The sequence below is a fragment of the Dipodomys spectabilis genome, unplaced genomic scaffold, assembly GCF_019054845.1.
Source record: "Dipodomys spectabilis isolate Male_0828 unplaced genomic scaffold, ASM1905484v1 ptg000184l, whole genome shotgun sequence".
NCBI lineage: Eukaryota > Metazoa > Chordata > Mammalia > Rodentia > Heteromyidae > Dipodomys > Dipodomys spectabilis.
Genome location: NW_024870861.1, coordinates 896,937 through 1,033,821, shown reverse-complemented (window position 1 = coordinate 1,033,821; position 136,885 = coordinate 896,937). Strand labels below are relative to the sequence as shown.

Here is a 136,885-nt window from a genome sequence, read left to right as displayed (position 1 = left end):
TGGCTGCCCCTCCTCTACCCCCCCACCCTCCTCACCCCTGCTCTGCCCATCCCTCCCCCCTGCAGGCCCTCCTCACCCCTCCTCTGCCCATCCCTCCCCCCACAGGCCCTCCTCACCCCTCCTCTGCCCATCCCCTCCCCACAGGCCCTCCTCACCCCTCCTCTGCCCATCCCTCCCCCCTGCAGGCCCTCCTCACCCCTGCTCTGTCCCCCCCGCCCTCTCCCTGCAGGCCCTCCTCACCCCTCCTCTGCCCATCCCTCCCCCTGCAGGCCCTCCTCACCCCTCCTCTGTCCCCCCCGCCCACCCCCTGCAGGCCCTCCTCACCCTTCCTCTGTCCCCCCCCCGCCATCCCCCCTGCAGGCCCTCCTCACCCCTCCTCTATCCCCCCTGCCCTCCCCACAGGCCCTCCTCATCCCTCCTCTGTCCCCCCCGCCCTCCCCCTGCAGGCCCTCCTCACCCCTCCTCTATCCCCCCTGCCCTCCCCCTGCAGGCCCTCCTCACCCCTCCTCTGTCCCCCCCCGCCCTTCCCATGCAGGCCCTCCTCACCCCTGCTCTGCCCATCCCCTCCCCACAGGCCCTCCTCACCCCTCCTCTGTCCCCCCCGCCCTCCCCCTGCAGGCCCTCCTCACCCCTCCTCTGTCCCCCCCCGCCCTCCCCCTGCAGGCCCTCCTCACCCCTCCTCTGTCCCCCCCTCCCCCTGCAGGCCCTCCTCACCCCTCCTCTGTCCCCCCCCCCCGCCCACCCCCTGCAGGCCCTCCTCACCCCTCCTCTGTCCCCCCCCCGCCCTCCCCCTGCAGGCCCTCCTCACCCCTCCTCTGTCCCCCCCCCGCCCTCCCCACAGGCCCTCCTCACCCCTCCTCTGTCCCCCCCTCCCCCTGCAGGCCCTCCTCACCCCTCCTCTGTCCCCCCCCGCCCTCCCCCTGCAGGCCCTCCTCACCCCTCCTCTGTCCCCCCTCGCCCTTCCCATGCAGGCCCTCCTGACCTCTCCTCTGTCCCCCCCGCCCTCCCCCTGCAGGCCCTCCTCACCCCTCCTCTGTCCCCCCCCTCCCCCTGCAGGCCCTCCTCACCCCTCCTCTGTCCCCCCCGCCCTCCCCACAGGCCCTCCTCACCCCTCCTCTGTCCCCCCCCCGCCCTCTCCCCTGCAGGCCCTCCTCACCCCTCCTCTGCCCATCCCCTCCCCACAGGCCCTCCTCACCCCTCCTCTGTCCCCCCCCCGCCCTCCCCACAGGCCCTCCTCACCCCTCCTCTGTCCCCCCCCGCCCTCCCCCCTGCAAGCCCTCCTCACCCCTCCTCTGTCCCCCCCTCCCCCTGCAGGCCCTCCTCACCCCTCCTCTGTCCCCCCCTCCCCCTGCAGGCCCTCCTCACCCCTCCTCTGTCCCCCCCCTCCCCCTGCAGGCCCTCCTCACCCCTCCTCTGTCCCCCCCCGCCCTCCCCCTGCAGGCCCTCCTCACCCCTCCTCTGTCCCCCCCCCGCCCTCCCCCCTGCAAGCCCTCCTCACCCCTCCTCTGTCCCCCCCCTCCCCCTGCAGGCCCTCCTCACCCCTCCTCTGTCCCCCCGCCCTCCCCACAGGCCCTCCTCACCCCTCCTCTGTCCCTGCCGCCCTCCCCACAGGCCCTCCTCACCCCTCCTCTGTCCCCCCCCTCCCCCTGCAGGCCCTCCTCACCCCTCCTCTGTCCCCCCCCCTGCAGGCCCTCCTCACCCCTCCTCTGTCCCCCCCGCCCTCCCCACAGGCCCTCCTCACCCCTCCTCTGTCCCCCCCCTCCCCCTGCAGGCCCTCCTCACCCCTCCTGCCCATCCCCTCCCCACAGGCCCTCCTCACCCCTCCTCTGTCCCCCCCGCCCTCCCCCTGCAGGCCCTCCTCACCCCTCCTCTGTCCCCCCCGCCCTCCCCCTGCAGGCCCTCCTCACCCCTCCTCTGTCCCCCCCCCGCCCCGCCATCCCCCCTTCAGGCCCTCTCTTGCTCCCAGCTGTTCTGGTCCCTGAGCTCAGCCTCAGCCGGCATGTTGGGGCAGCACAGGCAGGCTCCTTCCCGATGGTGGGGCCGGCGTGCTGGTGTTGGTCATGGAGCTTGCCGTCTACACCAGCCCCCTCCCTGGACGGTAGAGCAGGGGCACCGAGTGCCCAGTGCCCACGCCGTCCTGACCCTCGCGCCACCATGCTCCCATTCCCGCTGCCCCCCTCCCCCCGTCAGCAAGGATGGCAGGAGGAGGCCGGAATGTGCTGGCGCCCGGCCCCTCCTGGGCACTGAGCAGGGCTGACTAATGAGATGACTCACCTCCGAGTCTGGGAGGGAGGCCGGCCCTCGCTCATCCCCGGGCAGGGGTGGGGGGGCGCCCAGGTTCTGCAGAGTGGGAGCCGGGAGCCTGCTCAGATCCGCGGGACATCCCTGCCATCCTTCTCCCTGCCCCAACCTCCACCTGCGGTCCCAGTGCCCAGCGTCATGGCTGTCAGTGCATCCACACGCCCGGTGTCACGGCTGTGTCAGTGCATCCACACGCCCGGTGTCACGGCTGTGTCAGTGCATCCACACGCCCGGTGTCACGGCTGTGTCAGTGCATCCACACGCCCGGTGTCACGGCTGTGTCAGTGCATCCACACGCCCGGTGTCACGGCTGTGTCAGTGCATCCACACGCCCGGTGTCACGGCTGTGTCAGTGCATCCACACGCCCGGTGTCACGGCTGTGTCAGTGCATCCACACGCCCGGTGTCACGGCTGTGTCAGTGCATCCACACGCCCGGTGTCACGGCTGTCAGTGCATCCACACGCCCGGTGTCACGGCTGTGTCAGTGCATCCACACGCCCGGTGTCACGGCTGTGTTGTCAGTGCATCCACACGCCCGGTGTCACGGCTGTGTCAGTGCATCCACACGCACAGTGTCACGGCTGTGTCAGTGCATCCTGGCGGTGTCCTCAGGCTCTGCCTCCGTGGTGCTGGTTGGTGATTCCCGGGAGCTCCCTGTGAAACGCCTCTGGCTGGATGGAAGCCTCACACCCCACTCGGGTTGGGCCTGGCACACAGCCGCGTCCTTACCCAGCTGTTCTTTCCAGCTGCTCCAGAGCTGCAGCGTCCGAGACCAGCAAGGCCTGGGCACTGCGCCACTTGGGCTGCAGGTGGAAGGGGCTCGGGAGGAGGGGGAGGTCTCTGGCCCTGGGTTGGAGCCTGGGGGGACTGTGGGAGCCCGTGCCTTGTGCTGGGTCTCTGGAGGGGGCACAGCTCAGGAAAGGTCTGGGTCCGGGAAGATGCCCAGCACTGGCCTGCTCCTTCGTCCACTCATGTGTCTACCGCCAGTGAGCTGAGTCCTGGCAGCTCTGTCTCCGGTCTCCCCCCGTACCTGCCCCTCGCCACGGGCCCACGGGGTGTGGTGGAGACAGCCCTCCCCACGCCTAAGCCCCACTTCCCACCCTGACAGGACTCAGGCCGTGGGGTGTGGTGGAGAAAGCCCTCCCCACGCCTAAGCCCCACTTCCTACCCCGACAGGACTCAGGCGGACGGTCGCAGAGCGGGATGGCAGTGGTCTCCCCTTGGTGGAATTGGTAGGTTTGCATTTTGGGTCCTTATACCCATTGCCTGTGTCCCTCAGAGCCAGGCCTCGGCTCCCTGGGGAGGCGTGTGACAGCGTCCATGGCCCTGGCTCCCTGGGGAGGCGTGTGACAGTGTCCACAGCCCTGGCTCCCTGGGGAGGTGTGTGACAGTGTCCACGGCCCTGGCTCCCTGGGGAGGCGTGTGACAGTGTCCATGGCCATGGCCCTGGCTCCCTGGGGAGGTGTGTGACAGCGTCCACGGCCCTGGCTCCCTGGGGAGGCGTGTGACAGTGTCCACAGCCATGGCCCCGGCTCCCTGGGGAGGTGTGTGACAGTGTCCACGGCCATGGCCCTGGCTCCCTGGGGAGGCGTGTGACAGTGTCCACAGCCCTGGCTCCCTGGGGAGGTGTGTGACAGTGTCCACGGCCCTGGCTCCCTGGGGAGGCGTGTGACAGTGTCCATGGCCATGGCCCTGGCTCCCTGGGGAGGTGTGTGACAGCGTCCACGGCCCTGGCTCCCTGGGGAGGCGTGTGACAGTGTCCACAGCCATGGCCCCGGCTCCCTGGGGAGGTGTGTGACAGTGTCCATGGCCCTGGCTCCCTGGGGAGGTGTGTGACAGTGTCCATGGCCACAGCCCTGGCTCCCTGGGGAGGTGTGTGACAGCGTCCACGGCCCTGGCTCCCTGGGGAGGTGTGTGACAGTGTCCATGGCCACAGCCCTGGCTCCCTGGGGAGGTGTGTGACAGCGTCCACGGCCACAGCCCCGGCTCCCTGGGGAGGTGTGTGACAGCGTCCACGGCCCTGGCTCCCTGGGGAGGCGTGTAACAGTGTCCACAGCCATGGCCCTGGCTCCCTGGGGAGGTGTGTGACAGCGTCCACGGCCCTGGCTCCCTGGGGAGGTGTGTGACAGTGTCCATGGCCCTGGCTCCCTGGGGAGGCGTGTGACAGTGTCCATGGCCCCGGCTCCCTGGGGAGGTGTGTGACAGTGTCCATGGCCCTGGCTCCCTGGGGAGGTGTGTGACAGTGTCCATGGCCCTGGCTCCCTGGGGAGGTGTGTGACAGCGTCCATGGCCCTGGCTCCCTGGGGAGGCGTGTGACAGCGTCCATGGCCATGGCCCCGGCTCCCTGGGGAGGTGTGTGACAGCGTCCATGGCCCTGGCTCCCTGGGGAGGCGTGTGACAGCGTCCATGGCCCTGGCTCCCTGGGGAGGCGTGTGACAGTGTCCATGGCCCTGGCTCCCTGGGGAGGCGTGTGACAGTGTCCATGGCCCTGGCTCCCTGGGGAGGCGTGTGACAGCGTCCATGGCCCTGGCTCCCTGGGGAGGCGTGTGACAGCATCCATGGCCCTGGCTCCCTGGGGAGGCGTGTGACAGTGTCCATGGCCCTGGCTCCCTGGGGAGGCGTGTGACAGTGTCCATGGCCCTGGCTCCCTGGGGAGGCGTGTGACAGTGTCCACGGCCACGGCCCTGGCTCCCTGGGGAGGTGTGTGACAGCGTCCATGGCCATGGCCCTGGCTCCCTGGGGAGGTGTGTGACAGTGTCCATGGCCCTGGCTCCCTGGGGAGGCGTGTGACAGTGTCCACGGCCACGGCCCTGGCTCCCTGGGGAGGTGTGTGACAGCGTCCATGGCCATGGCCCTGGCTCCCTGGGGAGGTGTGTGACAGTGTCCACGGCCACGGCCCTGGCTCCCTGGGGAGGTGTGTGACAGCGTCCATGGCCATGGCCCTGGCTCCCTGGGGAGGTGTGTGACAGCGTCCACGGCCCTGGCTCCCTGGGGAGGTGTGTGACAGTGTCCATGGCCACAGCCCTGGCTCCCTGGGGAGGTGTGTGACAGCGTCCACAGCCCTGGCTCCCTGGGGAGGTGTGTGACAGTGTCCATGGCCCTGGCTCCCTGGGGAGGCGTGTGACAGTGTCCATGGCCCTGGCTCCCTGGGGAGGTGTGTGACAGTGTCCATGGCCCTGGCTCCCTGGGGAGGTGTGTGACAGCGTCCATGGCCCTGGCTCCCTGGGGAGGTGTGTGACAGTGTCTACGGCCACGGCCCCGGCTCCCTGGGGAGGTGTGTGACAGCATCCATGGCCCTGGCTCCCTGGGGAGGTGTGTGACAGTGTCCATGTCCACGGCCCTGGCTCCCTGGGGAGGTGTGTGACAGCGTCCACGGCCCTGGCTCCCTGGGGAGGTGTGTGACAGCGTCCACGGCCCTGGCTCCCTGGGGAGGTGTGTGACAGTGTCCATGTCCACGGCCCTGGCTCCCTGGGGAGGTGTGTGACAGCATCCATGGCCACAGCCCTGGCTCCCTGGGGAGGTGTGTGACAGTGTCCATGGCCCTGGCTCCCTGGGGAGGTGTGTGACAGTGTCCATGGCCACAGCCCTGGCTCCCTGGGGAGGCGTGTGACAGCATCCACGGCCCTGGCTCCCTGGGGAGGTGTGTGACAGTGTCCACGGCCACGGCCCTGGCTCCCTGGGGAGGTGTGTGACAGCGTCCACGGCCCTGGCTCCCTGGGGAGGCGTGTGACAGTGTCCATGGCCCTGGCTCCCTGGGGAGGTGTTTGACAGCGTCCATGGCCCCGGCTCCCTGGGGAGGTGTGTGACAGTGTCCATGGGCCTGGCTCCCTGGGGAGGTGTGTGACAGCGTCCATGGCCACGGCCCTGGCTCCCTGGGGAGGCGTGTGACAGTGTCCACGGCCATGGCCCTGGCTCCCTGGGGAGGTGTGTGACAGCGTCCACGGCCCTGGCTCCCTGGGGAGGTGTGTGACAGCGTCCACGGCCATGGCCCTGGCTCCCTGGGGAGGTGTGTGACAGCGTCCACGGCCATGGCCCTGGCTCCCTGGGGAGGTGTGTGACAGCGTCCACGGCCATGGCCCTGGCTCCCTGGGGAGGCGTGTGACAGTGTCCATGGCCACGGCCCTGGCTCCCTGGGGAGGTGTGTGACAGTGTCCATGGCCCTGGCTCCCTGGGGAGGCGTGTGACAGCGTCCACGGCCCTGGCTCCCTGGGGAGGTGTGTGACAGCGTCCACGGCCCTGGCTCCCTGGGGAGGTGTGTGACAGCGTCCATGGCCCTGGCTCCCTGGGGAGGTGTGTGACAGCGTCCATGGCCCTGGCTCCCTGGGGAGGCGTGTGACAGCGTCCATGGCCACGGCCCTGGCTCCCTGGGGAGGTGTGTGACAGTGTCCACGGCCACGGCCCTGGCTCCCTGGGGAGGTGTGTGACAGTGTCCACAGCCCTGGCTCCCTGGGGAGGTGTGTGACAGCGTCCATGGCCATGGCCCTGGCTCCCTGGGGAGGTGTGTGACAGCGTCCACGGCCATGGCTCCCTGGGGAGGTGTGTGACAGCGTCCACGGCCCTGGCTCCCTGGGGAGGTGTGTGACAGCGTCCACGGCCCTGGCTCCCTGGGGAGGTGTGTGACAGCGTCCACGGCCCTGGCTCCCTGGGGAGGTGTGTGACAGCGTCCACGGCCATGGCCCTGGCTCCCTGGGGAGGTGTGTGACAGCGTCCATGGCCACGGCTGCGGCGCCCTCAGCCTCCCCGGCCACCCGCATAAGTGTCTGGGCTCCGTCTCACCACTGGGACGCCCTGCCTGGCCCCCGCAGGAGAGTGCCCGCTCTCCCCTTGCTGTGTGGGTCCAGGGCCTTGGGCTTGTGTCCACGGCTCAGGTGTGGATGTAGGGTCAGTGCACACTCCTGTGTGCTCTGTGTGCCAGACTGTCCATGCGGGTGGAGGCCCGGTGACCCTGGGGATGCCTCTGGGCCTCATGCGGGAAGAGGCTCCTCCCGCCCCGGGGGCCTCAAGCCAGCGGCTTGTTTGCTGAGGGGTGGGGGTCTGAGACATTTGTCCTGGGCTTCATTCCTCCTGGGCCTGGACAAGCCGCGGAGGAGGGGGCTGGGCACAGGGCCCACCCAGGACAGGCTGGGGGTCACCCTCGCTGACCCTGGGTCTCGTTACAAAGGCAGATGGAGAATGTGGGTGGCTGTTTAAGACTCTGGAAGCCCAGGAATGTGGAGAGGGCTCATCCTGGCCTGGTCGCTGGGCGGGCGGACCGTGCTTGCTTTTATTTCTAGGCAAAGACCACACGGAGAGAGCTTTAGAGCCGCGTGGAAGGCTGGGCAGAGCCTGCCCTGCCCCCAGGCCTTGCACTGAATGACTCTGTCCAGGGCAGGCAGGTCGCTGGGCGGCATGATGGGCCAGAGGCTCAGAGACACAGCTCATGTAGTAAATGGGCGGCCCTCCATCCCCCCCCCCCCCCCCCCACTGCACTGTAAGCAGGCTGTCCTGCTGGAAGGCTAAGGAAAGGGAAGCTCAGGCCTCTTCCCAGCCCTGGAGATAAGGAAGGTTCCAGCACAGAGCTCAGGAACAAAGCCCTGGCCGCCTCTGTGCCAGGCCAGGGCCCCCTAGGATAGGGTGAGGGAGGGCCTTGGGAAATGGAGCCACAGAGGGCCAGGGCAGCATGGGGTCCCCGGAGGCTGGCACCGGCGAGACCTAGGAGGAAGGTGGGTTCGAGGTGCTCATAACACTTTGCGGGGCCACCCTCCATGCCTTGTGGCCCTTGGTCCAGTCAAATCACGGTGAGGTTGAAACGGAGCAAATGCTTTTCAGTGGCTAAGTGGGCGGTGGCTCGGTGTGGCCAGAGCTGGCACTCCTTCTGAAGCCACTCGCCCTGCCCAGGGTCTGTGAACACTGCCTGTGGCTGTGAACCCCCGCCGCGCTGGGCCTCCGCGAGCCCTGTGCACCTCGACCCCGCTGCCCGTGGGCCTCCGTGAGCCCTGGGGAGAGGGGTCCAGAGCCCCCTGCTGCACAGCTGTCAGGCCTGCTGCCCAGACCTGGGACAGTGCCCCCCAGATGCCCATACTCTGTGAAACATGACTTAGTAGCTTAGCCAGGAAAATAGCAGCAATGCTTTCATTTAGAAAAACATCCCTCTCGTGTTGGATTTCGTTGGACTTGCCGCACTGGGTGAGCTCGTGGTCTGTGCCGAGGAGATAGGAGGTGTGGGTGAGGGCGATGTCTACTTCCAAGTAGGAAATACAAAACCCTTTGTGTTTATAGACCCTAAAATACCAGGTCAGCTGACCTCATCCCAGGGGCTGTCCTGGGCAGAGAGTGTGGCGCTCGTGGGTGACATGCCGTGTCCTCAGAGCGTGGCCCTGGCAGGTGACGCGGCGTGCCGTGTCCTCAGAGCGTGGCCCTAGCAGGTGACATGCCGTGTCCTCAGAGCGTGGCCCTGGCAGGTGACGCGGCGTGCCGTGTCCTCAGGGAGCGTGGCCCTGGCAGGTGACATGCCGTGTCCTCAGAGCGTGGCCCTGGCAGGTGACGCGGCGTGCCGTGTCCTCAGGGAGCGTGGCCCTGGCAGGTGACGCGGCGTGCCATGTCCTCAGAGCGTGGCCCTGGCGGGTGACGCGGCGTGCCGTGTCCTCAGGGAGCGTGGCCCTGGCGGGTGACGCGGCGTGTCCTCAGAGCGTGGCCCTGGCGGGTGACGCGGCGTGTCCTCAGGGAGCGTGGCCCTGGCGGGTGACGCGGCGTGCCATGTCCTCAGAGCGTGGCCCTGGTGGGTGACGTGGCGTGTCCTCAGAGCGTGGCCCTGGCGGGTGACGCGGCGTGTCCTCAGAGCGTGGCCCTGGCGGGTGACCTTGTGTCTGGGGATCTTCCTGGGTGTGACCCCGGGGCCGGGAGCGGAGGCCCCCTGGCCCCTTCGCGCTCTGCAGGCTGCTGCCATGCCTCCCTGGCCCCTTCGCGCTCTGCAGGCTGCTGCCGTGCCCCCCTGGCCCCTTCGCGCTCTGCAGGCTGCTGCCGTGCCTCCCTGGCCCGCGTGTCTTCTCTGGCTCAGATTTCCTGTCCTGCACATGGACCCTGGGAGCAGTGAGTAGGGACAGGGCCAGTCATGGTGTTCACAGGGTCGGCCGTGGAGCAGGTCTGCTGGACAGCGGGGAGCGGCCATCGGCAACTGTGCAGAGTGAGCGCCGCCTGGGGGTCAGGGCTGCGGATGAGGGAGCTGAGGGAGCAGGACTGCGGCCATCCCAGCACCTCCGCCCCCCAGCACCTCCGCCTCAGCCGGGGTCGCCCACGCTCTGCCTCCTGGGACCCCACAGCCCCTCCCTCTCCCCCTGTAAGAAGCGAGGGTGGCTACCCCTCCCCCCTCCACTCCCCCCCCAGCCCGGGCAGCCAGCCACGCCCAGCCGTCCTGCCCTGCTGAGCTGCGCCCAGCCTCCGGCTCTTCCACCAGGCGGCCAGTGTGCCCTGGGCCTTGACACGATGTCCTTGCGGAGGACACTGTCGCCCGAAACCCTGCCAGCACAGCCCTCCGGCTCCTCCCACCCGCCCCGTGGGGCCTGAGCTCTGGGGCTGGTGATGCGGGGGGGCTGGGGGGAGAGGTGCTTGGGAAGTGGGGATGGGGGCGGAAGGACACAGCCGGCACTGTCTCGCCTTTAACCTGCCCAGGGCATGCGGCATCAGCGGCCAGGCCTGCCCTGGCCCCGGCTGGCCGCACAGAGGGGAGCGCATCCCCCGCGGGCTGCCTGTGGTGAGGGACCCATCTGCAGATGGATCCTGACCCCCTCTGACTTTTGAGCCACATTCCTTGTGACGTTGAAGGTCAGCCATTTCCATTTCTACATCGAGCAAGAGTGCGTGTAAATCAGCAGAAAGGTCACCTTTGTTGGGCTGGGCGGTCAGCTCCGAGGGGGCTGCACACAGGAAGGGGCTGTGTGGCCGGGTCACCGTGTCCAGCAAGGGGCTGTGTGGCTGGGTCACTGTGTCCAGCACCGGACCCCGGGGGGAGTGTGGAATCCGCTGTGCACAGCCTCCCCGTGGTCTGCACTGCACGGAGCAGGCCTGCGGCAAGGCTCTGGGGGAGGACCTATCCTACAGTGCACACTGGCCCCCACACGTGCACGCTGGCCCTCACGTGTGCACGCTGGCCCTCACATGTGCATGGCCATGGTGTCTGTGGAGCCTGGTGTGCACTGGTGCCTCCACCGTCTTCCCTGGCTCTTGTTTCTGTCTTCACTTTGTTCGGAACCGCCCTGGTCCCTCCAGCTGCACCGCTCAGGCCCAGGCTTGGAGCTGTGTGCGCAACGGACGTGGCCATGGTGGGATTTTCCCCCATGCTGGGCGCTGGTCACTGTGGGTGTTGGCGGTCTGTTCTGGTGGTCTCTGAGCAGGGCCAGGCCTGCTCCCTGCACGCTGTGTGAGAGGAAGCAGCCTTTAGTTTCTGCAGTGGGAACAGCTTGTTTATACAATGGCATTAGCAGATTTCCCTGTGGGTCTGTGAGAGTTGGCGGCCGCATGTGACACAACCTGCAAAGATGAATCCCAGACGGGCCCAGGGCCTGTGGGTGAGGCCTGAGGCCTGGGGGAGGGGAGTGTCTGCTCTGTGCTCAGGACAGAGTGACGCACTTCTGAACTCCCTTGGCCACGTGCTAGGACCCGTAGGTTTTTATTGTGTTTTATGAAAGTATTTGTCAACAGCAGATTAGGGGCAGGATGGGTCCTTCCCACAGTTGGAGGAGCCCCGGCCAGGCGTCCAGATAGGAACAAGGACACTCTTGGCTCTTGCTCAGGAGGATGTTTGAGGGCTGGGTGGGGGGAGGGCCTCACAGACAGCATCTAGAGTGGAGGGATCATGGCATGTGTTTGTCTGTCTGTGTATTTGGTATGTCTGTGTTGGCGTGTGTGTTGTTTATGTATTATACCCGTGTGTTGGCATGTGTGTGTGTGTGTGCAGTGTGCATGTTAGGTATGTGTTATCATTCTGTGTTGGCTGGTGTGTGTCCCTGCAATGGTGTGTGTGTGCGCGTGCGTGCGTGCGTGCGTGAGCTCAGCGGAGGTGAGGACAGAAGAGCCCCTGCTAGTGTGGACCGTGGTGCTCGCTCCCCCGCCATTCTGTATTATCTACTTGCCTCCCACAGAGAGGGCAGTAAAAACAAACTTCTCCTTGAATTCTTGCCCCTGCACGTGGACGCCTGGTCACAAGGGTTAGGTCTGGGGCCCCCTGGTGGCCGGCGCAGGTCAAGGCAGCCGGGTCAGCTTGTGCCGAGGCCACTGCCACCTGACCCCCATGGCCACACAGCCTGCTGAGCTCAGGATGCCAGGGCACTTTGTCCTTGCTCAAGTTACGATCACAGTTGTGCTTCAGCAAGACGTGGGGATCAGGGCAGAGCAGCTCAAAGTGCCGGCAAAATGACTTCCCAGAAGTTGGAGTCTGCAGGTCCTGGGCAGGGGCAGGGGGGTTGCCCGGCAAAATGACTTCCCAGAAGTTGGAGTCTGCAGGTCCTGGGCAGGGGCAGGGGGGTTGCCCGGCAAAATGACTTCCCAGAAGTTGGAGTCTGCAGTCCTGGGCAGGGGCAGGGGGGTTGCCAGTCAGAGGCCAGCCTGGCCTTCTCAGTGATCCCCTGTGTCAAGCAACTGCGACTCAGTAGTAGAGCATTCGCCCAATGTTGGGGGCTTTGACTTCAATCCCTAGCATGGGGTGGGGTAGGGGGTGGGGAATGACTTCCCGCAGAGACGCTGGGTGGGACATGCTGGACTGAGAGCAATGGCCAGCCTGCCCTGTGCTGTCCCCTCTCCTGTTGCCAGCAGCTGAGGGAGACACGAAGCCTTTGGAGCTGGAGAGGGAGAGGGAGATGGAAAGGGAGAGGGGAGATGGAGAGGGAGAGAGGAGATGGAGAGGGAGAGGGAGAGGGGAGATGGAGAGGGAGAGGGGAGATGGAGAGGGAGAGGGAGAGAGGAGATGGAGAGAGAGAGGGAGAGGGAGAGGGAGAGGGGAGATGGAGAGGGAGATGGAGAGGGAGAGAGGGGAGATGGAGAGGGAGAGGGGAGATGGAGAGGGAGATGGAGAGGGAGAGGGAGATGGAGAGGGAGATGGAGAGGGAGAGGGAGATGGAGAGGGAGAGGGAGAGGGAGATGGAGAGGGAGAGGGAGAGGGGAGATGGAGAGGGAGATGGAGAGGGAGATGGAGAGGGAGAGGGAGAGGGGAGATGGAGAGGGAGATGGAGAGGGAGATGGAGATGGAGAGGGAGATGGAGAGGGAGAGGGAGAGGGAGAGGGGAGATGGAGATGGAGAGGGAGAGGGAGAGGGAGAGGGGAGATGGAGAGGGAGAGGGAGATGGAGAGGGAGATGGAGAGGGAGAGGGAGAGGGGAGATGGAGAGGGAGAGGGGGAGATGGAGAGGGAGAGGGAGAGGGAGAGGGAGAGGGGAGATGGAGAGGGAGATGGAGATGGAGAAGGAGAGGGAGAGGGAGAGGGAGAGGGGAGATGCAGAGGGAGATGGAGAGGGAGAGGGGAGATGGAGAGGGAGAGGGAGAGGGGAGATGGAGAGGGAGAGGGGAGATGAAGAGGGAGATGGAGAGGGAGAGGGAGATGAAGAGGGAGAGGGAGATGGAGATGGAGAGGGAGAGGGGAGATGAAGAGGAAGAGGGGAGATGGAGATGGAAAGGGAGAGGGAGAGGGAGAGGGAGATGGAGAGGAAGAGGGAGAGGGAGATAGAGAAGGAGAGGGAGATGGAGAGGGGAGATGGAGAGGGAGATGGAGAGGGGGATGGAGAGGGAGAGGGAGATGGAGAGGGAGAGGGAGATGGAGAAGGAGAGGGAGATGGAGAGGGAGATGGAGAGGGAGATGGAGAGGGAGAGGGAGATGGAGAGGGAGAGGGAGATGGAGAAGGAGAGGGAGATGGAGAGGGAGATGGAGAGGGAGAGAGAGGGGAGATGGAGAGGGAGAGGGAGATGGAGAGGGAGAGGGAGATGGAGAGGAAGAGGGAGATGGAGAGGGAGAGGGAGATGGAGAGGGAGAGGGAGATGGAGAAGGAGAGGGAGATGGAGAGGGGAGAGGGAGATGGAGAGGGAGACGGAGATGGAGAAGGAGAGGGAGATGGAGAGAGAGAGGGAGATGGAGAGGGGAGATGGAGAGGGAGAGGGAGATGGAGAGGGAGAGGGAGATGGAGAAGGAGAGGGAGATGGAGAGGGGAGAGGGAGATGGAGAGGGAGAGGGAGATGGAGAAGGAGAGGGAGATGGAGAGGGAGAGGGAGATGGAGAGGGGAGATGGAGAGGGAAAGGGAGATGGAGAGGGAGAGGGAGATGGAGAGGGAGAGGGAGATGGAGAGGGAGAGGGGAGATGGAGAGGGAGATGGAGAGGGAGAGGGAGATGGAGAGGGAGAGGGAGATGGAGAGGGAGAGGGTGGGAGATGGAGAGGGTGAGGGGAGATGGAGAGGGGAGATGGGAGATGGAGAGGGGAGATGGAAGGGAGAGGGAGATGAGAGGGGATGGAGAGGGAGTGGGAGAGGGGTGATGGTGAGGGAGAGGGGAGGAGGGTGTGGGAGATGGAGAGGGAGAGGGAGATGGGGAGAGGGAGAGGGAGTGGAGTGGGAGTGGGGAGTGGGAGAGGGGAGTGGGGAGAGGGTGTGGGGAGAGGGAGAGGGAGTGGAGAGGGAGGAGGGGAGTGGGAGAGGGGTGAGGGGTGAGGGGAGATGGGAGAGGGAGTGGAGAGGGAGATGGGAGGAGTGGAGTGGGAGTGGAGATGGTGATGGAGTGGAGTGGAGTGGGATGGTGGGAGTGGGTGTGGGTGAGGTGGTGAGGGTGGAGTGGGTGTGGAGGGGTGGGGATGGAGGGGAGAGGGAGATGGTGAGGGTGAGGTGATGGAGTGGGAGTGGGGTGGAGGGGTGTGGAGTGGAGTGGGAGGGTGATGGAGAGGGAGGGGATGGAGAGGGGAGAGGGAGATGGAGAGGGAGACGGAGATGGAGAGGAGAGGGAGATGGAGAGAGAGAGGGTGATGGAGAGGGGAGATGGTGAGGGAGAGGGTGTGGAGAGGGAGTGGGAGATGGAGAAGGAGAGGGAGATGGAGAGGGGAGAGGGAGATGGTGTGGGTGAGGGAGATGGAGAGGAGAGGGAGATGGAGAGGGAGAGGGAGTTGGAGAGGGGGTTGGAGTGGGAAGGGAGATGGGAGGGAGTGGGAGATGGAGAGGGTGTGGGGTGTGGAGGAGGGAGTGGAGTGGGAGTGGGAGTGGGAGGGAGGGTGATGGAGAGGGTGAGGGAGTGGAGATGGAGGGGGAGATGGAGATGGAGAGGGGAGATGGAAAGGGAGAGGGAGTAGAGAGGGAGATGGAAGGGAGTGGGAGTGGGAGAGGGGTGATGGAGAGGGAGAGGGGAGATGGAGAGGGAGAGGGAGATAGGGAGATGGAGAGGGAGAGGGAGAGGGGAGATGGAGAGGGAGAGGGGAGATGTAGAGGGAGAGGGGAGAGGGAGAGGGAGATGGAGAGGGAGAGGGAGATGGAGAGGGAGAGGGAGAGGGAGAGGGAGATGGAGAGGAAAAGGGGAGATGGAGAGGAAGAGGGAGAGGGAGAGGGAGATGGAGAGGGGAGATGGAGATGGAGATGGAGAGGAAGAGGGAGAGGGAGAGGGAGAGGGAGAGGGAGATGGAGAATGCAGGTGGAGAGGGGAGATGGAGATAGAGTAGAGATGGAGCCAGAGAGAGGAGAGATGCCATAGAGGGACAGTGCCGATGGAGGTGGAGAGATGGCGATAGAGAGTGGAGATGGAACTGGAGATGGAGGTGGAGAGCTGGAGATGGAGCTGGTGAGATGAGCGGGAGAAGGGGAAATGGAGCTGGAGATAGGAAAGATGGAGAGGGGAGAGAGAGATTGAAAGGGAGACAAGAAGGGGGAAGGAGAGGGGAATAGGGAGGATGAGAGGTGGCGAGAGAGGGAGGCATAGGCTCCAGCAAGGTTGTTGGTTGCATAACTGTGATGGTGCAGTGCTCTGCATTCTGTGGGCCCTGGCCGGAAGTCGTTGCATTTTCTGGGCATGCGCTACTCGACAGCCAGGTGGTTAGTGGGGGGGGGACCGGAAGTCAGCCCCCAGTGGCACGGCCTGGCCTTAGCCTGGCGGGCCCGGAGCCATACCTTGTTGGCAATGCCTCTGGTCACCACCGGGGGGCAGTGAGGCTCTCTGGCTCAGGCCTCCTCCTAGGCGGGAGCCCGAGGTTCCGGGAAGCGGAGGCCCTGCCTAGTGCTTTTCAGAACATCTGCCTCAGTGCTGGGAGAACAGAGGTGCTGGGGTCTGGCGTGGGCGTGGACACTCCTGGAGTGGGCGCCATCGATGCCCCCCTCCTCCTCCTGTCCTGCTGCTGCTCTGTCCTGAGGGCCCCGGGTGCGAGAAGTTGGCACCGGTGCAGGCCTTCTTCCTGAGGAGGGGAGACCGGGGGTCTTGGGTTTAGCTGGGATGGCCCACCCACGCCCTCGCTCCTGGCAGCACAGGGATCCCCAGCTGCTCAGCCTCCCCAGCCGCCTCCCTGAGCCTCAGGTCTGTGGAGAGTGGCAGCTTTGTCCTGCCCTGCATGCCACGCCCTGCACTGGAGCTGATGGATCCCAAGAGCAGGTTGGCCTGCACGTGCCTGCCCCAGGATGGCCTGGGGTGTGTGTGTGTGTGTGTGTGTGTGTGTGTGTGCGCACGCGTGCGTGTGCACATGTGTGTGTGTGCGTGCGTGCGCGTGTGTGTGCACATATGTGTGTGTGTGTGTGGTACGTGTGCATGCACACGTGCATGAGGAGGCGGCTCACTGGCATAAGAGCTCTAAGGATACCCTTCCAGGAAAGCAGACGGGGTGGGGAGGGGAAGATTGGGAGCAGGGGCTCTCCACAGTGCCTGTCTGGCCTCCCCTGCCCTGCCCGCTTCCAACCTCTCCCACAGAGCCCAGGAGGGAGGGAGTGGATGCAGAGGCCCAGGCAGGGCCCGAGGAGCTTCTAGGCCACAGGGGGCTCTGTCTGAAGCTACTTCTGGGCCTGCCTGAGCCGCTCCGGCCTTTGTGCCATATCCCGTGGGTACAGTAGCACAGAGGCAGTGCCTGGCTACGCTACCATCCCGGCACCCTCACCAGGCGGCTCCTTCCAGCTGCCCACCTGACCACTGTGGGATGGAGCCCGGGCTGAACCCGTCCACCTGTGAGAACTTAGTGTCGCTAGCCAGCCCTCTGGCCCTCCATGAAGGGACCCGGTTAATGAACAAGCCTGAGCAGGCCTCCTCCTGCTGGAAAGGCTGCCGGCCCTGCAGTGCGGTGTGGTAGGTGAACGTGCCTCCGCCACCCGGGGCCTGCACCACGCTGCCCCTCACCCCACGGAGTAGCTCAGGCTTGCCTCCCCTCCACACCCTGAGTTTTCCCAGGTCCGGAAGGCCAAGCAAACACTGGCGGGTGTGTGATTGTGCCCAGGACATGAGCAGAGATGTGGAGTGTGTCCAGGATGTGGCAGGTGTGGAGTGTGCCCAGGACGTGGCAGGTGTGCGATTGTGCCCAGGACATGGCAGGTGTGGAGTGTGGCAGGACGTGGCAGGTGTGGAGTGTGCCAGGACGTGGCGGGTGTGTGGAGTATGTCCAGGACGTGGCGGGTGTGGAGTGTGCCAGGACGTGGCGGGTGTGTGGAGTATGTCCAGGACGTGGCGGGTGTGTGGAGTATGTCCAGGACGTGGCGGGTGTGGAGTATGTCCAGGACGTGGCGGGTGTGGAGTATGTCCAGGACGTGGCAGGTGTGAGTGTGCCAGGACGTGGTGGGTGTGTGGAGTATGTCCAGGACGTGGTGGGTGTGGAGTATGTCCAGGACGTGGCGGGTGAGGAGTATGCCAGGACGTGGCGGGTGTGTGGAGTATGTCCAGGACATGGCGGGTGTGGAGTGTGGCAGGACGTGGCGGGTGTGTGGAGTATGTCCAGGACGTGGCAGGTGTGTGGAGTATGTCCAGGACGTGGCGGGTGTGTGGAGTATGTCCAGGACGTGGCGGGTGTGTGGAGTATGTCCAGGACGTGGCGGGTGTGGAGTGTGGCAGGACGTGGCGGGTGTGTGGAGTATGTCCAGGACGTGGCGGGTGTGGAGTATGTCCAGGACATGGCGGGTGTGGAGTGTGGCAGGACGTGGCGGGTGTGTGGAGTATGTCCAGGACGTGGCAGGTGTGGAGTGTGGCAGGACGTGGCGGGTGTGTGGAGTATGTCCAGGACGTGGCAGGTGTGTGGAGTATGTCCAGGACGTGGCGGGTGTGTGGAGTATGTCCAGGACGTGGCGGGTGTGTGGAGTATGTCCAGGACGTGGCGGGTGTGGAGTATGTCCAGGACGTGGCGGGTGTGGAGTATGTCCAGGACGGGGCGGGTGTGGAGTATGTCCAGGACGTGGCGGGTGTGGAGTGTGCCAGGATGTGGTGGGTGTGGAGTGTGGCAGGACGTGGTGGGTGTGGAATGTGGCAGCACGTGGCGGGTGTGGAGTGTGCCAGGACGTGGCGGGTTTGTGGAGTATGTCCAGGACGTGGCGGGTGTGGAGTGTGCCAGGACGTGGTGGGTGTGGAGTATGTCCAGGACGTGGCGGGTGTGGAGTGTGGCAGGACGTGGCGGGTGTGGAGTATGTCCAGGACGTGGCGGGTGTGGAGTATGTCCAGGACGTGGCGGGTGTGTGGAGTTTGTCCAGGACGTGGCGGGTGTGTGGAGTATGTCCAGGACGTGGCGGGTGTGTGTGTGCCCAGGACGTGGCGGGTGTGTGGAGTATGTCCAGGACGTGGCAGGTATGGAGTGTGGCAGGACGTGGCGGGTGTGTAGAGTATGTCCAGGACGTGGCGGGTGTGTGGAGTATGTCCAGGACGTGGCGGGTGTGTGTGTGCCCAGGACGTGGCGGGTGTATGGAGTATGTTCAGGACGTGGCGGGTGTGGAGTGTGCCAGGACGTGGCGGGTGTGTGGAGTATGTCCAGGACGTGGCGGGTGTGGAGTATGTCCAGGACGTGGCGGGTGTGGAGTATGTCCAGGACGTGGCGGGTGTGTGGAGTATGTCCAGGACGTGGCAGGTATGGAGTGTGGCAGGACGTGGCGGGTGTGTGGAGTATGTCCAAGACGTGGCAGGTGTGGAGTGTGCCAGGACATGGCGGGTGTGTGGAGTATGTCCAGGACGTGGCAGGTATGGAGTGTGGCAGGACGTGGCGGGTGTGTGGAGTATGTTCAGGACGTGGCGGGTGTGGAGTGTGGCAGGATGTGGTGGGTGTGGAGTGTGGCAGCACGTGGCGGGTGTGGAGTGTGCCAGGACGTGGCGGGTGTGTGGAGTATGTCCAGGACGTGGCGGGTGTGGAGTATGTCCAGGACGTGGTGGGTGTGGAGTATGTCCAGGACGTGGCGGGTGTGGAGTATGCCAGGACGTGGCGGGTGTGGAGTATGTCCAGGACGTGGCGGGTGTGGAGTATGTCCAGGACGTGGCGGGTGTGGAATGTGGCAGGACGTGGCGGGTGTGGAGTATGTCCAGGACGTGGCGGGTATGTGGAGTATGTCCAGGACGTGGCGGGTGTGTGGAGTATGTCCAGGACGTGGCGGGTGTGTGTGTGCCCAGGACGTGGCGGGTGTATGGAGTATGTCCAGGACGTGGCGGGTGTGGAGTGTGCCAGGACGTGGCGGGTGTGTGGAGTATGTCCAGGACGTGGCGGGTGTGGAGTATGTCCAGGACGTGGCGGGTGTGGAGTATGCCAGGACGTGGCGGGTGTGTGGAGTATGTCCAGGACGTGGCGGGTGTGGAGTGTGCCAGGACGTGGTGGGTGTGGAGTATGTCCAGGACGTGGCGGGTGTGGAGTGTGGCAGGACGTGGCGGGTGTGGAGTATGTCCAGGACGTGGCGGGTGTGGAGTATGTCCAGGACGTGGCGGGTGTGAGTGTGCCCAGGACGTGGCAGGTGTGTGGAGTATGTCCAGGACGTGGCGGGTGTGGAGTGTGCCAGGACGTGGCGGGTGTGGAGTGTGGCAGGACGTGGCGGGTGTGGAGTATGTCCAGGACGTGGCGGGTGTGTGGAGTATGTCCAGGACGTGGCGGGTGTGTGGAGTATGTCCAGGACGTGGCGGGTATGAGTGTGCCAGGACGTGGCGGGTGTGGAGTGTGGCAGGACGTGGCGGGTGTGGAGTGTGCCAGGACGTGGCGGGTGTGGAGTGTGGCAGGACGTGGCGGGTGTGGAGTATGTCCAGGACGTGGCGGGTGTGTGGAGTATGTCCAGGACGTGGCGGGTGTGTGGAGTATGTCCAGGACGTGGCGGGTATGAGTGTGCCAGGATGTGGCGGGTGTGGAGTGTGGCAGGACGTGGCGGGTGTGAGTGTGCCCAGGACGTGGCAGGTGTGTGGAGTATGTCCAGGACGTGGCGGGTGTGGAGTGTGGCAGGACGTGGCGGGTGTGTGGAGTATGTCCAGGACGTGGCGGGTGTGGAGTGTGTCAGGACGTGGCGGGTGTGTGGAGTATGTCCAGGACGTGGCGGGTGTGGAGTGTGGCAGGACGTGGCGGGTGTGAGTGTGCCCAGGACGTGGCGGGTGTGTGGAGTATGTCCAGGACGTGGCGGGTGTGGAGTGTGCCAGGACGTGGCGGGTGTGGAGTGTGGCAGGACGTGGCGGGTGTGGAGTATGTCCAGGACGTGGCGGGTGTGTGGAGTATGTCCAGGACGTGGCGGGTATGAGTGTGCCAGGACGTGGCGGGTGTGGAGTGTGGCAGGACGTGGCGGGTGTGAGTGTGCCCAGGACGTGGCAGGTGTGTGGAGTATGTCCAGGACGTGGTGGGTGTGTGGAGTATGTCCAGGACGTGGCGGGTGTGGAGTATGTCCAGGACGTGGCGGGTGTGGAGTATGTCCAGGACGTGGCGGGTGTGGAGTGTGGCAGGACGTGGCGGGTGTGTGGAGTATGTCCAGGACGTGGCGGGTGTGTGGAGTATGTCCAGGACGTGGTGGGTGTGGAGTGTGTCCAGGACGTGGCGGGTGTGGAGTATGTCCAGGACGTGGCGGGTGTGGAGTGTGCCAGGACGTGGCGGGTGTGGAGTATGTCCAGGACATGGCGGGTGTGGAGTATGTCCAGGACGTGGCGGGTGTGGAGTGTGGCAGGACGTGGCGGGTGTGAGTGTGTCCAGGACGTGGCGGGTGTGGAGTGTGGCAGGACATGGCGGGTGTGGAGTGTGCCAGGACGTGGCGGGTGTGTGAGCATGCCAGGACATGGCAGGTGTGGAGTGTGGCAGGACGTGGCGGGTGTGAGTGTGCCAGGATGTGGTGTGTGAGTGTGCGTGCTTTCTCCCCAGCCAGACGAAGTGCTGGCAGGACGGCCCTGCCTGGCAGGCACCCCCGCATCATTCGGGGCCTTGTGAGAGCGCCGGGCACATAGGAATGCTCTGCGCCAGGCATGGGACCGGTGCCAGCTGGGAGGCCCGCCACTACGGCATGGAGACAGTGCCCTGACCGCTGCCCCGCCGGCCGGATGCACGGACTCTCAGAGCAGGTGTTACCCGTCTAGCTGAAGCCTCAGTGCCTCTCTCCCCAGGGCCGGCTGCTGCCGCCAGGTCCTGGCCTGTCCATGAGGGCCGAGGTCACACGTGGGGGAGGTGTGCTCTCCCGCTGCTGGGGACAGCTGCCCAGGCCTGCGGGGGCCATGCCTTCCCAGTCCACAGCCTGGTCTGGGCTGGCCACTCCGGGCCTTTGTCCTCTCCCACCAGCCTCTTCTCCCTGTGGTGCCTCCTGTCACCACTCTCAGGTCACTCTGGGGTGTTTGTTTCAGAGCTGTGTCCACAGGCAGTGGGACTGAGACCTCCTCCCCCCTGGACTTGGGACCTAAGCTGGGCTGCACATGGCCTTGTTGCTCAGTACATGTTTGCTGAATGACGAAGGAAAATGTGTGGGGTGGGGAGCTAACGCTGCACAGGCCTGGCTTGTCCCCTCCTGGTGATGTTGTCTGGGTGGGAAGTCACCTCATGTGTGGGCTGGCAGGCAGTCTGCTCTGAGGCGTGGCATGAGCTTCCACACTCCCCCAGAGCAAGCACAGGGACGCTGGGCGTGCACCGCAGTCTGTAGGTGGACGGTGTTTCTGAAAGATGAACAGCACTGACTGCAGAGATGACTGCCGTTGCCCCGTGTTGCTAAGAGAACAGTAAACACCTCCTTAGAAAATGGGTGTGAAAATTACACAGGAATTTGTAGAAGTATTTTCATCAAAATACATGAAGAAATCAGTCCAATGGTCAAAGAAGTGCAAATTAAGCAGCATAAAGGATGTGTGTGGCTTGGAATGTAACCTGCATCTCTTTTCTTAATATAGCATTATGGAGATGCAGTTCATTCAGAGTATACGATTCAGTGGTGTGGGTATGGGTGGGGTGTTAGCATACTCAATGCTGTGTGTAAGTATCATACAGCCACCTGTACATTTCATCACCCCAAAACTCAGCTCTCGGCGCTAGGAAGGTGGCTCAGGGGTAGATTGCTTGCCTCACATGCATGAGGTTCGATTCCTCAGTACCACATAAGCAGAAAAGGCCGGAAGTGGCGCTGTGGCTCAAGTGGTAGAGTGCTTGCCTTGAGCTGAAGAGCTGAGGGACAGCGCCAAGGCCCAGAGCTCAGGCCCCATGACTGGCAACCCCCCTGTCCCCCCAGAAACTCAGCTCTCTGCCTGTCACCCATGCTGCCCCTCCCGCAGCTCCACTCAGCCATGGATTGATTTCCTTCCTGCCAGTAGATTTCCCAATTCTGGGTATTTTGTGTGAATGAAGTCATCTGTGGGCTGTGTTCTTCCCCTCGCATGGTGTGTGTGAGCAGACCTGCTCCTTCATCCGTGCTGCAGCACGTGTGTGCATTTCATCCACTGTGTGTCCTCTCCACCCCTCGTCCAGATGCAGTGCTTCTATTAACATTCGTGTGCAAGCATTTGCGTAGGGTGATGATGCTGCGCCACAAACTTCCACACTGTTCTCCAAAGCAGCTGGACTCCCGAGAGCAGGGCTGAGGGTTCTGGCTTCTGAATGTGGTTTTTCTTCCAGCATCTTATGCTGTGGTTGGTCATGCTGGCCAAGGGCACTGAGCGTCTTTTCATTGCTTTTTGGGAGACTATGTGTTTCTTAGAGAAATATCTGTTCAGATTCTTTACTCATTTTAATCCAATGATTAGGCTTTTTATTGATGAGTTATGAGTTCTTACAAAGAACAAGTACTCTAGTATTCTAGCACAAGTGCTTCTATCAAGTATGTGATCTGCAGATATTTTTATCATTCTTGATGTCATTTCATATCATTTCTTGATTGTGTCTCTTGAAGTACAAAAGTTTATACTCCTATGAAGTTCAAGGTAACTTTCCCCCACATGTGTTGCTCAGACTTTTCGTGTCTCATCTAAGAAACCTTTCCCAAATTCAGCACATGAACTTTTATTACTGTTTGTCTTTTACAAGTTCTATACTTTTTAGCTGTCATTTCCAGGCTTTTGAAGGTAGTTTTGGTCTATGAGGTGAGGTGAGAATTCAGTGTCGTTCTTTCACACATAGCAATCTAGTTGTCCGGAAGGCTCGTCCTGGCACTTTTGTCAAATTCTCTGATCTGCATGTCTCCCTTGTCTCAGGACCACACTGCTTGCTTACCACTGTTTTATATGCGTCAGTTTTGAGATTGAGAAGTGTAAGCCTTCTGACTTATTCTAACCCTGTGCTGTGAGCAACTGTAAACCAACAGAGTAGATGTCCAGTGAAACAAACCTATTCCTAGAAAGATACAAACTAATCAGACAGGATCACTAAGAAATGGAATGTCCTAATAGGTAGATAAAAAGCAAAGAAGTAGAATTAGCATGATGCAAGTCTGTCCATAAAGAAAGGCCAAGCTAGGGCTTGGTACTGGTGGCTCATGCCTGTAATCCTAGCTACTGAGGAGCCTGAGATCTGAGGACTAAGGTTCAAAGCCAGCCCAGGCAGGAAAGTCTGAGAGACTATCTACCATTAAACACCAAGAAAAAAAAAAAAGCCTGAAGTGAGGCTGTGTCTCAAGTGATAGAATGCCTAGCCTTGAACAAAAAAGCTCAGATATGGTGCCCAGGCCCTGAGTTCAAGCCCCAGGACTGGCACACACAAAAAAAGAAAAGCCAAGCAAGGAACAGTGGCTTAAGCCTGAAATCCCAGGTACTTGGGAAGTAGGAGTGAGGGAATTGTGGTTTGAGGACAGCCTGGCCAAAAAAAAAGAAAAGTGTGTGAAAATAATTTCAACCAATGGATAAGCACAACGGTGTGCACCTGCAATCTCAGCTACAGGAGAAGTGCAGGTAGGAGGAGCATGACTCAGGTTAGCCCGGTCATAAAACAACAGCCTACCTAAAAAATAACCAGTGAAAAAAGGGGCTGGACCACAGGTTAAGTGGTAGAGTACCTGCCATGCAAGAATAAGGAACTGAGTTCAATTCCCAGTTATCTCTCCTCCAAAAACCAAAACCAAAAACACCAAAAAATAAAAAACCCAGCTAAGTTTCAGAGAAGTTCACAGGTGATTGTACAAACATTTAAAAAAAAGACTTAAAATCCATTCTTCACAAATGAGAATGAGGAAGACTTCTCAACTCATGAAAACACAATGACCTGTATGTTAAAATAAGACAACGGCATCAGAAAACTCCAGATACACTTCTCTTTTGAACCAGAGCACAATGACTCTTAGCATTATATTAGCTAACCAGACCCAGCAGCATTGAAAGGTGTCATATGCCACACTACGTGTCATATGCCACACACCCGGAATGCAAGGTTGGTTCAATATCTGAAAATCGTATGAATAAAATAAAAACAATCACATGATAGTTTGACAAAATCCAGCACCTTCCCTGAAGAAAATGTTCAACCAATTAGAATAGAGGGAAATTTCATCAACCTGATCAAGAATAGCTAAACAAAACAAAAAACCCAGAGCTAAAGATGGTAATAAAAACACCAGAGCTATCATGACTTAATGGTGAAGGGTTGGGCATTCCCTGAGGTCAGGAACAAGGCATAGCATAAAGCTTAAAAAACAAAGCAGGACATCATTTTGCACTCTGTACTTTGAAGACTACAAAACAATGTTAAAAGAAACAAAGATCTAAGTTAGAAAAAGTCACCCTAACCTGAAGACCTCCCATTCTGGAAGCTGTTCCCCAATGCAGACCCCCGAGACTCTACTTGGAAATTCAACAGGCTGACTCCAGTGTTCATAGAGAATAGCCTTGAAAATGAGCAGTCGTGGGATGTCTGTGTGTCTGTATCTGCATCTGCTCTGTTTCGGGGCTGTTCCTGTTGTCTGTGGTCAACTCAGAGCAATTTAGGTCTTTTCATTTTGTGTAAGCGAATGTTCGATTGCCATCAGGAGATCTTGAGGACCCTCACAGCCTAGCCTATCAAGCTTCCCCACTATGGAGTTAATAGAAGACAGAGGGAGCTCCCCTCCCCCAACCCCCTCCCCTCCAGCCTCCTCACCCTCTCTTCCCCGCCCACCTCACCCACCTCACCCACCTCTCTCAGTTCTTTGCCAGGTGGTTTTGAAGCCTCAACACCCACACTGGGTACTGGGGAAATTGATTAACATCTGAAAAGCCTTTCTTCCCACCCTGTGCTGTCAACTTCATGCCCCTCCCCCCATCTCACCCCCAGGTGAAATGAAGGAGTATCTTAAAAGGACATAGGAAAGAACCTCTGTTTTCCTAGCCGACTTTTCCGACTTGTAGTAGACATTCATCCGTGTCTTTCACCTCACTACCTAGTTGGTATTTTCTCTAAGCTTCTTTCCCTTCCATTCATAGTTTCTCCTAGACATACCCATGCACACACCAGCTCATGCATCAAGGAACACATATCCACATACATGCCTATGCATGTACAGGTGTATCCATACACGATGTGTATGTGTGTTCATGCACACATCTGTGTCTGCATGTGGTACACACATAGATGTGTGGCATGGTCTCGTGTACACACTTCTATGCAACATGAAAATCCATTCATTTGGTGGGACAAGTCATGGTCCCCTGGCCCATTGCCCAGGTCTTGAAGGAATTCCCTGAGAGCACTCTCCTGCAGTGTCACCATTACTCCTTTGAATTTTGCAAGAATTCTGTCCTCTATATTCCAAGTGTCCACTGTTCTAATAATTCCTTCCTTCTGGGCCATCCCAGAATAGCATTGTTGGTGTGAGCAACCCTGGAGCCTCTTTCCTCTAGAGTGGCCTGGTCTTACTGATGGGGACACGGATCCTCTTGCCTCTAGAGTGGCCCCTAGCCTTGTCTTGGTGATGTAGACATGGTGGTGTCTGGTGAGCGTCCCTGTCTGCCATCTCTGCTAAGGTCCCTCAACAGTGGTAGCGTGACAGGGTGGGAAGGGGTGCTTCCTTCCGGGTGCCCTGGCCTTCGCCAACCTAGTGACCGTCTTCCCTCTGACTACGTTTATAACCACTGAAGATCCTTCTAGACAGTGTCTCTGAGCTGTGCTTCCCTCCAAGGCAGACTTGGTGGGGCTGGTGCCACGCAGGCTTCAGGGCGCCCTCTGGCTCTCCCATTTCTAAAGACCCCTGGCCACTCAGAGGGTGAGGACTGCCCACCCACGGGATGCTGGCTGGTGTTCGGCACGTGCTTAGGAGCTCCAGGGTTCTCTTGTGTCTGGGAGGCCTGCGGGGGGGGGGGGGGGGGGAGGGGAGGGACTGTGTTTGGCGGGGGTCAGTGGCCTCCATACTTTCCAGGCAGCAGGGACCCCAGGCCCTGGGGAATGCTAAGGACTTAGCCCAGGCATCCATGGAACCTCCCCTTGAACACAGGGTCTCAACATAGGAGAGAACCTTCTCCGTACTCCTGGGGAAGGGTGCGTCTACAAGACACTTTCCTCCTTCAGGGGCTGAGACGGAAGGAAGATGATGCCAGCTGGTGGTTAAAAGCCTCTGACTTAGATCTTCAGGCTGTGTGTGTGCCAGGCTGAGGATGGAACTGGGGCATCTCAGTGTCCCCAGTGGGCAGGGCCCTGGGGACCGGGTCACCGGCAGCCAGCCTCTCACTGCGTGGCTGCCTCTGCCTCTTACTCTCCAGGGCACCTGTATGCCACTCCGCTACCAGGTCGGGGACAAAGGAGAGGCACTGCTGGCGCGGCGCCGGCTAGCGCAGCCCTCCGCCAGGGCCCCTCTGGCACACGCCTGGGCATGGTTCCCAGGGAGCTTCGGTCGGCATTGCAAGAGTGTTCGTCCTTTGTCGCAGTTTGAAGAAATCTCCACAGATGCTGGGTCCTGCAGAGCGCTTAGAGCTCCGGGCAGCCACCTGTGTGTACCCCAGAAAGGTCACAGGTGTCGGGCCTTCTGTGGATGAGCTGTCCTGGGGAGCGGACAGAAGATGGTCTCTAGGCTGGGGACGCCCGCCGGGGTGTGGCTGGTGGGTGAGCAGAGGACAGGGCTGCTGCCCTGGGGCTGCCGGTCCACTGTGGCCCACACTGCGCCGGTGCGTGCTGCCATCTGAGCCCCGCCGGAGCGGCGTGTGGGTGTGGATGGTCCTCTCCAGGGCAAGGGCCCTGCCGGGGGGACGGGCTGCGGGGGGCGTGGGCTTGGCGGAGACGGAAGCCGGATGGGCCTGAGCTCCAGGCCCAGAGGTGGTGGGGCGCTGACGGTTGAACTCCAGAAGCTGCCCTGGAACACACAGCCAGGCTTCAGTCCTGGGGTCTCCGACCCGAGCAGCACTCGCTTCTGCTGGTCAGACATTTCCTCAGCTCCCATGGGGTGTCGAGGGATTTATTTTTTAATGAAAATAAAAGAGTCCATTCTTCAGGAATCCAAGGCAGACAGCCCAGCCAGACAGCAGCCCCGTGAGGCGGATCCGAAGGAGACTCTGGGTGCTGGGGTAGCGGGCCAGCAAGCTCTGAGTGGATGGCAGCCTCTCCTCCCCTCGGTGCTGGGAGGAGGGGACATTGCCAAGTGACGCTGAGCCTGAGACCGGTGCCATGTCTCCTGGGCCTACCTGGGCCCGCTGAGCCCAGAGGTGCCCTGTAAGCCACACAGTAACACAGCAGAGTCGGGTCCTCGGGCTGCAGAAGAGTTTGCCAGAGAGATGCACTGCTGGAATGGTGCTGGCCTGGCTGGGCTGCAGGCTCCCAGTTTGGTACATCTCTGTTCCAGCCTCTCTTGTCCCTGTTGCTCCTGAGCTGGGAGCCGGCCATGTTTCAAAGGCGTGGCTTTCCTTGCACAAGCGAGGACTTGTGACGGAGAACGAGGCAGGTGTGCTGGGTTTCTGTGTGCGGAGTCAGATGCTGCTGCTCTTGGCTGCTCTGAAGTGGGAGGAACTCATTCGTTGTCTTCTCAGAGTGACTTGGCGCCCCGAGTGGCCGTCTCTGAGCCCCTTGCTGCTGCACCCCGTCTCCCTGGCTGCTGCAGGTGCAGAGTCCACGCATGGCTCTGTGGACACTGGTGGTGAGAGTCCACAGGTCCCGGCTGGCCCATCCCCTCTGGTCCTGGCTGGTCCGTCCCCTGTGGTGGTGGCTGACCCGTCCCCTGTGGTCCCGGCTGACCTGTCCCCTGTGGTGGTGGCTGACCCGTCCCCTGTGATACCGGCTGACCCGTCCCCTGTGGTCCTGGCTGACCCACCCCCTGTGGTCCTGGCTGACCCATCTCCTGTGGTGGTGGCTGACTCGTCCCCTGTGGTACCGGCTGGCCCGTCTCCTGTGGTCCTGGCTGACCCGTCCCCTGTGGTCCTGGCTGACCTGCCCCCTGTGGTCCTGGCTGACCCGCCCCCTGTGGTACCGGCTGACCCGCCCCCTATGGTGGTGGCTGGCCCGTCCCCTGTGGTGGTGGCTGACCCATCCCCTGTGGTCCTGGCTGACCAGTCCCCTGTGGTCCTGGCTGACCCGCCCCCTGTGGTACCGGCTGGCCCGTCCCCTATGGTGGTGGCTGGCCCGCCCCCTGTGGTACTGGCTGGCCCGTCCCCTGTGGTGGTGACTGACCCGTCCCCTGCGGTACCGGCTGACCCGTCCCCTGTGGTGGTGACTGACCCGTCCCCTGTGGTCCTGGCTGACCCACCCCCTGTGGTGGTGGCTGGCCCGTCCCCTGTGGTGGTGGCTGACCCGTCCCCTGTGGTGGTGTCTGGCCCGTCCCCTGTGGTGGTGGCTGACCCGTCCCCTGTGGTCCTGGCTGGCCCGTCCCCTGTGGTGGTGGCTGGCCTGTCCCCTGTGGTCCTGGCTGGCCCGTCCCCTGTGGTGGTGGCTGACCCACCCCCTGTGGTGGTGGCTGACCCGTCCCCTGTGGTGGTGGCTGGCCCGTCCCCTGTGGTGGTGGCTGGCCTGTCCCCTGTGGTGGTGGCTGGCCCGTCCCCTGTGGTGGTGGCTGACTCGTCCCCTGTGGTGGTGGCTGACCCGTCCCCTGTGGTGGTGGCTGATCCGCCCCCTGTGGTGGTGGCTGGCCCATCCCGTGGTGGTGGCTGATCCGCCCCCTGTGGTGGTGGCTGACCCACCCCCTGTGGTGGTGGCTGGCCCGTCCCCTGTGGTCCTGGCTGACCCGTCCCCTGTGGTGGTGGCTGACCCGTCCCCTGTGGTGGTGGCTGACCCGTCCCCTGTGGTCCTGGCTGACCCGCCCCCTGTGGTGGTGGCTGACCTGTCCCCTGTGGTCCTGGCTGGCCCGTCCCCTGTGGTGGTGGCTGGCCCGTCCCCTGTGGTCCTGGCTGACCTGTCCCCTGTGGTGGTGTCTGGCCCGTCCCCTGTGGTGGTGGCTGACCCGTCCCCTGTGGTGGTGGCTGGCCCGTCCCCTGTGGTGGTGGCTGGCCCGTCCCCTGTGGTGGTGGCTGGCCCGTCCCCTGTGGTGGTGGCTGGCCTGTCCCCTGTGGTCCTGGCTGACCCGCCCGCTGTGGTCCTGGCTGGCCCGCCCCCTGTGGTAGTGGCTGGCCCGCCCCCTGTGGTGGTGGCTGGCCCGTCCCCTGTGGTGGTGGCTGGCCCGTCCCCTGTGGTGGTGGCTGGCCTGTCCCCTGTGGTACTGGCTGACCCGCCCGCTGTGGTCCTGGCTGGCCCGTCCCCTGTGGTGGTGGCTGACTCGCCCCCTGTGGTGGTGGCTGACCCGCCCCCTGTGGTGGTGGCTGACCCGTCCCCTGTGGTCCTGGCTGACCCGTCCCCTGTGGTGGTGGCTGGCCTGTCCCCTATGGTGGTGGCTGGCCCGTCCCCTGTGGTCCTGGCTGGCCCGTCCCCTGTGGTGGTGGCTGGCCTGTCCCCTGTGGTGGTGGCTGACCCGTCCCCTGTGGTCCTGGCTGACCCGCCCCCTGTGGTGGTGGCTGGCCCGTCCCCTGTGGTGGTGTCTGGCCCGTCCCCTGTGGTGGTGGCTGACCCGTCCCCTGTGGTGGTGGCTGGCCCGTCCCCTGTGGTGGTGGCTGGCCCGTCCCCTGTGGTGGTGGCTGGCCCGTCCCCTGTGGTGGTGGCTGGCCTGTCCCCTGTGGTCCTGGCTGACCCGCCCCCTGTGGTACCGGCTGGCCCGTCCCCTGTGGTGGTGACTGACCCGTCCCCTGTGGTGGTGGCTGGCCCGTCCCCTGTGGTGGTGGCTGACTCGTCCCCTGTGGTGGTGGCTGCCCCATCCCCTGTGGTCCTGGCTGACCCGCCCACTGTGGTCCTGTTCAGAGGTGCTGTGTGCTGACTTCCATGCTCACGAGGGTGATGTGGACCTTCCCAGGAGGGGTTCTTGTCCACGTGTGTCCCTGTGGGGAGGTGAGCTTGTAGCATGTCGAGAGCACCGGCAGAGGACGGCAGCTGGCAGAGGTGTCGGTGCCAGGGCAGGTGCCCGCCGCTCACACTGCTGCCTGCCTGCCCGCCTCCCGCCAGTGGGTGGCGCTCCCCCAGGAGGCATGGAGACTTCCCCTTGCCACCGTCTCTGACCTCCACTGAGGTGCTCGAGTGTCAGCTGAGGGCCTCCCCGGGCACACAGACACCGCCGGGCCTAGCGCCGTCGGGTTCCATCCCAAGGGCCTGAGGTCATTCCTTGCCAGGAGGGAACAGTTCTGCTCTCACTCCACAGCATCTCCCTCCTTCCCCGAAGGAGGGAGACACCCCAAAGCCCTGACTGTGCTGCCATGCCTGTCCCTCCAAGTACACAGATGTTGGGATGAGGTGCAGGCAGGACCACTGGACGGGGCGTGGCCTCTTGCAGCACCCAGCATGGATCGGGGGGCCCTGTCCACTCCGCACTAAGAGAGCATTTGTGTGTATGTGCGTGCATATGCGTGTGCAGGAGATCACGTGCACACACATGCACATTGTGTGAGCAGGTGTATGCACATGTGCTTGTCTGTGGGCCAGTGTGCATGTGCTAGTGTGCATACATACACGTGTGTGTGTGTAGATGTATTGTGTACATGTGAAAGTGTGTGAGCAGGTGTGTGCATGTGTGTGAGCCAGGTGACTGTGCTGATGTGTTTAATTGTGTGTGACCGTGAGCACACGTGTGTGGGCATGTGTGTGAGCCACTGTGCGTGCCTCATGTGGGGCCTGGTGCTTCCTGGTGGGAGCCATGTCGGGGGCTGGGAACACTGAAGGTGTGATTGTCCTGGGGGGCCTGGAGCATGGGGGTGGCTGAGAGGCCGCGCGGCCCGTGAGCTGCTCAGCACGGCACGGCTGCTGCCTTCCGGGGCAGCATGGTCCCGCGAGCGGAGCTTTTCTGTTCCCTTGGTCCCTCAGCCTAGATCTGCTCAAGAATTCAGCATGAATGCCAGCAGCAGGGCTGGCGCAGCTGGCAGGAGCCAGGAGGAGCGGTCAGCACACGTAGATGGGGCAGGGGCAGGACACCCCATCCCGCACCCAGCTGGCCCCCCACAGTGCTGGGGGGAGGGGCAGGGAGGACCGAAGGGGAGAGAGCCCTGGAATTTCCGCCCTAGGATCTTCTAGAGACACCTGAGGCATAAAATCCCATTAGTGGCAGTGAGTTTCCACATTGTTCTCTGGGCATTTGAGACCATTCTGAGCGTCATGGGGATAAATTTGGGGAGCCCGACCTTGCAGAGATGCAGCTGTTTGCATATGGCCTGCCCCGGCCTGTGAACGGGCGTGGGGTTCAGCTGCTTGGAATGCCGTCTGCTCCTGCGCTGTGCACAGCTGTCCATCGGTGGCTCCTCCCTCCTCTGGGGACAGCGCTTCAGGCCCTCACCACAGCAGCAGGGAAGGGTGCAGCCCTGGTAACAGTGGCCTGGGGGAAACCGTGAGGAGGGCATGCAGGACGCCGTGTGAGAACTGAGTGTGCGTGTCTGAGTGTGAGAATGTGTGTGACTGCATGTGCACACATGTCAGAGCATGCGTGTCTGCGTAGAAATGTACATGGCACAGTGTCCACGCATGTGTGTGCAGATCCCAAGCACCCTTCCAGCTCATCTTGAGCGGCCCCTTCGGCCTCAGTTTCCTCATTCTGTAGAACAGACTGAAGATTGAGCAGCTCATGGGCAGCTGGTGCGAGAGCTCGTGAGCCGTGGTGTGGCTCACACTTTGTATGTAGGACCCCCGTGGTCTGGCTGGGTGGGGTGGCTGACGGCCCGTGGCCTGGCTGGCTTTGTGGACTGCTCCTGACCAGCCTGGTCCTTTTGTGGATAGGCAAAGGAGGAGGACGCCATGAACCAGGCTGTGGAAGGTGAGCTGAGCGGTGATGCCCGGCTGGAAATTGCCCTGCCTGGATTGCCCCCGAGGGCAGGTGCACCTCAGGTGCAGCCAGAGCCCCGGGAGGAGCGCAGAGCCCACGTCGAACACGTGTGTCTCTGTGAATGGCACCGCAGACAGCTGGCCGGGCAGTGGGCCTTCCTGCCTCTGGCTGCTGGTCGTTGGACACCAGCCTCCAGATTACTCTCTCATTCTCAGGCCTCTGCCTGAGCCCAGGGCTGTGGCTTCTGCAGGCCCCGCAGGACCCCAGTTGGTCTGTCTGCCTGCTGCTCTTCCTGGCCTTGGAGCTGCCCTCTCCCTGCTCAGAGTAGGGGCTCAGGGCCCTGTGAACCTTCACCCTGAGAAGAGTCACAGTAGAGCTGGGCATCGAGGGTCTGGAGAGGTCAGAGCAGGAGTTCCCTGCCCCTCAGGAGTGCTGGGCACTCTCCAGGCCTGGACAGGAAGGGATGTCACTAGCAGGCAGGGAGCTGTTGGCTGCTGGCAGATCCTGACCCTTCCCTGGCCTTCCTCGGCCGGGAGGGGGTGCACATGGCGGGGGAAGGGGCAGGTGTGAGGCCCTGTGGGACACCATCTCCTCCCTTCTGTTTGATGCCACATCTTGATTAGTGATGCAGAACTTAGTGGAAATGCAAATCCTGCCAATGGTTAGACTGCCTTGAGTTGGTGTCAGTCTTACATTTGTTGCTTAAAACCTCAAAATGAGCTTGTGGTGCATGCCTGAAATCCTAGCTACTTGGTAGGAAGAGACTGGGAGACTCACAATTCAGGCCAGTCTGGGTAAAAAAAGACATCATTTCAACAGAAAACATAACTGGGCCTGGGGTGGGTGTCCATCATCCCAGATACAACAGTCAGTGTAATTGGGGGACTGCAGTCCAGGCTGGCCTGGGCGAAAGGTTCTCGAGACCCTGGATGCAGTGCAGGGTCTTGCGTCAGGCCAGGGGTGCTGTCACCCCTCCTGGACCCTGCTACTGCCCAGAGCTCAGGGCTGGGCAGGGGGCTTCTGGCCCAGGAACTGCTCCTGATTGGAATCAGGGCCGGGCAGGGGGGCTTCTGGCTCAGGAACCACTCCTGATTGGATGAACCTGGGAAGAGGGCAGGCCTCATCTCTGTGAGGTGCTTGTCACAGGAGCCCACCTGGCGGCGGGAAAAGTGAGGCTCAGAACCAGCTCAAGTACTGTGACCCAGGGCAGGTGACACGACAGATGGTGCTACGTGATGGACAGGGCTATGTGATGGACAGACGCTATGTGATGGACAGGGCTACTCAATGGACAGGCGCTATGTGATGGACAGGAGCTATGTGATGGACAGGTGCTATGTGATGGACAGGGCTACGTGATGGACAGGAGCTATGTGATGGACAGACGCTATGTGATGGACAGGGGCTACGTGATGGACAGGGCTATGTGATGGACAGGGGCTACGTGATGGACAGGAGCTATGTGATGGACAGGAGCTATGTGATGGACAGGCACTACATGATGGACAGGCGCTATGTGATGGACAGGCGCTATGTGATGGACAGGCGCTATGTGATGGACAGGCGCTACGTGATGGACAGGCGCTATGTGATGGACAGGCACTACGTGATGGACAGGCACTACGTGATGGACAGGAGCTATGTGATGGACAGGCGCTATGTGATGGACAGGAGCTATGTGATGGACAGGCGCTATGTGATGGACAGGAGCTATGTGATGGACAGGCGCTATGTGATGGACAGGCACTACGTGATGGACAGGCACTATGTGATGGACAGGGCTATGTGATGGACAGGCGCTATGTGATGGACAGGAGCTATGTGATGGACAGGCACTACGTGATGGACAGGCACTATGTGATGGACAGGGCTATGTGATGGACAGACGCTATGTGATGGACAGGGGCTACGTGATGGACAGGCGCTATGTGATGGACAGGCACTATGTGATGGACAGGGCTATGTGATGGACAGACGCTAATGTGATGGACAGGGCTATGTGATGGACAGGGCTATGTGATGGACAGGGCTATGTGATGGACAGGCGCTATGTGATGGACAGCGGCTATGTGATGGACAGCGGCTATGTGATGGACAGGGGCTATGTGATGGACAGGCGCTATGTGATGGACAGGCGCTATGTGATGGACAGGCACTATGATGGACAGGAGCTATGTGATGGACAGGCGCTATGTGATGGACAGGGGCTACGTGATGGACAGGCGCTATGTGATGGACAGGGCTATGTGATGGACAGGAGCTACGTGATGGACAGGCACTATGTGATGGACAGGCGCTATGTGATGGACAGGCGCTACGTGATGGACAGGCGCTATGTGATGGACAGGGGCTATGTGATGGACAGGAGCTACGTGATGGACAGGCACTATGTGATGGACAGGCGCTATATGATGAACAGGGCTATGTGATGGACAGGTGCTATGTGATGGACAGGCGCTATGTGATGGACAGGGGCTATGTGATGGACAGGGGCTACGTGATGGACAGGCGCTACGTGATGGACAGGGCTATGTGATGGACAGGTGCTACGTGATGGACAGGTGCTACGTGATGGACAGGAGCTATGTGATGGACAGACGCTATGTGATGGACAGGGGCTACGTGATGGACAGGGCTATGTGATGGACAGGGGCTACGTGATGGACAGGCACTATGTGATGGACAGGGGCTATGTGATGGACAGGCGCTATGTGATGGACAGGCGCTACGTGATGGACAGGTGCTATGTGATGGACAGGCGCTATGTGATGGACAGGGCTATGTGATGGACAGGCGCTATATGATGGACAGGGGCTATGTGATGGACAGGCGCTATGTGATGGACAGGGCTATGTGATGGACAGGCGCTATGTGATGGACAGGAGCTACGTGATGGACAGGCGCTACGTGATGGACAGGCGCTATGTGATGGACAGGGCTATGTGATGGACAGGGGCTATGTGATGGACAGGCGCTATGTGATGGACAGGCGCTATGTGATGGACAGGCACTATGTGATGGACAGGAGCTATGTGATGGACAGGGGCTACGTGATGGACAGGGGCTACGTGATGGACAGGGGCTATGTGATGGACAGGGCTATGTGATGGACAGGAGCTACGTGATGGACAGGCACTATGTGATGGACAGGCGCTATATGATGGACAGGGGCTATGTGATGGACAGGTGCTATGTGATGGACAGGCGCTATGTGATGGACAGGGCTATGTGATGGACAGGGCTATGTGACGGACAGGCGCTATGTGATGGACAGGCGCTATGTGATGGACAGGGCTATGTGATGGACAGGAGCTATGTGATGGACAGGCGCTATGTGATGGACAGGAGCTATGTGATGGACAGGGGCTATGTGATGGACAGGCGCTATGTGATGGACAGGGGCTATGTGATGGACAGGCGCTATGTGATGGACAGGAGCTATGTGATGGACAGGGGCTATGTGATGGACAGGCGCTATGTGATGGACAGGAGCTACGTGATGGACAGGCGCTACGTGATGGACAGGCGCTATGTGATGGACAGGGGCTACGTGATGGACAGGCACTATGTGATGGACAGGCGCTACGTGATGGACAGGCGCTATGTGATGGACAGGTGCTACGTGATGGACAGGGGCTACGTGATGGACAGGCGCTATGTGATGGACAGGTGCTACGTGATGGACAGGGGCTACGTGATGGACAGGCACTATGTGATGGACAGGAGCTATGTGATGGACAGGGCTATGTGACGGACAGGCGCTATGTGATGGACAGGCGCTAGGTGATGGACAGGAGCTACGTGATGGACAGGGGCTACGTGATGGACAGGGCTATGTGACGGACAGGCGCTATGTGATGGACAGGCGCTAGGTGATGGACAGGAGCTACGTGATGGACAGGCACTATGTGATGGACAGGCGCTACGTGGTGGACAGGGGCTACGTGATGGACAGGGGCTATGTGATGGACAGGCGCTATGTGATGGACAGGCGCTATGTGATGGACAGGTGCCACTCGATGGACCGAAGCTGTGTGATGGACAGAAGCTATGTGGACAGGTGCTACACTGTAGACAGGCCTGGTGCAGCCCCTTCCTTCCCCAGATGGAATGGAGAATTCTCTGAAGCTGTGTGAAGAGGAAGGACAGCAGGGTGGGAAGCATGCAGCCAGAGACTTCCTAGCAGATGCATGTGCCAAAGCCCAGCCACGTTCCATGCTGGCCTCTCTGCCAGCCTCTGCACTCTGCCCCTGAAGAGCACCTGGTAAAGACACCTAAGTGTATCGAGACCCAGGCTCCCGCAGCCCTTGTGGCACCAGCCGGGGCAGCCCCTGGGCCTCACTCATGGTGGGCAGGCTCGCTGAGCCATCTTGGAGGACTGGGGTGACCCAGGTGTCCCATAGGCCTCTGAGAAGCCTTGAGGTCTGCATACTGATGAGTGGCCCTGTGGGATGGGAGGCAGGACCCCTCCCCCTGCCCTATGACACCCTCAACCCTGATAAGTTCCAGGAATTGTCCTTTGCCATCAAGTTAACGCCCACTGCATGCTGGTTTAGAGCATTGAGAGTAATAGGGAACCAGAGTAGACTTAAGAGTAAAGGGGGTGTGCTTTGTCTACTACATTCTACAGGAGGTGAGGCAGATGGGACTAGGGATCTGGGGACCTTGGAGGGGGGACGGGATGGATACATAGATGGATGGTGGATAGGTGGATGAGTTGATGGGTGGATGAATGGATGGATAGATGGGTGGGTGGGTAGGTGGATGGATGGATGGATGGGTGGGTGGGTGGATAGGTGGGTGGGTGGATAGATGGATGCATGGATGGATGGATGGATGGATGGATGGGTGGGTGGGTGCGTGAATGGGTGGGTTGGTGGATGGGTGGGTGGATAGATGTATGGATGGATAGATGGCTAGATGGATGCATAGGTGGATGGATGGATGGATAGGTGAATGGATAGATGGATGGATGGATGGATGGATGGATGGGTTGATAGGTTAGGTGGGTAGATGGGTGGGTGGATAGGTAGATGGGTGGGTGGTTAGATGGATGATGGATGGATGGATGGATGCATGCATGCATGCATGGTTGAGTGGAAGGATGAATGAATGGGTGGGTGGATAGATGCATGGATGAGTGACTGGATGGATGGGTGGGTCAGTGTGTGGGTGAATAGATATATGGATGGATAGGATGGATGAGTGGATGGGTAGATGGATGGATGGATGGATGGTTGGATGGATGGTTGGATGGATGAGTGGAAGTGTGGGTGAGTGGATGGGTTGGTGGGTGGGTGGGTGGGTGGGTGGGTGGATGGATGAGTGGAAGGATGGATGGATGAGTGAGTGGATGGGTGGGTGGGTGGATAGATATATGGATAAATAGGATGGATGGGTAGAAGAATGGAAGGATGAGTGGGTGGGTGGGTGGCTGGATGGATTGATAGATGAGTGGGTGGATGGTTGGATGATTGGAAGAATGGATGAGTGGGTGGATGGGTGGGTGGGTGGATGAGTGGGTGGATAGATGTATGTTTGTATGTATGTATGGGTAGATGGATGGATGGGTGGGTGAATGGGTGGATGGATGGATGAGTGGAAGAATGGATGAGTGGGTGGATGGGTGGGTGGATAGATGTTTGTATGTATGGATGGGTGGATGGGTGGATAGATGGGTGAGTAGATGGATGGATGGATGGATGATGGATGGATAGATAGATGGGTGAATGGGTGAATGGATAGATGGATGAGTGGGAGGATGGATGAGGGGGTAGATGGGTGGGTGGATAGATGTATGTTTGTATGGATGGATGGGTGGATGGATGGATGGGTGAATGGGTGGATGGATGGATGATGGATGGATAGATGGATGGGTGAATGGGTGAATGGATAGATGGATAGATGAATGAGTGGAAGGATGGATGAGGGGGTGGATGGATGGGTGTGTGGATGCATGGATGGATGGATAGCTTCAAATCTGAGCAGCAAGGAAGGAAATCCCCTCTTCCTTCCTCTCCTCTGTCCAGTGTTTTCATGCTTGGAGGCAACAGTTGCAGCAAGCATTGGGATTGCAACAATCACTTTTTAAAGTTCCAGTTTGACCACAGAACAATGGCTGGAGGCCAGGACTTCCAGCATTCTCCACTGGGGCTGGGCTGAGGCCTCCATGGGCCCTGGCCTGAAGGCCTGTGCCCACACACCCCAGGCAGACTCAGCAGTTCGGACAGACAGGAGCTCCTCTGGCTGCTCCTCAGAATGCCCTGCCCTGTGGATGTCTTGGAAAAATGGGAGGGAAGGAGTTAAACGCAGCGTGGAGGTCAGCGGGTCACCTTGGCTCTCAGGGCTGGCCCTTCTGCGGGAGTGGAAAAGTAGCAGAAAGCTGCTGGGAGTAAGCAGAGAACTGAGAGTGGGGGTGGGCGGGCTCTGCCCGCAGGCCCCGCCTCCTGGCCCACCGGGCAGCTGCTGCGCTCACAGCCCCGATGGCTCCCGGCCCCAGCGGACGCCTCCGCCTGCTGCTGCCGCCGCTGCTGCTGCTACTGCTGCTGCTGCTGCTGACCTGCCTTCCGCCTGCTGGGGCCAACCTGCTGAGTCTGGAATGGCTGTGGTCCAGTAAGCTCTCCGACTCCCCGGCCACCCTGGTCCCCCGTCCCACACATGCAGGCCCCCGGCATGACCCCACAGAGCCAGCACCGCTCTCTGCCAGCCCCGAGCTGCCTAGGGAACACCAAGGGCCTGGCCGGCCTGGGGCCTCCGCCCCCCCCACGGCCCTGGCCACCCCGGCCGCGAGCTCCGACACGAAGGAGGAGAACATTGCCGGCGTCGGAGCCAAGATCTTGAATGTCGCTGAGGGCATCCGGAGCTTCGTCCAGCTGTGGGATGATGCCACTCCTACCCCGAACTCGGCTGTGGCGGACCCCCCCACCCACACAGGGCTCTCCAGCAACCCCCAGGACAGCAGGACTACTCTCTGGCCAAGCAGTGGAGCTCTGGGCTCACCGGACACCCAGAGCCCCGAGGCCAGCACCCTGGCTGTGCCCACCCAGCCGTCTCCCTCTTGGAGCAGGACCCAGGCACCCCAGAGGGGTTCCACAGCACCGCCGGTACCCACAGGTAGAGCTCCTCTCTCCTCCATGCCAGGCAGAGCGCCCGCCTGGCAGCCTGGGCACCTGGACAGGGGAAGACGCTTGCCGGTGGTGGCCGGTCCCAGCCCGCGGCACGGATGCCCCGAAGGACCCGAGGCGCCCATGCTCATGCCACTTCTGCTTCCGCTGGTGGTGGGTCCCCTGGCCACGCAGAGCGTCTCCTCCGCGCCTCCCTCTGCCCCCTCCACCCGCCTGGCTCAGGCAGCAGCGCCAGCACCGCGTGGAGACTGGGGTGCTTGGTTCTCCCACAGGGCTGGTTCCCCGGTGTCTGGTCTCGCTAATAACGCAGCCTTGCTGGGGGCTGTCCCGCAGGCCCCTGCCGGCCGCTGCCTGCCCCTGCCGCCCGGCCTTCCTGTCTGCAGCCGTCTGGGGTTCGGGCACTCCTGGCTGCCCAACCTCCTCCACCACAAGAGCCGTGAGGAGGTGCGGGCTGCCGCGCGGGCGTGGACGGGCCTCCTTCGCACGCACTGCCACCCCTTCCTTGCCTGGTTCTTCTGCTTGCTGCTGGCCCCTCCGTGCGGCCCGGGCCCGGGCCCGCCGCCCGCCCTGCCACCCTGCCGCCAGTTCTGCAAGGCGCTGGAGGACGCCTGCTGGGGCGGCCTGGAGGGGGCCGGGCTGCCCATCCCCTGCGCCTCGCTCCCTGACCAGGAGGAAGGGCACTGTGTGTTCATTGGGCCGGCTGCAGGTAACTGGCTGGCCACCGCCCCTCCTCCCTTTTGCCTTGCCAGATGGAATCAGCCGGGGCTGACTTGACCCCCGGCCCGTCTCTGCCCCTCCAGAGCCTGTGGGGGAGGGGAGGGCGCAGCCCGACTGGGCTCTGGGGTAGGATGGGAGCTGGGCCTGACCCAGGCCTGGGTGTCGCCTGGGTGTCCGGGGTGTCGCCTGCCCCCGGTGATCTCCACTGTGTGTGTGCTCAGTCCTCACAGTACCTCTCCTGTGTCCATTTTGTCCTGTCACAGGACATAGCCACATCCCTGTTCTCCGACACAGGACGTAGCCTTGTGTCCTGGGTTACATCTTTGGTCACTGACAGGAAGCTGACAGGCAGAGCCCTGATGTGGTGTGCCTCGGGGGCTGTCATTCCTCCAGATCCCGCCTCCTCCTGCTCCCAGCGGTTAGGCTGCACATCTCCAATTCTGTGGCTCCCGCCAGCCACGGGGCGGGTGCAGGCCTGGGCCCCCGCGATGCACCCACAGCCTTGCCATGGGGGGGCCCGTACCCCGTCACCCTTGCTGCTTGGGGAGAGGTGAACAGCAGGCAGGGACAGGCTGGTTCTGAGCACCTCCAGAGCGGAGGCAGTGGAGGTGGGTCTGGCAGTTCCTCCCGTCTGAGCCTCTGAGCCGGGCTCCCCTGCCAGCCCTTGGCGCGGCTTTGGTGGAAGGCCTTGGCTGTCTGTCCCCACCTCGTGCGGAGCTGGCCCTGACCCTCGGCCCTCAGGCGCGAGCCAGCTCTGTGGAACCCAGGTCCGGCGTCTGCAGTCGACGTGACGCTGCCCTGCTGACCCCCAGCGAGCCTGGCTACTGCCAGGGGTTCTTCCCCGCAAAGGCCCTGGTGGAGGCCTGGGGTGAGGAGGGAGGGCAGTGCCGGGCCTGGGAAGGACATGGGAGCCGTGAGGATGGCACAGGGTGGCCGCACCCCAGCGAGGTAGAGATGAGGAGGGTGGGGTGCGGGGGCAGGCTGGGGGCAGGGGCTCTGGCTGGAGCCTGGGCGGTCACCCGCCCTTCATCTGGGGGGTGGCAGGAGCAGCAGTGGGCAGCTGTGTCCCCCCCATCCCACAGCCGCTGTGCCGGGCAGCTCAGAGTGCCACTCCGGCAGGCATGGGGAGGCCTGGTGTCCCCTACGGGGGGCGTGGCCACACAGGGGCATCCGACCTCCCTGAGCCTTGGGGGCCACGGTGGCACATTTTGGGGGGGGGACAGTGGGCTCATCACTGTGACATCCCATAGGTACCACCTTGCCCTGTGCCCGGGACCCCCGGGACCCCTCCCAAGGCCCCTGCCCTGTGCCCAGCCTCATCCCTCATCCCCCGCCCTGGCAGAGCGCAGCAGCGCTCACTGCAGGTTTGCATCTTGCTGCTTTCATCGGAGTAGGACTTATGGAATGTTACTGTCCTTGACAACGCTTCAGTTAACCTGAGGTTTCTGTTTAACTTTGATTCAGGAAGCGGGCAAGACCGCCTCCATGGAAAAGTACCTGAACGCTTATCTCTCCCTCCTGGCAATCTGCAAATATTTGTTGTATGGTGCTGACAGAGCTTCCACATGCCGCCAGTCCCTCTGAGGTGTACCAGCCCTCCCGCGCTGCCCACTGCCCGGGGCATCCACCCCCACGGCCTCCCTGGGGCTCAGGGGTCCTGTGTGGTGGTCTGGGAGCCGTGGCAAGTGTGATTTTATGTACAAATGCATTGCGTATGCGACCACAGTCCAGTGCACTCCGTGTGAACGTGTGAGGTCAGTCCCAGGGCGGGTTGTGAGGTGCTGACCGCCGCTCCCTGTGCTCTGTGGGGTTGGTCCTCTGCAGCTCCACGCTCTGCTCTCCAAGTTCAGCTTGTTCAGATCACACAGATAGGCGAGGTCCTGAGCCTGGTTTCTTAACATCCACCAGGCTCATCTGTGTCAAAGAGACAAGATTCCCATCATCTGTAACTGCGTCTGCAACTCCTCCCCAGCTTCCCAGGATCCCCTGGGTTCAATCCACGGCGTGGCTGCGGTGAACATGTGTGCCTGTCTGTGTGTGTCTGTGAGCCTGTGTGTGTGCCTGTCACTGTGTGTGTCTGTCACTGTGTGTGTCTGTCACTGTGTGTGCCTGTCACTGTGTGTGTCTGTGAGCCTGTGTGTGTGCCTGTCACTGTGTGTGTGTCTGTCACTGTGTGTGCCTGTCACTGTGTGTGTGTCTGTCACTGTGTGTGTGTCTGTCACTGTGTGTGTCTGTCACTGTGTGTGTGTCTGTCACTGTGTGTGTGTCTGTCACTGTGTGTGTGCCTGTCACTGTGTGTGTGCCTGTCACTGTGTGTGCCTGTCACTGTGTGTGTGCCTGTCACTGTGTGTGCCTGTCACTGTGTGTGCCTGTCACTGTGTGTGTGCCTGTCACTGTGTGTGTGCCTGTCACTGTGTGTGCCTGTCACTGTGTGTGTGCCTGTCACTGTGTGTGCCTGTCACTGTGTGTGTGCCTGTCACTGTGTGTGTGCCTGTCACTGTGTGTGTGCCTGTGTGTGTGCCTGTCACTGTGTGTGTGCCTGTGTGTGTGCCTGTCACTGTGTGTGTGCCTGTCTGTGTGTGTCTGTGAGCCTGTGTGTGTGCCTGTCACTGTGTGTGTCTGTCACTGTGTGTGAGCCTGTGTGTGCGCCTGTCACTGTGTGTGCCTGTCTGTGTGTGTGCCTGTCTGTGTGTGTGTCTGTCACTGTGTGTGTGTCTGTGAGCCTGTGTGTGTGCCTGTCACTGTGTGTGTCTGTCACTGTGTGTGAGCCTGTGTGTGCGCCTGTCACTGTGTGTGCCTGTCTGTGTGTGTGCCTGTCACTGTGTGTGTGTCTGTGAGCCTGTGTGTGTGTCTGTCACTGTGTGTGTGTCTGTCACTGTGTGTGTGCCTGTCACTGTGTGTGTGCCTGTCACTGTGTGTGTGCCTGTCACTGTGTGTGTGTCTGTGAGCCTGTGTGTGTCTGTCACTGTGTGTGTGCCTGTCACTGTGTGTGTGTCTGTGAGCCTGTGTGTGCCTGTCACTGTGTGTGTGCCTGTCACTGTGTGTGTGTCTGTGAGCCTGTGTGTGTGCCTGTCACTGTGTGTGTCTGTCACTGTGTGTGTGCCTGTCACTGTGTGTGTGTCTGTCACTGTGTGTGTGTGCCTGTCACTGTGTGTGTGTCTGTGAGCCTGTGTGTGTGCCTGTCACTGTGTGTGTGCCTGTCACTGTGTGTGTGCCTGTCACTGTGTGTGTGCCTGTCACTGTGTGTGTGTCTGTGAGCCTGTGTGTGTGTCTGTCACTGTGTGTGCCTGTCACTGTGTGTGTCTGTCACTGTGTGTGCCTGTCACTGTGTGTGCCTGTCACTGTGTGTGCCTGTCACTGTGTGTGTCTGTCACTGTGTGTGTGCCTGTCACTGTGTGTGTGCCTGTCACTGTGTGTGTGTGCCTGTCACTGTGTGTGTGTCTGTCACTGTGTGTGCCTGTCACTGTGTGTGCCTGTCACTGTGTGTGTGCCTGTCACTGTGTGTGTGCCTGTCACTGTGTGTGTGCCTGTCACTGTGTGTGTGTCTGTGAGCCTGTGTGTGTGTCTGTCACTGTGTGTGCCTGTCACTGTGTGTGCCTGTCACTGTGTGTGTGCCTGTCACTGTGTGTGTGCCTGTCACTGTGTGTGTGTCTGTCACTGTGTGTGTGTGCCTGTCACTGTGTGTGTGTCTGTGAGCCTGTGTGTGTGCCTGTCACTGTGTGTGTGCCTGTCACTGTGTGTGTGCCTGTCACTGTGTGTGTGCCTGTCACTGTGTGTGTGTCTGTGAGCCTGTGTGTGTGTCTGTCACTGTGTGTGCCTGTCACTGTGTGTGTCTGTCACTGTGTGTGTGCCTGTCACTGTGTGTGTGCCTGTCACTGTGTGTGTGCCTGTCACTGTGTGTGTGTGCCTGTCACTGTGTGTGTGTCTGTCACTGTGTGTGCCTGTCACTGTGTGTGCCTGTCACTGTGTGTGTGCCTGTCACTGTGTGTGTGCCTGTCACTGTGTGTGTGCCTGTCACTGTGTGTGTGTCTGTGAGCCTGTGTGTGTGTCTGTCACTGTGTGTGCCTGTCACTGTGTGTGCCTGTCACTGTGTGTGTGCCTGTCACTGTGTGTGTGCCTGTCACTGTGTGTGTGTCTGTCACTGTGTGTGTGTGCCTGTCACTGTGTGTGTGTCTGTGAGCCTGTGTGTGTGCCTGTCACTGTGTGTGTGCCTGTCACTGTGTGTGTGCCTGTCACTGTGTGTGTGCCTGTCACTGTGTGTGTGTCTGTGAGCCTGTGTGTGTGTCTGTCACTGTGTGTGCCTGTCACTGTGTGTGTCTGTCACTGTGTGTGTGCCTGTCACTGTGTGTGTGCCTGTCACTGTGTGTGTGCCTGTCACTGTGTGTGTGCCTGTCACTGTGTGTGTGTCTGTGAGCCTGTGTGTGTGTCTGTCACTGTGTGTGCCTGTCACTGTGTGTGCCTGTCACTGTGTGTGTGCCTGTCACTGTGTGTGTGTCTGTCGCTGTGTGTGTGCCTGTCACTGTGTGTGTCTGTCACTGTGTGTGTGTCTGTCACTGTGTGTGTGTCTGTCACTGTGTGTGCCTGTCACTGTGTGTGTGCCTGTCACTGTGTGTGTGCCTGTCACTGTGTGTGTGCCTGTCACTGTGTGTGTGCCTGTCACTGTGTGTGCCTGTCACTGTGTGTGTGCCTGTCACTGTGTGTGTGCCTGTCACTGTGTGTGTGCCTGTCACTGTGTGTGTGCCTGTCACTGTGTGTGTGCCTGTCACTGTGTGTGCCTGTCACTGTGTGTGTGCCTGTCACTGTGTGTGTGTCTGTCGCTGTGTGTGTGCCTGTCACTGTGTGTGTGTCTGTCACTGTGTGTGCCTGTCACTGTGTGTGTGCCTGTCACTGTGTGTGTGCCTGTCACTGTGTGTGCCTGTCACTGTGTGTGTGCCTGTCACTGTGTGTGTGTCTGTCACTGTGTGTGTGTCTGTCACTGTGTGTGTGTCTGTCACTGTGTGTGTGTCTGTCACTGTGTGTGTGTCTGTCACTGTGTGTGCCTGTCACTGTGTGTGTGCCTGTCACTGTGTGTGTGTCTGTCACTGTGTGTGCCTGTCACTGTGTGTGTGCCTGTCACTGTGTGTGTGCCTGTCACTGTGTGTGTGTCTGTCACTGTGTGTGTGCCTGTCACTGTGTGTGTGCCTGTCACTGTGTGTGCCTGTCACTGTGTGTGCCTGTCACTGTGTGTGTGCCTGTCACTGTGTGTGTGCCTGTCACTGTGTGTGTGCCTGTCACTGTGTGTGTGCCTGTCACTGTGTGTGCCTGTCACTGTGTGTGTGCCTGTCACTGTGTGTGTGCCTGTCACTGTGTGTGTGCCTGTCACTGTGTGTGTGCCTGTCACTGTGTGTGTGCCTGTCACTGTGTGTGCCTGTCACTGTGTGTGTGCCTGTCACTGTGTGTGTGTCTGTCGCTGTGTGTGTGCCTGTCACTGTGTGTGTGTCTGTCACTGTGTGTGCCTGTCACTGTGTGTGTGCCTGTCACTGTGTGTGTGCCTGTCACTGTGTGTGCCTGTCACTGTGTGTGTGCCTGTCACTGTGTGTGTGTCTGTCACTGTGTGTGTGTCTGTCACTGTGTGTGTGTCTGTCACTGTGTGTGTGTCTGTCACTGTGTGTGTGTCTGTCACTGTGTGTGCCTGTCACTGTGTGTGTGCCTGTCACTGTGTGTGTGTCTGTCACTGTGTGTGCCTGTCACTGTGTGTGTGCCTGTCACTGTGTGTGTGCCTGTCACTGTGTGTGTGTCTGTCACTGTGTGTGTGCCTGTCACTGTGTGTGTGCCTGTCACTGTGTGTGCCTGTCACTGTGTGTGCCTGTCACTGTGTGTGTGCCTGTCACTGTGTGTGTGCCTGTCACTGTGTGTGTGCCTGTCACTGTGTGTGTGTCTGTGAGCCTGTGTGTGTGTCTGTCACTGTGTGTGTGTCTGTCACTGTGTGTGTGCCTGTCACTGTGTGTGTGTCTGTCACTGTGTGTGTGTGCCTGTCACTGTGTGTGTGTCTGTGAGCCTGTGTGTGTGCCTGTCACTGTGTGTGTGCCTGTCACTGTGTGTGTGCCTGTCACTGTGTGTGTGCCTGTCACTGTGTGTGTGTCTGTGAGCCTGTGTGTGTGCCTGTCACTGTGTGTGTGTCTGTCACTGTGTGTGTGTGCCTGTCACTGTGTGTGTGTCTGTGAGCCTGTGTGTGTGCCTGTCACTGTGTGTGTGCCTGTCACTGTGTGTGTGCCTGTCACTGTGTGTGTGCCTGTCACTGTGTGTGTGCCTGTCACTGTGTGTGCCTGTCACTGTGTGTGCCTGTCACTGTGTGTGTGCCTGTCACTGTGTGTGTGTGCCTGTCACTGTGTGTGTGTCTGTCACTGTGTGTGCCTGTCACTGTGTGTGCCTGTCACTGTGTGTGTGCCTGTCACTGTGTGTGTGCCTGTCACTGTGTGTGTGCCTGTCACTGTGTGTGTGTCTGTGAGCCTGTGTGTGTGTCTGTCACTGTGTGTGCCTGTCACTGTGTGTGCCTGTCACTGTGTGTGTGCCTGTCACTGTGTGTGTGCCTGTCACTGTGTGTGTGTGCCTGTCACTGTGTGTGTGTCTGTCACTGTGTGTGCCTGTCACTGTGTGTGCCTGTCACTGTGTGTGTGCCTGTCACTGTGTGTGTGCCTGTCACTGTGTGTGTGCCTGTCACTGTGTGTGTGTCTGTGAGCCTGTGTGTGTGTCTGTCACTGTGTGTGCCTGTCACTGTGTGTGCCTGTCACTGTGTGTGTGCCTGTCACTGTGTGTGTGCCTGTCACTGTGTGTGTGTCTGTCACTGTGTGTGTGTGCCTGTCACTGTGTGTGTGTCTGTCACTGTGTGTGTCTGTCACTGTGTGTGCCTGTCACTGTGTGTGCCTGTCACTGTGTGTGCCTGTCACTGTGTGTGTCTGTCACTGTGTGTGTGCCTGTCACTGTGTGTGTGCCTGTCACTGTGTGTGTGTGCCTGTCACTGTGTGTGTGTCTGTCACTGTGTGTGCCTGTCACTGTGTGTGCCTGTCACTGTGTGTGTGCCTGTCACTGTGTGTGTGCCTGTCACTGTGTGTGTGCCTGTCACTGTGTGTGTGTCTGTGAGCCTGTGTGTGTGTCTGTCACTGTGTGTGCCTGTCACTGTGTGTGCCTGTCACTGTGTGTGTGCCTGTCACTGTGTGTGTGCCTGTCACTGTGTGTGTGTCTGTCACTGTGTGTGTGTGCCTGTCACTGTGTGTGTGTCTGTGAGCCTGTGTGTGTGTCTGTCACTGTGTGTGCCTGTCACTGTGTGTGCCTGTCACTGTGTGTGTGCCTGTCACTGTGTGTGTGTCTGTCGCTGTGTGTGTGCCTGTCACTGTGTGTGTCTGTCACTGTGTGTGTGTCTGTCACTGTGTGTGCCTGTCACTGTGTGTGTGCCTGTCACTGTGTGTGTGCCTGTCACTGTGTGTGTGCCTGTCACTGTGTGTGTGCCTGTCACTGTGTGTGCCTGTCACTGTGTGTGTGCCTGTCACTGTGTGTGTGCCTGTCACTGTGTGTGCCTGTCACTGTGTGTGTGCCTGTCACTGTGTGTGTGTCTGTCACTGTGTGTGTGTCTGTCACTGTGTGTGTGTCTGTCACTGTGTGTGTGTCTGTCACTGTGTGTGTGTCTGTCACTGTGTGTGCCTGTCACTGTGTGTGTGCCTGTCACTGTGTGTGTGTCTGTCACTGTGTGTGCCTGTCACTGTGTGTGTGCCTGTCACTGTGTGTGTGCCTGTCACTGTGTGTGTGTCTGTCACTGTGTGTGTGCCTGTCACTGTGTGTGTGCCTGTCACTGTGTGTGCCTGTCACTGTGTGTGCCTGTCACTGTGTGTGTGCCTGTCACTGTGTGTGTGCCTGTCACTGTGTGTGTGCCTGTCACTGTGTGTGTGTCTGTGAGCCTGTGTGTGTGTCTGTCACTGTGTGTGTGTCTGTCACTGTGTGTGTGCCTGTCACTGTGTGTGTGTCTGTCACTGTGTGTGTGTGCCTGTCACTGTGTGTGTGTCTGTGAGCCTGTGTGTGTGCCTGTCACTGTGTGTGTGCCTGTCACTGTGTGTGTGCCTGTCACTGTGTGTGTGCCTGTCACTGTGTGTGTGTCTGTGAGCCTGTGTGTGTGCCTGTCACTGTGTGTGTGTCTGTCACTGTGTGTGTGTGCCTGTCACTGTGTGTGTGTCTGTGAGCCTGTGTGTGTGCCTGTCACTGTGTGTGTGCCTGTCACTGTGTGTGTGCCTGTCACTGTGTGTGTGCCTGTCACTGTGTGTGTGCCTGTCACTGTGTGTGCCTGTCACTGTGTGTGCCTGTCACTGTGTGTGTGCCTGTCACTGTGTGTGTGTGCCTGTCACTGTGTGTGTGTCTGTCACTGTGTGTGCCTGTCACTGTGTGTGCCTGTCACTGTGTGTGTGCCTGTCACTGTGTGTGTGCCTGTCACTGTGTGTGTGCCTGTCACTGTGTGTGTGTCTGTGAGCCTGTGTGTGTGTGCCTGTCACTGTGTGTGTGCCTGTCACTGTGTGTGTGTCTGTGAGCCTGTGTGTGTGTCTGTCACTGTGTGTGTGCCTGTCACTGTGTGTGTGTCTGTCACTGTGTGTGTGTGCCTGTCACTGTGTGTGTGTCTGTGAGCCTGTGTGTGTGCCTGTCACTGTGTGTGTGCCTGTCACTGTGTGTGTGCCTGTCACTGTGTGTGTGTCTGTGAGCCTGTGTGTGTGTCTGTCACTGTGTGTGCCTGTCACTGTGTGTGTGCCTGTCACTGTGTGTGTGCCTGTCACTGTGTGTGCCTGTCACTGTGTGTGCCTGTCACTGTGTGTGTGCCTGTCACTGTGTGTGTGTGCCTGTCACTGTGTGTGTGTCTGTCACTGTGTGTGCCTGTCACTGTGTGTGCCTGTCACTGTGTGTGTGCCTGTCACTGTGTGTGTGCCTGTCACTGTGTGTGTGCCTGTCACTGTGTGTGTGTGCCTGTCACTGTGTGTGTGTCTGTCACTGTGTGTGTCTGTCACTGTGTGTGCCTGTCACTGTGTGTGTGCCTGTCACTGTGTGTGCCTGTCACTGTGTGTGTGCCTGTCTGTGTGTGTCTGTGAGCCTGTGTGTGTGCCTGTCACTGTGTGTGTGTCTGTGAGCCTGTGTGTGCCTGTCACTGTGTGTGTGCCTGTCTGTGTGTGTCTGTGAGCCTGTGTGTGCCTGTCACTGTGTGTGCCTGTCACTGTGTGTGTGTCTGTGAGCCTGTGTGTGCCTGTCACTGTGTGTGTGCCTGTCTGTGTGTGTCTGTGAGCCTGTGTGTGTGCCTGTCACTGTGTGTGTGCCTGTCTGTGTGTGTCTGTGAGCCTGTGTGTGTGCCTGTCACTGTGTGTGTGCCTGTCACTGTGTGTGTGCCTGTCACTGTGTGTGTGTCTGTGAGCCTGTGTGTGCCTGTCACTGTGTGTGTGCCTGTCACTGTGTGTGTCTGTCACTGTGTGTGCCTGTCACTGTGTGTGTGTCTGTCACTGTGTGTGTGCCTGTCACTGTGTGTGTGCCTGTCACTGTGTGTGTGCCTGTCACTGTGTGTGCCTGTCACTGTGTGTGTCTGTCACTGTGTGTGCCTGTCACTGTGTGTGTCTGTCACTGTGTGTGCCTGTCACTGTGTGTGTGCCTGTCGCTGTGTGTGTGCCTGTCACTGTGTGTGCCTGTCACTGTGTGTGTCTCTGTGTGCGTAGCTGTGTGGATATCAATATAAAACACTTCTTTTCTGCCTTTTCATTTCCTTCTAGTTTGCTCTTTTGTCTGTGAGTCCTTCGTTTTGTCTGTCCAGACAGAACAGCAATCCCCGTGGTGTGGGCTGGCCTCCTAGGAGTGTGCACTTTGGTCCCCTAGCTCTGAGTGACCCTGCGCACACTTCCATTTGCTCACTGGAGAGACGTCAACTCAAGTCCTTTGCCCATTTTTAATTAGGTCATTTGCTTTTTGATTGAACCTAAAGAATTCTCTTAAATTCCAGACATTAATCCCCTCTCAGCACCACGGTTCACAGACATTTTCCCCCATTCTGGGGCTGCCTTTTACTCTGTTGTCTTGATGCAATGATGTTTTAAAACTCCATGAAGCCAGTTTTCCTACTGTTTCTCTACCGCCTGTGGTGTCATAGCCAACCTTGCTTGTCTTAAAATTTTTTTTATTAGTTTTGAGTAGTTGTGTAGAGGGATTTCAATCCAACAGACCTGACTTCTGTTTCCTTCCGCTCACATTCAGGTCTCTGACCATTGGAGTTAAGTTGTTATGTATGGTACTAAGTCTTTAGGTCTCTGGCAGTATGTGGTGTTAAGTCTTTAGGTCTCTGGTAGTATGTGGTGTTAAGTCTTTAGGTCTCTGGTAGTATGTGGTGTTAAGTCTTTAGGTCTCTGGTAGTATGTGGTGCTGTCTTTAGGTCTCTGGTAGTATGTGGTGCTGTCTTTAGGTCTCTGGTAGTATGTGGTGTTAAGTCTTTAGGTCTCTGGCAGTATGTGGTGCTGTCTTTAGGTCTCTGGCAGTATGTGGTGCTGTCTTTAGGTCTCTGGCAGTATGTGGTGCTGTCTTTAGGTCTCTGGTAGTATGTGGTGTTAAGTCTTTAGGTCTCTGGTAGTATGTGGTGCTGTCTTTAGGTCTCTGGTAGTATGTGGTGCTAAGTCTTTAGGTCTCTGGCAGTATGTGGTGTTAAGTCTTTAGGTCTCTGGTAGTATGTGGTGTTAAGTCTTTAGGTCTCTGGTAGTATGTGGTGTTAAGTCTTTAGGTCTCTGGTAGTATGTGGTGCTGTCTTTAGGTCTCTGGTAGTATGTGGTGTTAAGTCTTTAGGTCTCTGGCAGTATGTGGTGCTGTCTTTAGGTCTCTGGCAGTATGTGGTGCTGTCTTTAGGTCTCTGGCAGTATGTGGTGCTATCTTTAGGTCTCTGGCAGTATGTGGTGTTAAGTCTTTAGGTCTCTGGTAGTATGTGGTGTTAAGTCTTTAGGTCTCTGGCAGTATGTGGTGCTGTCTTTAGGTCTCTGGTAGTATGTGGTGCTGTCTTTAGGTCTCTGATAGTATGTGGTGTTAAGTCTTTAGGTCTCTGGCAGTATGTGGTGCTGTCTTTAGGTCTCTGGCAGTATGTGGTGCTGTCTTTAGGTCTCTGGCAGTATGTGGTGCTGTCTTTAGGTCTCTGGCAGTATGTGGTGGCATGTCAGAGCCTACCTCTTTCTTCAGCACTGGGATACCCAGTTATCTCAGCACCATCGGTGTGTGCTGACTTTGTTGGCTGTCACCCGAGAAGCCCCTGTCCCAGAAGTCCTGCGTTCACTGGTCCCCATCTTTGGGGCTATCTCTGCAGCTGACATAAAAATGGTAACTTCCTAGTACATGAGGAGATCCGACATGACCCTTGAAGTAGAACATTCCAGGAAGGCAGGTGAAAGGCCCAGGGTGGCCTCCTGCCAGAATGGTGCTTGTGTGATCTGTGACGTTGCCGGAGCCAGAGAGAATATCCAGGGACTCCTCAGGCTTGGGGCGTTTAGCCAGCCCTGAAGGAACCCTTGCTAATTCCTCATTACCTAGAGCCTGCAGTGCATGTGCAGGACCCACAGCAAACTGTCTCCTGGCTGGAAACAAGCTTGCCTTCCTGCTGGGCCACACGTCCAACACAGGTTGTGGCACCATTTGGAGCTGCCGGTGGCTCACGCCTGCAATCCTAGCTACTGAGGAGGCTGAGATCTGAGGATCATGGTTCAAAGCTAGCCGGGGCAGGAAAGTCTGTGAGACTCTTATCTCCAATAAACCAACAGAAAACTGAAAGTAGCACTGTGGCTCAAGTGGTAGAGTGCTCGCCACTTCAGCTCGCTGAAGAGCTGAAGGACAGCACCCAGGCCCCGAGTTCAAGCCCTATGACCACTATCACCAACAACAACAAAAAAGTGGCTGCCTGGACTGGAGGTAGAGCCCCAGCAGGACAGGACCTTGCTATATAGACCAGACGGCCTCAAACTTCAGACGCTCTTGTCTTAGCCTCCCAAGCTCTGGGATTGCAGGCATGTGCCGTTGTGCCTAGTTCTGTATATCTGTCTGTATCCAGTGCCACACTGCGTTGATGATGGCAGTTTTCTAGGATGTTTGGAAGCTGAGAATTGTGACCCCTCCAGCTTTGTTCTTTTTCAGATTGTTTTGGCTGTTTGAGGTTCCTTGGCATGAGTTCCAGGATGTGCTTCTCTATTTTGGCAAAAACTGTCTTTGCCACTTTGTCAGGTCTGCTTTGGGGGTGAGTTTTCCACTCTCAGCGTTTTTGGTTCTTGGTTGAATGGATGATCATTTTCCTTTCCACCCTTTGAAGATGTTGGCCACGGCCTTCTGGCCTCCAAAGATTCAGGCCAGGAATCCACTAAGATGGCGGTGCGGTGCGGTCCTTTTGTGTGACCAGCTGCTTGCACCGCCGCCTTGCAGTGCCTCCTCTCATCTGACCGCAGTGTGCTTTTCGTTCTTTAGGGTGTCCTTGTGTGTGTGTGTGTGTGTGTGTGCTCCCCTGTGTGTCCCTGACACCTCCCAGGTGTCCCCAGGAGGAGGCCTGCTGGCCCCGAAGTTGTGCTTCTCCACCCTCCCCTGCCTGCCCGCTTCCCTTTCTGCTTCGTCTTCATCTCGGGTGACTCTGTCACATCCTGCCATCCCCTGCTGCACGGTGCCGTGCGTGCCCGTGCCTGCCATGGCCGGTGCCCTGTGGGGGCCTGGCCTGGGTCTGCAGCCCGGGCTGCGTTCTGCCCACAGGAAGGTACTGCCTGTCTCCTGGGGGACCGCCACCCTCAGACCTCATTGGGCATCACTGACCCCCAGCAGGACGGTCCCGGGCAAGGTGGATGGGGGTGGGTGTCATGCAGTGAAGGGGCAGTGCCAGGCCTCCGTCAGGACAGGTGTCTCCTGCTCAGGAGGTTTTAGTCTTTGTGTCAGGGTGTGCTGTGACCCTAGAGATGTTTGTTCTGCAAGTGTTTTCCTTCTGGCATGGGAGGTGACGGTGCTGCTGCCCAGGCCTGTGCTCTGTCATTACTTCTGAGGGACAAATCAGGACTGCGGAGTTTACCATGAACACTGCTTAGGGGAAGGGGGACTGAGCGGGGACCCCAGGCTTTGTCATTGCCAACACTCCCCCCTCCCCCCTGCAGAGTCTGGGACCTGGTGGCCAGGGGCACACCTGCGGGCCCTGGCACGCTGTCCCTGCGTCCCCCCGCACTGTCACCCTGACCTCTGCCCCGCTGGCGTCCTGTCGCAATGCTTGCTGTGGAACTGTTTGCCTGATGTTTCCCCTTGGCCTGTCAAGGCTGTTTTTGCTGTTTGCTCTTTGCCCCCTGCCTAACGTGGCCGCTGCTTGCCTCGTACCCGACAGGACAGCTCCGGTGCCTTCTGACTGCTGACACACGTAGCCTACCCCACCCTATCATCTTGTGGGTTTTAGTGAGTGGTGAATGTTGTGGTTTCTGCCTCACGCTTCTGTGAGGATCCTGAACATGTGTGTGTCTTAGAACGGAGGCTGTGGGGCTCCCCTGGAGGTGTCACTGAGCCTCCCACCCCGACGTCCTGCGCTATGCCTGGACGGAACCAGACAGACGGGAGGGGGGTGGGGTTAAGACCACGGAGCCCTCCTCAGGCTGAGTCGGAACTCGGGCCCCAGTGCGTCCTACATCTCAGCCCGCTGCCAGGCAGGCGGTATTGTGCTAGGAAGTCTGCTGTGCTCTTGCTCCTGGACTCCTGTGTGTGGTGACGCTGGGCTCAGGGTGAGTCCAGCACTGGGGGCTGCCCTGCCCATGTGCACACAGAGTTCTGAGCAGACCCCAGGAGCGGGAAATGCTGTGGGACTGCCGTGGTTCCCTATGGGTTTCTCTAGAAGGTCGCAGAGAAGTTGTTTGGTGCAGTCCAGTGTCTCAGCCCCGCCTTCTTCTCCTATGCTGAATTAGAAGTTTCTGGGGCACTTTGGGCATGCCCCTGGAGGCCGCAAGCAGGACGATGGCTCAGGAGCTAGGCCTAACAGTGCAGAGACCTCCCTGCAGGAGGGGAGACAGGCAAGGGCAAGCCCTCAGCAGCCCTGCTGCGTGTGGTTACAGCTGGGTGGGCTGGGGGCTGTGTCTCTGAGCCATGGTCCTGGGAGCCGCTGTGTGGGGTGCTGAGAGCTCAGGTGTGGCCCATTAGGAGACCTCCCCACCCCACTTGGGGGCCTTTTCCCCAGTGGGGGTCAGGAGTCTGGCTGGGCTGCAGGTCTTATCCCTGGAGGTGTCTGGTGGCAGCAGGTGTGTCCTCCTATTGCTGGGTGTTTGTGCCTTCTCTTCCCAGGGTCCCTGAGGTAGGGCCTTTTTGTGACATTTGCCATAATCGAGTATTTTCTGGGGGAGCCCTGGCCAAGGCTGGGGCACACGCCTGCCCTCAGTGCCACGCTTGGGCTCTGGCTGGGTGAGGATGAGGCTAGTAGTGAAGGCCGTGCTTCCGGAAGGGAATAGACTACGTCCCTGGCTGCCTCAGGGTGCCCCCCCCCACAGGGCTGTGCCCCACAGGGGAGGGCCTGCTGACCGGGCCTCTCTCCACCATGGGGCAATGCTGGCTGCAGTTAAAGGGGCTTCCAGAGCCTCCGGGGAGGGAGGGTGATGGGATCCTGGGTCTGGGAACAGCCGGAGGGGCTCCGTGGGCAGAAAGGCTGTCCTCCTCCTCCCAGAAAGGCCTCCCTGGCGCTCTGAGGCCTGGTGCAGGCTTTCACCCCTGAGAGAGCATTTGGCCTCCCATCCAAGAGCGTGGGGCCTGCACCCAAGCACGGGAGGCCGTGACCTGCTCTTCTCAGTACCTCAACCAGCGGACAGAGCAGGGATCTTAGGGCCCTAGCTTCAGAGGCAAAGGGAAGTTCCTGGAAAAGAAATGGGAGCCGCACCCCTGAGGATCTGGGGCCGCTGTGTAACACTGGTGTCTTCCAGCCCGGGCAGCAGCAGCTGCTGCATCCTGAGTTAAGAGGGCCCTGGGCCCACCAAGGCCTGGCCCACGTCGCGGCCAGCTGCACACAGGACCCACAGCAAGCAGCATGAGGGGGCTGCAGAGAGCCCCGCCACCAGGCCCGGCGCCCATTCTGCCACATGGCTGTGCTGCTGTGGCCCTGGAGGACACCGTGTATGGCAATGTCCCTTCTGACTAGTGTTCTTTGACATGGCCTGACTTGTAAAGTCAGGGCTCAGCATTTCTTCCCTCTCCTCTGTCCTGAGAGCCTATCTGCCTGGATCCACAGTGCAGACCTGCCCTTTGATGCAGTGCATGGCACACACGGCACACACGCTGATCACTCCTGGTGTGTGCACACATGCATTCACACGCTGATCACTCCTGGTGTGTGCACACATGCATTCACACGCTGATCACTCCTGGTGTGTGCACACATGCATTCACACGCTGATCACTCCTGGTGCGTGCACACATGCATTCACACGCTGGCCCCTCCTGGTGTGTGCACACATGCATTCACACGCTGGCCCCTCCTGGTGTGTGCACACATGCATTCACACGCTGATCACTCCTGGTGTGTGCACACATGCATTCACAAGCTGATCACTCCTGGCGTGTGCACACATGCATTCACACGCTGGCCCCTCCTGGTGTGTGCACACATGCATTCACACGCTGGCCCCTCCTGGTGTGTGCACACATGCATTCACACGCTGATCACTCCTGGTGTGTGCACACATGCATTCACACACTGATCACTCCTGGTGTGTGCACACATGCATTCACATGCTGATCACTCCTGGTGTGTGCACACATGCATTCACATGCTGGCCCCTCCTGGTGTGTGCACACATGCATTCACATGCTGGCCCCTCCAGCTTTTGCAGTCTCTCAGGACACCTGCAGGTTGCTGCCCCTTGCAAGGGAGAGTTCTTGATGCAGGCCTGCTCCCTTCCAGAAGAGTTCTTGACACAGGCCTGCCACAGCCCAGGGTCAACTCCCATGGGACTGTCAGATCTGGTTTTTTGTTTTTTGTTTTGGGTCCGGTCGTGGGGCCTGAACTCTGGGCCTGGGCGCTGTCCCTCAGCTCTTCAGCTCAGGGCTAGAGCTCTACCACTTGAGTCACAGCACCACTTCTGGCTTTTTTTTTTTTTTTTTTTGCTTATGTGGTGCTGAGGAATCAAACCCAGGGCCTCGAGCAGGCAAGTCAAGTACTCTACCACTGAGCCACCTTCCCAGCCCTGTCAGACCTGTTGTGAGAAGTCCAGACTCAGACTTTGGGCATGGGGAAGAGGAGGCCTGAGAAAGGCCTGGAGCAGGCCTGGACCAGGCCATGGCACAGGGGCGTGTGTGTTAGGGGCGGAGCAGCCCTCCTGGAGTGTTCTTTGCCCATCCTGCATCCAGCACTGACCATGCTCTCCAGATGTGGTGGGGCTTCTGTCACAGCCCCGTTCCTGAGAGCATTGCAGGGAGGAGGTCCTGCGTCCTGCAGTGGCCTCTGGCCTCACTGGGAAGGACAAGAAGTGAGGGTGAGCACCCAGATGCCAGCAGCAAAGTAACTCTCGTGCGTGTTGCACGGTTGATTCCCTGGAGGACGGGGAAGGCGGGCCTGGGCCAGGGGTGGGCGTCAGTAGAGGAGGCGTGAGTGAACAAGGCAGTCACAGTGACTCGGAGTCCAGCCGACTCACCTGTGCAGCCAGGGAGTCTGCCAGGGCTGCTGCTGGGAGCCCCTCCTCCCCGGGCAGTACCCATGGCAACCTGTGGGGGGCCGTAGGGGGGTTAGGGACCCCTCACCGCTCAAAGCCTTGTACAGAGACCAGGACCAGCCACTTCCACACCCCGTAAAAGATCCAGGTCTGTACCTCGACTGGCTTGGAGGAGACCTGGGAGGGATTCCTGTGTCAGTGTCAGCTGGAGGCTGCATGACAGTGGAGACCTGCTAGATGGGACATGGCATGTCCCGCGTCTCTGACCCACGCTGCGCAGCCTGGAGCTGCAGGCCTCTGACGTGTGCAGCTTAGGCTCTTCCCTCTGCCCTGGCTGCCCCCACTCGGCCTGCAGGCCGGCGGAGCGGCTTGCCTCCCAAATGCCGCTGCTGGTGATCACTGGCTAGCGGAGCTCAGAGGGCTGGGCAGAGCAGGGAGGAGGGTCCTGCCCCAGCTGGCTGACTCGCTATCCCTTCCCCGACTCCCGGCGTGCCCGGGGCTCCACGACCACTCATAGGCATCCTTCTCCTTGCAGAGAGCGCTGTCGAGGAAGTGGAGCTCCTGCAGCTCCTCAGGGAGCCCCTGCCCCCGCAGATCACCCCCATCGAGGACCCCGACGTGGGGCCCGCTTACAACTTTGGACCGGGCGCCAACAGTGGACAGGGTGCGCAGAGCCACTTCCCCAGACTCTTCTTCCGAGACTTCTCGCTGCTGTTCCACATCCGGCCGGCCACGGCGGGCCCGGGCGTGCTGCTCGCCATCACGGACGCAGCACAGGCCCTGGTGTCGCTGGGCGTGAAGCTGTCAGAGGTGCAGGGCGGGTACCAGAACGTCTCCCTGCTCTACACTGAGCCGGGCGCTGCGCAGACCCACGTGGCTGCAAGCTTCCGCCTGCCTGCACTTGTCGGCCGGTGGACTCGCTTTGCGCTCAGTGTGGACGGTGGCACCGTGGCTCTCTACTTGGACTGCGATGAGTTTCAGAGGGTGCCATTTGCAAGGTCGTCACCGGGCCTGGAGCTGGGGCACGGAGCTGGCCTATTCCTGGGTCAGGCTGGAGGAGCAGACGCTGACAAGTTCCAGGTAACCCTGTGCCGTCCCGCGTGCTGGGCTGGCCTGGGCGGGGTGGGGGAAGGGCTGTCCACCCAGGACAGAGGATGGCAGGCACCCCCAGCCATGCTCCAGCCTGGGGAGCAGAGCCCCCGGTGCAGGGCATTTGGTGGTGTGTTTCTACTGGCACTCTGGCCCCTTTGGAGCCCTGAAAGTCACCCTGTGCTTCTGAGGTTTTTCTGGGGACCCTGGTTCCCCGGGAAAACCCTTCAGCCATCTTATTACTGGGTTTCCAGCCTGCCATGGTCAGCTTGTGCCCCAGTGTGTGCTGTGTTCCATCCAGGCTGCTACTGAGCTCCAAAATGAAGGCTCAGGACCCCGTGAATACAAGCCAGCAAGCCAGGAGTGGTGGTTCATACCAGTAACCCAGCTCTAGGAGGCTGAGGCAGGAGGATCATAATTTTGAGGCCAGCATGGACTGTCTCAAAAACATAGAAAAACATAAAAACCCAAACCAAAGATATGATCAATAATTTAAAGCCAGCTAACCAAACAAGGCACTTAGGCAGGAACTGCCCAACTGGGGCCAGTCCCTCACATAGTGACCAGGCTCCAGACAGCCATAGCAGGCTGATGATTGTCTTTAACACAGGCTACAGGGGCACAATGACATGGGACTTGGTCCAGAGCAACCTGGGCTAGCCTTGCCCGTGATGGGTGACAGCTGTGTGGCCTCCTGTGCCCCAGGGAAGTTCCTGGTGACCCCCTTATGCTGTAGGCTGTGGGGCCTTTTCCCTGAGCCCCTCGCTGGAGCCCCAGCCTCCTGGGAACAACGCGTGGGTGCCTGGCCTGCGGTGACTCAGGGCCTGTGAATTCCAGCACACCAGCTGTTAGAGCTGGGGCGCCCGGGTGTGGGGCCAGACAGGGGTCCCTGTGTGTGGTGGCAAGGACGTGTCTGCAGGGGACAGACTGTCAATTGTGACCCAGACAAGGCCTGCTGTGTGGAGTTGTCCCAGCCCTGCTGTCTGTGCTCTGACCTTCCACCTTTGGAGGGAACACATAGCTCTCTGGGTTCAAGAGACACCAAACTGAGCCCCTTTCTGTTTTCCTTTTGATCCTCAAACATGATGGCTGCAATGTCTGAGAGCAACGTCCTCTCTGATGAGGGGTGGGGGCAACCACCGGGCATCTCCAGTTAATGGAGGAGCCCCGGGGTCTGCGTGTCTCCTGCTGTCGTGGGAAACCTGAGCCTGGGTTGCTGGGCGTTGGGCCACCAAGTGCCCGGTTGGCCTGATGGTGCAGACAGAGCGTGGGCCTGCGGCCCAGCTGCCTGTGGCCAGGCAGCTGCCCCGGGGCTGGCCAGGGCTGTGTCGGGCAGGCAGCCAGCTGGAGACAGGTAGATGGTACCCAGGTGTTTTGATTAGCATTTCAGAAGATAAACTTTCTTTTTCTGTTTGTTGGCTATTTGCATTGATCTATTTATGTTCTTACATAAATGGGCTCAGCCATTTTTTATTGGTATATACAAACTCTGTGTTTGAAAGAAACTGATCTTGGGTTTTGTATACTGAAAATGTTACTTTGCTTAGCCAGATGCTAGTGGCTCACACTTGTAGTCCTAGCTACTCTGAGGATCGCAGTTCAAAGCCAGCATAGGCTGGAAAGTCTATAAGACTCTTCATTTCCAGTTTACCACACAAAAACCAGAAGTGGAGCTGTGGCTTAAGGGTAGAGCATCAGCCTTGAGTATCAAAGAACTAAGGAACAGCACCCAGACACAAAATTTTTATTTCTCAGTTTGTCATTTGCCCTTTTACCTTTTATATTGGGAAGTTTCAAGTGTTTATGTGGTTAAATCAGGTTAAAACCCTATGGCTTTGGGTTGGCAGACTCTTTCCCAGGTAGAAAGGTAAGAACGGGGCGTTTCTGGGCCCCGGAGGCATGTCAGGGCCCTGGCCTGGCCAGGCTGGCCGCGGGGCATCTCCGGGACAGGCTCCGTGGCACAGGCTCCCTTTCGGCTGGCTCCAGCAGGCCCTGTGAACTAAAGATCTCAAGAGTTGTCTCCATGGGTCAGATTCCAGCCAGAGGGAAGGAAGTAGGGAGGCATCCTGGTGTCAGAGGAAGAAAACCAATGAAGAGTCCCTGGAGAGTTTCCACAGGAGTGGAAGCCCTGGGAGGCAATCACCAGCTGCTGTGATTTGTGAGGCTGGTGCCAGGGGGCCCTGGGCTCCTCCGAGCCCTCCGTGGCTGCATGCCTTTCTGACGGCTCCAGTACGTGTTTGTTCCCTGCTGTTTGGTTCTTTTCCAGCTTTCCCCTAAGATGCAGCCTGGCCTGGAATTTACAGCTCCTGCCTCTGTAATCCCTAATTATGGGGTTACAGTTGTGAGCCACCATGCATGCCCCTAAAGAAAGAAAACTTTGGGTATCGTTGGTCTTTTCTGAATTGTTCCTTGGGTATCTCCGAAGGCTTTTCAGTCCACTTTGGCTCTCAGTGCTGCCATAAAACACGGATCTCAGAACTCTCCAGAACTCTCCTCTTTCCATGTGCTCTGTACTTGGATCTTTCCACTCTATTGCTCCTGATAGATGTGGCTCTCCTTGTTCCTTCCACCAAACATACCCACCCCAGCCTCCTGTCCCTCCTGCCATGCCAGCCCCCCCCCCCACCATCCCTATAGCAGCCTCCTGTTCCTCTAGCCACCCCAGCCTCCTACCCCTCCTGACCAGGGCAGGATGTGACATGAGGGTCCAGTGCTCTTTGATGGTCACCTGGCCTCTATGCCCCTGTTTCATTACCAGCACTACGAGCACATTTTATACTGAGCTAAAATGGCCTTCTCTGGGTGCATCCTAGGCACAGTGTCACCACAAGTGTATCGTTTTCTTGCTGAAACACATGGATGAGCTGAAGAGTATTGTGTGCAGTGATGTCAGCGGGGGCTGAGACTGAAGGGAAATGGCGCTGGGGCAGGCACCAGTCAGGAAGCGGTCATTGCGGCTCAGAAATAAGTGTCAGAGCTGGTCATAGGGAAGCTGGAGCTGTGCCAGCCATGGCGGCTGAGGACAGAGGAGGGAAGGACTCAGCCTAGAGTGGGCAGGAGAGAGGCAGTCACAGGGAAGCTGGAGCTGTGACGACCAAGGGGGGTGGTGCCTGAGGACGGAGGAGGGCAGGACTCAGTATTGAGTGGGCAGTTACAGGGAAGCTGGAGCCCTGCTGGCCACGGGGCCTGAGAACAGAGGAGGGCAGGACTCAGCTTCAAGTGGGCAGGAGAGAGGCAGTCACAGGGAAACTGGAGCCATGCCAGCCATGGGTACTGAGGATGGAGGAGGGCATGACTCAGCCTTTAGTAGGCAGGAGAGAGACTGTTACAGGGAAGCTGGAGCCTTGCTGGCCATGGGGCCTGAGAACAGAGGAGGGCAGGACTCAAGCTTGAATGGACAGGAAAGAAGCTGTCAGGGGGAAGCTGGAGGCCTAACGACCATGGGGGGGTGAGGACAGAGGAGGGCAGGACTAAGCCTTGAGTGGGCAGGACAGAGGCTGTCACAGGCAAGCTGGAGCCCTGCTGGCCTCAGGGCCTGAGGACAGAGGAGGGCAGGACGCAGCCTTGAGTGGACAGGAGAGAGGCAGTCACGGAGAAGCTGGAGGCCTGCCAGCCATGGGGGATGAGGACGGAGGAGGGCAGGACTCAGCCTCAAGTGGGCAGGAGAGAGGCTGTCACAGGCAAGCATGAGCCCTGTTGGCTACGGGGGGCTGAGGACAGAGGAGGGCAGGACTAAGCCTCATGTGGACAGGAGAGAGGTAGTCACAGGGAAGCTGGAGCCATGATTGCCATGGGGCCTGAGGACTCAGGAGGGTAGGGGTCAGCCTCCAGTGGGCTGGAGAGAGACTGTAAGGGGGAAGCTGGAGGCATGCCGGACACAGGGGCTGAGGACAGAGGAGGGCAGGATTCAGCCTCAAGTGGGCTGGAGAGAGGCAGTCACAGGGAAGCTGGAGCTGTGCCAGCCACAAAGGCTGAGAAAGGAAGAGGGCAGGATGCAGCCTAAAGTGGGCAAGAAAGAGGCTGTTACAGGGAAACTGGAGCAATGCCGGCCATGGTTGCTGAGGAAGAAAGAGAGCAGGACTCAGCCTCAAGTGGGCAGGAGAGAGGCAGTCACAGGGAAGCTGGAGCCATGACTGCCACGGGCGCTGAGGACAGAGGAAGCCAGGACTCAGCCTTGAGTGGGCAGGAGAGAGGCTGTCACAGGAAAGCAGGAGCCCTGTTGGCTACGGGGGCTGAGGACAGAGGAAGCCAGGACTCAGCCTTGAGTGGGCAGGAGAGAGGCTGTCACAGGAAAGCAGGAGCCCTGTTGGCTACGGGGGCGGGGGGGCTGAGGACAGAGGAGGGCAGGACTCAGTCTCATGTGCACAGGAGAGAGGCAGTCACAGGGAAGCTGGAGCCTAGATGGCCACGGGGCCTTAGGACTGAGAAGGGCAGGGGTCAGCCTCCAGTGGGCTGGAGAGAGGCTGTCAGGGGAAAGCTGGAGGCATGATGGCCACAGGGGCTGAGGACAGGAGGGCAGAATTCAGCCTTGAGTGGGCAGGAGAGAGGCTGTCACAGGGAAGCTGGAGCCTTGCTGGTCAAAGGGGCTGAGGAAGGAGGAGGACAGGATTCAGCCTCAAGTGTTCAGGAGAGGGGCAATCACGGGGAAGCTAGAGCCGTGCCAGCCACAGGGGTGAGAGTGGAGGAGGGCAGGACTCAGCCTCCAGTGGGCTGGAGAGAGGCAGTCAGGAGGAAGCTCGAGGCCTGCAGGCCATGGAGGATGAAGACTAAAGAGGGCAGGACGCAGCCTTGAGTGGACAGGAGAGAGGCAGTCACGGAGAAGCTGGAGGCCTGCCAGCCATGGGGGATGAGGACGGAGGAGGGCAGGACTCAGCCTCAAGTGGGCAGGAGAGAGGCTGTCACAGGCAAGCATGAGCCCTGTTGGCTACGGGGGGCTGAGGACAGAGGAGGGCAGGACTCAGCCTCATGTGCGCAGGAGAGAGGCAGTCACAGGGAAGCTGGAGCCTTGATGGCCCCGGGGCCGAGGATGTAGGAGGGTAGGACTCAGCCTCGAGAGAGGCAGTCAGGGGGAAGCTGGAGCCGTGCCGGCCACAGGTCCTGTGGACAGAGGAGGGCAGGACTAAGCCTCATGTGGACAGGAGAGAGGCAGTCACAGGGAAGCTGGAGCCATGATTGCCATGGGGCCTGAGGACTCAGGAGGGTAGGGGTCAGCCTCCAGTGGGCTGGAGAGAGACTGTAAGGGGGAAGCTGGAGGCATGCCGGACACAGGGGCTGAGGACAGAGGAGGGCAGGATTCAGCCTCAAGTGGGCTGGAGAGAGGCAGTCACAGGGAAGCTGGAGCTGTGCCAGCCACAAAGGCTGAGAAAGGAAGAGGGCAGGATGCAGCCTAAAGTGGGCAAGAAAGAGGCTGTTACAGGGAAACTGGAGCAATGCCGGCCATGGTTGCTGAGGAAGAAAGAGAGCAGGACTCAGCCTTGAGTGGGCAGGAGAGAGGCTGTCATAGGAAAGCAGGAGCCCTGTTGGCTACGGGGGCTGAGGACAGAGGAGGGCAGGACTCAGCCTTGAGTGGGCAGGAGAGAGGCTGTCACAGGAAAGCAGGAGCCCTGCTGGCTACGGGGGCAGGGGGGCTGAGGACAGAGGAGGGCAGGACTCAGTCTCATGTGCACAGGAGAGAGGCAGTCACAGGGAAGCTGGAGCCTAGATGGCCACGGGGCCTTAGGACTGAGAAGGGCAGGGGTCAGCCTCCAGTGGGCTGGAGAGAGGCTGTCAGGGGAAAGCTGGAGGCATGATGGCCACAGGGGCTGAGGACAGGAGGGCAGAATTCAGCCTTGAGTGGGCAGGAGAGAGGCTGTCACAGGGAAGCTGGAGATGTGCCGGCCACGGGGGCTGAGAACGGAGGAGGGCAGGACTCAGCCTCAAGTGGGCAGGAGAGAGGCAATCACAGGTAGCTGGAGCCCTGCTGGCCACGGGGGCCTGAGAACAGAGGAGGGCAGGACTTACTTAGCCTTGAGTGAACAGCAGAGCAGCTGTCAGGGGGAAGCTGGAGATGTGCCGGCCAAAGGGGCTGAGAGCGGAGGAGGGCAGGACTCAGCCTCCAGTGGGCAGGAGAGAGGCAGTCACAGGGAAGCTGGAGCCATGACTGCCATGGGGTCTGACGAGTGAGGAGGCCAGGACTCAGCCTTAAGTGGGCATGAGAGAGGCTGTCACAGGCAAGCTGGAGCTCTGCTGTCCACAGGGCCTGAGGACAAAGGAGGGCAGGACTCAGCCTCATGTGGGCAGGAGAGAGGCAGTCACAGGGAAACTGGAGGCCTGCCGGCCATGGGGGGTGAAGACGAAATTGGGCAGGACTCAACCTTGAGTGGGCAGGAGAGCGTCTGTCACAGGGAAGTTGGAGCCCTGCTGGCCTCGGGCCTGATGACGGTGGAGGGCAGGGCTCAGCCTTGAATGAGCAGGAGAGAAGCTGCCAGGGGAAAGCTAGAGCCATCCTGGCCACTGTGGCTGAGAGTGGAGGACGGCAGGACACAGCCACAAGTGGGCAGGAGAGAGGCAGTCACAGGGAAGCTGGAGCTGTGCCGGCCACAGGGGCTGAGAGCGGAGGAGGGCAGGACTCAGCCTCAAGTGGGCAGGAAAGAGACAGTCATATCGAAGCTAGAGCCGTGACTGCCACGGGGTCTGAGAACTGAGGAGGCCAGGACTCAGCTTTAAGTGGGCATGAGAGAGGCTGTCACAGGCAAGCTGGAGCCCTGCTAGCCATGGGGGGCTGAGGACAGAGGAGGGCAGGACTTAGCCTTGAATGAACAGGAGAGATGCTGTTAGGCATAAGCTGGAGGCCTGCCGGCCATGGGGAGTGAGGAGTAAAGAGGGCAGGAATCAGTCTTGAGTAGGCAGGAGAAAGTCTGTCACAGGGAAGCTGGAGCCCTGCTGGCCATGGGGCCTGAGGATGTTGGAGGGCAGGGCTCAGCCTCAAGTGGGCAGAAGAGAGACAGTCATAGGGAAGCTGGAGCCCTGCTGGCCACGGGGCCTGAGAACTGAGGAGGACCGGGTCAGCCTTGAGTGGGCAGGAGAGAGGCAGTCACAGGGAAGCTGGAGCCCTGTTGGCCATGGGCCTGAGGACTGAGGAGGGCAGGACTCAGCCTTCAGTGGGGAGGAGAGAGGCAGTCACAGGGAAGCTGCTGCCATGCGGGCCACAGGGCCTGAGCACAGAGAAGGGCTGGACTCAGACTTGAGTGGGCAGGAGAGAGGCAGTCACGGGCAAGCTAGAGCCATGTGGGCCACAGGGGTGAGGACGGAGGAGGGCAGGACTCAGCCTCAAGTGGGCTGGAGAGAAGTAGTCCCAGGGAAACTGGAGCCGTGCCGGCCACGGTTGCTGAGGACGAGGGAGGGCAGGGCTCAGCCTTGAGTGGGCAGGAGTGAGGCAGTCACAGGGAAGCTGCAGCCATGCCGGCCACAGGAGCTGAGCACATGGGAGGGCTGGACTCAGCCTCAAGTGGGCTGGAGAGAGGCAATTCCAGGGAAGCTGGAGCCATGCTGGCCACAGTTGCTGAGGACGGAGGAGAGCAAGACTCAGCCTTGAGTGGGCAGGAGAGAGGCAGTCACAGGGAAGGTGGAGCCGTGCGGTCTACAGGGGCTGAGGACGGAGGAGGGCAGGACTCAGCCTTGAGTGGGCAGGAGAGAATCAGTCACAGGGAAGCTAGAGGCCTCTTGGCCACGGGGCCTGAGAACACAGGAGGGCAGGACTTAGCCTTGAATGAACAGGAGAGATGCTGTTAGGCGGAAGCTGGAGGCCTGCCAGCCATGGGGAGTGAAGACGAAATTGGGCAGGACTCATTCTTGAGTGGGCAGGAGAGAATCTGTAACAGGGAAGATGGAACCCTGCTGGTCAGGGGGCCTGAGGTTGTTGGAGGGCAGGACGCAGCCTCAAGTGGGCAGGAGAGAGGCAGTCACTGGGAAGCTGGAGGCCTGTTGGGCTTGGTGCCTGAGAACAGAGGAGGGCAGGACTCAGCCTTGAGTGAACAGCAGAGAGGCTGTCAGAGGGAAGCTGGTGATGTGCCGGCCAAAGAGGCTGAGAACGGAGGAGGGCAGGACTCAGCCTCCAGTGGGCAGGATAGAGGCAGTCACAGCGAAGCTGGAGCCGTGCCAGCCAACGTTGCTGAGGATGGAGGATTGCGGGACTCAGCCTCAAGTGGGTAGGAGAGAGGCAGTCACAGGGAAGCTGGAGCCATGCTGGCCATGGGGACTGAGGACAGAGGAAGGTAGGACTCAGCCTCAAGTGGGCATGAGAGGCTGAGCCTTGCTGGTAGTGGCATTGCCCAGCTGAGAGGAGAATGGAAATTACCCATGGGCCACCATGAGCCCCAGGGTTGTTCTGAGGCAGAGGGAGTCCTCGGCCCATGGGGTCCCATTCCAGGGTCTCACATGAAATGTCCATTCCACAATTAAAATATATGTCTTTATGCACAATGTGTTGCAGGCCTCCACATCTGTCGCCCTGCATTTCGTAACTCCGGGACTGAAGTCCCCTGAATATTTGTGCTGGGTCTCGTTGCTTTTGCACCACTGACATCTTACCCATTAAACGCTGCTGGCAGAGCTCCGGCCTGTGGTGGCTGTGGCAATGACAGTGTGCTGGGCCTTGCTGCCCTGCATGGGCACTGCTGGCTTGTCTGCGTGGGGGCCTAACTCTCAGGGGACTGGGCTGTCAGGGCGGCTCTGTCTGGCAGGACCCCCCCCAGTCCTCCTCCATCACAAATACCCCCAGGGCAGAGCTGCTGTGGGGTGCAGCATCCTGGCACCTGGCTCCTGAGGGTTTTCAAACTTGGGGGTTGAGGCACCATTTGAGGCTCAGACAGGGCCATGTGTTTTGGAGGTTGACCAGCAGGAAGCCCCCCGTCACATGCCGGGGGGGCAGGGAGGCCCAGCCATGGGCTCAGCCACAGCCTAAGCCATGCAGGGGATAACAGGAAGAGGAGACCCCATGCCCAGCACCCTGCCCTGGCTGCGCAGTCCCACGATTGCAGGCTGCTCACATGCCAAGTAGTTGGGGACAAATCCAAAGTATGTTTTCTGACATGCAGAAATTATATAAGGGGCTGGGAAGGTGGCTCAGTGGTAGAGTGCTTGCCTTGCATGCATGAAGCCCTGGGTTCGATTTCTCAGTACCACAGATACAGGAAAAAGCCACAAGTGGTGCTGTGGCTCAAGTGGTAGAGTGCTTGCCTTGAGCAAAAGAAGCTCAGGGACAGCATCCAGGCCCTGAGTTCAAGCCCCAGGACTGGCGCTATCTATCTGTACAAAATTATGTAAAGCTGGGTCAGCAGCTCATTTGCTGTTCTCTCGTGGTGGGTTTGCCAGCTCCACGAGCAGAGCACTTTGGACAATGGCCTAGGACCTAAGGAGCCTCAGAACATTGCTGTTCCCTCCCAGACCCTCTATTGAGGCAGTGGCTGAAAGGTGACCCCAACACTGGTGAAACATGGCCTCCATCCAGGAAGCCACAAACTGGGCCCCAGCGTATTAAAATATTAAGTAAAACCAAAACATCATTAAGTAAAACTAAGTGTGATACAGCCGTGTTCCACAGAGATGCCTTCCACTGCGATGCCCAGGGGCAGGGCAGCTGGGCTCTTGGCCTGAGGTCCCCTCCTTCAGCCCTCAGCGCAGGGATGCCGTGCCCCGGGCAGCGGCCTACCAGCCTGCAGCCTGTCACCAGGAAACCTGGTCCCAGCATGCTCTCAGGTGCTGCTGTGCCCCTGCCTCGGCCCCAGGGACGGTCACCTGCTAGGAGTGCCCCTCCCGGGCAGCATTCCATGCCCCCATCCCTAGGACTGGGCATGTCCAGTGCCAGCTCAGGGCTGAGGGGCTGAGACTGACTGTGTGGAAGCAGGAACTGGAAACTTGCCCAGTGCTGTGGGCTCTTTCCTTGTGGTCCTCCACTTGTGGTTTGAGTTGAACACCAGAGGTCTGAGTCGGAGGCCCTTGGGGTTCCCCGCTTGCCCTCCTCTGGCCCCCAAAACCTCCAACCCGGGTACCCCAGACTGAGCCTGCCAGCCTAAGGCCAGAGCTCTTCCGGAGCTTGCCTCAGGAGCGCCAGTGACCCCTTCCCTCCATTTAGGGGGCGATTGCAGAGCTGAGGGTGCGTGGAGACCCCAAGGTGAACCTTCGGCACTGCCTGGATGAAGAAGACGATGATGAGGATGGGGTGAGTTACCTGGGCTGGGCCAGCAGGGCTCAGAGAAGAGCTGTCCACCCCGCGGGACCCCACAGGAGGGAGACAGGGCCTGGAGGAGGGCTCTCCACACCCCAGGACCCCAGATCATGCTCCAGGGAAGGCTTAAAAGATGCCACTGAATCAGGGATGCGGACAGCCTTGACAACCTTGTCCTGACCTGTGCAGGCTCCTCTCACCTTCCACATCTGAAAGCAGGGCACAGAGTGAATGTTAGAAACCAGGAACAAGCCACAAGTGGTAGAGGGTCGCCACAGTGAAGTGTGTGTGCGTGTGTGTGTGTGTGTGTGCGTGTGTGCGTGTGTGTGTGTGGTGTGTGTGTGCGTGTGTGTGTGTGTGGTGTGTGTGCGTGTGTGTGTGTGCGTGTGTGTGTGTGTGTGTGTGTGTGTGTGTGTGTGTATGCGTGATACGTACATGGCGGGCCCGGTGGTATCTCTAATCTGTGTGTGTCTGTATTGTATGTGGTATGTGTCTACATGTAATTTGTGTCTATAGCTACCTGTGTGTATGCTGGTGTAGTGTGTGTATGTGGTATGTGCATGTGTGCGTTTGTATGTATCTGTGTGCATATACCATGTGTGGTCTATGTCTGTGTTGTAGAGCATCTCTGCTGCAGTGTGTATGTGTATGTGTCTAGGTGTGCCTCTGTATGTGTGCCTGTCTGTCTAGGTGTATCTGAGTGTGTGTCTAGGTATGTGTGTGTGCCTATGTGTCTAGGTGTATCTGAGTGTGTGCCTGTGTGTCTAGGTATATCTGCGTGTGTGTGCCTATGTGTCAAGGTGTACCTGTGTGTGTGTACGTGCCTGTGTGTATAGGTGTACCTGCAGGTGTGTGTGTGTGTCTAGGTGTGCCTCTGTATGTGTGCCTGTATGTGTACCTGCGTGTGTGTGCGTGCACGCCTGTGTATCTAGGTGTACCTGCATGCGTGTGCCTGTGTGTCTAGGTGTACCTACGTGTGTGTATGTGTGTGTGTACCTGTGTATCTAGGTATGCCTACGTGTGTGTACATGTGTGTGTGTGTACCTGTGTGTCTAGGTGTATCTGAGTGTGTCTAGGTATGTGTGTGTGCCTGTGTGTCTAGGTGCACTTGCATGTGTATATGTGTGTGTATCTGTGTATCTAGGTGTACCTGCATGTGTATGCGTGCCTGTGTGTCTAGGTGTACTTGCGTGTGTGTGTGAGCCTGTGTGTCTAGGTGTACCTGCATGAGTGTGTGCGTGTGCATGTGTACGTGCCTGTGTGTCTAGTTGTGCCTGTGTGTGTGTATGTGTGCCTTGTGTCTAGGTGGTTTGGATACAATTAGAGGACACAGATGGGAAGTGACATGAGCCACAGAGGCTAGAGGACAGGAGGAAAGTAGCCTTCCCTGGAGACCCCATTCTCTGTGCTGATCCCCAGGGAGACCCTGTCCCCTGTGCTGACCCCTGGAGAGGCTCGGTCCCCCTTCTGCCATTCCCCTCCTCAGCTCCACACCTAGGGCGTGTGTGTGTACCTGGCAGTGGGCAGTGCCGTCTGTCTCTGCCTGCATGTTCAGCAGTGGTCTGTCCGCCTGCATGTTCAGCAGTGGTCTGTCCGCCTGCATGTTCAGCAGTGGTCTGTCCGCCTGCATGTTCAGCAGTGGTCTGTCTCCGCTTGCATGTTCAGCAGTGGTCTGTCTGCTTGCATGTTCAGCAGTGGTCTGTCTGCTTGCATGTTCAGCAGTGGTCTGTCTGCTTGCGTGTTCAGCAGTGGTCTGTCTGCCTGCATGTCCAGCAGTAGTCTGTCTCCGCTTGCATGTTCAGCAGTGGTGTGTCCACCTGCATGTTCAGCAGTGGTCTGTCCGCCTGCATGTTCAGCAGTGGTGTGTCCGCCTGCATGTTCAGCAGTGGTCTGTCCGCCTGCATGTTCAGCAGTGGTCTGTCCGCCTGCATGTTCAGCAGTGGTCTGTCCGCCTGCATGTTCAGCAGTGGTCTGTCCGCCTGCATGTTCAGCAGTGGTCTGTCCGCCTGCATGTTCAGCAGTGGTCTGTCCGCCTGCATGTTCAGCAGTGTGTCTCCGCCTGCATGTTCAGCAGTGGTCTGTCCGCCTGCATGTTCAGCAGTGGTCTGTCCGCCTGCATGTTCAGCAGTGGTCTGTCCGCCTGCATGTTCAGCAGTGGTCTGTCCGCCTGCATGTTCAGCAGTGGTCTGTCCGCCTGCATGTTCAGCAGTGGTCTGTCTCCGCCTGCATGTTCAACAGTGGTCTGTCTCCGCTTGCATGTTCAGCAGTGGTCTGTCTCCGCTTGCATGTTCAGCAGTGGTCTGTCCGCCTGCATGTTCAGCAGTGGTCTGTCTCCGCTTGCATGTTCAGCAGTGGTCTGTCCGCCTGCATGTTCAGCAGTGGTCTGTCTCCGCTTGCATGTTCAGCAGTGGTCTGTCCGCCTGCATGTTCAGCAGTGGTCTGTCTCCGCTTGCATGTTCAGCAGTGGTCTGTCTGCTTGCATGTTCAGCAGTGGTCTGTCTCCGCTTGCATGTTCAGCAGTGGTCTGTCTCCGCTTGCATGTTCAGCAGTGTGTCTCCGCCTGCATGTTCAGCAGTGGTCTGTCTCCGCTTGCATGTTCAGCAGTGGTCTGTCTCTGCCTGCATGTTCAGCAGTGGTCTGTCCGCCTGCATGTTCAGCAGTGGTCTGTCCGCCTGCATGTTCAGCAGTGGTCTGTCTCCACTTGCATGTTCAGCAGTGGTCTGTCCGCCTGCATGTTCAGCAGTGGTGTGTCTCCGCCTGCATGTTCAGCAGTGGTCTGTCTCCGCTTGCATGTTCAGCAGTGGTCTGTCTCCGCCTGCATGTTCAGCAGTGGTCTGTCCGCCTGCATGTTCAGCAGTGGTCTGTCCGCCTGCATGTTCAGCAGTGGTCTGTCCACCTGCATGTTCAGCAGTGGTCTGTCCGCCTGCATGTTCAGCAGTGGTCTGTCCGCCTGCATGTTCAGCAGTGGTCTGTCCGCCTGCATGTTCAGCAGTGGTCTGTCTCCGCCTGCATGTTCAGCAGTGGTCTGTCTGCTTGCATGTTCAGCAGTGGTCTGTCCACTTGCATGTTCAGCAGTGGTCTGTCTGCTTGCATGTTCAGCAGTGGTCTGTCTCCGCTTGCATGTTCAGCAGTGGTCTGTCTCCGCCTGCATGTTCAGCAGTGGTCTGTCCACCTGCATGTTCAGCAGTGGTCTGTCCGCCTGCATGTTCAGCAGTGGTCTGTCCACCTGCATGTTCAGCAGTGGTCCGTCCGCCTGCATGTTCAGCAGTGGGGTCTGTCCACCTGCATGTTCAGCAGGTGCCCAAGGCAGCCCCAACTCGGTGTTACACTTGGTGGCTGTCCAGTGCAGGGTACCACTGCCCCTCCTGGCCTGGCTACCTTCATGCCAGGTCAAGAGTAGGCTTGGATGGTGCTTCTCCAGGTGGTACTACATTAAAACCACCTTTGTGGAGAGGAGCTCAAGTGTCCAGTCCAGGCGGTGAAGGGCCAGATGTGGCCTTGGGTGCCAGTGCCTGGGCTCCTGGCTGGGCAGGAGTGGACTCCTCTGCTGACCCAGCCCTGCAGGGGCAGCTGTGGTCACCTTTCTTCCTGACTTGCCTCACCTCCCACAGGCATCTGGAGACTTTGGAAGTGGCCTGGAGGATGGCCATAGGCCCCATGGAGAGGACACGGTGAGTTGCTGGATGAGGCCCAGGCCGCCTCTGGGCCTGGGAAGGTCTTCCAGGGCCTGCCTGGTGGCGGGGGCCAGCACAGGGCCCATGTGCTCGTGTGGCATGTGGCAGAGTGGAGACAAATGCCCAGCTGCACATGGCACTGAGCCACGAGTTCGCCGGCTCCTCCCGGCTCCCTGTGCCCTTCGCCCTCGGCCCACAGACCCCGATAAAGCAGCTCCCTGGTCTTCGAGGTGATTGTTAGCCAGTAGGGCATTGGGAGGGAGCTATGTCCACTGGCCATGTCCAGCGAGAGCACAGCCCGTGACCACACAGTGTTTCTGGGTTCTTACACGTGGAGAGTCTGGCCTGAAGACAGGAGAGACAGAAGCCAGCCGGCAGCCATGCTGGGCTCCACAGAGGACCCTGTCGTGCATGCATGGAGACCCTCCAGGCACGGGACCCCAGGACCCAGGACGATGAAGTCTTGGAGCTGGCAGCTCTGGACTGTTTTTAATTTTTTTCTTAAATCATGCAAATCGTGTTCAACCCGAGCCTGAGAGCTGTGGGTGCAGCACTGCCCCACCGTCATCCCGGCTCCCCTCCCGCAGGACACACCCCTGCAGCCCGGCCTGCCCCTGCCTTCCCCAGCCTCCCTCCCACCCTTGGCCGGAGGGAGCCCCATGGAGAGTTCCAGAACTGAAGAAACAGAGGACGAAATCATGGTGGATTCTTTCGGAGGTGATGCTTCTCGGGTGCCCCTGTGGTGTGTGTGGCGGGTGGCGGGTGAGGGTGGCGGGGGGAGGAACCCCATCTCCACCCACGGCTGCCCTGCCATGCAGTAGGGCCACAGTAGCACAGCTCCCCTCCAGGTCCAGACATCTGGGCCCAGCCCCAGGACGTGGCCTCCTTCCCATGTGTCCCTTCCATTGTTTCTGGCTGGAGCGTGTGGGGACCAGCCTGGGGACCCCCAGGGTGCCCAGAGAACATGCTCTGGCCTGAGGGAGAGGAACGGGCTTTGCCCAAGGTCTGCCACGGGTCAGTGGCCAGAGTCAGGCATGGCCTGCAGAGGTGCGGCTGGGATGGGATGGGGGGGGGGCATTCACTGATGTTTGTGCCTGTGGGAATCGGCCATCCACTGCTGGACTGCATGCCCACAGACCTACCCCACTTCCCATCTCCTAGCTCCTTGTGGTGGAAGCCAGGCCAGGCCTGTGGGTCGGCAGTGTGCTTGGAGGCTTGGGGACAGCTCAGTTCCTTGTGCCCATCCACCCAGGTGCCTGCCTCCTGCAGGCTTTCAGCATGGAACCGCTCAGCTTCTTGGAGATGCTTACCTACTCCGCCCCTGAGTGGGCAAAGTGTCCCCTCAGAGGCAGGAGTGGACGCGGCTGGCCGTGGCCTCAGGTCACCCAGCCTCATGCTCATCTGTGCCTGAGGCAGGAGGACAGGCACACGTCCACACCACAGGGCCTCTCCGGCCCTTTGCCGCCCCTCCCGCACCGCACCCCTGGCCCCCTTTCTGACATCACGAGCAGTAGCCTTTCCTAGGATTTCACCAAACGCATCGCTGGAGGGTTGGCTCTGCAGCTCATTTAAGATTCATCCATGTCATAGTTTGCCAGTGGTTCAGCCACATGCCACTGCGTACACTGACCAGTGCGTCCGTCCTTCCAGCTGACTGGTCTGTCCATCCTCCCCGCTGACCAGGGTGTCCATCCTCCCCGCTGACCAGTGTCCATCCTCCCAGCTGACCAGTGCATCCATCCTCCCCGCTGACCAGTATGTCCATCCTCCCCACTGACCTGTGTGTCCATCCTAACTGCTGACCAGTGTGTCCATCCTCCCCGCTGACCAGTGTGTCCATCCTCCCCGCTGACCAGTGCATCCATCCTCCCCGCTGACCAGTGTGTCCGTCCTCCCCGCTGACCTGTGTGTCCGTCCTCCAAGCTGACCAGTGTGCCCGTCCTCCCCGCTGACCAGTGTGTCCATCCTCCCTGCTGACCAGTGTGTCCATCCTCCCTGCTGACCAGTGTGCCCGTCCTCCCTGCTGACCAGTGTGTCCATCCTCCCTGCTGACCAGTGTGTCCGTCCTCCCCACTGACCAGTGTGTCCGTCCTCCCTGCTGACCAGTATGTCCATCCTCCCCACTGACCTGTGTGTCCATCCTAACTGCTGACCAGTGTGTCCATCCTCCCCGCTGACCAGTGTGTCCGTCCTCCCCGCTGACCAGTGTGCCCGTCCTCCCCGCTGACCAGTGTGTCCGTCCTCCCCGCTGACCAGTGTGTCCATCCTCCCCGCTGACCAGTGCGTCCATCCTCCCCGCTGACCAGTGTGCCCGTCCTCCCCGCTGACCAGTGTGTCCATCCTCCCTGCTAACCAGTGTGTCCGTCCTCCAAGCTGACCAGTATGTCCATCCTCCCCGCTGACCAGTATGTCCATCCTCCTCGCTGACCAGTATGTCCATCCTCCCCGCTGACCTGTGTGTCCATCCTCCCCGCTGACCAGTGCATCCATCCTCCCCGCTGACCAGTGCATCCATCCTTCCCGCTGACCAGTATGTCCATCCTCCCCGCTGACCTGTGTGTCCATCCTCTCCGCTGACCAGTGTCCATCCTCCCCGCTGACCAGTGTGTCCATCCTCCCTGCTGACCAGTGTGTCCATCCTCCCCGCTGACCAGTGTGTCCATCCTCCCCGCTGACCAGTGTGTCCGTCCTCCCCGCTGACCAGTGTGTCCATCCTCCCCGCTGACCAGTATGTCCATCCTCCCCACTGACCAGTGTGCCCGTCCTCCCCGCTGACCAGTGTGTCCATCCTCCCCACTGACCAGTGTGTCCATCCTCCCCGCTGACCAGTGCGTCCATCCTCCCCACTGACCAGTGTGACCATCCTCCCCACTGACCAGTGTGTCCATCCTCCCCGCTGACCAGTGTGTCCATCCTCCCCGCTGACCAGTATGTCCATCCTCCCCACTGACCTGTGTGTCCATCCTCCCCACTGACCAGTGTGTCCATCCTCCCCACTGTCCAGTGTGTCCATCCTCCCCGCTGACCAGTGTGTCCATCCTCCCCGCTGACCGGTGTGTCCATCCTCCCTGCTGACTGGTGTGTCCGTCCTCCTAGCCGACCAGTGTGTCCATCCTCCCAGCTGACTGGTGTCCATCCTCCTAGCTGACCAGTGTGTCCATCCTCCCAGCTGACTGGTGTCCATCCTTCCCGCTGACCAGTGTGTCCATCCTCCCAGCTGACTGGTGTCCATCCTCCCTGCTGACCAGTGTGTCCATCCTTCCCGCTGACCAGTGTGTCCATCCTCCCAGCTGACTGGTGTCCATCCTCCTAGCCGACCAGTGTGTCCATCCTCCCAGCTGACTGGTGTCCATCCTCCTAGCCGACCAGTGTGTCTGTCCTCTCAGCTGTCGGGGCATCTGGGCTGTGTCCAGCTTGCCCTGGGGTTGGTGGACCCAGCTTCCTGGTGGGGCCTGGTGCTGAGGCAGGGGCTCTGCCCAGACAGCTGGCGTTCGGCACCTCCTCCCAAGTGGGACCCCAGCTCCTCCACGCCCCACGCTGGCCAGCCTCCACTTATGATGGCCCTCGCAGGTGTGAGATGACCTCTGCTGGTGGCTTGGTGTCCATTTCCATAATGGACAGTGGTGCCAGGCCCCTTCCTGTATGTCTGTGCCCGTCTGCTTTAGTGAAGTGTCCAGATCTTTGGCTGTTTTTCTAACGGGCTGTGTTTTCCTGTTGTTGGGTTTCAAGAGTTCTTGATGTATTCTGGCGTGAATCCTTTATCGGACTGCGCTTCACACGTTTCTCAGTCCTCTTGCTCCAGACGTGGTCCCACTGCCCAGCCCGGCTGGCCTGTCATGAGATCACCATGCATCTGCCTCCTCCACCAGGCCCAGCCTCCTTGTTTCCCTAACCATAGCTTTAGAAAAGCAGCATTTAGCTCTGAAATTCACCACCAACTCACTTCACTAATCTCAAGTTTGATGTCTAAGACTAGTGCCCAGCCCAGAGTCACTAACCTTCGGTCCTGCACTCCCTAGTTTTTACCTACAGGATTTGCATTCAGGTCTGTGATCCATTCTGATTCATTGACTTTACTGTTAAATCTTATTTTATTTTTGCTGCTGGGTGCCAGTGGCTCATGCCTGTAATCCTAGCTACTCAGAAGGCTGAGATCTGAGGATCAGGACTCAAGCCAACCCCAGAAGGAAAGCCCATGAGACACTGATTTCCAATACCCAAAGGCCAGAAGCAGTAGAGGGGTAGAGGGCTAGCCTTGAGCATGAAGCATGAGACAGTGCCCAGGCCCTGAGTTCAAGCCCCAACATGTTAAAATTATTGTTACTATTGTTGCTGCTGCTGCTGCTGTTATTTTGCTACAGAGGCCAGTTTTTCCTTGCTGCGTATCAGAAAGGCCTCCTTTCTTTGGTTGAGCTGCCTTGTGCCTGTGAAGGTTACTCGTGCATACTGTATCTCTTCCTGGGCTGTTTTCTCTCCTGTGGCTCTGCTAGCTGCATGGCAATGTCACTGACTGCTGTCCTGCACATTTACTACAACCAGGGACTGGGCAGTCTCTTCCTCCAGAACTGTTCTTGGGTGCCCAGGCCCTGTGCACGTTCATGGAGAAAGCAGAAGAGCAGAAGCCTAGTGTGAATGTGGGCGTTGACACCTGTGTGGAGTCTCCGGCCTAGAAGAGGCTTTGGTTTTTCTCAGGTGTCTGTAGCTGTGTCTGTGCAGTTTTGCAGGCAGGGCTTTGAAATGCACCACCACTCAGGCCTTCTCAGGAGGAGCCTGCTGCCCTCTGCTGGCGGATGCGGCTTGGATGGGGTTGGCCGAGGTGCTGCTGAGCAGGGCAGGGCTGGTGGTAGTGGGCTGTCCAGCCCAGCTGTGTGGGGTCTGGCGGTGGTGAGCAGAGGTCGGGGCAGGGCTGGTGGTGATGGGTCCGCTGTTGGTGAGCAGGGGGTCAGGGCAGGGCCCATTGCTCTACAGTGGCCTCAAGCCAAAAGTACATTTGGATTCAGTTGTTTTTGGAAATGGAGGCAAGTGTCTCACAGAGCCGTGTGCACACCCGAGAGCCATGTGCACACGCACGTCCGTGAGCTCACGCGAGAGCCGTGTGCACACCCGAGAACCGTGCGCACACGCACGTCCGTGAGCTCACGCGAGAGCCGTGCGCACACGCACGTCCGTGAGCTCACGCGAGAGCCGTGTGCACACCCGAGAGCCGTGCGCACACGCACGTCCGTGAGCTCACGCGAGAGCCGTGTGCACACCCGAGAGCCGTGCGCACACGCACGAGCCGTGCGCTCACGCGAGAGCCGTGCGCACACGCACGTCCGTGAGCTCACGCGAGAGCCGTGCGCACACGCACGTCCGTGAGCTCACGCGAGAGCCGTGCGCACATGCACGAGCCGTGCGCTCACGCGAGAGCCATGCGCACACGCACGTCCATGAGCTCACGCGAGAGCCGTGCGCACACGCACGTCCGTGAGCTCACGCGAGAGCCGTGCGCACACGCACGAGCCATGCGCTCACGCGAGAGCCGTGCGCACACGCACGAGCCGTGCGCTCACGCGAGAGCCGTGCGCACACGCACGTCCGTGAGCTCACGCGAGAGCCGTGCGCACACGCACGTCCGTGCGCTCACGCGAGAGCCGTGCGCACACGCACGAGCCGTGCGCTCACGCGAGAGCCGTGCGCACACGCACATCCATGAGATCTCGCGAGAGCCGTGCGCACATGCACAGCCAGGCATGTGGCCTATGTAGCCACCCCCCCCCCCCCGTTGGCTGGCACACATGTTCGGCTAAAAGTCCTCTGACCCCACCAACACGCTCCTCCCAACAGCACCCTGGAATGGGGAGCCCCACAGGTCCCCAGGGATGGTGACACCGCCCACCATGTGGTGTCCCGTCTCCTGGCGTGGGCGTGCGGGGCAGGGCAGGGCAGGAGGCATCAGGCCTCCCAACCCTACTCCTCAGCCCACGCCCCACGGCCGGGCCCTTGCAAGGAGGAGTGGCCCGTGGGCCTGCCGGGCATCTGCCCTGACCCTGAGCCCCAGATAAGCCGGGGAGGGGTCGCCCGGGTGGGTCCGCCGCACCCCGCCTCGGCTCTGAGACCTGCTCACGGCTGTCATCCTCAGCCTTGCCTTGGGTTTACAAATCTGTAAGAGACATGTTAGCTCAGAGGCTGTCTGAAAACAGGAGACAGCGGAGGGGCCGACACCGGGCCACAGCAGACAGACAGACAGCAGAGGGAGCCGATGTCGGGCCATGGCAGACAGACAGACAGACAGCAGAGGGGCCAACGCCAGGCCACGGCAGACAGACAGCGGAGGGAGCCAACTCTGGGCCACGGCAGACAGACAGACAGACAGCAGAGGGAGCTGATGCCGGGCCACGGCAGGGCTTGCTCAGCCCAGGAGCACGTGGAAGGAGATAGAACTGAAGCCGTGTGTGACCCTGGGGCAGGAGTCCCCAGGGAAGCCATGGGGACACCTGGCATGGCCGTGGGCGGGGCCCCGTGCTGGTGTCCCTGGGTGTGGCTTTGAGAAGAGGTGGGGTGCACAGGGAGGAGGTCCTTCAGAGGGGAGCGGGGAGGGGGAGAGCCACGAGGTGTGGGATCGGTGCTGGGCCACAGCCACATCTGGGGTTCGTTCAGCCTGGGGTTTCTGTCCGTGTTCAGTGTTCAGATTATGTACTGGAAAGGGAAAAGAAGGCATCCTGATCACTCAAGTTCTGTTAAACCCATGAAGAATCTTCTGGAAGGTTTCTGCAGCGCTGGCTTGCTAAGGATAACCACAGGGCTGTGTATTAACTTTAAATCTTCTCCACACCTGCCCTGGCCACTGCAGTCACTGCCCCTGCCCAGGGCACTTGGTGGGGACAGCCTGGGACAGGACAGCACACCCAGAGCAGAGCCTGGGTCACTCGGTGACAAGGACCCTTCTGTTTGAACAGCTCCAACCCTTCCTGACTCAGAATCAGCTGGGGTGTGGGACAGAGGCGTCCAGAGCCCTGAAGGCGGCCTGGAGACGGTGAGACCTCTCCCCAGCCCCCTCCCCCACCCCCAGCCCACCCTGCCCCCCACCCCACTCAGCAAAGCCCCTCAGGCCCTGTCCCCTCCCTGTGCCTGCCAGTCCCTGTGCGTGTCCTCTGCGTGTCCACCCTGCCAGTCCCTGTGCGTGTCCTCTGCGTGTCCACCCTGCCAGTCCCTGTGCGTGTCCTCTGTGCGTCCACCCTGCCTGTCCCTCTGTGTGTCCTCTGCGTGTCCTCTGCATGTCCGCCCCGCCTGTCCCTCGGGGTCAGTGCAGGCAGCAGATGGAGGGTCACCGCAGCATGTCCTCATTCCCTCCCCCAGGGAGTCCTGAGCAGGCAGGAGGAGGAGTCTGGTGTTCCGGGCCCCGGCCCAGTGGTGCAGGGCTCTGACCTTCAACCTGTCCCTGTGGCACAAGGACCCCCGGGCCCCCCAGGACTCCCAGGGAAGGATGGCTCCCCAGGACAGGATGGCAAGCCCGTGAGTACCCTGGTTCCCAAGGCAGTCTGGTCCAGTCCGGTCCAGTCTGGTGCTGGGGGCCATGGCAGGAGGGGGGGTGCACTGTGTGTCCCCGTTCTCAGACCCAGAGGCCAGCACCGGCCCTCCACCTGGGTGCGGAGCTGGGAGGGCTGGAATGGAGATGCAGCCCTCTGTGTGGGCTCTGGGGCTTGGGGGCCAGGGTGGGCTGGTCCCCTCTCGGGTGGTCACGGCTAGTCCTCTGCTCTAACGATTTCTCTTACACATTCCAGGGCGACCCTGGGGAAGACGGAAAGCCTGTAAGTTTGCTTTTCCTTCTGGGCTGGGCTTGTGTTTACTAGGACCACGGGCCCAGCCCCTGGCCAGTGCAGCCCCTCCACTAAGAAACTCAAGTCTGATGGCTAGGGGGGCGGCTGTGGCTGCACCGGGAGGGTCAGGCGAAGTGCCTGACACACCCTGGGGGGAGGGGAGCAGCCAGCGGGAAGCTGGAAGGTCCAGGCGTGCAGGGTAGACAGGGCTCCCACGCTGGCCACAGTGCCCGCCTGGGGCGATGGGACTTGGAGACAGAGCTGCCCACAAGACAGCATCGAGAGTTCACCAGAGCGCAGTCACTACGCAAGTCCACGTGTGTGCGCCATGAGTGTATCCACGTACAGACACGCTTGAGCCGTAGGCACACACATGCACACACAGGCAGAGCAGCGCTGTCTGCAGAGGGTCGTGTCATAGCTGAGCTCTGGTGGGGCAGCACACGGGAGCCCTGGGCACGGTTACGGGGACTCGGAGCCTCCACGGCTGCGTGGCATCTTTCGCGCCAGGCCCTGTGGCCGCAGGTCACCTGCCAGCCAGACCCCTTACAGCCTTCTCCCTGTGCCTGCACTGGGAGACCCAGGCTGGGCTGTACCAGGAGAGAGGGGTGCTTCTCCCAGCCTAGCCCGTTCTTGTCCTCCAGGGGGATGCGGGGCCACAGGGCTTCCCGGGGACCCCAGGAGATGTCGGCCCCAAGGGTGAGAAGGTGAGTGTGGCTGGCGGTGGGAGGGCCGCGCAGGCCCAGGCAGGCAGCGTGCGCCCGCGTGACAGGGCCGTCTGTCGCAGGGAGACCCCGGCGTTGGGCCAAGAGGACCTCCCGGACCCCGAGGACCTCCTGGGCCTCCGGGACCCCCCTTCAGACAGGACAAGCTGGTGAGTCCACCTGCCCCCCCGTTCTGGGACAGACCCCGGGGGGCTTTGGGCCTGGGGGGCCCCTCACCCAGCATCCTTCAGCCCATCCGGGGACACAGGGAGCCCTGCCCCGTGCCTTTACTCTTGTGAGCGCCGAGCACGTGGGGCAGGAGTCGGGGCCCAGCTGGCAGAGCGCCTGGCACTCGGGGACAGCCAGCGTGCTCCTCATAACCCCATCTCCCTCCTTAGACGTTCATCGACATGGAGGGCTCCGGCTTCAGTGGGGATCTGGAGCCGCTCAGGGTAAGTGGCCACGGCTGCACCCCGGGGCGCGTGAGGCCTTGGGGGAGGTGCGAAGTGGGCGGGAGGAGGGTCAGTACTGTGTCTCTGTGTCCAGGGTCCCCGAGGCTTCCCAGGTCCTCCAGGACCCCCCGGCGTCCCGGGCCTGCCAGGAGAGCCAGGCCGCTTTGGAGTCAACAGCTCACACGTGCCAGGACCAGCTGGCCTTCCTGGCGTGCCTGGGAGGGATGGGCGCCCCGGGCCCCCCGGCGTCCAGGTGAGTCCTGACCCGGGGCCCTGTGCTGGGCGTGGGGTGAGCACGGGGTACTGTGCTGGGCGTGGGGTGAGCACGGGGTGCTGTGCTGGGTGTGGGGTGAGCACGGGGTGCTGTGCTGGGTGTGGGGTGAGCACGGGGTCCTGTGCTGGGTGTGGGGTGATCACGGGGTGCTGTGCTGGGTGTGGGGTGAGCACGGGGTGCTGTGCTGGGCGTGGGGTGATCACGGGGTGCTGTGCTGGGCGTGGGGTGAGCACGGGGTGCTGTGCTGGGCGTGGGGTGAGCACGGGGTGCTGTGCTGGGCGTGGGGTGAGCACGGGGTGCTGTGCTGGGTGTGGGGTGATCACGGGGTGCTGTGCTGGGCGTGGGGTGAGCACGGGGTGCTGTGCTGGGCGTGGGGTGAGCACGGGGTGCTGTGCTGGGCGTGGGGTGAGCACGGGGTGCTGTGCTGGGTGTGGGGTGATCACCATGGGGTGCTGTGCTGGGCGTGGGGTGAGCACGGGGTGCTGTGCTGGGCGTGGGGTGATCATGGGGTGCTGTGCTGGGCGTGGGGTGAGCACGGGGTGCTGTGCTGGGTGTGGGGTGAGCACGGGGTGCTGTGCTGGGCGTGGGGTGAGCACGGGGTGCTGTGCTGGGCGTGGGGTGAGCACGGGGTGCTGTGCTGGGTGTGGGGTGAGCACGGGGTGCTGTGCTGGGTGTGGGGTGATCACGGGGTGCTGTGCTGGGCGTGGGGTGAGCACGGGGTGCTGTGCTGGGCGTGGGGTGAGCACGGGGTGCTGTGCTGGGCGTGGGGTGAGCACGGGGTGCTGTGCTGGGTGTGGGGTGATCACCATGGGGTGCTGTGCTGGGCGTGGGGTGAGCACGGGGTGCTGTGCTGGGCGTGGGGTGATCATGGGGTGCTGTGCTGGGCGTGGGGTGAGCACGGGGTGCTGTGCTGGGTGTGGGGTGAGCATGGGGTGCTGTGCTGGGCGTGGGGTGAGCACGGGGTGCTGTGCTGGGCGTGGGGTGAGCACGGGGTGCTGTGCTGGGCGTGGGGTGAGCACGGGGTGCTGTGCTGGGTGTGGGGTGAGCACGGGGTGCTGTGCTGGGTGTGGGGTGAGCACGGGGTGCTGTGCTGGGTGTGGGGTGAGCACGGGGTGCTGTGCTGGGTGTGGGGTGAGCACCATGGGGTCCTGTGCTGGGTGTGGGGTGAGCACGGGGTGCTGTGCTGGGTGTGGGGTGATCACGGGGTCCTGTGCTGGGCGTGGGGTGAGCACGGGGTCCTGTGCTGGGCGTGGGGTGAGCCTCCCCCTTTGACACCCACTTCCGAGTGTGGCGTCCTGCAGCTGCTCGTGCGCCAGGCCGGGCACTAGGCAGCGGTGAGGTATCCACCTTGCCCACCACAGTCTGACCGGCAACTCGGAAAGCAACAGAACGCACCCTGAACGTGGCACCCAGGCTGCAGGGGCCCGGGAGCCTGGGCCTCCTGGTGTCTGGGGAGCTCCATGTCCCCTCACGGGGAGTGAGCATGCCCGCCGCGGCCTGCTCCCCATGGGTCTGTGCGGCGGCCAGGCCCCCTCCAGGCCTCACCCCACGCTCCTCTCCCCAGGGTCCCCCGGGGCCTCCCGGAAGGGAGGGGCCCCCCGGAGCAGCAGGCCAGAAGGGCAGCATCGTAAGTTGTCTCCTGCACGTGAGGGTCATCTGATGTGGGGGGCGTGGCCGGGGGGGCCACTCAGAAGTAACTACACACCCCACCAGGGCAGCGGGCCGTGGCCCCGGGGAGGGGACAGAGGGGACCCCATGGTGGCCTGAGTTGTTGCCTCTCCCTCTCCCCGCAGGGTGACGTCGGCGCCCCAGGACCTAAGGTACAAGTCAGCAGCTGTTCTGGAAGAGCCGGGGCACACACCTTGGCCCTGGCTGTGACCGGGTTCGAGCTGTCAGTGCGCGTCACGGGGGCAGGGCAGTCTGGGCCTCCTGTGCCCTCACCGAGCGCTCGCGCGCGCGTGCACAGGCTGCTCTGACTCGAAAGATTCCAGCAGCGGCATGGCAGTTTGGACCGGAGAAGTCTCCCGGGGGCTCCATAGAAAGGGCGGGGCTCTCCAGAGCCGCCAGGGCCCAACTCTGGCCCCAGCCCCAACCCCGGCCTCGGCCCTGGCCCCGGTGGCTCCCAGCTAGGAGCGCCCCCATCCTGGCCCTGCCCACCCACAAGGGAGCAAGGCCGTGACACAGACCGAAGCCAGGAAAGCAGAGGCTCCCTGGAGGCCCGTGCTTGTCAGAAGCCACCGCCCAACCACGGTTCTGCCTGCCCTGTCCTAGCCGGGCAGCTGGCACACTGACATCCTTGTCTGGGCCAGAACTCGACCCTGGCTTCCCCACCCAGCCACACGCCGTACCCCAACCCAGGAAGAAACCATGGTTGTGTCCGCTTTAGTGAGGAAACCAAGGCGTGCAGCGGCCGTGAGCAGTCTCTGGCCCCTCACCAGCCCCTGTCCCCTCGCTCTGGTCCAGGGACCCCAGCAGGTCTGTGCGCCTCAGACCTCACCTGGCCCGTTTTCAGTGGGTGAAATTGTCTTGTGAAGTCAGGAGAGCACGTGTTGGGCATGCCTGGTTCTGTGGAACGTGGCTTTCCTGAGTTTCCAGACTTTGGGGGTGCATCATAAGGAAATGCGTCTGCTGGGGACACGCACAGCCCTGTTTGCAGCGGTGATGCCGTCTCTCTACCCTGCAGGGAAGCAAGGGAGACCCCGGCCCCATGGGTGCACCTGGAGAGAGTGGCTCAGCCGGGTCCCCGGGGACACCGGGACCTCGAGGACCTCCGGGCCCCCCCGGGCCCCCGGGACCAGGAGTGCCTGCTGGATTTGTGCGTCTGCTCCGTTCCCCCCCCCCCCCCCGCCCGGGCCCCTCCCAGGCTGAGCGCCCCTCCCCGGGTGGCCACCCCTGTGGGTGCTTCCTGTCCCCCTGGCACGCCCCCCTCCTGAGAGCCCTGAGCAGCTGGCTGGCCGGTCAGGTGCTGGCATGGCCTCGGGGGCAGAGAAGGGGTTTTACGCCCTGTTGCCTGTCGCCGTGTCTGCAGCTGGGCACCCAGCCCCCCGCTCCAGGCGCTGGCACTGCTGCATGCACACGCCCAGGTGCATGATCAATCCCCACAGACGGCCCGTCTAGAGACGGCTGCAGCCCTTTCCCCGCGTGCCCGGGGCCTGGAAGCACTTCCTTTAATAGGGGCTGAGACCAGGCATCCTTCCCGTGTCTCCTCCAGGATGACATGGAGGCGTCTGGGATGCTGCTCTGGTCCACCGCTCGAGGTGCCGCTGGCCCACAGGTACTGCCCACCTCGGGGGGTGGGATGGGCCGTGGAGTCCCCAGGGCAGGGACGCCTCCCTGGAAAGTCACCGAGTCCGGAAGTTCAGGGTGAGAAGCTGGTCCCCGGAGCCGGTCTGTGGGCAGCAAGCACCGGTCAGCGGGGCCCACAGACGCGTGACCCCATCTGTGGCTCTAATTTTGACAAGTTGTGAATATTTGGCCTGAGTAGGGTTCGAGCCTATGGATGCCCCCCACTTTTCTTCCAGGCATCTGGGTCCTAGTCAGATCTCGGGGTTTGATGAGATAGATGTACAGCACCTAGGACCAGAGCCCAGTGCCCTCCTCTGCTGGGCTCCCCTGAGCAGAGCCCCTGCTGCCAGCCCTGCAGGGTGGCCGGCCATAAACCCGCATCCGCCTGGCTTCTCAGATCTACCTGCTGAGAGCACCACACAGTTCTTACCCAGAGAGAAGCCCATGAGGGATCGTGGCTGGCCAAAAGCAAGTGCTGTGGCCAGCTAGAATGGCTTTACTGCTGTTGTAACTTAGTGCTTTTCTTTCTCTTTCCCATCTTTCCATTTTCCCCCTCCCTCCCTCCCTTCTTCCCTCCCTTCTTCCCTCCCTTCTTCCCTCCTTTCTTCCCTCCCTCCCTCCCTATTTTCAAGGCAGCCTCCCTGTGTAGCCCAGTTGGCCTTGTGCTGGGGACCTTACCTCTGCCCCTTTGGTGCAGCTGGACTCTAGGTGTGCCCCATGCCCCCAAGGGTGGGGCATGCATTGTCGCCAGCCTCAGGCCTGCCGGGCGCTGCCGGGCCACCCTGGCAGCTGTCACAATCCATCTCCTGTTTAGAATGACGGAACGTGGGTTTATGTGGGTGACAGACAGCAGGACGGGCTTGTGGGGGATCCCGTGCACCCCAGGCCCGCCCTTGCTGGTGAGCCTTTGTGGGGTGTGTTGGCTCCTTGACCGAGAGCCAGATTTTCTCTGGAGTCAGAGCTGGCACGCAAAGGTGGGCCCATTCCCTGTGGATAGAGCGTCTCGCGCAGGGCTGGCTGCTCTAATGCTGTGTCTCCTCTGCCCACAGGGCCTGCCTGGTGTGCCAGGACTCCCGGTGAGTGGGGCGGCCTTGGGGCTGTGGGTTTCCGGTCAGGGTTTGTGGGAGTTCCTGCAGAGCACAGCAGAAGCCTAATGGGAAATGGCCATGGCTCCCGTGGATCCACCTTTCCAGAGCCTTGGGCGCTGATGGCTGCATTCAGCCCGTGTGTTGGCATGTGGAGGAGCAGCAAGGCTGCATGCCTCACAGAGCTGCCTCCAGCTTGTGCCCGGAGTCCCCGCCTTCCTCAGGCCGGTGTCAGGCTCCCCGGGAAGGGACAGGCCACACCAGGAGTGCGGCCTGCACGCGCCCCGTGGGCACCACCCTCTCCAGCCGGAGCTGGCTTCAAGGGCAGCTGTAGTTTGTCACGGAGACATTTCAGAGGCCTTTGGGCCCCGCCCAGCCGCCCGGTGTCCCGGGACGGGGCAGCTCCGGGCTGGGGGAGGTGGAGCCCTCGCTCACTGAGCCCTCTGTCCGTCTAGGGGGATCCAGGAGCGATGGGGCCTCCAGGAGCTAAGGTAAGCACTTGGCTCAGATGTGGGCAGCAGGACCAAGGCCAGAGCCCATCCCCACTGCCCTCAGGGTGCGGTCGCTGGGTCCCCTCAGAAGCCACAGACCTGGAGGGGAAGGCTCCGGGTGAGCCTCCACGCCCCGCCCACACCTCCCCGCTTCCTCCTGCTTCCTTGGCCTGCCTGTGCTTCATAATTCACTACAGGCCTGTCTGAAGGTGACCCCCGAGACACCTCCTCCAGACCCCCTTTCCCTGGCATTCTCCAGGCTCTTCTAGTGGTGGTGGAGAGGGACAAGGCCTCCCTGCCCCGCTCTGCCCTCAGAATGCCCACGGCTCTGTGGCCACGCCCTCCAGCTCTGACAGGGGGGAGTGAGCTGGACCAGCAGACGCTCTGCGGTCACCTCCCACACTGGGGAAGGGTCTCCACAGACCCCGCCCTCCACGCTGACGTGCTGGACCCACTCTGTTCCAGGGAGAAGCTGGGGTGGATGGAGCCCGAGGATTCCCTGGCCTTCCTGGCAGAGAGGGCTCAGCAGGGCCCCTGGTGAGTGGCTGCAGGGGGGGGGGGGGCCGGGCACTGGGCGGGCATCGTGAGGAGCCCTCCTCCAGGCCTCTGGGCACCTGAATCCCCTCCAGTTGCTCTGTGACCCAAGAAGCCAAGTGGGAGAGCCATCCGGGGTTTGACACCTTCCCAGCCCCGTGGCCGGGAGCCAAGGACTCCGTGTCTTTATCCCAAGCCCGCCGGGCAGTGTGGTGCCGAACGGCCTCCTGCTTCCCTTGGCAATGAACCATGTCCTTCCTTCTCTGCAGGGACCAAAAGGGGACAAAGGGAGCCAGGGAGACAAGGTGAGTGGGACCCCAGCTGATGGGCCTGAGGGAGGGGCTGGGCCCGGGGGGGGGGGGGCCGGGGCGCTCTCCACGCTGTGCCCGCAGGGCTGGGGCTGGGGTGCTCTCCACGCTGTGCCCGCGGGGCGGGGGCGCTCTCCACGCTGCGCCCGGGGGGGCTGGGGCGCTCTCCATGCTGCGCCCGGGGGGGCTGGGGCGCTCTCCACGCTGCGCCCGGGGGGGCCGGGGTGCTCTCCACACTGCGCTGGGGGGGGGCCGGGGCGCTCTCCACACTGCGCTGTGGGGGGGGCTGGGGCGCTCTCCACACTGCGCTGTGGGGGGGGCTGGGGCGCTCTCCACGCTGCGCCCGGGGGGCGGGGCGCTCTCCACACTGCGCTGGGGGGGGGCCGGGGCGCTCTCCACGCTGCGCCCGGGGGGCGGGGCGCTCTCCACACTGCGCCCCGGGGGGGCTGGGGTGCTCTCCACGCTGCGCCCGGGGGGGGGGCTGGGGTGCTCTCCACACTGCGCTGGGGGGGGCCGGGGCACTCTCCACACTGCGCTGGGGGGGGGGCTGGGGCGCTCTCCACGCTGCGCCCAGGGGGGCCGGGGCGCTCTCCACACTGCGCTGGGGGGGGCCGGGGCGCTCTCCACACTGCGCTGGGGGGGGGGGCCGGGGCGCTCTCCACACTGCGCTGGGGGGGGGGCTGGGGTGCTCTCCACGCTGCGCCCGGGGGGGCTGGGGTGCTCTCCACACTGCGCTGGGGGGGGCTGGGGTGCTCTCCACACTGCGCTGGGGGGAGCTGGGGTGCTCTCCACGCTGCGCCCGGGGGGGCTGGGGTGCTCTCCACGCTGCGCTGGGGGGGGCCGGGGTGCTCTCCACGCTGCGCTGGGGGGGGCTGGGGTGCTCTCCACGCTGCGCTGGGGGGGGGCCGGGGCGCTCTCCACGCTGCGCCCGGGGGGGCTGGGGTGCTCTCCACACTGCGCTGGGGGGGGCTGGGGCGCTCTCCACACTGCGCTGGGGGGGGCTGGGGCGCTCTCCACACTGCGCTGGGGGGGGCCGGGGCGCTCTCCACGCTGCGCCCGGGGGGGCTGGGGTGCTCTCCACACTGCGCTGGGAGGGGCCGGGGCGCTCTCCACACTGCGCTGGGGGGGGCCGGGGTGCTCTCCACACTGCGCTGGGGGGGGGGGGCCGGGGCGCTCTCCACGCTGCGCTGGGGGGGGGGCAGGGGCGCTCTCCACACTGCGCTGGGGGGGGGGGCTGGGGTGCTCTCCACACTGTGCTGGGGGGGGCTGGGGCGCTCTCCACACTGTGCTGGGGGGGGGCTGGGGTGCTCTCCACGCTGCGCTGGGGGGGGGCCGGGGCGCTCTCCACACTGCGCTGGGGGGGGGGGCTGGGGTGCTCTCCACGCTGCGCTGGGGGGGGCCAGGGTGCTCTCCACACTGCGCTGGGGGGGGGCTGGGGTGCTCTCCACGCTGCGCTGGGGGGGGGCTGGGGCGCTCTCCACACTGCGCTGGGGGGGGCCGGGGCGCTCTCCACGCTGCGCCCGGGGGGGGGCTGGGGTGCTCTCCACGCTGCGCCCGGGGGGGCTGGGGTGCTCTCCATGCTGCGCTGGGGGGGGCTGGGGCGCTCTCCACACTGCGCTGGGGGGGGGGCTGGGGTGCTCTCCACGCTGCCCCCGGGGGGGCTGGGGTGCTCTCCACACTGCGCTGGGGGGGGGGGCTGGGGCGCTCTCCACACTGCGCTGGGGGGGGCTGGGGCTGGGGTGCTCTCCACACTGCTCCCGGGGGGCTGGGGCGCTCTCCACGCTGCGCCGGGGGGGGGTACTGGGGTGCTCTCCACACTGCGCTGGGGGGGGCTGGGGTGCTCTCCACGCTGCGCTGGGGGGGGCTGGGGTGCTCTCCATGCTGCGCTGGGGGGGGCTGGGGTGCTCTCCACACTGCGCTGGGGGGGGCTGGGGTGCTCTCCACACTGCGCTGGGGGGGGCTGGGGTGCTCTCCACACTGCGCTGGGGGGGGGGGGGCTGGGGCGCTCTCCACGCTGCTCCCAGGGGGCTGGGGTGCTCTCCACGCTGCGCCCGGGGGTCCGGGGTGCTCTCCACGCTGCGCCCGGGGGTCCGGGGTGCTCTCCACGCTGCGCCCGGGGGTCCGGGGTGCTCTCCACGCTGCGCCCGGGGGGCTGGGGCGCTCTCCACGCTGCGCCGGGGGGGGGGGGGCCGGGGCGCTCTCCACGCTGCGCCCGGGGGGGCCGGGGCGCTCTCCACGCTGCGCCCGGGGGTCCGGGGCGCTCTCCACGCTGCGCCCGGGGGGCCGGGGCTGGGGTGCTCTCCACGCTGCGCCCGGGGGGCCGGGGCGCTCTCCACGCTGCGCCGGGGGGGGCCGGGGCGCTCTCCAGGCTACGCCCGGGGGGGCCGGGGCTGGGGCACTCTCCACGCTGCGCCCGCGGGACTGGGGCACTCTCCACGCTGCGCCCGGGGGGGCCGGGGCTGGGGTGCTCTCCACGCTGCGCCCGCGGGACTGGGGCTGGGGTGCTCTCCACGCTGTGTCCGCGGGGGGGGGGGGCTGGGGTGCTCTCCACGCTGCGCCCGGGGGGCTGGCTGGGGCTGGGGTGCTCTCCACGCTGCGCCCGGGGGGGGGGCGCTCTCCACGCTGCGCCCGGGGGGGTCCGGGGCCGGGGTGCTCTCCAGGCTGCACGGCACGGTAAACACCCTCAAGTCAACGGGGCTCCTGAAGCTGGGGCACGGCACCTGAGGCCGGGTGGCTTCCAGGGAAGGCGCCTGGGCCTGGTCCATGGCCCCTTTGCAGTACGTCCGTGGAGTAGGGGAGCCCCTTGGTGGCTTGGGGGCCCAGTCCCGGATGGTGCAGTGGAGGGGTGGACACTGTGTTCTCTTCCAGGGCGATCCAGGGAAGGACGGAATCGGGCAGCCAGGCCTTCCTGGACCCCCAGGACCCCCGGGGCCTGTGGTCTATGTGTCGGATCAGGACGTAAGGACCTTGGAGCGCGTCCCTCTGCCCTCATGGGAACCGGGCGGGGGCTGAAGGCGCCCCTGTCCTGAGCCCTTCAGGCCCTGGGCTGTCGTGAGCACCAGTACTTTCTATGGTGCCAGTGTCAGCAAATCCGTGGAGATGGGCCCTGCCAGCCCTGCCTCCAAACCCAGCCCCAGGGCCGCCTAGCACCCCCGCCCCCTCTCCCCCGTGTGCACGCATGCGTGCATGTACGCGTGCACACATACACACACACAGTGGCCATGGGGACACAGCGCCTTGGGACACAGTCTGGGCCCAAGTAGCTGATTGGCCGGCTGGTGGTGTGTGTGGCCGTCCCATGGTTAGATCCCTGCTGCCCTGGGCTCTGGGAAGGGCGGCCTGTGCAGGCCAGAGTGGGGATGGGGCTCGAATCCCAGCCCCTGCTGTCCACTATGGGTCTTGAGCACATCAGCCTCTCTGCTCTGTCTGGGATTCAGGACAGGGAGCATGAGTTTGGGAAGAAGTGTAAGAATGGTCCCAGGCCTGGCTGCCAGGTTCCTAGGCACGGGCTGACTTTCACACAGGCAAGAGGGATGCGGGGGAGGCCCAGGAGAATGGAGCTGCTGGCAGGGGTCAAGGCCCAGAGGAGCACCGGGCACCACTAGCGGGTGGCCACGGGTTGGAGGGCGCTGTCAGAGAAAGGCCCCGGGGCAGGGCTCCCCTCAGGTCCGGCAGGGCCTGAGAAGTTGGTCTGCAGTGCTGAACGTCATCTTCTGCCTCCGGGACTCGAGAGTGGCACTGGCCCAGGTCCTAGTGCTGCTCAGGGAGGGGCTACTGCTCAGGCTGGGCCCCACGGGCAGAGCCCCAGGGGCAGAGGACCCCAGAGGTGAGGGACCCAGGGGGCAGCCTCATGGCAAAAATAGGGCCGTAGTAATAGTTTTCCTCCCCACTTTGGAGTGCTCTGCTGGTCGTATACCAGCCACACAGCAGGAGCTGATTTAACTTTGAAGGGAGTTCTTCTTTCCTTGCTTCTCTTCTGATTTTTGTTTTCTGTTGGCTTAGGGGCAGCCAGTAGTGGCAGGTGTGGCAGGACCTGAGGTACGTGAGGCCTGTGTCTGAGAAGATCAGCCGTGGGCCTGGGCAGTGGCCGTGGCCTGGGCGGTGGCCGTGGCCTGGGCGGTGGCCGTGGCCTGGGCAGTGGCCGTGGCCTACGTGGTGGCCGTGGGCCTGGGTGATGGCCGTGGCCTGTGCTGTGGCCGTGGGCCTGGGTGATGGCCGTGGCCTGTGCTGTGGCTGTGAGCCTGGGTGTTAGCCGTGGCCTGGGCAGTGGCCGTGGCCTGGGCGGTGGCCGTGGCCTGGGCGGTGGCCGTGGCCTACGTGGTGGCCGTGACCTGGGCGATGGCCGTGGGCCTGGGTGGTGGCCGTGGCCTGGGCGATGGCTGTGGGCCTGCGCAGTTGCTGTGGCCAGTGGTGGCTGGTTCAATGTATCCAGTGTCCCCCGAGCCTGGTGTTCCCTGCACTAATGCTCCCCCTCCCTCCGCAGGGCAGAACTGGGCACGCAGGCTTGAGGGTGAGTGACCGCAAGCTTGCCCTGCACCAGCTGTGCGTCGGGGTCTCCTTGTACACTTGGACCCCCCTGGGAGCCAGAGGTCCTTGTTAGGGCTGAGGTTGGGGTGGGGTCGGGCACCGTCCCTGAGGTGAGGGGCTGGCACACCGCCAGGAGCAGCCCCGGGACAGGGCACGGGCCAGACATCCTCACTCCTGCTTGGTCTCCACTCCAGGGACCCACTGGACCCAAGGGTGACCTGGGCTCCAAAGGCGAGCAGGGCCTCCCGGGCCCCAAGGTGAGAAGCTGCTATGGTGTCCACCGAGCGGGGCTGTCTGTCTGTCTGAGGCCAAAGCCTTGCCTCTGTTCCTGCTTCAGGGCTGTCTGTCTGTCTGTCTGAGGCCCTGGGGAGGGGGAGCCGTGCTGCCTTCAGCTGCAGCCATGTGGGAGCCTGGCCTGACCCCCTGCCCTGCCCTTCCAGGGGGAGAAGGGGGAGCCGGGTGGCTTCTACGGCGCGGATGGCAGAGCCCTGGGCCCTGCCCAGAAAGGAGCCAAGGTGAGGCGCGTCTCCTTCTGGGTGGGCTTGGGGCGTCGGGGTTTCTGGTGACAGCACTACATGGTTGGCTTCCCGGAAGAGGGGCTCAGATGTCAGAGCCAGGCGTTGCAGGCCCAGCGCCCCAGGGCCCCACCGGCGGCCCCGGGCCTGTGCCCTGGTGCACCACAGGGGGACCGCGGGTGACAGTACCTCTGGTCTTTCATTCAGGGAGAGCCAGGCTTCCGAGGACCCCCGGTGAGTAGCCCCCTGGCCCTTTGGAGAGCACGTGGGCATGGTGGTTGGGCAGGAAGCTGTCAGCTCGCGTGGCCCAGCCTTGAGAGCTCACCTGCGGCTGGGAAGCCCGGGGAGGCCGGGAGAGGCCGCAGGGAGAGCCCCTCGTGGGTGGGGGCCGGGGTCCTGGCCTGGGGGGGGGAATCAGCCCCCCCCTGCAGCCTCAGCTCGCTCCTCTCCACAGGGTCCCTACGGGCGGCCCGGACACAAGGGCGAGATCGGCATTCCTGGAAGGCCGGTGAGGACCTGGGGCCAGTGAGGGCCGGTGAGGGCCTAGGTGCCCTGCGGGCAGCGGGCTGGCCCGAGCGGTTGGACAGGCCCAGCCACGGGGGAACGGGCCTGGGGGCCGTGGTCACTTGCCTTCACACATCCTGACCGGAGCACAGCTCTCCTCTGGGTGTGGTGGGGGTCCCCCGGCCGTGTCCAGGTTGGGGCCTGGGGCGGCGACGCTCCCCGGAGCCTGGTAGGGGAGGAATGGGGGCTCCGGCCCGCAGGAGTTAGGATGGGTGGGTGTGGGAACCCATGTCCACCGGAGCCCGGCAGTTCTTCCCGCTTTGCTGTGCTCCAGGGTCGGCCTGGGGTGAATGGATTGAAGGGCGAGAAGGGAGAGCCCGGAGACACCAGCCAGGGACTCGGCATGAGGGTAAGTGCCAGCCAGATAAGGTGACGACGGGCTGCGGCACACGGGGTACATGCAGTTATACGCGTGCATACACCACCACCCAGCCTACCAGGAACAGAGAAGCCGCCTGGTCTGGGGCCCTGCCGTGGTGACTGCGCAAAGCCTTCCCTTGCGTCTCCCAACGCCACACTGAGGCAGGCAGCCGCTGTGTCTGGGGTGGAGGCCTAGCCCCGGGTCTGGGGTGGAGGCCTAGCTCTGGCTCTGGGGTGGAGGCCTAGCCCCGGGTCTGGGGTGGAGGCCTAGCTCTGGCTCTGGGGTGGAGGCCTAGCCCTGGCTCTGGGGTGGAGGCCTAGCCCCGGGTCTGGGGTGGAGGCCTAGCTCTGGCTCTGGGGTGGAGGCCTAGCCCCGGGTCTGGGGTGGAGGCCTAGCCCTGGCTCTGGGGTGGAGGCCTAGCCCTCTCCCATTGCTGCCCTCACAAAGCAGCTGCCAAGACTCGCCCAAGCTCCTGGCCACTGCCTCCTCCAGACCACTTCCCTCCCAGCCCTCGACCTGCTCTGCCCGGGCGGGTGTACCTGCCGTGTTTCAGAACCTTGGACCGTGAGGCTGTTGGTTCTTCCTTGGGCTTCATTCCTTTTTGTGGATGAAAATTTGGCAGCATCAGCAAAACTCCAGAACCAGCTGCCAGGAGTGCAGCACGCTAGGGGACCGAGGCTGCAGCTGGTCATAGGTCACCCTTGTCAAAGAGAAGCACCGGCCTCTGGTTTTGCCCTTGGTTTGACTTTTCAAAGTCGGTGGCAAGGCTGCTTTCCTCACGAGGAGGGAGCCTCTTTACCGGTGGATGCAGGCAGGCGCGGCCCCTCCGGTGTGGCCTCCGGGAAGCTGCGTCCCCCTCCCTGGGTTGGGATGCCCGCCCCTCCTCCCTGGCCCAGGAGCTGTCCCGAGGCAGGCAGCCAGGAGGGGAGACCCCTGGCCACACTCCCCACACGGCCAGCACGGTGCTGTGTTGCTGTCCTATCACGTTCCTTCCTCAAGCAAGAAACAAACAGATCCGGCTCCCCACATGCTCACCCAGGACGCTCCTGCGCTTCCTCCCCGGAGCTTTGCCGGGGAGGCAGGAAGGTCCGGCCCGCAGTGCACAGACACGCTGACAGGGCCACTGACCCAGCTCTTCCGGAAGTGGTGTCGGGGCTCTGCCTCCGGACCCCGGCGGTGTCGGGGCTCTGCCTCCGGACCCCGGGCCAGAGCCAGCTCGCTGCTTCCGCTGGTTAAACTGGTCCTGTCTGCCCTCACTGCTCACTGGCTGTGTCGCTGGCCCGGCCACTCCCTGGGTGACATCTGCCTCTCCACAGGGAATGCCTGGGCCGCCGGGCCCTCCGGGGCCCCCAGGCCCTCCTGGGGTGCCGGTCTACGACAGCAACGTAAGTCATCTCACACCGCTCTGCGCAGCCCTGCCAGCCTCCCCAAGCTCCAAGGCCACCCCTCCCCCGGCCTCCCTCCCCACGCGCCCACCCCTCCCCCGGCCTCCGAGTCTGTCCCTGCACATCTCGGGACTTGGGCCTGTCTGGTGGCCACATCTGGCAGTGGGTAACGCGGGCTCCCTGGGGAAAGCAGGGGCGGGGAGGGCAGGGTGTGTCTGTCTCAGGGCAGCCCTAAGCTGGTCCCGAGTGTGGGACCCCAGGTCTGGGGGAAGGGGGCCCCCATTCCACCAGCTCAGCCAGGGGAGTGGCCAGAGGAGCGGCCCAGCTCCTGGCTCCAAACCCCTGTGCTCACTCCCGCTCCGACAGTCCTGAGGGGAGCGTGTCCGTGTGCCTCTGGGAGGGGCCGGGACTTGCCGGGATTCCGCACCCTGGGAGAGCGGCTGCCTCAGTTTCCACAGCCTGTCCCCGCCCTGTCCATCAGTAGTCACCTCTGGACTGTTTGTTGCAGGCATTCATGGAGGCTGGCCGCCCTGGGCCCAAAGGACTGCAAGGTGAGCCCCGGGGCTCAGCACAGGCAGCGGTCCCACAGGGGCGGGTGGCAGTGCAGGCCTTACTGAGTGGGCTGCCCCGGGCACCTGCCCCTCAGCCCCCTGGCCAGGCCTGTCAGTGCCACGCCCTCCTCCCAGCTCGGCCTCCAAGAGGGACCCTGCGGAGGCTCAGGTGGCCGAGGCCGCAGCAGAGCCAGGTGTCCACCTAGACCGGGCCCGCCTCACGTCTGGAGCGGGGCACAAACGCCTCTGCCGGGCGTCCCTCCCTCTCCAGCTGTGGCTCTGACCCCATTCACCCATGGCCGGCCCCCACAAGGCTCAGGAGTGCCGGGGAATGGAGGCCCTGCCCGACTTCCCCTGATGGCCTCTCTTCCTCTAGGGGCACAGGGGCCATCTGGGCCGAAGGGTGACAAAGGAGAAGTGGGTCCCCCGGGACCCCCAGGTGAGCGAGCCCTCCGTGCCTCCTGGCTGTGGAAGCAGCCGGGCTGATGGACAGGAAGCCAGGTCCAGGTCCCTGGCAGGGCCGGGCCCCACCTTGCCCTCCACTGGAGGGGGAAAGCCTCTTCCCGCCCCCGCGGTCCCGACAGGACCTGGATCTGGGGACTGGAGGGCTGAGGGGATGGGGCTCCAGGTAGCTCCTGCCTCCCTCCCTGTTGAAGAGCTGGAGGCTGGACCCAAGTGGGTACCATCAGGGTCCACAGGCCCCTTCCTTTTGGAAGGAGGTTTGGGTGGCATTTGGAATGTCAGAGTATTTGTACTAGGCAGGTGCCCTGCCTGAGTTGTATTCCCAGCCCACAAAAGAGCACTGAGAAGGCTCTGTTGTTAGAACGTAAGTACTGACGGGTGAGGACCAATTACTGACGTGCGTGTCGAGGGTGTGCAGGCGCGTGTGGCATAAACAAGAGGGGCCTTGGTGGGAGGCACCGGCCCCTTTCCCAGTCTCCACCACCCTCCGCAGGCCAGTTTCCCTTGGACTTCCTTCACTTGGAAGCTGAAATGAAGGTGAGCAGGGCCGCTGGTCAGGTGGGAGAGGGGCCGTCTGAGGGGCAGCCGGCGCCAGGACGCTCCCTGTGTGGCCTGTGCTGGCATGCGTCGGAGGATGGCGTGTGCCATCTTCTCTGTGTTCCTCCCCGAGCAGGCGTGTTCCTGGGGAGGGGCCCACTGGGCTGGGGAGGAAGCGGACAGGGCCCTGAAGGGTGGGCACTGGGGTCGGGAGGCCGCACAGCGCCGCCCCTTCTCCACGGACACTCACTTCCCGCAGGGGGAGAAGGGCGACCGCGGGGACGCCGGACAGAAGGGCGAGCGGGGCGAACCTGGGCCCAGCGGGGGCTTCTTCGGCTCCAGCGTGCCCGGCCCCCCCGGGCCCCCCGGCCCCCCCGGCTACCCCGGCATTCCGGTGAGCTCAGACCCCCGCCAGCTTCCAGTGTCCACACAGCTCCGGCCTGCGTGGAGCTCAGGGCCGATGCGGCCCTGGGGGGACAAGGTGGGGAGGTGTGCGGCCACCGGGTGGTCACGTGAACACAGACCTTCACGCGTGTCTGCCCTGGCACTGCCCGCCCGCTCCATACACAGCTCTGGCCCCCGGAGCACGGGTACCGCTCTCCGTGGGGTGCTGGGCAGCACCTGGGCAGCTCTTGGCTGTGGCCAGGGTCCCGGCACCTGAGGCTCAGAGACCCCTCCACACGGGGCGCCCACGCGGATGCAGCCCGGCCTGGGCTAAGAACGTGTCTTCTTGTCATAGGGTCCAAAAGGAGAGAGCATCCGGGGCCAGCCCGGCCCGCCCGGACCCCAGGGACCTCCCGGCATTGGCTACGAGGGGCGCCAGGGCCCCCCTGGGCCCCCAGGCCCTCCGGGGCCCCCCTCATTCCCCGGCCCTCACAGACAGAGTGAGTCTGGGGAGTGGCCCGGGGCAGGGCCTGTGGAGGGCACCACACGGCCACCTCCCCGGTCAGGCCTTGCCACAGCTGTGGTCCAGGCTCACCCGGCTTCTCTCCTGCAGCTGTCAGTGTGCCCGGTCCCCCAGGCCCACCCGGTCCCCCGGGGCCCCCTGGAGCCATGGGGGCCTCCTCAGGGGTAAGACGCCGGTGGGACGTCTGGGGTGGGCACGGGGAGGTGGGTGGTCTGTCGGGAAGCTCCCACAGCCTGGCACTGGAGGTGCCAGGGTGCACACGTCATCTGCGGCCCTGGGCAGCCAGCGGGCACCCGGGGCCTCACGGCTAGCTCTCCCAGCCCAAAGCCATGCCCAGCCAGGACGCACGGGTCCTGTCTGCCCTCCCCCTGCTCTTGCGGCCAGCCCCAGGCCCGGGGTGGGGGCAGCGGGACCCACTCGGGCTTGGGACTCCAGCAGGTGAGGATCTGGGCCACGTACCGGACCATGCTGGACAGAGTGCGCGAGGTGCCCGAGGGCTGGCTCATCTTCGTGGCGGAGAGGGAAGAGCTCTACGTCCGGGTCCGAAACGGGTTCCGGAAGGTCCTGGTGCGTTCTCACCTCCAGAGCAGACGGTGTTGGGCACCCGCAGGGGTCCATCTCCGGACAGGGGCGCTGCTGTGCAGGGGTGGAGATCCCATACCCACCCCGCCACCACTGGCCCGTGGCCTACAGCAGGAGCTGGCATTCACCAGCTGCTCCTTACGCATGTTGGCTTTAAAATTTCTTCTTGAAATGAACAGACTTGTTTTCTGGCTGTCTTTGCCTAGAGGTGAGCAGATGTGTTGCACAGGCTGCAGGGCCCGGCGCTAGGCCTGGGGCCACAGTTTCTGTGGCCCACGTGGGGACGGGAGACAGCTCGTGTGAATGCACCACAGTCTCCCGGGCCCGAGGAGCCCCTGTAGCCCGTTCTTCCCACCCCGGCCCGGCTCTCCCCTCAGCAGACCTGACGGTGTCCGCGTGTGCTAGGTGTGGGGTCACCGGGGTGTGGCCAGGCCCTGCCGCCAAGGCCTTCACTTCTGAGAATGGGGAGTGGGGGGAGGTGCCATGGCCCCTGGGCGCTCCATCCGAGCCTTCCGCAGCGAACCCCGCTCTTGCCTTCCAGCTGGGGGCCCAGACGTCACTCCCGCCAGCGTCGGTAAGTGGTGTTTTTCCTTTGCGCCATCGCTAGTGTCTGAGAGTGATCGTTTCTGGGCGTGTTCGGTGCTTGGAATCCCAGAGGGTCCCTGTGGGGAGGGCGCGGGCAGCGCTGTCCACGAGGCCTGCCTCTTCCTCTGCTCCAGGTATCCGCCACTCCTTGTCAAACCACATCGTGCCCGTCTTGGAGTGCTGGTGTGGGTGGTGTGGACAGATGGGTGTGGATGGATGGGTGGACACGTGTCATGTGGTAGATGGATAGGTGGGCAGGTGACTGAATGTAAAGGTGGGTGGGTGACGATCAGACAGATAGGTGGACAGAGCTGGATGCCAGTACAGAGGGAGGAGGCACAGCTAGACAAGGCACTCTGTGATCCTGTGGACCTTCGTGGCCCTGTGACACCCCCCTGGGGCCCACCCCGTGGCCCTGTGGACCCCTGGGACCCACCCCGTGGCCCTGTGGACCCCTGGGACCCACCCCGTGGCCCTGTGGACCCCTGGGGCCCACCCCGTGGCCCTGTGGACCCCTGGGACCCACCCCGTGGCCCTGTGGACCCCTGGGACCCACCCCGTGGCTCTGGCCCCCGCACAGGGTAACGAGGTGGCGGCCGTGCAGCCTCCTGTGGTGCAGCTACATGAGGGTGGCCCGTACGCCCGGAGGGAGCACACGCACGCCACAGAGCGGCCCTGGCGGGCAGACGGCGTCCTGGCGGTCCCTCCGCGCCTGCCAGACCCCCAGGCGTACCCTGGCGTCCCACACCACCACCACCACAGCCACCACAGCTCCTACATGCACCTCCGGCCAGCCCACCCCACCAGCTCACCTGCCCACACCCACCAGGACTTCCAGCCGGTGGTGAGTGCCACGCCGGCGGCGCCTGTCCTCGGGGCTGGGTGGGGAGGTGTCCAGGGAGGAGGCCTGGGCAGGGCTACTAGTGGGCTTTTTTTTTGTAGTACTGAGACTTGAACTCAGGGCCTCATGCACTCAGCTTGGTTGCTCTGATGGTGCTTTGCCACTTGAGCCACAACTCCAGCTTTTGCTGGTTACTTTGGAGGCGGGGTTTCATGGAATTCTCTATCTACACTAGCCTCAACCCCGAGGTCTGGACCTCAGTGACTACAGAGCCCGGCATAAGTGCGGTGGGGGCCTGCCCGGCCCATTCCGCCGGCCGTCACCTAGGCGGAACAGCGCTGGACCCAGCAGGCCCTGCCCACGCTCACTGGACAGGGCACTGGAGGCTCCCGGGTGGCTGCCACGCACCAGGCCGGGGTGGGAGAGGCTCCACTGGGCCAGGGCGAGGGCAGGGCTGTCCCTGCCGCCCACACGCCGCCAGGCACCCCACATCAGCCCCAGACACAGTCTCCCCGGTTAACGAGACTCAGGGACCTCACCACAGGCTGGACTGCGGGACCTTTCGTGACGTGACATGGGTCTCTCTCCCAGCTCCACCTGATCGCGCTCAACAGCCCCCTGCCGGGCGGCATGCGTGGCATCCGAGGGGCCGACCTCCAGTGCTTCCAGCAAGCGCGGGCCGCGGGGCTGCCCGGCACCTTCCGTGCCTTCCTGTCCTCCCGGCTGCAGGACTTGTACAGCATCGTGCGTCGCGCTGACCGCGGGGCAGTGCCCATTGTCAACCTCAAGGTGGGCGCGTGGTCCGGTGGGGCCCAAGGGGGCTGCGCCCAGGGGCTCGGGAGACTCCAGCATTCACAGCCCCTTCCCGGCCCCGAGGCCTGTCCCACCCCTGCCCGACCGCCTCGTGGGATGGCGCCACACACGGAACGCACCCAGGACCAGGTCCTGAGACACCTCGGTCCCTCTGCTGTGTGCCTCGCTGGGTCTTATGCCCTGCTGCTTCGTGCCAGGGGCTGGGGTTCCCACGGCCTGGGGCTATAGATGGACCTTCGGAGCTCCCGGGAGGGGAAGTGACCCCAGATTGTGGGGCCTCCCTGGCACGGGTGCCTCTGGCCTAAAGAACCCCCTTCTCGGCAGGACGAAGTGCTGGCCCCCAGCTGGGAGGCCCTGTTCTCGGGCTCCCAGGGCCAGCTGCAGCCTGGGGCCCGCATCTTCTCTTTCGATGGCAGGGACGTTCTGAGACACCCCTCCTGGTAGGTCCTCCAGCATGCCATGCCCCAGCTCCGGGGGAGCCCCGCACGGGAGGCTGCGCGTTACCCAACTGCTCACCCTCCCCTCGGCCTCGACTGATCCTGGAGTTACAAACCCGCAGGGCGTGGTGGTGCTGATACCCCTGTAATGGTATTTCTAAGAGCAAGGTGGCTCTCGGCACGCTTGAATACATGTGGGCTGGGTCCGCGCCCCTTGATGCCCGTTTCCTACCATGGAAACAGTAAAGGTCAGCTCAGAGCAGCGGCCTCGCTGCAGGCCGGTGGCCGCGCCGCCGTCACGCCGGCCTCATGGGCGCCGCTCCAGCCGCCAGCTGTGATGGTACCCGCGTTCCAGTGTCCTCGCGGGGCGGCGTGGGACGGGGGCGGGGAGTCCAGGCAGCGGCTGGGCTCTGGCCGGCGTGCAGGGCCTTCCCGGCCTGTGAGCCATGTGGACCCTGGCAGGTGGCGCTTGCTCTTAGCATCCCCAGGATGCCGTCAGGAGGGTGTGGTGTCAGGCGGGGTGTCCACCCCACCGGGAAAGGCCACCTCGGAGGCGGTCTGGCCCAGGCCGCTCTCTTCCCACTGCAAAGCGAAGTTCTCCAAACCCCAGGGCCCTCTCACTGCCCCAGGGGTGCAGGTCTGGAGGTAGCTGACAGCCCGTGCACTTTGCAGGCCTCAGAAGAGCGTGTGGCACGGCTCGGACCCCAATGGGCGCAGGCTGACCGAGAGCTACTGTGAGACGTGGCGCACAGAGACCGCCTCGGCCACGGGCCAGGCCTCCCCTCTGCTGGCAGGCAGGCTGCTGGAGCAGAAGGCCGCCGGCTGCCACAACCCCTACGTCGTCCTCTGCATCGAGAACAGCTTCATGACCTCTGCCTCCAAGTAGGGCCTCTCCCGGCCGAGACGCTGGAAGGGCAGTGGTCAAAAGGGCAGGACAGGGCAGCCCCGAGGACATGACCGGGTCCTCTCCTATATAGTTCCCATTTCATGTAATCCTCAAGAAATAAAAAAAAAGCCAAAGAATATATTTTTTAGAAAGTTTAAAAAAACAGAGAGTCTGATGCCAAGACTTCCTGTCCTCCCCCTGTGGCACGGTGGCCCTCCACTCTAGACCTCAGCTGAAGTCAGCAAGAGGCCAACTCAGGACTCTGCCGAGCCGGCGGGCTGCCCGGGTCCTCGGGGCAAGGAAGGGGCAGACTGCTCTGCCTGGTGCCTTTCTATATACAAACTCAGGTCGGTGCTGAGGGTGGACAGGCCGGTCAGAGGCAGTGGGGCTTCTCTGGCCACGTAGCAGCACAGGCCTTTCTCACCCAGGGGCCTGGGCCGTGCCCCCTCCATACCCACCCCGTCCAGCCAGCCCAGCCGGGGCCGGCCCAGAGCCGGTGTGACCTGTGAAACCCACCTTCAGGCTCTTGAGACTGTCTTCCCAGGGACCCACAAGGTCAGGTCAGACCAGGGCCTGCCCCAAGCCGAGCTGGAGCAGGGCACAGGTCAGGCCGCGGCAGCCTTCCGTCCCTGAGCCCAAGCCCAGGGCTCCTTTCTGCAGTGAAGTCCAGACTTGGCATCTTCACAGAGGTCTGGAGGACCGTGTGCGGGGCCACCCAGGCTGCCCGCAGTCTAGGCACGGCGGTGAAACCAGCATTGCTGGTCCTACAACTGTGATGTGAAGCCACTTCCAATAAAAATGGACCGTTTACACAGACACCTGGTTTGTAAACCGCCCTGGTGGTGGCTGTCTCTGCACTTCTCACTGGCAGGCTGTGAGGCGCACACACGTGCCAGGCACGGGTATAAAGTGTGCATGCGGGTGTGGAAGCACAGATGCAAAAGCACAGACACAAGTGTGGAGTGTGCACGGGTGTGAACATGTGCACATGGGTGTGAACACGCACACACAGGTGCAGAAGTGCGTGCCCGGTGTGACTGCTGCAGGAGCCTCCTGACGGCTCCAGGTGCCCCGGTGCCCTCAGGCTCCCAGGCCAACCTCAGAGCCACCCCGATGGCTCACCCCCAGCTGTGCTGTCCTGGCTGGCGCGGGCCCTGGGGCTGGCGCTGCCACACAAGGCCGGTCAGCTTGCTCCCGGGGAGCACCGCGTCCCTGCCCTGGTGGCAGGCACAGTGCAGGAGCAGGAGGCATCAGTCCTCAGCCCAGACTGAGGTGGGGAGGGGCCGGGCAGCCCTGCTGCGCCGCGGCCGCACTGGACAGCTATGGGGTGGGTCAGGCAGGACACAGTCCCTTGGCTGCCAGGTCCAGCAGAGCTGCAGGACCTCTGTGTGGCTCATGTGGCTCCACACAGGGCTGTCTGACTCACCCGTGTGCAGCCTCTCCCATCTAAGGTCCTTCCCGTCGATCTTGGGGAGCGGAGGCCCAGCTGGCTCCCGAGTCCTCCACCTGACTGGAAAGTCTACTTCCTGTCTCATGCTGGCTTGTCCTTGGGCCAGCCAGCGGGGGTGCTACTCCAGGGCAGGGCATGGACTGGGCGGGGGCCCCCCGAGGGCACTGAGTCCTGGGTTCTTGGTTCATGACCCTGGTCCTGGCTCACTGACCATGGCCCTCGGCTGGGCTTCGTGGTGCTCACCATTTACGGAGACATCACTCAAGTTACAAATGACTCAGGCTAGGAACCACACTTCCTGAGTACTACCGAGGAAGCAGCCCTCAGCTCCCACCCCAGAGACCTCAGCTCCCACCCCACACACACCTCGGCTCCCACCCCACACACACCTCGGCTCCCACCCCACACACACCTCGGCTCCCACCCCACACACACCTCGGCTCCCACCCCACACACACCTCGGCTCCCACCCCACACACACCTCGGCTCCCACCCCAGAGACCTCAGCTCCCACCCCACACACACCTCGGCTCCCACTCCACACACACCTCAGCTCCCACCCCACACACACCTCAGCTCCCACCCCACACACACCTCAGCTCCCACCCCACACACCTCAGCTCCCACCCCACACACACCTCGGCTCCCACCCCACACACACCTCAGCTCCCACCCCACACACACCTCAGCTCCCACCCCAGAGACCTCAGCTCCCACCCCACACACACCTCAGCTCCCACCCCACACACACCTCGGCTCCCACCCCACACACACCTCAGCTCCCACCCCACACACACCTCAGCTCCCACCCCACACACCTCAGCTCCCACCCCACACACACCTCGGCTCCCACCCCACACACACCTCAGCTCCCACCCCACACACACCTCAGCTCCCACCCCACACACACCTCAGCTCCCACCCCACACACACCTCAGCTCCCACCCCAGAGACCTCAGCTCCCACCCCACACACACCTCAGCTCCCACCCCACACACACCTCAGCTCCCACCCCACACACACCTCAGCTCCCACCCCAGAGACCTCAGCTCCCACCCCACACACACCTCAGCTCCCACCCCACACACACCTCAGCTCCCACCCCACACACACCTCAGCTCCCACCCCACACACACCTCGGCTCCCACCCCACACACCTCAGCTCCCACCCCAGAGACCTCAGCTCCCACCCCACACACACCTCAGCTCCCACCCCAGAGACCTCAGCTCCCACCCCACACACACCTCAGCTCCCACCCCACACACACCTCAGCTCCCACCCCAGAGACCTCAGCTCCCACCCCACACACACCTCAGCTCCCACCCCACACACACCTCGGCTCCCACCCCACACATACCTCAGCTCCCACCCCACACACACCTCAGCTCCCACCCCACACACACCTCGGCTCCCACCCCACACACACCTCAGCTCCCACCCCACACACACCTCAGCTCCCACCCCACACACACCTCAGCTCCCACCCCACACACACCTCAGCTCCCACCCCACACACACCTCGGCTCCCACTCCAGAGACCTCAGCTCCCACCCCACACACCTCAGCTCCCACCCCACACACACCTCAGCTCCCACCCCAGAGACCTCAGCTCCCACCCCACACACACCTCAGCTCCCACCCCACACACACCTCGGCTCCCACTCCAGAGACCTCAGCTCCCACTCCACACACACCTCAGCTCCCACCCCACACACACCTCAGCTCCCACTCCACACACACCTCAGCTCCCACCCCACACACACCTCAGCTCCCACCCCACACACACCTCGGCTCCCACCCCACACACACCTCAGCTCCCACCCCACACACACCTCGGCTCCCACCCCACACACCTCAGCTCCCACTCCACACACACCTCGGCTCCCACTCCAGAGACCTCAGCTCCCACCCCACACACACCTCGGCTCCCACCCCACACACACCTCGGCTCCCACCCCACACACACCTCAGCTCCCACCCCACACACACCTCGGCTCCCACTCCACACACACCTCGGCTCCCACCCCACACACCTCGGCTCCCACTCCACACACACCTCGGCTCCCACTCCAGAGACCTCAGCTCCCACCCCACACACACCTCAGCTCCCACTCCACACACACCTCAGCTCCCACTCCACACACACCTCGGCTCCCACCCCACACACACCTCGGCTCCCACCCCACACACACCTCGGCTCCCACCCCAGAGACCTCAGCTCCCACCCCACAGACACCTCAGCTCCCACCCCAGAGACCTCAGCTCCCACCCCACACACACCTCAGCTCCCACCCCACACACACCTCGGCTCCCACCCCACACACACCTCAGCTCCCACCCCACACACACCTCAGCTCCCACCCCACACACACCTCGGCTCCCACCCCACACACACCTCAGCTCCCACCCCACACACACCTCAGCTCCCACCCCAGACACACCTCAGCTCCCACCCCACACACACCTCAGCTCCCACCCCACACACACCTCAGCTCCCACTCCACACACACCTCAGCTCCCACTCCACACACACCTCAGCTCCCACCCCACACACACCTCAGCTCCCACCCCACACACACCTCGGCTCCCACTCCACACACACCTCGGCTCCCACCCCACACACACCTCAGCTCCCACTCCAGAGACCTCAGCTCCCACCCCAGAGACCTCAGCTCCCACCCCACACACACCTCAGCTCCCACCCCAGAGACCTCAGCTCCCACCCCACACACACCTCGGCTCCCACCCCACACACATCAGCTCCCACCCCACACACACCTCGGCTCCCACCCCACACACACCTCGGCTCCCAATCCACACACACCTCGGCTCCCACTCCACGGGGACCTCCGCTCTCCCCCCAGGGGGTCCCCCAGCTCCCACTCCACAGACACCTCAGCTCTCCCTCCTGCTCCCCCTCCGCAGGAAGTAGAGCCGCAAGTAGGGCCTATTTACACCCCCAGCCTCCTGGGTCGCCAGGTAGGCTTGCTGTGTATGCTGTGGCGAGCTGCCCCGGGCAGTACTGACACACGTTGGGAATGGAGGAGGAATGGCTGGAGGCCTGGGCAAAGCTAAAAAGTCTATGCCATCTGATCCCAAGCATCTGCTGCCCACCTGGGACCAGCTTCTCGTACAACAGAGCAGCCAATTGGAGCTTTTCATTTTATGTCAGATTTTAAAGAAGACCATCCAAACATGCAAGCAGTCTGGGCAGCTGGAAGTGTCACAGTTTAGTTAGGGACCTGAGAGAAACTCCTCCCCCACTCTGGGGGGGGGTCCGGGCCCTGGTGGGGGTCCGGGCTTCCTCCCCGGCCCTCGTACAGACGCAATTAGCCCGCAGACCTCCCAGAGGCTCCTCAGGCAGGGAGGCCTCGTGGACGGACAACTCACTCCAGCAGCCCAGTCCACGGTGGCTGATGTGCAGGCCAGGCAGCGCTTCAGATGCTGCCAGCAGGCTGGAGTGTGGAGGATGCCACCGGCAGGACACGCTGGCCAGCCGGCCGCTGGGAGGTAGTGCCAAGGTGCGGGCCACTTGGACTCCTACAAAGAACCAGAGGGACCCCACACTCGCACATCCAGACTGGATCATGGCACGGCAGCAGCCAGGCCCAGAGGGTCAGGATGGCACAGACCACGCACCTGTTCCCTGGGCGGGGCCGGTCAGGCCTTGGCCTCGTGCTCAGAAGGCCCCAGGCTGGCCTTGGTGCCGCCGTCCGGGGGCAGGGGCACAGCTGAGGGCTGCAGGCCGTCCTGGCTCCCGTCCAGCACGCTTGGCGTGGGGGGCTTCTTCTCCCAGGGGCTCCTTAGCTCCTGTGCCTGGGGCAGCGGCAGGTGACAGCCCCTGTGGCCTTGCGGCCAGCGCTGCAGGCAGGACAGTGGCAGGCGGGGACCCCACTGGCAGGACTGCAGGCCGCCCAGCACCGCCCCGGCCAGGTAGATGACAGACAGCACCAGGAAGTACATAAAGTAGACGAAGAACTGGAAAAGAAAGGCAGACATGAGGGGCGGGTAGAGCCAGCCGGGAGCTGCACGCCCCTCCTTCAGCCGGGGTGGCCACGGAACACAGCCCCAGGTTACAAGCGTGTGGCCCGAGCATGGGTGCCCACTGCTGTGGTGCCCACCACCCTTCCTCCTCCCTGCACAGCCCAGCCACCCTGCAGGGGCTCATACCGCCCTTCCAACAGCCCCCAGAGGAGGTCAGGGCACACAGGGCACCTGCACGGCCACCACAAGGCACAGCCCTCCAGCCCTGGGCTGAATTCCCACACTTGCCAAGAGGCTCCAGGGCGTCTGGAGTGCCGGAACTTCCCCAGGGCACACAGCAGCGCAACCTGGGCTGCGGGAAGACAGGCTCCACCCTAGCTTCAAGGTCAGTGTCCAGTCACAGGCTGGACACTCACTGGAGCCCGGTGACCGTCCCTCTCTCGTGCCTGCTACCTTGGCCCATGCCCCCAGCTCTGAAAGCCTGCCTTGGTCAGTTAAATGTCCCCTCACACACGCCAAACTTCTGCCCTGGGTAAGAAAACAGAGGCGTGCCTGAAGGGCCAGTGTGCCTGCACCCACCGAGCCGCTCTCCCACCGGGGCTTGAGGCCAGCAGATCCTGACAACCACACAGAGGGAAAGTGAACAAAGGGCCATGTCGGCTCGTGGCCGGCCAGGACAGGACACACAGGAGCAGGGGGGCCCACACAGAGCCCGAGCGCCCGTGCACGCACGCCCAGAGGCCTGAGCGGGAGGGCCGGGGCACAGGCCGGGGGGGCGGGCAAGGGAGTCTACGTCTAACGGGGTGCTTATGGGAGGGCTGGAGCACAGGCTGGGGGGGCAGAGGGAGTCTACCTCCTAACGGGGTGTTTACGGGAGGGGCCGGGGTTCTTCCCTCCCGCACTGCACGCCTGGAAGTAACAGGTTTGAAGTCTGGGCACCGAGTAGGGATCCACAGCAGGTGGAGCGCAGTGGCCCCTGGAACCCCACGGCGCACTCCCACAGAGGGCTGCGTGAGACCGGCTCACCTGCGGCCTGACCTCGAGGCCGAGGACCCGCTTGTCAATGACCACAAGCGTGATGGCGCTCTTGAGAACAGTAGCAAGGAACGCGTTGATCCCGAAAACCAAGGCACAGAGCTCTTTGGACAGGGAAGACGCGATCTGAGAACTGGGTGGGGACACAGGCCCTCGTCAGCCTTGCTGAGGACAGGAAGCCAGAGCCGGGAAGAAGGCGGGCTGGTCCGGCTGCCTTGCCTGCACCCACAATGGCCCAGAGGCCAGGCGGCGGGGCTCCGCAGAGGGGCCCAGGTGCTCCGCCGGTCCCAAGAGCTCCCGCCCCGCCCTGGCAAGCCCACCAGACGGCAGCAGCAGCACCTGGGTCAGGCACAGGTGCGGCACCAAGGACCCGCCACCAGGCAGCTGCGGGAGCCACGCCCACCCGCCACAGCGCCACCGCAGGGTCTGCAGCAAGCAGGCCCGAGGGCTCCAGGCAGCTCCCTCCAAACCCACGGGAGCTCATCCGGAGAACCTCGGGGCACAACAGGGTTTGGGATGGATGGCCACCCAGAGAGGATGCACAGGGTGAGGGCCCACGGGACGGGGGAGCCCAGGGACGGGGGGAGCCCAGGGGTGGGGGGAGCCCAGGGGCGGGGGAGCCCAGGGGCGGGGGGAGCCCAGGGGCGGGGGGAGCCCAGGGGCGGGGGAGCCCAGGGGCGGGGGGAGCCCAGGGGCGGGGGGACTCAGGGAGGACGCACAGGGCGGGTCCGGGAACTGAGGTGGTGGGCCCCTCCTCTGTCCCGTCTCTGAAGACAGGGTCACCAATGGAGGCCAGGCACCAGGACCAAGCCCAGGGCGGCCAAGTCAGCCCCCCACAACTCTGCCCACGCTGCCCGACAGCCTGGTAAGGCCCTGCCCGTGACACTCACGTGGCGATGGGCACGAGAAACTGGTAGGCACCCCGGAAGAGCACAAAAGCCGTGTAGCAGAGCCAGATGTTTTCCGTGACCGACAGGAAGTAGACCAGCCCAGCCTGCACAGCTGTGACGGCCGCAATGACCAGCATCGACCACGAGGCCCAGCGGATCTTCACAAAGCCCGCGGAGAAGGATGTGATGGCGCCTGAGGAGAGCCGGCATCCATCTCACCGCTGTCCCGGGCCGTGGAGGGGAGGGGGGAGGGGCGGGGGGGCGGGAAGGGCTGGGGGGCAGCAGCGCCTCACTCAGCAGTGTGGAGGCCGCGTCGGCGCCGCCGTTGTAGGCCTGGGCACTGTCAGTGACCGGGTGCACCACATTCCACAGGATGTGCACGTAGGACACCACCAGGTAGTAGCCGGCGGAGCTGAGGACCCACCAGAGGCACCAGAGGCGCAGCTGCGGCCGCCGCACGCTGTGCCCCAGCTCGGACAGCATGCGCACCAGGAAGGAATCCCTGCAGGCGCCCAGCGCACGGCCCAGCTTCCCGGGCCCTGGGCAGGGGCGCGGGCGCATTTGGTCCAGCTCGCAGGGGGCGGCGCTGTGGGCCGGCGCGCTGCGGTTGAAGAAGAGGCTGCGCTTGGGGCGCTTCAGGAAGACGGTGAGACCCAGGCTGAAGGTGAGGAAGGCCAGCGTGATGTAGTTGAGCAGGGAGAAGGACACATGGCCCACCGTGACCAGCAGCTGGCCCAGCACCGAGCTGGTGAAGACGCCCAGCAGCACCGCAGCCCGCGAGTAGCTGGCCATGCGCTGGTAGAGGGCCGGGCGCACGAGGGAGAAGATGTAGGAGGAGTAGGCGATGCGGGCGGCCATGGTGACGCTGAAGCAGACCTCCATGAGCTGCATGTGCAGCACCGAGTCCCCCAGCAGCAGCAGCACCCACACGCACACGTAGCTCAGGCCCTGCAGCAGCAGCACTGGCTTGTAGCGCAGGTAGTCGGTCAGCAGGAAGATGGGCACCAGCACGGCCAGGTAGGAGTAGAACAGCACGGGCATGATCTCATTGGTCACCTGCGCGTGGGCGGGGGCCAGCCGTCAGTGATGGCCAAGCAAGGACCTGCCCTCCTCCAATGAACCCCACTGCCTGCAGCCGACTGTGGACACCCGTGAACCCCTCCCTTCCCCGAGGCAGCTTCTCTCTGTCCCAGCCTGTCCAGGATGTAGGGGGTCTGAGAATCTAGTCAACTGGGCTGAGCAGCCATAGACCCTGGGCACACAAGCAAGCATCTGCCCACAGAGAGCTGCAAGTATCACAGGAAAGCATTAACTACATATACCACAAGGAAAATCGGTGTTATTAAGCACAGAAAACTGCAAACACCACAGAAGTGTTAATTACATATGCCACCAAAAAGTCAATGCTAATCAACACAGCAGTCAACGTATGTCGCATCTCAAATCACTTGTGTGTGTATGATATATACTATACATCCTAGGGGGTGGCTCAGGTTCCGCTGTCCACCAACAACAACTCCATACCGTACCCATGCTGGTCCCCAGAGGCCACGGAGGGCCTGTGGGAGGGGGGGGTGTCCTTCACCTCCTTTTGCCCTATTAAACGTAGCTTGCAGTGGACCTGAAGAACAAGCAGCCCAGGGAGAGCGCGCTGTGCACAGCGTGGCTTCCCCTTGAGATAAGCTTCTTAAGATTTCAATAAAACTCTCTGTTCCCTCGGCTGGAAGGAGGAAAATTCCTTCAATAATCTCTTCTTGCAAACAGTTGTTAAGTCTTTGCTGGAGGCAGGTGTCCAGCTGGGCTGGGTGCAGCTGGCTGGACATACACGGGCTTTCTGACCAAAATGGCAAATGATCTGCCTGGCAAGGGCAGGGGCCGGCACCCACAAGAGAGCCCAGGGGAGCTTTTACCTCACTCAGTTAACATGCCTGGACCCTCAGCCCAACTGCTTGGAGGGTGAGGCGAGTCGGACACAGCCCGGGATGCAGCCCGGGACGCAGCCCGGCCCCTTCAGGGCCTTAGCTATGGTCGTGCAACCACTAGACTACCCCAGCATCAAACATCAGTTCCCCAGTCCTACCCGGAGGCTTCCCTGCCACCATAAGCCCCACCCATGTGCCTGCTCATTGGTGAAGCTCTTGTCGACCCCACCCACATGCCTGCTCACTGGTGAAGCTTTTGTCAGGGCCCACCCACGTACCTGCTCATTGGTGAAGTTCTTATCTGGCCCTACCCACGTACCTGCTCTTTGGTGAAGTTCTTTTCCGGCCCCAATAGGTAAGGTGTGATAAAGCTCTCCCCAGGCCGCATCTGTGCCATGAAACCGTAGAAGCAGAGGTAGGCCACCAGACACTGCCATGACTGGAGCTGGTGGCCCAGAACAGGCTCCTCAGACCCCTGCTTCTCCACAGCCTGGTCCGAGGGCACCATGCTGCCCAGGCCCTCACAGGACCCCAGAGAGGAGAGACACTGGCACTACCTGCAAGGAAGAGCTGAGAGTCAGGACAACTTGGCAAAACACACAGGCACCACCTCCCTCCAGAAGGAAGGAGCCTGGGTGAACCGCTCTCCTCCTGGTTAGGCTGAAGCATCCGATGGGAGATGGCTGCAGCCCCCCACACCCATGTCCCCCTTGGACTGAGACCCACCTGGCGCCTGCTCTGGGATCGGGCTGAGCCCGGTGCCTGCAGGCTCCCAAGCAGCCACATGAGCCACGTAGATGTTAAAGCTGGGTTACACAGGTTACCTCATCCAAGTTCAGGTTTGGGGCACATCCAATACCCCAGGTGTTTGGCAGGCTGTGTCCAAGGCTTCCAGTTAGCCTACCTCCCTCTCCCAGCAGATCTTGGGACCCCGGTTCCAGTCGGTGTCCCACGGCCAGTGTGCCCAGGCACTCTATATGGGCTACTGTCCTGGTGGAACCCGGGGAGGCAGAGGTGGACAGGAAGAGGCTGCATGCATGGATCTGCTGGGCACCACAGGCACTCCGCAGAGAGGCCGTGGGCACAGCCACAGGCTGAGACATTTAAGGGAAACTGTCCTCACAGCGGGAGCTCAGCTCTGGAGGACGGGCCAGGGAGGGGCAGTGGGAGGAGCAAGGACGGCCGAGCCAGCAAGCTCTGCATGAGGAGTCAAAGCAGAGTCAGACCTGAGCTCAGAAACCCCAGTGCCTGGAAGGCAGAAAGCTCCCTAGAGGAGCAACCAGAGGCCTGAGCTGGGAAGAACATGCTGGGTGGTGAGCTTTCCTCTAGACAGGCAAGCCTGTCCAGCCTGCTAGGCCTGACTCACACGCACCCTCAGGCCCTGGGTACTCTGAGGGGCCTGCTGAGGGCACTGGTCCTAATTAATACCTTTCATCTTCCTGATTCTGTCCAGGACAGAGCTTTGTGCACTGAGGCCAGAAGGGCTGGGGCTGTGCCCGCTGATCTAACCCAAGGCATCTGCAGCTTATTTTCACTTCTACCAGTTTTGTGTAAGGCACTAGATGGGTGCGTCAACAAAGAAGTCAGGCGGGGTTGCTGCTACCAAGCCACGGCAGGACAGTCACATCCGGCCACTGCTCCCCAACTTCAGCGTGATGCTCCCCCAGAGGCTGTGTGCCCCTGCCTTCAGGGTGACGCGCTCCCAGAGGCTGGGCCTGGCGTACACAGGACATGCACTGCTAGGGAAGGTGCGCGGATCCTAACCACAGAGGACAGAGTGGGCAGCAGGGGGAGGAAGAGCACTTACTGCCCAGGGTGCCCTTCTGCACTGGCTCAGGTGGAGGACAGCCCCGCTCCGCACCACCGCTGGCTGAGATGATCAGACAGCCCAATCCTCACCACCGCTGGCTGAGGTGATCAGACAGCCCAATCCTCACCACCGCTGGCTGAGATGATCAGACAGCCCCGCTCCTCACCACTGCTGGCTGAGATGATCAGACAGCCCAATCCTCACCACCGCTGGCTGAGGTGATCAGACAGCCCCGCTCCGCACCACCGCTGGCTGAGATGATCAGACAGCCCCGCTCCTCACCACCGCTGGCTGAGATGATCAGAAAGCCCAATCCTCACCACCGCTGGCTGAAGTGATCAGACAGCCCAATCCTCACCACCGCTGGCTGAGATGATCAGACAGCCCAATCCTCACCACCGCTGGCTGAGGTGATCAGACAGCCCAATCCTCACCACCGCTGGTTGAGATGATCAGACAGCCCAATCCTCACCACCGCTGGTTGAGATGATCAGACAGCCCAATCCTCACCACCGCTGGCTGAGGTGATCAGACAGCCCCGCTCCTCACCACCACTGGCTGAGATGATCAGACAGCCCAATCCTCACCACCACTGGCTGAGATGATCAGACAGCCCAATCCTCACCACCGCTGGCTGAGATGATCAGACAGCCCAATCCTCACCACCGCTGGCTGAGATGATCAGACAGCCCAATCCTCACCACCGCTGGCTGAGGTGATCAGACAGCCCCACTCCTCACCACCGCTGGCTGAGATGATCAGACAGCCCAATCCTCACCACCGCTGGCTGAGGTGATCAGACAGCCCCGCTCCTCACCACAGCCAGCTCAGAGAGGTATCTGCACAGGGCCCTGGCTTGTGGAGATTCTGCCAGCCCTTGAGCAAGGGCAAAGGAATGGAGCCAGCCTTGGGAGCCCATGGACCATGGGCTAAGACCCCTAAGCACCGTAGTGCGTCTCCCCACCTCCTCTTCACACAGCCAGGAAGCAAGGTGGCCTGATGGTGCCTACTGTGGACAGACTCCTCAGTCTCTGCTTGGACAAAACAGAATGCGTCAGAACTGTCTAGGACGCCACCCTCCAAGTCCCAACGTACTAGACTGTGCCTCGGCAGAAAGCAAGTTAACAGCAGCACTCCTGAGGCCGAGGCGGGGAGCATCGAGGGAGGGAGGCTGAGAGCGTTCCTGGGGAGCCATGCCTGGGAAGATTCTGAGACAAGGGGAGGCAGCAGTGTCCGGAAGTCTCAGGGCCTGGGACAGGACCCATCCTCTCCAGGGACAGAACGGAAACAAGCATCTACACAGGGGTCTAACGAGCCGCTCCACCAGAGCCACCAGGAAAAACCGCCCATGTATGCAAGCTGGCCACATGCTGCAGCTGAAAACACTGTGCCTTGCTTTGCTTGGCCCACACGTCCAAACCTCCCGGGAGCTGTGGGAACAGCTGAGAGCCAGGAGGGGCCGGTCCTCCGTTCCTCCATGACCTCACACCACGCCAGGCAGGCCTCGGGCGGGCCAGGCACACAGAGCTCAGCCCGCAGCACCCACACCTGCCAGCACAGGTGGGCAGGCAGGAGGCTCACCAAGGCCCAGGTCCTGAGCCCTGTCCAAGTTCAGAGTCCCCCAGGGTTGGCCCTATGTGAAAGATGCCCTCCCTCCTTGGTGCCTCTTGAAATGCAAGGTGCTGGCAGAGTGCTCAGATGCCAGCACAGAGGCTCCAGAAACCCTGGGGCAGCTCGTCTGCAACCACAGAGAAAACTTGCCAGAACTCAGGCCTGTCTGAGCCCAGAGCCACCTTCCAACGTGCCCCACAGGGAAGCCAGAGCAGGGGGCCACCACCCTCGGGACTGCTGGCCTCATACGGGTGAACACCAGGATCAACAGCCCTGGTCTGGCCGCCCCACCCAGCCAGCTCGCCAAGGGGCCTCTGGACTCGGGAAGTCCATCCCCTGGGATGGTTTGTCCCCTGTGTGTTTACTCCCTGAAGTCAACATGCAAGGAACTACTCCAGGAGACGGCCGGGGAGCCCCAACACACACACACACACACACACACACACACACACACACACACACACACACACACACACACACACACGGCCTGAGGAGGCACCCGGGAGCTGAAGGGACAAAGCTGGCAGAGGGCTTGTACAAAGCACCTGTGTGTTTACTCCCTGAAGTCAACATGCAAGGAACTACTCCAGGAGACGGCCGGGGAGCCCCAACACACACACACACACACACACACACACACACACACACACACACACACACACACACACACACACACACACACACACACACGGCCTGAGGAGGCACCCGGGAGCTGAAGGGACAAAGCTGGCAGAGGGCTTGTACAAAGCACCCCAGAGCTAACTCCTGAGGGAACACGCATCTAACCCACACTGGCGGCTGCCGAAGGCTCCCTCCAGCCCCTCCCTGCCGCCTGGGAATACTGGTCTCACAGATCCAAATCCTGTGGGGACCACCCAACAGGCTAGCAGGGACCTGGGCCACCTGAGCTCTTGGACTACATGACCTTTAGAGGCTTAGAATGTTCCCACAGGGTGGGTTTTGACACACATACACATCCCCCTCCTCTGGGGACCAGCTGGCACATCTCCTCTACAGGGAATGTGTCTTTCACCAGGCGCCTGGAAGAGATTCTCAGCTGCCTGGGGACCTCCGCAGGAACTGTCTCCTGCCCTCCCCTCCACCCTTGGCTCTTAGGATGCTGGCTCCTGATGTGAGCCAGGTACTGCCCGGCTCTGGACAAAGTGCCTTGTGGGTCCTAAGAGGACCTATACCTCCAACGGCTCAACAGAGACAGAAACAAGGGCAGCCAGTAGGGAGTGATGGGATATAAAGCTGACAGCCCCCACGCCCTCCAGACGGGCCTCACACTCTGCTTTAAATGAGAGAATCAAACCAAAACAATTTCCTCCGGTCAGTGCAAGGGCGGTGTGAATACCCGGGCCTGGCTCCCGCTCCTCACACCCAGGTTTCATACCAGGGGCCTTGGATACATCAGGAGTCTAGCAATATACATTTCCAAGAAACAACAGTCTGCAGCTGCCAAGTCCAATGCTTCTTAGGTCAGAAAACAGTACCTCTGAGAGCAGGGCTGGGGCAGAGGTCACAGGCCAAAGGAGGACTCACTCCTGTCCAGCCACCACATGGGACAGGGCCAAAAGTCCAGGGTCTCACTGGAAATCTGTCATTAACGCTGGCCCTGATGGAAAAAATGTTGATGAGTACCAAGGGTCCAAACTATGTTTACTCAGCCTTCCCCACCTAGGGCAGGGCTCCTTGGGCCACCTCCCGGCCCTGCAGGAGGGAAGGCCCGCAGCCTGCTCAAGACCACTTCCCGTGCAGACCTGGGCCAGGATCTCAACAGCAAGGCCGGAGCCACAACAGGCCGACCTCCCTGCCGTCTATCCTAGCACCCCTGAAACGACACATTACTCCCCCATGGTCAGCAGGCCCGGCTAAGATCCAAAGTCCTCTCTGAAGTCAAGCAGAACCTGTTTTCCATCTGGCCACATTGCACATACTGTACTCTCAAAGTAACTAGTAGGAGGCAATGGACTCACAAAGCCATGTGTGGATTTTCAGAAACAACTCCAATTAAAGCACTGCATTCAACAGCTTGAAACTTCCTTGAATTTAAACCTTAATTCTGTTTCTCTTGACACTGAACTTTTGTGTGGCGATAAACTCAGAGTCATGACTATGAATGAGAGCCAAGTCAGGTGCTCACGTCTGTCATCCTAGCTATTCAGGAGGCTGAGACCTGAGGATCACGGTTCCAAGCCAACCAGGGCAGGAAAAGCCTAAATGAGATCCTTACCTCCAATTAACCACTAAAAAGCTGGGAGTGGAGCCATGACTCAAGTGGTAGAGCACCGGTCTTGAGCAGAAAAAGTTCAGGGATGGTGCCCAGGTCCTGAGTTCAAGTTCTAGGACCAGCAAAAAGAAAAGCTCATGGAAGGAAAAAAGCACGAAGGCACTGTGCTGTTGAAGACTTGTGCTCCCTCTCCATAAAAGACAAGCAGGGGCCCTCCTTCTGAGCCCGTTCAATTGCCCGAGTGGTAAGTGTGCGCTGGGATCCGGGCAAGGGTGCGTAAAGAAGGGTACGCATCATAGAAAACTGTTTTTAGACTGGGAAGATGGCTCCTTTGTTTGCAAAGTAAAATGCCTCGCTCGGAGAGGGCCTGGCTGGATGGAGCAGCGACAGGGTGGAGCAGTGACACGCAGTCACACGGCCACAGGTGTCCCCGTGTCAGAGGGGGATGGAGAGGAGGAGGGAAGGGGGGGTCCTCTGGTGAGTTTGGCCAGCCCGCCTTGCCTCCCTCTCCCACAGAACTCATGAACACCTGTGAACACCCATGGACACTTGTGAACATCTGCAAACACCTGCGAGCCCCCACGAGCACCCATGAACACCCTGGTACACCCGTGGACACTCATGAACACCTGTGAACACCCGTGAACTCCTGTGGACACTCGAGAACACCCGTGGACACTTGCGAACACCGTGAACACTCATGGACACCCATGAACACCTGTGAACACTGACGGACACTCCCGAACACCGTGAACACTCACGGACACCCGTGAACACCTGTGAACACCGATGGACACTTGTGAACACTCATGGACACACATGGACACCCGTGAACACCTGTGAACACTCATGGACACTCATGAACACTGTGAACACTCATGGACACACATGGACACCCGTGAACACTCATGGACACACATGGACACCCGTGAACACTCATGGACACCCGTGAACACCTGTGAACACTGATGGACACTCCCGAACACCGTGAACACTCATGGACACCCATGAACATCTGTGAACACTGACGGACACTCCCGAACACCGTGAACACTCATGGACACACATGGACACCTGTGAACACCGATGGACACTCACAAACACTGTGAACACTCATGGACACACATGGACACCCGTGAACACTCATGAACACTTGTGAACACTCATGGACACACATGGACACCTGTGAACACCTGTGAACACCGATGGACACTCCCGAACACCGTGAACACTCATGGACACCCGTGAACACCTGTGAACACCGATGGACACTCATGAACACTGTAAACACTCATGGACACACATGAACACCCACGGACACTCATGAACACTTGTGAACATTTGCGCTGGTGAGCGCTCCCTGCACCTGCCTCCAGAGCCCGGGCCTGCGCTGTCTGTCTGCCCCTCCGTCCGTCCGTCCCTCCGTCCATCCATCTGTCCGACCGTCCATCCGTCTGTCTGCCCGTCCGTCTGTCTTCGCTTCCCTTCGCTAGTCCGCGTTTTGGTCTCCACCTCCAAGTGTCCTAAACCCCCGGCCGGCTGCCCGGGGCAGGGCGGCCGGGTCCCCAGGCGGGCGGGCCGGGGCCGGGGCGGCCGGGCTGGAGCGCGCCCGGGGCTCCGGCCGGCACCGACGGCGGGGGGCCGGCGCACGTGGTCCCCGCGGGGCGCGGGGCGCGGGGCGCGGGGCGCGGGGCGCGGGGCGCGGGGCGGCCCGGCCGCAGGTCCGCTCGCGAAGGCCCTGCGGGCGCGAGCCCGGACCCCGGCCGCCCGCCGCCCCCCCCCCGCGCCGGCCGAGCCCCGCCACGGCGCGCAGGGCGCCCCGGGACCTCCGATGGCTGCCGCGTGCCCGGCGGCCGGCACCCGCGCATCCCGGCCTGCGCCCGCCCGCCCTCCTCGGACCCTGGCCCCGGCCCGCCAGGACCCCACAGACCTCGCCCGCGCCCGGCCCCGCGCCCGGCCCGCGCTCCGCCGCAGGTCCCCGGCTCGGCTACCGGCGCGCGCCCGGCCCGCGCTCCGCCGCAGGTCCCCGGCTCGGCTACCGGCGCGCGCCCGGCCCGCGCTCCGCCGCAGGTCCCCGGCTCGGCTACCGGCGCGCGCCCGGCCCGCGCTCCGCCGCAGGTCCCCGGCTCGGCTACCGGCGCGCGCCCGGCCCGCGCTCCGCCGCAGGTCCCCGGCTCGGCTACCGGCGCGCGCCCGGCCCGCGCAGGCGGACTACGGTACCCGTCATGCCTCGCGCCGAGCGTGCGAGACACGCCCCCAGGAACAGGCTCGCGGGGCGGAGCCAGGGCTCCAGGAGGCGGGGCGTGTCCCAGGCCACACCCCGGGCCGCGGGGCTCGCGCAGGCGCCCTCGGAACTTGGGCGCTCGGCGGGCCCGCCTGCGGCCCCGGCCCGGCCCGGCTCCTGCGCCGCCCTCCTCCCCGCTGACGCCCGCCCGCCCTCTCCCACGCCGCCCCGGGCCGCGTCCGGGCCGCGGGCCCGCCCGAGGTGCGGCCCGCTCGCCGCTCCCGACAGACAGCCTGGGCCTGGCCGGGCGAGCGCAGTGCGGCCCCTGCGGCCCCGGGACCGCGGGGACGGGGCGGAGGCCCCTGCCCCGAGTGACCGCGGGGACGGGGCGGAGGCCCCTGCCTGCCCCGAGTGACCGCGGGGACGGGGCGGAGGCCCCTGCCCGCCCCGAGTGACCGCGGGGACGGGGCGGAGGCCCCTGCCCCGAGTGACCACGGGGACGGGACGGAGGCCCCTGCCTGCCCCGAGTGACCGCGGGGACGGGACGGAGGCCCCTGCCCCGAGTGACCGCGGGGACGGGACGGAGGCCCCTGCCCGCCCCGAGTGACCGCGGGGACGGGGCGGAGGCCCCTGCCCCGAGTGACCACGGGGACGGGACGGAGGCCCCTGCCTGCCCCGAGTGACCGCGGGGACGGGACGGAGGCCCCTGCCCCGAGTGACCGCGGGGACGGGACGGAGGCCCCTGCCTGCCCCGAGTGACCGCGGGGACGGGGCGGAGGCCCCTGCCTGCCCCGAGTGACCGCGGGGACGGGACGGAGGCCCCTGCCCCGAGTGACCGCGGGGACGGGACGGAGGCCCCTGCCCGCCCCGAGTGACCGCGGGGACGGGGCGGAGGCCACTGCCTGCCCCGAGTGACCGCGGGGCCCGGACGGAGGCCCCTGCCCGCCCCGAGTGACCACGGGGACGGGACGGAGGCCCCTGCCCCAAGTGACCGCGGGGACGGGGCGGAGGCCCCTGCCTGCCCCGAGTGACCGCGGGGACGGGACGGAGGCCCCTGCCCCGAGTGACCACGGGGACAGGACGGAGGCCTCTTTCCTGGTGACCGCGGGGACCGGGCCTCACCCTGTGGGTCCGCCTCCCTGGACCACAGGTCCTCCCTGGACCACAGGTCCTGGCACTCCCCGTCCTGGCTGGCCGGAAGCTCAGAGCTCTGTCCTAGGGACGGGCGGCGTGCTGGCCTCTGCGGGCTGTCAACACCGTGTGTCTCATCTCATCTTTGGTTGTGCATCTGTTCGACTCCAACTAGGACATTCATGTTTGAGGTGAGTACACGGACGGGGCCTCTGGGCCCCAGAACCACACCTGTCTCCAACCTCAGGCCTTCCCTAACCAGCCAGTTCTGTTAAGGGACAGAAAACAGTGAGAGACAGAGAGAGGGAGGGAGGGAGGGGGAGAGGGAGAGGAAGAGGGCCCCAGGGAGGAGTCTGCAAAATGCGGGAGGCAGGGCAGAAGCAGGGCTGGGCTTGGTGTTATGCCTGGGTCTGGGCAGGCAGAGGTCACTGTGAGCTGGCCACCCTGAAAGGCCACCCCAGAGCCTCACCAGCTGTAGAGAGGCAGAACAGACGGGCAGGCGGGAAAGTGGGCACAGGAGGAGGGACAGGACCAGAGGGCAGTGGAGTGCCACTTGTGCGAATGCAGAGTCCCAGGCCTGCAGAGGTGAGGGGCCTCCAGTGGACACCCACTTCTCTCCTCAGCACTGCCCACCCGTCCCGGCGGGCAGCCTCCATCCTTCAATGCTGGACCTCAGTGGTGTGTGCAGGAGTGAGTCCCCCATGACTGGGTGGGCAGATCTGCCCCACGCCCGAGCCCAGGGCAGTGCCTGGGCTGTCAGCAGACGCAGCGGGGACTGTCCCCTGTCCTTCTCCCTGTGTGGCCCATGCTCCTACACTTCTGGGCCTGCTCTTCTGTCTTCTGGTATGCAGGCTGCCCATCTGCTCTCACCGGGCCAGAAATCTTCGGTGTGTTTGCCATCTGCCAAGCTAGGCTGGGTCCTCTCCTGTAGAGACAAGTCTCAACACTCTGGAGTTGTCTGGTGAGTGGCCACTTAAGTAGTTTGCTGAATTTTAGGGGGCGATAGCCCCTCTCAGAGCTGTGCTCACAGACCAAGGACCAACGCTTAAGACAGCGTGTCCCTCCTGTGTGAGTAGCCCAGAGGAGCCCTGAGCTCCACAGGGCAGCAAGGACAGTGTGGAACAGAACAGAGAAAGAGCAAAGATGGGCTCAGCAGGAAGCCCACTGTGGGAGCAGGCCGTGGCCGGTGCTGTGCCCCGCAGGGACATCGTGTGCATCTCAGTGGCCTGGGGTACTGCTGAGTGTCCGAGGCAGTGAGGTGCATAGCTCCTTCCCTTCCCCGCAGCTCTGCTGCAAGAACACAGGCTTCAGAAGCAAGGCTTAGGTCAGACGCAGGTGTGCATGCACGCATGCACATATACACACTCACAGCTCCCCACATCTGGGCAGCCTGCAGATGCTTCCTGGCCAGAGAACCTGGGCTGGAGCTGGCGCCCGTGGGCTCTGCAGACCTCTGCAGAGCTCCCCTTTGCTCCCTTGGCCCCCAGGGCCCCTAAAGAAGGCCCCGTGCCCCCGACACCATTGGTGCTGTGGATGCGGGCTCAGGAACACACTGCTGTGTCCTGGCACACAGGCCTCATTCGGGGAGACCGCATTTCCTCCCGTGCGCGAGTGCCAAGAGAGCACACACTGTGTCTTGTTTACACAAGTCAGACTACACCTGCCATCACCCCCAGAAGCACAAAGTGATCAATGCCTGATTTGTGCCAACAAACAGTCGCAGCTGTGAATGCACTAACTCATTTCAGAAACTGCAGCTGCAAACTCTCACCTGAGGCTGTAACGGAAGGAATGCCCTGTGATTGAGACACACAGAGATGGCGCAGCAGACCTCTGCCTCCCCCCGGTCTCCAGCTCCAGCAGCTTCTCTTGCTTGAGACACCCCACTTCAGCCAGACCTGGCACTGCACCCACACTTGACACCCCTGTGCACAGAGAACGCATCTGCCCCCCTAGAAGCCTTTGCCTGTATCCGTGTCCGGCACAGCCCACCGAACTCCGCAGCTATTTAACCTGTTCTTCGCCTTGCCTATGTTCTGTCCCTGGATAAAGTATGGTGTGTGATCTGAGAGTTCATGTGGTGTCAGTGGCCCCGGCTAGTAAATGGACTCGGATGCTCGCCAAATTAAAGCCAATGAGCTGGATGCAAGGGCCAATTTACTGTTGCTTAACCAGTTCTGACTGTGTGGAGACACACAGTCTGTCTGTTTCTGACCTAGCTTTCTCATGACAACCACACCCTGGTACTGCCTTGATTGTCCCAAAGGCTTGGCTGTGAAGGCCAAAGGAAGTCCGGCCACTTGTGATGTGAGCACTTAACCAGGGATAGGTGCTGGCTACTGCTTCTGGACATGAGTCCGGCTGAGCACGTGGCTGGTCAGGGGCTGTGGGGCCTGGGGGGGGGGGGGTGGCTGTGAGTCCTGCTGAGCCCTGTGGCTGGCCGGGGGCTGTGGGGCCTGGGGGGGGGGGGGTGGCTGTGAGTCCTGCTGAGCCCTGTGGCTGGCCAGGGGCTGTGGGGCCTGGGGGGAGGGGTCTGTGAGTCCAGCTGAGCCTGTGGCTGGCCGGGGGCTGTGGGGCCTGTGGGGGCTGTGAGTCCAGCTGAGCCCTGTGGCTGGCCGGGGGCTGTGGGGCCTGGGGGGGGGGTGGCTGTGAGTCCTGCTGAGCCCTGTGGCTGGCCGGGGGCTGTGGGGCCTGGGGGGGGGTGGCTGTGAGTCCTGCTGAGCCCTGTGGCTGGCCAGGGGCTGTGGGGCCTGGGGGGAGGGGGGCTGTGAGTCCTGCTGAGCCTGTGGCTGGCCGGGGGCTGTGGGGCCTGGGGGGGGGGGTGGCTGTGAGTCCTGCTGAGCCCTGTGGCTGGCCGGGGGCTGTGGGGCCTGGGGGGGGGGGGGCGTGAGTCCTGCTGAGCCCTGTGGCTGGCTGGGGGCTGTGGGGCCTGGGGGGGGCAGGGCAGGGGCAGCCGGTTCCTGCCCACAAGGGCTGGTCTTTTCCCCAGTGTGGCTGCCCACAGCTTCCCCCGGTCTCGGGGACGCCGTGTGTCTGCCATCTGTCTGAATGCTTCTCTGTGGGGTTGGCCCAGGCACACGAACCTGGGAGGATCCTTAGGAAACCCACTCCCCCTGCGGTCAGATGATGGCCATCAGCACCGCCCTCTTGTGGCGTGGCCCATCCCATGACTGGCCCGGGGCCCTGTGGCCATGACAGTCCTGCATTTCTTAAGTGTCAGAATGCACCTGGCTGAAATGTGTGATTTTGACCGTTCTCAGCGGACAGCTGAGTAGCGTGAAGTCCCGTGTGGCCCTGAAGCCGTCACTACCGCCTCCAGCTCTTCTCCATCTCTGAGCTGAATCGATGATGCGGGACGTCCGAGTAATGAAATCACAGGGAGTTTGTCCTTCTGTGGCTGGCTGTGTCACGCCGCGTAATCTTCTCCAGGTTCTTCTCTGTGGTGGTGTGCGAGCTTCCTTTCAAAGCCATGGAGTAGTCCATGCCCAGACGTGGCACCTCCGTTCTGCGCCTCCCCCGGTGGACAGCTTCCACCGTCGGCACTGTTTCCTCCTACTCCTACTCTCGTGACAATAAATTGAGAAGGAAGAATTTTTCTTTCTTTCTTTTTTTTTTGTCGGTTGTGGGGCCTGAACGCTGGGCCTGGGCGCTGTCCCTCAGCTCTTCAGCTCAAGGCTGGCGCTCTACCACTTGAGCCACAGCGCCACTTCCGGCTTTTTCTGCTTATGTGGTGCTGAGGAATAGAACCCAGGGCCTCATGCATGCAAGGCAAGCGCTCTACTTCCGAGCCAAGAATTTTTCATGATGTGTGAGTTTTTTCCTATTTAATTTACTTCCAACCACCTATCATGATCTGCCCACTCTTAGCTTACACCATTTCCCTGTCTTGTACCGAGCTGCGGGAGGCTGGGCTGCTGGTCTCCCCCTCCCCTCTCCCTCCTCTCCTGTTCCCAGGAGCTCTGTCACAAGACCAGGGTTCACAGGCCATGCCTGGGTTTCGTATTTCCAAAATATTATGCCGAGCAGGCATTTCCTCGGCAGCCCTCCTGCTGCGGCTCTGGGACTGCATCTCTTGTCCTGTCTGACTTTGGCCTGGTGGTGCTGTCCAGCGCTAGGCTCGCAACCCCTGCTTGGCATCGGCCTCTGGGCTGTTAGAGCCATGGCTGCATGTGGGGCCAGGCAGGCTGTGGTGGTAGAAGGCCAGAGGACGCTGTGAACCTGGGCTGGAGGCTAGAGAGTGGAGACGGAGGGGACGGGGAAGGGGGAAAGCAGGGGGCAGGGAAGGGAGAGCAGGGGTGGGAGGGGGCAGGGAAGGGAGAGCGGGGGTGGGAGGGGCCGGGGAGGGGGGAGGGCTGGGGAGGGGGGGAGGGGGCAGGGGCAGGAGGAGGGCTGGGGCAGGAGGAGGGCTGGGGATGGGGGGAGGGCAGGGGTGGGAGGGGGCAGGGGGGAGGGCAGGGGCAGGAGGAAGGCTGGGGATGGGAGGGGGCTGGGGTGGGAGGGGGCGGGAAGGGGGAGGGCAGGGTCAGGAGGAGGGCTGTGGATGGGGGGACAGGGGTGGGAGGGGTGGGAAGGGCAGAGGGCAGGGGTGGGAGGGGGCTGGAGAGGGGGGAGGGCAGGGGTGGGAGGGGGCAGGGTCAGGAGGAGGGCTGGGGCTGGGGGGAGGGCAAGGGTGGGAGGGGGCTGGAGAGGGGGGACGGCAGGGTGGGAGGGGGCAGGGAGGGGGAGGGCAGGGTCAGAAGGAGGGCTGAGGATGGGGGAGGGCAGGGGTGGGAGGGGGTAGGGAGGGGCAGGAGGGGAGGGCAGGGGCAGCCCAAGGCAGAGCCTCTGCCACAGAGGTCACAAGGCTTGTGCCTGGAGCTGGTGGAGGTCACAGGGGCTGTGGCCTTGGGGACAGGGTGGCGTCAGGGCTCAGTGACTGAGATAATGTGCAGTCAGAACTCCAGGGATGTGTGCCACCGCCCGTAAGCTGTTCACTGGCCCTCACGGATCCTCCGTGTCCAGTGGACAGGGCCCCGTGGCAGTGTGGTGCCTTGGGGTGAGGGGACCTAGCAGGGTCCAGGACACTGACCCTGAAGCTGGAGGCCCTGTCCACCCCCCGGCAGTCCCTGACCCAGAGGGTGGGCCGGTATCCCGGCCCCTTCTGGCCCCCGGGGTTTCAGAGCTGCTGCTGCCCCAGGCAGGTGGCAGTTTCTTTGTGGCCCGTCTTCCTGGCTCTGGCTGTTCTGCTGGGGGAGGGGGGGCGCAGGGCGAGAGAGAGGGTGAGGAACACAAGTCATGGGAAGAGTCACACACCGCACACCCTCTGGGGTGGAGGCACACACTGCAAACAAGGTCCAGAGGCCTGGGTGGCCGCCAGCCATCCCCTGCAGCCTGGAGGACCCTCGGTGGCAGTGCAGGACGAGGGCTCGCATGCCCAGGGAGGACATCCTACCACCCGCCACCCCGGGCCAGAAGCCTCCAGGGCCTGGGTGGCCTGGGTCCCTGGCGGGCACTGGCACTTCACATTCCCGTCCCCGGTTGAAAATGCTGGCCTGGGCGGGCAGAGGCCCCGGAGGGGAGCAGCCCCTGCCCAGCCCCCAGGGCCTCTGACTCTGGTGAAAACCCTGCCTTGTTCACTAGGAATGTTAAATTAGCTAAAGCTAATTAAAATGGATGAAATCCTGACTAATGAAAACTCGTTGAATTCTCAAAATGCGACACGGACTAAACCGTCCGTCGCGCTGGCTGGCAGAGGTGGTGCCTGGATCTGCTGGGAGAGTGGGACCGCGTCCAGGGCTCTCACCCCCCAGAGCGCGGGGAATGCACTGGCCAGCTGTAGATCCTGCCAGAGGTTTGCCGGCTCCCCGCCACCCCTGGCCTCTGGTGGAAGCAGGTGAGGTCTGCCAAGCCCTGCACCCTGACCGCACCGGAGCCGCGGCCGCCAGCCCGGGCAGCCCTGCCCCTGGTGCCGTCCGAGTTGCCCTTGTCTTTGAGGGTCAGTGCTGGCCACTGCCCACCCAAGTCCAGGTCCTCTTAGGTGAGCTCTGAGAGGCTCCTCGGGGCTGGGCCTGCAGGTGCACATCCCTGTGTCAGGCAAGGCCACAGGAGAGGACCTGAGGAGGTGGAGGGGTTCTAGTGATAAGAGGACCAGAAGTGGGGGGATCAGAGGGACAGATTCCTCGGGTCAGGCCTCCCTCCCTCCTGCCGCCATGTCACCCTGTGTCCCCACAGCTCCCATCTCTGCTCCTGCCCCATCTGGTGAGCCAGGTCTGCGCCCTGGACACACCCCCACCCCCACCCCCAAGTGTGCCCAGCCTAGAGCAGGGGCCGGGAGAGACAAGGTCAGGAGACCAGGGCTGGGCTGCAGAGGCCCACGCCAGGCTCCCTCACGCGCCACACAAGGCAGGCTGGGCTCAGGAGCCATGAGGGCCCGTCCTTCAACACCCAGCACCTGGCTGGTGCCACACTTGTGGAATGGAGCCCTGTGTGTGCCCTTTAGCTCCGTTGACTCAGTACTGACTCACCTGGAACAGGGAACAGGGATGTGGGCAGGCAGCCCAGGAGGAGCCAGGGACTCCCCTGCCCTCTGATCTATGGACCCTGGGTCCTCGCCGTCCTCTGATCTATGGACCCTGGGCCCTCGCCGTCCTCCGTGCTGCGGTCACCGGGTCCTCGCCATCCTCCGTGCTGCGGTCACCGGGTCCTCGCCATCCTCTGTGCTGTGGTCACTGGGTCCTCGCCGTCCTCTGATCTATGGACCCTGGGTCCTCACCATCCTCTGTCCTGAGGACTCTGGGTCCTCACCCTCTTCTGTCCTGAGGACCCTCAACTGACCAGCCCTGTGCTGTCCTGGGCGATTGATCATCCACCAGGAGACAAGACGTTATCCCGCTCAAGCAGAGAGCCTCACAGTGCTGTGACCTGCCTTGGCCTGGAGGACCAGAGGGCGTCCGCTTTGTCTTCTGTGTCGATGTGTGTGCTCCCTTCTCGGGCAGTTTTAGGTAAGCTTTTGGTGGGACGGTGGGAGGGGCTGGCATCCAGTGGTAGCCAGGCCTGAGCTGGCCTTGCTCAGGGGTACTGACCCCAGAGGAATTGTGGACGAGGCCCCGGCCGGTGCCAGTCCAGCTCTGAACAGCAGGTGGCACCCCAGGCCCAACGTGGCAGGGAAGCTCCAGAAGGCCATGCTGAGAATCCCCGCAGAGCCCTCATCCTGAGGGAGAGCAAAGTCCTCTCCAGTGCCCTGTGGTCCTGAGGCTGGCAGGGTCCTGTGCAGGCCCTGCCGTGAGGATGAAGGCACAGCGGAGCTGAGGAGCCCATCTCTCCCGGGATGGAAGTGCCCGAGGGTGGGGTGGGGCGGTGACCCTCAGCAGTTGGGGGACCGGGCGTGGCTGAGCTCGCAGACCCTGCCTGCTCAGAGGTCGGGGCTGAGAGGGCTGCCCACAGGTCCCCACACGGGACCTCTTTGCTCTGCTGTGCAGTCCGAGCGGCTCGGGCTTGGGATCCTGGCAGGGGCTAGAGGGGATGCAGCTCGGGCTTGGGATCCTGGGATGCAGCTTCCCACAGCTGAAACAGCCTGGAATGGGTGCAGAGGTTTGGGGGGCTGGCCCTGCAGTCTGCTCCTTCTACCCTGGGGGTCCTTCTGCTTCCGGCCCCACCCAAGAGGCAATGGTCCTGGGGTACTCAGTACTCATTGTGTTCTAGCATTCTCTGCAAGGAGAGCAGGGTTCCCGTGGCCCTGGCCCCGTCTAGTGGGTGGCCTACCCCTGGGCATTAACATCTGTTTACCAAGGTGACCATCACAGGAAGTGACCGCTTGGCATAGTGGCCCCCGCCAGCATTGAGGCCTTTGTGCTTCTGATGCCCCCACTGCCGACCCAGCAGGGGACACTCCTCCCTTCCCTGAGGACTCTGTCCTCAAGCCTGCCCCCAAGAGCTGTGGCACAGACCGCCCAGGGCTGCCGCCCGAGGACACGCTGTTCATGCCGGAGGCTTCCACGTCCCCTGGGCCCAGCAGAGTGAAGCAGAAGACAGGCCAGGCCCAGCTAGCAGCCTAGACCCCAGCCCAGGTCCAGACCCCGGCCCAGACCCCAGCCCAGGCCCAGCCAGCAGCCCAGACCCAGACCCCAGCCCAGACCCAGCCCAGCCAGCAGCCCAGACCCCAGCCCAGGCCCAGCCAGCAGCCCAGACCCCAGCCCAGACCCAGCCCAGGCCCAGACCCCAGCCCAGACCTAGACCCCAGCCCAGACCCAGCCCAGACCCCAGCCCAGACCCCAGCCCAGGCCCAGACCCCGGCCCAGACCCCAGCCCAGGCCCAGCCAGCAGCCCAGACCCCAGCCCAGGCCCAGCCAGCAGCCCATGCCCAGCCAGCAGCCCAGACCCCAGCCCAGGCCCAGCCAGCAGCCCAGACCTAGCCAGCAGCCTAGACCCTAGCCCAGACCCAGCCCAGACCCAGACCCCAGCCCAGGCCCAGCCAGCAGCCCAGACCCAGACCCCAGCCAAGACCCCAGCCCAGACCCCAGCCAAGACCCCAGCCCAGACCCCAGCCCAACCCTAGACCCCAGCCCAGACCCAGACCCCAGCCCAGGCCCAGATCCTGGCCCAGACCCCAGCCCAGGCCCAGCCAGCAGCCCAGACCCCAGCTGGGCGTGAGCAGGGGCTGGGCATGAGCACAGGCCGGGTGTGAGCACAGGCTGAGCGTGAGTATGGGCTGGGTGTGAGCATGGGCTGGGCGTGAGCAGGGGCTGGGTGTGAGCAGGGGCTGGGCGTGAGCAGGGGCTGGGTGTGAGCACGGGCTGGGCGTGAGCAGGGGCTGGGCGTGAGCAGGAACTGGGTGTGAGCAGGGTCTGGGTGTGAGCAGGGGCTGGGTGTGAGCATGGGCTGGGTGTGAGCAGGGGCTGGGTGTGAGCAGGGGCTGGGTATGAGCAGGGGCTGGGTGTGAGCAGGGGCTGGGCGTGAGCAGAGGCTGGGCGTGAGCAGGGGCTGGGCGTGAGCAGGGGCTGGGTGTGAGCAGGGGCTGGGTGTGAGCATAGGCTGGGCGTGAGCAGGGGCTGGGTGTGAGCAGGGGCTGGGTGTGAGCAGGGGCTGGGCGTGAGCAGAGGCTGGGTGTGAGCAGGGGCTGGGCGTGAGCAGAGGCTGGGCGTGAGCAGGGGCTGGGTGTGAGCAGGGGCTGGGTGTGAGCAGGGGCTGGGCGTGAGCAGGGGCTGGGTGTGAGCAGGGGCTGGGTGTGAGCAGAGGCTGGGCGTGAGCAGGGGCTGGGCGTGAGCAGGGGCTGGGTGTGAGCAGGGGCTGGGTGTGAGCATAGGCTGGGCGGTGAGCAGGGGCTGGGTGTGAGCAGGGGCTGGGTGTGAGCATAGGCTGGGTGTGAGCAGGGGCTGGGCGTGAGCAGGGGCTGGGCGTGAGCAGGGGCTGGGTATGAGCAGGGGCTGGGCGTGAGCAGGGGCTGGGCGTGAGCAGGGGCTGGGCGTGAGCAGGGGCTGGGTGTGAGCATAGGCTGGGCGTGAGCAGGGGCTGGGCGTGAGCAGGGGCTGGGTATGAGCAGGGGCTGGGCGTGAGCAGGGGCTGGGCGTGAGCAGGGGCTGGGCGTGAGCAGGGGCTGGGTGTGAGCAGGGGCTGGGCGTGAGCAGGGGCTGGTGTGAGCAGGGGCTGGGTGTGAGCAGGGGCTGGGCGTGAGCAGGGGCTGGGCGTGAGCAGGGGCTGGCGTGAGCAGGGGCTGGGTATGAGCATGGGCTGGGCATGAGCAGGGGCTGGGCGTGAGCAGGGGCTGGGTGTGATCAGGGGCTGGGCGTGAGCAGGGGCTGGGCGTGAGCAGGGGCTGGGCGTGAGCAGGGGCTGGGTGTGAGCAGGGGCTGGGTGTGAGCAGAGGCTGGGCGTGAGCAGGGGCTGGGCGTGAGCAGGGGCTGGGCGTGAGCCGGGGCTGGGCGTGAGCAGGGGCTGGGCGTGATCAGGGGCTGGGCGTGAGCACGGGCTGGGCTTGAGCAGGGGCTGGGCGTGAGCACGGGCTGGGCGTGAGCAGGGGCTGGGCGTGAGCAGGGGCTGGGCGTGAGCACGGGCTGGGCGTGAGCAGGGGCTGGGCGTGAGCAGGGGCTGGGCGTGAGCACGGGCTGGGCGTGAGCAGGGGCTGGGCGTGAGCAGGGGCTGGGCGTGAGCAGGGGCTGGGCGTGAGCAGGGCTGGGCGTGAGCAGGGGCTGGGCGTGAGCAGGGGCTGGGCATGAGCAGGGGCTGGGCGTGAGCACGGGCTAGCTCACAGTGCAGCAAGCCCCAGCCTTGTCCTGGGAGGTGGCAGAGGTCTGGGCGCGATGTGCCTCTCAGTTCTCTTGGACTGTGCTCATGGCGGACTCCCCCGCCTCTCAGCAGCGGGACAGAGGACCGTGTGGCTGGTCTGGTGGGGTGACCAGAGCTGGTCCCCAGCACACACATAGAAATTTCCAGAGGTGCTTTTTTCCCTTGTCACGTCTTTAATTTTTCAAATGGGCCTCTCTCTTGCTCCAGTTGCCAGGTTAACTGAGCTGCCAGGCCAGGGAAGCTTGGCAGGCTCCCAGAGAAGCATCTCAATCTCCAGCGGAAAGCCAGACCCTTCCTCCCTCCGTCTCTCAGCTACCTTCTTCCAGAGAAACTAGGGCCAGCCTAATCGGATCGCCGGCTCCTGTGATGCGCTAATCAGATTGCTTTGCCCACCAGCTCCCGTCAGACAGCCCTGCAGATCCCCAGATGTGGCCTTCCTCCCTGACAGGATTTGAAAACAGCAGGCTGTGCAGGTGGCCTGGGTTCCTGGACTCCGCTTGGCTCTGAGGTCTGCTTTAATGGAATTTGTTTGGGGTGGAGATCCGGCTGTCTGTGCGCTTGAGAGCATGATTTGCTCTCTCTGGGCCCAGCCTCCTGAGTCTGGTTCCCCTCCACAGGTTCCCCTCTCTGCGGCCCTGCCAGGCCTCTCTGGATGCTGATTTCATGTCTACTATACGGAGGTTACACAGGTTCCCCTCTCTGCGGCCCTGCCAGGCCTCTCTGGATGCTGATTTCATGTCTACCATACGGAGGTTACACAGGTTCCCCTCTCTGCGGCCCTGCCAGGCCTCTCTGGATGCTGATTTCATGTCTACCATACGGAGGTTACACATCTTACGTGGCCCCTGCTGCTTTGTTTTCATGGAGAACAGACAAAACTTGCCTAGCGTGAGCTGGGCAGCCGTGCCAAAGGCCAAAGTCAGCCACAGACGGACCTGGGGATCAATGCCTGGGCAGAGCTGTAGAGCAGTAGAGCGGAAACACAAACAGCACCGTGCTGCTCTCCCCGGGCTTCCTGGAGTCTGCCTGTGTAAGGCAGGCAGAGCCTGGCTGCCCTGCGTCCGCCCAGCCCTAGTGGTTGCTTTCTAGCCCTACAGCATGCACTGAGCTTGCAGAGTTGCTGTTTTCCTTCTGGGGGTCCCGGGAAATGGACATGGGGCCTGGCGCGCAGGGGAGCCGTGCCAAGGTCTGTGTGGGGCTCAAGTCATCTTCCCGGCAGCATCAGGAGGGGAAGCTATAATCATCTCCACTTTGCAGACAGGAGGCCTGGAGAGGGAGCGGGGCTGCTTCGAGGTGGGGGGGAGGGGGGAACGGGGGGGGGGGAATGGGGCTGCTTCGAGGTGGGGGGAGGGGGGGAACGGGGGAGGGGGAGGAGCGGGGCTGCTTCGAGGTGGGGGGGAGGGGGGGAACGGGGCTGCTTCGAGGTGGGGGGGGAGGGGGGGAACAGGGCTGCTTCGAGGTCCTGGGGGAGGGGGAGGAGCGGGGCTGCTTCGAGGTGGGGGGAGGGGGGGAACGGGGGAGGGGGGGAACGGGGCTGCTTCGAGGTGGGGGGAGGGGGGGAGCGGGGGAGGGGGGAACGGGGGGGGGCTGCTTCGAGGTGGGGGGGAGGGAAAGGGGGAGTGGGCAGGGCGGTGGCTCTGGAGCTGGGGTAGAGGAGGAAGCCAGCTCTCCCCTGCACCCCTCACAGCAGGTGCACAGGGACAGCTGGGTTCAACCTTTTCAGAGAGCTTTGTTTTGTTCCCTGCTTCTCCCACCGTTGGGGTCACATGGGTGTTTCCCAGTCCATGTCCATGTTCCCAGCATGCACCTGTGACTCAACTTTCTAAGGCGGTACCATAAATATTCCACTCTGAAGTAATGGCTTCCACCTTAATAGTCTGAAATCATTTTTTGTTTATTCCTCAAAAACATCTGTAAGTCTTGTTTGTGCCTCCTCTGATAATTCCCCTCGCCGTCCTGAGCAGACAGTTCCTCTGGCCTGCCCAGCTTGCAGGTGTGACTTGTGTGATGGTGTCTAGTGCGGTGGGAAGTGTGCGCAGAAGGGCAGGCTCTTAAACATCTGCATCCACCTCTCTGGAGCTCTCCCAGCAGCTCTCCTGGGGACCGGGGGACGTCACCCCGGCCGGCTGGAGGCCACAGCCAGGCCTCTGCTCCTTCCTGACACAGTTCCAGGCAGACACTGTGAGTGCAGCCTTGCTGTACCTTTCTTGAGAACAGTAGGTGACAGTCACAAGTTTTTAAATTTCCATCTTTTTATCTGAGACAAAAGAACAAGCCCCGCACTGTGGGCACTTAGGTCGAGTGCTGGGGTTTGGGGAGGGTGTTGGCTGCCACGTAGGCTGGGGCTGAGGGAGGCAGGTGGAGGAACACACATATTATCAGTAGTAGCACATGCAGGAACAGGTGAACTACGGGCAGCCCTTGTGACATGTGTGCCAGCCCTGCAGAACCACGCTCATGGCCGTGTGGGCGATGGGGTCGCACGGGCTGGGCACGGGCTCCATCCTGACCCCACGTGGCACAGGCGGCCCCTCTTCCTGGCCCTCCCAGGAGGCTGGTGGGAGGTCAGAGGTCAGGCCCCGGCTAAGCCCTTCTCCCCCCATCCCCCACTGGGCCAGCTCACCAGCTCCTGATAGCACTCCCTGCCGAGCTGGTGATTCTCTGGGGAAAACAGTCACCTGACCTCTTACCTGTGAGAACTAACACCTCCAGGCACAGACGGTGCACGGGACCCTCAGGACATGTGTGCCCTATGTGTGCGTGGCTACAGAACCTCCCCTCCCCCAGGCACGGATGGCGCACGTGACCCCACAGGACACGCCTGTGCCCCAAGGACAGAGGACAGGCACGTTCAAGATGGCCACCCACAGTTGGCTCCCGAAGAATCCCCCCTGCCCGCCGCAGGCACAGAGGCGCGGAGCCGGGAAAGGCCTCCGAGACTCAGAGGGGCAGCTCCAGTGCCTCCTGGGACACGTGCGTCCACAACGGCCCTCAGCAGACAGAGTAGAAGTTTGGTCCACACTGCTTTATGTAACATGCCCCCCTGAAGTTACTGACAGGGTTGTAGCTCACCCTGTGTATGTTTGGGGGTTCCTTGGGTGGGTGTGCGTGCTGTGAGATGGGGGGCGGGGGGTCTGCGGAAAGTCACCAGGGGCTCTTGGCCCGCGGGTGGGGGAGGGGAGGGGCAGGCGCGGGAGGGGCCTGCGGCTCCAGGTCTGGGTCCCGTGTGGGTGACCCCCTGGATGGCACATGCCAGGCACGCTGTCACGTCCGGCCTCAGTGTGTCCGCTGGCTGCGCTGAGTGGCCTCGCTGGGGGAGTGGGGACTCTGGTGAGTGGGGCTCGGCCATTGTGACTTTCCCGGCTGATTTGGATGTTGAGCACAGAGCTGCTGTCAGAGCTCGGCCCTTTCCACCCGGCCTGGCGACTCCATTAGCTGGTTAGGCCCTTGGCTGCCCCTCATTTGTGGAGAGAGAAGTCGGCCAGGTTCTCCAAGCGTCCACAAGCCAGCGTCTCTCTTGTCCCTTGTCTTCCCTATCTCTCCGTTCCTCTCCTCCAGACACTCTTGGCCGCTTTGCCTTGCCTGAGGCAGGGCTCAGCTCCAGCCCTTTGGTGAGGGGCTACAGGCGGCTGGGGACTTCTGGGGGCCGCAGGGTCTTTGGAACTATTCTGAACGGCACCTTCCTAGTCAAGACTTGCACTTCCCCAAGTCACCGTCCTGCAGGTGTAGGGTCATGCGCACCCTGTGCTGCAGAGGCCAGGCACCCTGAGGTGCCCCTGACTCCACTTCAGGCAGGCCTAGGGACACTGGTGGGAGGGGGTGAGGAATCACACCTGGTAAGTAACACCTGCAGCTGACCTGGGCTTGTTTGCGGCTCTTCTGGCCAGAATGACTTGGAAAAGCCTCCCTGCTGCGCAGGGGCATTCACTACTTCCTGCCTGTCTGGGCAAATGCACTCAAGTGTGCATTCACTACTTCCTGCCTGCCCGGGCACATGCACACACATGTGCGTTCACTACTTCCTGCCTGTCTGGGCACATGGACACACATGCATGTTCACTACTTCCTGCCTGCCCGGGCACATGCACACACGTGTGTGTTCACTACTTACTGCCTGTCTGGGCACATACACACACGTGTGCGTTCACTACTTCCTGCCTGTCTGGGCACATGCACACACAGGCGTGTTCACTACTTCCTGCCTGTCTGGGCACATGGACACACGTGTGCGTGTTCACTACTTCCTGCCTGTCTGGGCACATGCACACACGTGTGCGTTCACTACTTCCTGCCTGTCTGGGCACATGCACACACGTGTGCGCGTTCACTACTTCCTGCCTGCCTGGGCACATGCACACACGTGCGCGTTCACTACTTCCTGCCTGCCTGGGCACATGCACACACGTGTGCGTTCACTACTTCCTGCCTGTCTGGGCACATGCACACATGTGTGTGTGTTCACTACTTCCTGCCTGTCTGGGCACATGCACACACGTGTGCGTTCACTACTTCCTGCCTGTCTGGGCACATGCACACACGTGTGCGTTCACTACTTCCTGCCTGTCTGGGCACATGCACACACGTGCGCGTTACTACTTCCTGCCTGTCTGGGCACATGCACACACGTGTGTGTGTTCACTACTTCCTGCCTGCCTGGGCACATGCACACACGTGTGTGTTCACTACTTCCTGCCTGTCTGGGCACATGCACACACGTGTGTGTGTTCACTACTTCCTGCCTGTCTGGGCACATGCACACACGTGTGCGTTCACTACTTCCTGCCTGTCTGGGCACATGCACACACGTGTGTGTGTTCACTACTTCCTGCCTGTCTGGGCACATGCACACACGGGCGCGTTACTACTTCCTGCCTGTCTGGGCACATGCACACACGTGTGTGTGTTCACTACTTCCTGCCTGCCTGGGCACATGCACACACGTGTGTGTTCACTACTTCCTGCCTGTCTGGGCACATGGACACACGGGCGCGTTACTACTTCCTGCCTGTCTGGGCACATGCACACACGTGTGTGTGTTCACTACTTCCTGCCTGTCTGGGCACATGCACACATGTGTGTGTTCACTACTTCCTGCCTGTCTGGGCACATGCACACACGTGTGTGTTCACTACTTCCTGCCTGTCTGGGCACATGCACACATGTGTGTGTGTTCACTACTTCCTGCCTGTCTGGGCACATGGACACACGTGTGCGTTCACTACTTCCTGCCTGTCTGGGCACATGGACACACGTGTGCGTTCACTACTTCCTGCCTGTCTGGGCACATGGACACACGGGCGCTTTCACTACTTCCTGCCTGTCTGGGCACATGCACACACGTGTGCGTTCACTACTTCCTGCCTGTCTGGGCACATGCACACACGGGCGCTTTCACTACTTCCTGCCTGTCTGGGCACATGCACACACGTGTGTGTGTTCACTACTTCCTGCCTGTCTGGGCACATGCACACACGTGCACGTGTGTGCACATGTGCGCACACACACACACATCTGCTCTTCCGCATGTACCTCTGGGAGAACAAGACCCTGCTCACCTTCCACCCTGTGAGGTCCAGGGCCATCTGTGGCTCCCTCCTGTGCTGCTCCTCCACAGAGCTCAGGTGACATGGTGGCTCTGGCTCTGACATAGTGCTTTGGCCCGGGAGAATGGAGACCGTGCAGGCATCTGTACCAAACCTTCCCGGCAGGACTTCTGAGTGTCAGGCAGATCCGCAGTAGCGGGCGAACGCTTTGACTTAGGGAATAGGGAAAGGACTGTCTCAGTGGGCCAATGAAAGAAACTTCCAGAATTCAGGTGCGTTGAGAGCCAGGCTCTGTGTCATCAGTGGCCACAGCATGCGATGCCCCTCAGGATGGCAGGGCTCTCTGGCAGCTCCCTGCTTGGTCACTCCCCAAGGCCTTCAGGAACAGGTGCAGCGCCTCCCTCTCCCCCCAAAGCTTCCAGGCTCTGCACCATAGGGCTGCACCTCCCACTGGGGGTAATTTGCACCTTTTTACCAGAAGTAGGAACAGCTGTGGCCTGCCCCTGGGAGTCACAGCCTAAGAACACCCTTCCTCTCCTCCTTCCTCAGCATTTCAGCAAGCATGGGAGATGCTCCTGTGCACATGAGAGCCCTCGGCTCCTGCCAAACACCATGGAATGAGGGCCAGACTCCCCCCTGGGGGGCGTGTCCTGCCCTCAGCGCCAGACACTGCCCTGTGTGCAGGGACCCAGGGGTCCTGTGAGCCAAGCCCTTTCCATCCACATGGGTCCTTCCTGCCAGAAATGGATTAAAATTTCTATTTTCCACTGTGTTCATAAAGAGGCCAACGTGTTAACGCCACAGAGGAAACATTTTATTCAATCTAAAGTGAATGTTCCTTCTCTTCTTGTGAGCCTGGGCCTGACTGCGAGTCCTGAGATTGCCAAAGGAGCTTGGGGATGTCAGGATGCAGCCTGGGGTGGGGACAGCCAGGCCCCAGGTGCAGGTGTGGAGAAGCATCTGAGGTCTGGAACGGCAGGCAGAGGGGCTGCCGGGACGCAGGACTGTGATCAGTCTCCCAGACCTGCTTCCCGGTGACACCTGAGGTTTGTGTTTGGCCCTGGGACTGGGTGAGCAGTAGCCACTCCAGGGTGCATACCTCCTTGTGTTTCAGCAGTTCAGGTCCTGTCCTTTGACCCAAGGTGACTGTGCTGATGTTGATCCACACACACATACACACACTGGCTTTAATTATCTGATGCTGACATGAGCCCTGCACAACTACCTCTTAAGGTGTCCCCTGAGGGGAGCAGAAGGGGGTCCCGACTTGCACAGAGCCAGGGATTCCTCCACCTGCCCCTGCCCTCCCCCCTGCCTAGGCAGTGGGCGCCTTGGCCCAGGACATCCTGCTGACTCTGAACCTCCAAAACTTAAAATCCTCAAGGAGCAACAAGAGAGCTTCTTGGGAATTGAACCCGTTTGTGGACGCTCAGGCTGCTCTGCCCTTGCTGTGAGGACTAGAGGGAGTAGACACAATCAACTATGGGCATGGCTGCTTAAGAAGGCAACAATCTTGTTCTAGAACTTTCTTTAGGGGCCCCGGCTTGAGCATGCGGTGCCATCTGCACCTTCCCCACCGCGGGTGTGGTCGGGAGAGCCAGGCACAGAGCCTTGCCCTCAGCCCCCGCTGTGAGCAGGGCTCTCCTCGGTCCCTCAGCCGCTCCTCTGACACTTCCAGAAACCCCTTCCAGGCCCAGCCGGACCGGGAGTGTCGGACCCTTCACCCTCGCTGCGGCCCTCGCGGAGGCGGCAGGAAGAAGACCAGCAACGGTGTGTTCCGGGCCGGTCTCTGGGGAGCAGGGGGGTCGGGCCCTGTCCAGCTGGGGGCAGGTCTGGGGGAGGAAGGGAGGGCGGAAGCGGGGGGAGCGCGGGCCTGGCCGGACTCCTGGGCAGGGAGGCGGCAGGTGCGGGGGCTGAGGCCCGAGCGGGCGTGCCAACCGGAACAGCTCGGTCCGCGGGTCAGCCTGGCTCCGTCCAGCCGGCTCTTCCGCCCCAGAGCAGCGGCAGGCGTGGAGGGCAGCGCGGCCCGTCTGCAAGCCAAGGGGAGCACGGGGCGGCCAGGCCTCCAAGAGCCAGCCCCGGCCGGCCCGGAGTCCCCTGCGAGCACTGCGGCCCGTCTGCAAGCCAAGGGGAGCACGGGGCGGCCAGGCCTCCAAGAGCCAGCCCCGGCCCGCCCGGAGTCCCCTGCGAGCACTGCGGCCCGTCTGCAAGCCAAGGGGAGCACGGGGCGGCCAGGCCTCCAAGAGCCAGCCCCGGCCCGCCCGGAGTCCCCTGCGAGCGCTTCCCCCCCTTTCCCCTCCCCCGCCCCCCCCCCCCCCCCCCCCCCCCCCGCTTTCCGGAAGTCCCCGTGAGAGCCCCGCCTTGCTCAGAGGGGAACAGCCGCAGGCCTCCGTCGAGTCCGGCGGCGACAGCTTCCCGTCGAGGCCCCGAGGTGAGGAGCGGTACCTGGCCGGTCAGGGCCGGGCCGCAGCGGCGGGGTCCTCTGGGGAGCGGGGGGAGGGGAGGGGAGGGGAGGGGGTCGGCGGGGGCCGCGGCCACCCGTCACTCTCGGCCCCGGACC

The 136,885-nt window shown here is 62.2% G+C and overlaps 3 protein-coding genes across 6 annotated transcripts; 2 read left to right on the top strand and 1 right to left on the bottom strand.

Moving 5' to 3' along the window:
* The first annotated feature begins 19,705 nt into the window (after positions 1 to 19,705).
* On the top strand, positions 19,706 to 20,714 carry LOC122121141. The gene is made up of 3 exons (XM_042695310.1): positions 19,706 to 19,943; positions 20,021 to 20,454; positions 20,558 to 20,714. Exons 1-3 carry the CDS (start codon positions 19,737 to 19,739, stop codon positions 20,712 to 20,714), a joined length of 798 nt encoding a protein of 265 aa, XP_042551244.1. The 5' UTR covers positions 19,706 to 19,736.
* Positions 20,715 to 38,359: 17,645 nt separating this feature from the next.
* Positions 38,360 to 101,047, top strand: Col18a1 (collagen type XVIII alpha 1 chain). The gene is made up of 41 exons (XM_042695309.1): positions 38,360 to 38,990; positions 56,915 to 57,459; positions 67,580 to 67,666; positions 71,284 to 71,343; positions 71,934 to 72,063; positions 78,285 to 78,361; positions 78,685 to 78,840; positions 79,110 to 79,136; positions 79,790 to 79,852; positions 79,933 to 80,019; positions 80,248 to 80,301; positions 80,396 to 80,554; positions 82,140 to 82,202; positions 82,369 to 82,395; positions 83,259 to 83,390; positions 83,787 to 83,849; positions 84,910 to 84,936; positions 85,401 to 85,436; positions 85,902 to 85,973; positions 86,240 to 86,275; positions 89,147 to 89,236; positions 90,281 to 90,316; positions 90,762 to 90,788; positions 91,000 to 91,062; positions 91,246 to 91,320; positions 91,528 to 91,554; positions 91,775 to 91,828; positions 92,159 to 92,233; positions 93,562 to 93,630; positions 94,139 to 94,181; positions 94,558 to 94,620; positions 95,137 to 95,180; positions 95,440 to 95,574; positions 95,920 to 96,064; positions 96,178 to 96,251; positions 96,526 to 96,654; positions 97,211 to 97,243; positions 97,835 to 98,098; positions 98,687 to 98,884; positions 99,233 to 99,348; positions 100,018 to 101,047. The coding sequence occupies exons 1-41, from the start codon at positions 38,360 to 38,362 to the stop codon at positions 100,229 to 100,231; spliced, it is 4,506 nt and encodes a 1,501-aa protein (XP_042551243.1). The 3' UTR covers positions 100,232 to 101,047.
* A 3,783-nt stretch (positions 101,048 to 104,830) lies between these two features.
* Positions 104,831 to 117,117, bottom strand: Slc19a1 (solute carrier family 19 member 1). Of its 4 annotated transcripts, XM_042695294.1 has the most exons (8): positions 117,098 to 117,115; positions 114,431 to 114,552; positions 109,833 to 110,070; positions 107,885 to 108,647; positions 107,592 to 107,784; positions 106,693 to 106,834; positions 105,322 to 105,660; positions 104,831 to 105,222 (listed from the first exon to the last, which is right to left on the bottom strand). In XM_042695294.1, exons 3-7 carry the CDS (start codon positions 110,019 to 110,021, stop codon positions 105,343 to 105,345), a joined length of 1,605 nt encoding a protein of 534 aa, XP_042551228.1. In that variant the 5' UTR covers positions 110,022 to 110,070; positions 114,431 to 114,552; positions 117,098 to 117,115; the 3' UTR covers positions 104,831 to 105,222; positions 105,322 to 105,342. The 4 variants fall into 4 exon arrangements, with proteins under 4 accessions (XP_042551228.1, XP_042551230.1, XP_042551229.1 ...); XM_042695296.1 differs by lacking the exon at positions 114,431 to 114,552 and having other exon boundaries at positions 117,098 to 117,117; XM_042695295.1 differs by lacking the exons at positions 114,431 to 114,552; positions 117,098 to 117,115 and adding an exon at positions 110,240 to 110,330.
* Between the last annotated feature and the right edge of the window lie 19,768 nt (positions 117,118 to 136,885).

Coding starts and splice junctions, on each gene's coding strand:
- LOC122121141 (XM_042695310.1), top strand. CDS start 19,737: ATGTCCAGGACGTGGCGGGTGTGGAGTGTGGCAGGACGTGGCGGGTGT. Junction 19,944..20,020: donor GTATGTCCAGGACGTGGCGG/GTATGAGTGTGC, acceptor AGGACGTGGCAG/GTGTGTGGAGTATGTCCAGG. Junction 20,455..20,557: donor AGTGTGCCAGGACGTGGCGG/GTGTGTGAGCAT, acceptor CTTTCTCCCCAG/CCAGACGAAGTGCTGGCAGG.
- Slc19a1 (XM_042695296.1), bottom strand. CDS start 110,021: ATGGTGCCCTCGGACCAGGCTGTGGAGAAGCAGGGGTCTGAGGAGCCT. Junction 107,785..107,884: donor CGCGGCCTCCACACTGCTGA/GTGAGGCGCTGC, acceptor GGCTCTCCTCAG/GCGCCATCACATCCTTCTCC. Junction 105,661..106,692: donor GCCTCGAGGTCAGGCCGCAG/GTGAGCCGGTCT, acceptor TTTCTTTTCCAG/TTCTTCGTCTACTTTATGTA.
- Col18a1 (XM_042695309.1), top strand. CDS start 38,360: ATGGCTCCCGGCCCCAGCGGACGCCTCCGCCTGCTGCTGCCGCCGCTG. Junction 67,667..71,283: donor AAGACGATGATGAGGATGGG/GTGAGTTACCTG, acceptor CACCTCCCACAG/GCATCTGGAGACTTTGGAAG. Junction 72,064..78,284: donor CATGGTGGATTCTTTCGGAG/GTGATGCTTCTC, acceptor CTGTTTGAACAG/CTCCAACCCTTCCTGACTCA.